The sequence below is a fragment of the Chamaea fasciata genome, unplaced genomic scaffold (assembly GCF_029207755.1).
Source record: "Chamaea fasciata isolate MVZ Bird 193981 ecotype frontalis unplaced genomic scaffold, bChaFas1.0.hap1 SCAF_6, whole genome shotgun sequence".
In the NCBI taxonomy this organism is placed as follows: Eukaryota; Metazoa; Chordata; class Aves; order Passeriformes; family Sylviidae; genus Chamaea; species Chamaea fasciata.
Window position 1 is genome coordinate 23,806,454 of NW_027094091.1, and position 144,179 is coordinate 23,950,632.

At 36.6% G+C, this 144,179-nt stretch overlaps 2 protein-coding genes across 6 annotated transcripts in view; one reads left to right on the forward strand and one right to left on the reverse strand.

Moving 5' to 3' along the window:
- Window positions 1-2,609, forward strand: part of SHISA3 (shisa family member 3) — a 2,953-nt gene extending 344 nt beyond the window's left edge. Inside the window, exon 2 of the mRNA XM_066184953.1 lies at window positions 817-2,609. Coding sequence (XP_066041050.1) covers window positions 817-1,268 — 452 coding nt within the window. The 3' untranslated portion in view covers window positions 1,269-2,609. The remainder of the gene's footprint in view (window positions 1-816) is intronic.
- Window positions 2,610-6,106: 3,497 nt separating this feature from the next.
- On the reverse strand, window positions 6,107-110,312 carry ATP8A1 (ATPase phospholipid transporting 8A1). Of its 5 annotated transcripts, none has more exons than XM_066185674.1 (37): window positions 110,081-110,312; window positions 102,306-102,420; window positions 101,027-101,126; window positions 98,482-98,580; window positions 95,399-95,444; window positions 91,351-91,391; window positions 87,754-87,827; window positions 86,008-86,077; window positions 85,345-85,472; window positions 82,104-82,215; window positions 81,130-81,295; window positions 78,820-78,947; window positions 76,014-76,091; window positions 73,530-73,618; window positions 72,963-73,007; window positions 70,344-70,416; window positions 68,218-68,323; window positions 66,922-67,004; window positions 66,693-66,742; window positions 61,048-61,117; window positions 59,987-60,071; window positions 56,359-56,498; window positions 54,382-54,520; window positions 53,128-53,192; window positions 48,027-48,199; window positions 45,279-45,462; window positions 45,071-45,181; window positions 38,381-38,455; window positions 38,138-38,260; window positions 35,453-35,531; window positions 31,497-31,558; window positions 28,393-28,449; window positions 27,813-27,920; window positions 15,864-15,952; window positions 15,326-15,418; window positions 10,956-11,047; window positions 6,107-10,616 (listed from the first exon to the last, which is right to left on the reverse strand). In XM_066185674.1, the coding sequence occupies exons 1-37, from the start codon at window positions 110,127-110,129 to the stop codon at window positions 10,519-10,521; spliced, it is 3,495 nt and encodes a 1,164-aa protein (XP_066041771.1). In that variant the 5' UTR covers window positions 110,130-110,312; the 3' UTR covers window positions 6,107-10,518. The 5 variants fall into 5 exon arrangements, with proteins under 5 accessions (XP_066041771.1, XP_066041772.1, XP_066041774.1 ...); XM_066185675.1 differs by lacking the exon at window positions 87,754-87,827 and adding an exon at window positions 90,382-90,455; XM_066185677.1 differs by lacking the exon at window positions 72,963-73,007.
- Window positions 110,313-144,179: the final 33,867 nt, after the last annotated feature.

The window sequence follows — 144,179 nt, forward strand, 5'->3', positions numbered from 1 at the left end:
GAGCATTCCCCGGGCCGAGCCCGGTGCCGCGCCCGCGGTGGCTGCGGGGTCCCCGTCCCGTCCCGGCGGGTGGGCTGGGGGCGGGCGCGGCTCCAGGTGCGCTCAGGCGGTGGCGCCGGGGCTGCGGCTGCGGAGGGGCCCGGCCGGGACAGACCGGGAGCTGGGGTGCGCGGGGCCCGCAGCTCCGTGCTCCCGGGGGCACCGGCTGCACGATCCCTCCTGACTGGAAGGAGCACTTGTATTTTAAGTTCGCATCGGCAAATTCTGCTGTTTCTGTCTAACTTTGCCTGCTCCCGGAGGTGTGAGTGGGCCCCGCACCGTGCGAGTGGCCGTCAGTTTCCCAAGCAAAAGAAATCCGGCAGCGCATACCGAGACTGGTTTCCCAAGTCACACGTTCTGCGCTTATCTTCCACCTTAGTAAAGGAAGCGATTTAACAGCATGTGCAGCGTTTGAGCTTCGCCTGCAGATTCAAGCTGTTACACTGGACGGTCCCGGCGATTTGGGGCATGAGGGAGGGGGAAGAGGAGTGAGATTCTTGAGCTATACTTAACAAGAACGGGACACGATGTAAACAGCTTTTACCTTCAGTAACTATTAAAACTGTTAAGAGAAAGAAATTTTTACTGGAACCTACAGGGTTTAAACTCTGATTTTGTTTCAGTGATAATGGTGCTCTGTCTTCTGAGCAGATTGGTATGTTATTGGGACTGAAATGATGTGGGGCTTCATAAACACTATGGAGTTTATTTCTACACAGAAGACCTGTTACTTAAGCGGGCTAATTTACATGGCTTTTCTTCTTCTTTCTCTCCCAGAACCAATCTACGTTCCATTCCTCATTGTTGGATCAATATTTATTGCCTTCATTATCGTGGGCTCGCTGGTAGCAGTTTATTGTTGCACATGTTTAAGACCTAAACAACCATCACAGCCAATACGGTTTTCTCTGCGGAGTTATCAGACTGAGACTCTTCCCATGATCTTGGCCTCCACAAGCTTCAGGACTCCATCCAGGCAGTCCAGCACAGCAACAAGTACCAGTTCGACTGGCAGCTCTGTTCGCAGGTTCTCCTTCCCCCGGGCAGAGCCAGGGTGCCTTGTGGCCTCCTCACCTCCACCATACACATCTGGCTGCTTCCAGGCTGCCCATACAGTCCACCTGAGCCAGCCATCAGGATTTCTGGTGTCCCCGCCATACTTTGGGTATCCTCTGCAGCCAGAGCCTGCCCTGGCTGGGAAGAGCTGCTCTGATTTTACTCAGAGCTGAAAGAAGTTGTAATGGAGTAATGCAGCCTTTGCAACCACAGGGACTGCTGCTGTTGGGTGTCACACTGATGTGCTCTGTGGCGGCAGAAGTCAGAACTGTTCCTGTGGGTGAGTTGCCCTTGAAAAGTGAGGGGTCTCACTTGAGACTGCATTTCCCAAACTTGGATCACAATTAAAAAGGAATTGTAAAACACTGCAAACTGTTGCTCTAAAACCGGACTGCTCTCCCTAATTTGTGCAGAATGTGTTCAGAGACAAGTAAAAGAACAATGTTGGGACAAAGGTACTCAGTGTTATAAATGACATTTTACCCTAATGCTGTTAACTTAGTTAACAAACAGTGGCTGCATTCCACTGATAATAACCAGACTAGTTCTATAAAGCAGCAGTAAGCCTGAGAAGTAAGAGAGGAGTGATGCTTACTAAAGAGGATCCTTGAAAACAGCTGACTGCTTACCACTTCCATGAGCAATGAAAGTAAGAGGAGGAATTTCATTAGATATCAGAATGCGGAGGTTTTTAAAAATACACATAATCTACCTGAACTTACACTGCATATTTGTATTAGTAAACTAACGATGGTAGATAAAACTAGTACTAATTAGGCTAGTTGAAGATCAGACAGTCCCACATAGCCAAATTATCTGTGAGGAAAGCAGAATGTATTCAGCAATATCACCAATAAATTCCCCACATAAAATTCTAAAGATAGCATTCTACTAAAGCATTCTTCAGAAGGAAGTATTTATTGTTAGCTTTTTGCTCTGCAAGTGTAAGTTGGACAAACTGATCATGAAATTCTGTTTGTAAAATTAGCCATGTATAAAATGTAAAGACAAGTTTGTAATTTAAAATGTATTTACACCATTGACATCACTAATTATTTAGTAGTAACATGCAAAAAAATTACCAATAAACTGTGTGGTTGAAATGTTGTGTCATCAGTATGATTCTGTACAGGTAGTGTTTGTTGAATTTGGTTGTTGTAACTCTTTTGTATTTTTTCCTGTTAAAACAGTTTATTCTGCTATTAAAAATGATTTACAACTTTAACTGCACCTGTTGTGCAGATTTAATATCATACAAAATTCTGACTATATAGCAAATAGATTCATTTCTGTTTTTTACATGCGACTGCAATGAAAAAGTGGTGAAAACGACACTGATTAGTTGGGTATTTTAGATTAAACATCCTGCAGTAGGAATAAATTCTGTTTGCCCTTCTACATTCCTTCACCTAAGTAAACCAACAAACCAAATGGAAGAAGAAAAAAAAGCATCTAAACCAAATACATGCAGTAAGTAAATGGAAAATACACAAGAAAAAAATTTGCAGTCATTAAAGGGCTTCTCTGTATACTTATTTTTGTGAAAAAACAAAGTCATTCTGTGGGTCAGAATCTACAATATCAGAGGCTGAGCTTTCCTATTTTTTCAGCCTCAAACTCTGTGTGTAGGATCTGTTGAACTATGTTATAGCTGACCTATTTAACAAGTAGTTTAGAAAAGCTTCATTGGCTCCTTCTTAAGAGTTGAATAATTTTTTTTTCATAGCAAATATCTAGCAATCAGTAGTTATGACAAAAACATTTCAAAATAACTCTTAGTAAGTTTTTTAATTGCACAATTAGCATTATAATCCAGCCGACATTACTGCTAGAAATGCAGTTTGTAAGCAGAAAGAGAAGTACTATACTATGATGTTTTAAGTAATAAGTTCTAGCATGAATGCTGTAATCGTTAATTACAACCCCAATCATGATACACAGCTGTGTATATATTTTGCAAGATACTAAAAATTAGATTTTGAGTATTCAGGAAATTAATTGAAAGTAAGTGTTCTGGCCTGTAATTTTATTGTAGAAACATTTTTCAAGGAAGGGGGCAAGAAAATTTTTGCTTGTCTTTGATGAGGTTTCACAGGACTTTTCACTGCATATTTTGAATGGCTATGAATGGGAGTTCATCACGTAACTTTTTTTGAAAAATCATAGAGTATTTCAAGAGGTATCAGCTGTCTTGTTCAGAAGCATACTGTGAGATGTGCTGATCACTCCTTTATACAGCAGAAACAGCAAACCAATTCAACTGTACTTTTTTACAAATTATAGTAGGTCTCCAATTAGAAGAAATCTTTATTTAGTGAACCAAGGCAACACAGACCCATTCTGGAAGCAGAAACTTGATCACTTTTAACTAAGAAAGGGCAATTTATGTACCTTTAAAGAGCGATTAGTCATCAGGGCCACTGACACAGGTGGTGAGTGGCTGAAGTTCAGCGTTTTCCTCAAAGAAAGACTGTACTCAGCAAAGTTGTGAGTTTGGCTCAGTCACTGCCCGTCACCATTTGGTGCCGGACAGGGCATGCTGCTTCACTGTGACGGCCTCAGAGGGCTCTGCAGTCAGTTATTAATGTTTTAACATAGGGACACATTTTTGCTACACTTGCATACAGCCTTAGATTTTAACGATTATTCAGCCTAAGGAGAGCTGTGAAGTTTGCCATGTAGCAAGAAACTCAGCTTAGCAGGGAAGACCCCTCTGAGTCACTTCCTTTCTTCCCCTGATGCTGCATAATGGGTTTGTTCTCACAGAATAGTCGAAGAACTTGACACACAGGAATAATTTCATTGAATCGGACTTGTGTAAGTCTGTAAGTTTATAGTGTGCTAAGTACATCACAGATCAGTAGCCAGACTGCAACAAATCCTGCAGATGTGGTTCTTAGGGTGGGACAGATCAGGTTAAAATAGTTGTACTGGGCTACCTGTAAAACAGCTGAGGTGAGGATTTTGCACCATCTGCAAATAGACAGACGAAGAAGAAACTATAATTAAGAAAACCCCAAACTATTATTGTTCTTGTAGCTACAGTAGCAGTGACCTATATAGCTGAAGGGAGAGGAAAGGAGGTGGCCAGAATACAACCCATGGATTGAAATGCTTTTGCCTGTGCCAGTAGTTTCCTACCCAGATGGATTTGGTGTGCAGGCGAGAATGCTGAATTTCCTCCCTAATGGAAAAGAGCCTTTTGGCGCTAGATACTCCTATGATTTATAGGAACAGGAAATTTTCCTAAAACTTGCAGACAGAACAGAAATGACACTGTGATAGCACTTTAATGACTAATGAAATGGTTTGAAGGGCTGGATGTACGCTTGAACTGAAAGCAATTGCTTGCTATCAGAAGTAACATTTACAGGCAGTACTTCCTTTACTGCCATGTTAACAAAGTAGATTTAACTATTTCTTTTGGAATTCTGAACTCAGTTCATACTCCTTTTACTAGCACTACACCAAGCTGAAATCAAAATGAAAGAATATTCACACTCATTAAGTTGATTACTGTCATTTACACACAATGCAACAAATGCTTTGATTGCTATTAACTGGTAATGACTTAGATGAAACCCAAGCCTTCTGTGGATAATGAGCAATAGTGGCATGCCATTTGTTTTGTGCTCCCACAATTTGGGATTCTGAAGTGTGTATCTCCAAAATGCATCAAGATTTTCCAGGGCTAGGAAAAACATTACAAGTACTTGCAAGAATGTCTGAAGGACTCTGTTTGAATCTAGGTAAGCAGTACAACATGTGGCTATGTAAACTCATGGATTATTTGTAACACTAATCCCACTGGAATAAAAAAAAGATGACAATTTCAAAAGTATTTTGTCATTACTGCTCTGCTTCAGCTTGACACAAGGAACATAAAGTAGATGAAGTTTGTTTTCAGTGCTGTTTTGCTGCCTGTTGCAATGTGCTGTCTGGACTTGAACTTGTCTGAACAATGCATCTGCTTTTGAGGGAGCCACTGCTCCACAATATCACATAAAGTTTTTGACTCACACTTGCACTGAGGCTGCAATTCCATGCTATCCTGTTTTCATTAGCAAAGGCAGATAAGGAAATGCTTTTCTGTTCTTTTTATTCTTTTCACCTATGACTTGTGCAAATTCAGGGGACTGTAGTGTAAATTGGGTTAGTGATATGACTTTAGCCTAAAAATAATGTTTACTGTAAGAAAGAAGAGAAAGGACTTGACAAGGAGCCTGGATCATTATAAACTGAATTATAAACTGAATAATTTCAATGGCCTCATGACTGCCAGTGTAATAGAGGTGGTAAAATATTATGAGGTGGAATATTCTTAAACCTCTGCTACTACAGACTGGAACTTCTGAAACTAGCACCATCTAAGATGCATGTATTATCAAATCTGCTTGGGCAGAATACAAAATAAATTCAGTGTCTAGTGTGAAAATTTATAAAAATCAGTCACCCATCTACTACAAAACTCAGTTAAAGTTTAGATATATTGATTTTTTTCAGTGGCAGGCTCTGTTAGAGGAAAGAAATACCAGCTATTACCAAAGCCAAAGGATACAAAATTTACCAGTGTTGTCTGAAAAGGGACATGAGGTTTTCTTATTCGTACTCTTATCATTCTTGTACTCCATACTTCTCTTTCAAAATAGGTCATCAGCTCCAGAGTATGTTAGGGCCTGGATGGAAGGCACTAAATTGCAGACTCCTGTGCTCCTTGTGTTTTTTTTTTTTTTTTTTTTTTTTTTTTTTTTTTTTTTTTTTTTTAACTTTTCTAGACTTCACATGAGAACTGAAAAAGACATCTCAAAATAGGTGTTCAAAGAAAAAAAAAACAACAAACACCCAACAAACTCTAAACCAATTTCCTACTTTTTCAGTTTACCTTAAAAATATAAGAACTCTATGATATTTGTGAAACACTGTTTCTGGTATGTCTCACTTTAAAGAATTCAAAGGCAAGAACGATGAGATATGTTTTCCTCTGAAAGTAATCCCAAGCATTTTCAACCAATCAAGTCAACAAAGCTTTTTAATTTAATGGCAAAGTTTATTCATTTTTTAACAATTAGAAGACAAAACATTTAAAATTTGCAGTTCAAAACATGCACATTCACCAAATGCCAAATGACATTTAACACTGCATAGAACTGAATGTGTTACTAAAAGAACTATTAAAAAAAACCACAGTGCATTTAACATCCAGTTAAAACTAAACCTGAGAAACTACCATAAACACTGACTCAAAAAATCTTCATTCATGCAGCTTCGTAATTTCCACAAGAGTTTCAGTAGTAATGGCTTAGTGGAGCTGTAAAACTTCACTTTATCTTGAATGCAAATGTTGCTGTTTCAGACTGACCGCTTTCTGCAGCGGTTCATACATATCAAACATTGAAAATCGTAATGAAAAATTATGTTGAAGTAGAAAAACAATATTAATGCATTTATGGCTTCTATGCCACATTAAAGAAACACCATAAAATATGACTTAAAAAAACCCCCCAAAACCAACTTGCTCTGGCCACAGCTTTGCAATTACAAATCACACTCTATATGGAAATACTTTTTATTTTATTTCAGTATTAACCCTCAAAAGTGCCCAACTCTGCACATCATTGCTCAGATGAGTAGTCCTTATACTCAAAAGCAGTCCAGTTGAACCCTCTATGAGTAGTGGTTTGCATAAGTAGGAACCAGGTTTGGAATGCTAAAATATTCCTTTGTTTAATAAAGATCTATTGGTTAACAGCAAGGAAACTGGGGGAGCGAGGACAGAGAGGGAGAAGGAGAAACTCATTTGTTGAGTTTTGTTACCAGTGAAAACATCCAGTACCAAGGAAGTTGAACTGACAAACTCATTTGCTTACACAGCACTAGCTTCTCGATATACTATGAGCAGACTTTTAACGAAGGCATTAAAAAACAGGGATCAACAACCACCATGCATTACCTCAGAACATTTAGAAATAGTGCCTCATGCAGACAGAATGATAAATTCATCAGAACTACAACTGCTTTTACACAGTACACAAGAAAAAAAAGGGAAAAAACTTTTCTCCTTGAATTTAACACATGTTCCAAATTACTTGTCATTCAAGATGGGTTCAAATGTCATGATATGCATCTTAAGACACTTAATGCTCATCTTTGTAACAAGGTGAATTTTATGGATGTATGTGGACATACAGGAATCTTCAGCTATCTCTTAGTGTTTCAAAATATTTTATTTATCATTTTATACAAATAGAATGATGACTAAGTATAAATCTGTTGAAACAGCTTTGCAAAAATATGTGTAAAATTAGGAAATGGCAAGAAAAAATTCCAGATACAAATTGTCAATAGATTTGTTAAAATTTGTTTCCAGTTACTCTTTTGAATAATTTATATATATATATATATGTATGTATATATTTAAAAATAATCAAGCAAAAGTATTTATATAAGATACCCGATTTTTTAGTGGCACAAGTTCATCTTTTAGATGGAAATTTTTTAATACCAACTTGCAGTGCACGACAGATGGAAAAGTCCATGTGAACTCTCTATTTAATACACTTTTGAATTTTTAAACTGTAAGAACAGAGGCATTGTTATGAGCATTTCTGCCTCAACAGTTTTTTTTTTCCTTTCAACGAACATCAGCAGAATCCCCTTATTTTGACAAAGATGTGACATATTAACAGGATGGAAACAGATTATATTACTGTGTACTTAACATGAAAATAAAGTGCATACTGTATACTTGGCCTGATTTTAAAATGGGCACACATAGCTAAGATAATCTTATATTTTAAAATGGAATTGTAGGAGCAGTCAAAACCCACTGTTTTTGCCACATCTCTTTTTTGCTATTTTTAAGAAGTGGTATCTTTCATCAACTAATTATCAGAAAAAGTACAGAGACAGGAGAAAAAAATCATCAAAAGTAGTAAAAAAATGCACTTTGTGAAATACTACTTCAAATTCTGAAAAGATGTAAGCATGAAATGCTGTGATAAGATTATCTCACAAACCTTTAAATTAGTCTAAATTTAGGATCTTAGAGGTGTTTCAGTCACGTTCTCCCTTTTTAAGGTAGTTCATTTGGGATGTACTGTGTGTTGTTTTCTTCAAACTGTATTACAGAACTTTCTTTCATAGGAAGAATAAGGGATCATGTAAATATCTCACTGTATATATTTCACAATGTATTTTAATCCGTGTCTGCAAAATTAGCAATTCAACCAATTAGAAAAAAAATTGCCCTTGAAGAGAGTATGTATAGAGTAATCTTATACAAGTTAAGTACACTAAAGATTATAAAGGAGTAACAGTGTCATGGTAAATTTCAGAAATGTTTGGAAGTTGGTCATTGTCCCTTGGATGACAGAATATAGGGATCCCCATTTTAGGAAAGGGGCATGCCCCCACATTTTTTCTTGCCTTAGGTCAAGTGATTTGGCCCTCCTGTATTGATCCATCTATTTATCTATGCCTGCAATGGCTTTTCTGAAGGCAGTTCTTGTCTGCATGACTGACTGACTGGCAGTACTGTTTCTAGTGGGAAACGTTCCCTTTGTCCTTGTGCTTTCTGTTTAAAGATCACTCTGGGCAAGTGAGAGGAAGACACTGTGTAACACACACATGAAATGCAGACTGCCTTCCCATTGATACACCTTCCTAAATATATACTTTCACACAGTGCCTTTTGTTGGGCTTTCTCTGTGTATTTTTAAGTTCTTCTTAGAACTGAGAATAAGAAACTTGGATAGTGAGATATAATTACATGTTAAGTGTTTAGCTAGATGAAAGGCAAGAAGGTAAAGTCACTTTTAGTAAGTATATGAAAAATGAAGGAGGGCAGAGAAAAGATAGGACTGGATGACTTGTTATGATTTGGAGAGCAAAAACGAAATACTTAATTTAACAGATCACTGGGGATACCGTTCTGCTTTTCCATCTGGTTGATCTCCATTGAAAGAAAAAAAGAGATCATTCCTATGTAATGCACAAGAATTTACCTAACGATAAAACCAACTTCTACTATAGAAAATGGTATTTAAAAGGTAATTATGGTGGCTTTTAAACTCAGAATTAAAATGGACGAAAGAGTTGCAAGGACTAACTTAATTTTAAAGTTCAAGTAGCTTTTCTTAGTTTGAAACCTGGTGGTTGTTGGATGGTAAGTTGAGAAATACAAGGTATAACTACTTAAAGAATGTATCACAATGTTCTCATTTAATACCTCCCTCTTTTTTTTTTCCCTCATACCAGGTGTTTATCTTTTTCTGCAGTCACTTCCTCTCCATTTTAATTAAAGGTGAGAGTATATAAGTATTCTGCAGGACCAATAAATTGTAAAGAGACTGCTGCAACGTATTTCACACCTTTATAGGAAGTGACTTTAGTGCAAATAAATCAGTACATACCACAGACTAGCGAAGGGCATGCTTTGCTCTGTATTTCAATGTATGCATTTCAAATTATCTTAGTATAAAAATGTTGAAAATTTGATTAATTTTAAAAAATAAGTTTAAACAAACTTTCCTTTGAACCTACAGTATAAGCAGATACAACTAAGCATCACAAAAATAATTAAGTTTGCTAGAGGGAAGTAAGGCAGAGCAATTCTTAAAAATTGAACAAAGTATTATGTGTACTCCATTATACAAGTTGGCAGCCATATTCAACATATGCAATACTAAATGAAAATAAGGGGAAAGCTTGTATAAGGCCAAAGGTGCAAAGACTCGCAGTTTTGAAAGCAAATGCCAAAAAGGCCACTCAAATTAGACTCACTGTACTTTCTCCTCAAGTGCAGAGACTCAAGCATGCAGTTCTGAGATCAGGACTGGAGATAGATTCCTTTCAAATTGTTTCTAACAGAAAACATTTATGGAACTTCTTTGGCAAATGTTTTTAAGTTAGTTTGACACAAACATCTATGAGCATCTTGACTCAAAATCTTTCTTAAAGAAGGTGAATTAACACCATTAAGATACTGGGTTTTTTTCAGCACTTGTTGAAATCAAAGGCTTGTTATCAACTGTATTTAAATATATTAACACTTAAAAACCTTCACAGATGCTAGTTGATCTGTCAATGTAAAGAATGTTTAGCAATCTGACCACTGCCCTTCTAGTATATGACCAGTGTCAATTCAATTTCATTGTAAAATAAGCAAGCTGGCAAGATACAAGGTAAATTCCAATCTGTTTACAAAGGCTAAGCAAATACGTGTTAAAAATTTAGAGATGGTGTGTTACAGTATAGTTGCACAGTGCTTATGTCTACTTAATACAAATCCAAACTTTATGGAACAAGACCATCATAGATCTTTCAATGTCTGATAACTGGACCATGGTTGCAGCTCCCAGCAAAGATCTAGTAGCCTGTCTTGGAAAAGTAACAACTAAGGCCTAAATCTCCAGCTGCGTTCCTTCACCATTCCTCAGGCCTTTGTTTTGTGGTGTCATAAGCTCTTATTACTTCAGACTGGGAAACAATTCCATTTTCATCTTGAGAGAAGGCATAGCCATCTGCAGATATAAAGCAAAATAAAAACAAATTAAGCTTTTATCGGTTTTATTTTTTTAAAGCTTTAATAGAAGCAACTTAACAAAGGTGCATAGAAGGGAATAAACCTATTTTCCACAGTTAGTAAAATCCTGTGCTATTTCTTACAGAATTTTAGAGTTAAAAAATAGCAGAAAGAACTCTGTGCAGTATCTTGGTATAAAGGGCAATTTAACCACAGCCAAAGAATACGGTCTAATGGGTTTAGGATACTGCACTTTTACTACAAATAAATTTTGTGAAAGGCAGAATTTTACTGCTATGTTATTAATGGATATTAATTTTTGTTAGTGAACACTTACGAAGCAAGTTTTGTTGCAAGGAATCAGAGCGATACAAGTTCACATGGTTCTTCTTAAAAACATTCTTCAGTAGTTGGGCTCTTTCAGTTAAGCTAGAGAGAAAGTAGACACATTAAAAATATTTACTTACTAATTACTCCAACTCTTTATCTTTGAGTCTGTTCAATAGGAATTAATTATTAAACACGAAGTGTCCACCCTCCTTTTTCTTTTTAAATTGTGCCTGATTAATTATTAAGATAATGATTAAAAGCTTGTGTGAGGACAGATTATTAAGTTCTGACCCCTTTTAATGATTTTACTTGCCACAGTGCAGGCAAAATATCTGTTCGAAAATATCTGCTGTGTGCTGACAATACAAATAAATGAATAATATCGTGAACATTTGAGTGTGACTTCTTTAGAAACACACAATGTAAAGGAAGGCACTGTCTTCCTTGATGTAGCACAGCTTGAATAGTGCCAGTTGAATTAGTCTTTTTTATCTTACATAGAAAGTGTTCCCAGCCTCTATTGACACAATACTCCAAAGGGATGGGAAATGAGTGGAGGGAAAGCCACATTCATGGTCATCAGCTGTGTGTACAGAAACATATTATTTCCATGTAAAGTGTTCTAGAAAGAAGCATTCCCCATGAAACTCTAGAAGGTGTTTTTCTGGAGATCGTACCCAAATAACAGACTACTATTCCTGCTAAGGTTGGCCACTTCAGCCTATCTCCTTCCTTCCCAGCACTACTGAGTTTGTTGTGTTGCATGGTTATTGTGCTTTGGTGTAACCCAAGGTATTCCCCATTTCAGCCCAAGTGGAAAACAAGAGCATTAAATGTTTTTTAAATTGAGACTCAAGCATCAGCCAAATGCTGCAAACTTTAGTGAAAGGAGTAGCAAAAGCACTGAGCTTCCTTTCTGTCTTTCCAACACTAAAGTTCTCTCTAATAGGAACATACATTACTAAATAAATACCAGGTAGATGAGCCATAGCTCAGAAAAACTCTAAAATCTGAGTTTTAATAACATATTATATATGTGCAAGGAACTATATTAAAGAAAACCAAACAAACTCTTCAGTATCCTCTTGATTTGATACTCACTGTGAATTACAGCCTGTTTTCAAGAAATACTAACCTATCACTTAAACATTTCTGAATGATCCAGCCCCCTCTCTATGTAAACTGGTCTAAAAATTGGTTCAAATAAAAAAGACACATATCTTATGTTTAATGGGAGTATGAGTATACAGTGATTTGATATTGCTACAGTTTTGCCAGATTAGCAAAGTTGTCTCTTGTGCAACAGTGTAGTAAGAAAAACAGATTTCACACAACTTACATTACCAAGTTTTGATTACTCAAATTATTTTTTAGTATTATTGTCAATTAGCTCAACGGAATTACCTTCCCAGGCTATCAACCAGACCAAGTGGAGCAAGGAAAGGACTGCTTTCCTTACTAGATTACCATTCAAACCATTAAATTAGAAATATTCACTCTTTCTTCAGTGACTACATGAAGCTGAGCCACTGTTTAAGCTGGAGAGACTGATGGTTTATCTCACCCTTCTGTTCCCCTCTAGTCTGGTGGTTAAAGCATATGGCGAAAGCTTGGCTTTTCTAAGCTGGAAAAGGAAAATAAACCTCCTATTTCCACACTCCTAGAGGAATGTTAACTGGACAATCTACAGAGTAAGGTAGGTGATAGGCAGGGGAAACTGCTTCTGTGGCCATATTTTGAATGAAAAGATGGAATAAGACTTCTTTTTAAGAAAAAAAATTAGGTATCAGTTCCAGGAAGGTAGTTGGCATCTGCTGATTGAATGAAGAATGGAAAGGCTGAAGTACTGAGACACAATCTGAGTGCTTTCCTAAGCTAACTCTCTGGGGATTTTTATTCCATCCTGCTTGCTCCTCTATGCTGTGAAGGAGCCTTCTTTTTTAGTCCAGAGCTGTAAACTGTTTAAGTGACATTAATAAAAAAAAATTAAGGCCTGAAATCTGAACAGCAGGAATACAGAAAATGAATAAATAAATCAGTATCTTCATGTAAGACTGGAGGCCAAGGAAGTGGAAGACCATGGGTACACTTAGACACAGTTATCAGCTGTATCTCCTTTCCAATACATCTGTGAAATCCTTATTAATGTGAGTTGAAATCAGCAAATTTCTATGAAATGTTTGACAGGTGTTATTTTCTAATTAAAAAAAAAAAGTATTAAAATCATTAGCATGCCCATTATAGCATTCTTGGTACCATTGCTCTTTCTTTGTGTTCCCAAGTGGAACGTGCAGATTGCTTAAATGCCAAGCAGTGAAAACACTACCTTAAAGTTTTACAAGAACATGAAATATGCACATGTCTTAGTTGATGTATAACGAAGTTTCCACTGCACAGATCTGATTGCTGGTAAAGAAAATACAAAATACATAGGAAATACACTTGAGAAAAGTGCTTTCAGCTGTTCAAGTATTAAATTCTGCTCTTTTTCTATACTTGAAATACTGCGGGCTCTCCATTATAAATCACTCTGTTGCCATTCAAAAGCATATTTAAATATCGACATGTAAAGCCAAGAAAGCATGGTTTCATAATTAACCAATGTTAAGTAACAGCAACTAAATGCCTGTGCTCATTATGTGTACCTATATGGACAAGCAGAATATTGACTATTTTTGAACATGAAATGTATACCTTTACAGGCATACATTGCTTCAAAACTCACTGATAGATGAGTTGGTTAATTTGGAGGAAGATTTTGCCCTCAATCTGCTTGAATGACCACTGCCACTGGAGAAACGCATCTGTAACAATCAATTTACATCACCTTTAAAAGCAAGAGAACTTGCTCTTGCAAGCACTGGTTAGGTCTAGCAGTGATGAAGGAAAAGAAAGCTCGAAGTAGGAATTGCCACCAACTAGGGGGTTCTGCAGTACTTCCAGTGTGAAGCCGCTGCTACAAAGACAGCATACAGAGCCTGAGAGGAGACTGCATGCAGGTATGTCCTCTTCTGCAGCCCACCACACTAGATTAGCTGTTCCATGGGTAGTGGGATAAGCTTCCAGGCCTCTTGATGCCTCCCCTGTTCCTTGTTACCTTGAAAGATGAACCCAACTAGAGACAAAACATTCTTGTGAAAGCTCTCACACAAGCTGGATACCTCCCCATTAAAAATGGTGGTTATCACCTTGGTATCTGATGTAATTTGTTCTCAACCTGGCAAATCCTAGTTAACTGATCCCCACTGAACTGGAGGAGGGATACAATAAGATTATGCGAAAGTATCTTTATGAACAAAAGGAACTTTCTGAAAATTGAACCTATACTAAAAGAAGTGGCTGTGTTTCTTCTGGTCTCTTTCTGTGCATAGCTTGGTAGGAAAAGAGCCTTCTTGGCTATGCTTCTTGCCATGAAGATACTAAAAGAACAGCAGTCCAAAGAAAAGAAAGAACAGGAAAATCAAGTATCAGCAGTTTTGGCTTTTTTTTAGACTTCACAAAACTCATGAAAATGAAGACAAGAAAAGAAAGCTCTAGTTCAGCCAAATGGCACTAATGAATTGGAAGGGGGGGAGAGGGGGATTTTGTCATCTCATACATTCAGCAAGTGCTTACTACGAGTTCAGCTTGAAGTGAAAAAGTCTGAGACATTTTAGTGAGTGCACACCTTTATGCTGAGTTTACATGTAGAAAATATCCAATTGTTCAGTTTTACCTTCTCCCTTTTTGAATTATCTGCTTGGCCCATGAAGGAGGACGCAGCAAGGGAGTTCTTGTGGAGTCTTAAGTTAAAAATTTTACTTATCTCATATAGGTTAATCAAATTAATTTGCTCTGGACTGGAATTAAATATAAAGCCAGCCTGTTATATTCAGTTTCAGAAAATCTTAGACACAATTTTTGTTTGTCCCTATGCTACTGAGCAACTTTTAAAGAATTTAATTTTTTTTTTTTTTGTGCTTAGGCCCTGTTAACAGCTGTACTAGAACATTATGCAGGTTAAACTCATTTTGTTCTAACCACTTTTCTTATTTTTGTGAAATTAATTGTGAATTAATTGTTAACACAGGCAAAAGTGACAGAATTAAAACTGCACCTGAAGCTTGTTCTATAGATGAGAACCAGAAACCAGTCAGCTACAAAGAATCACATCAGTTAAAGGTTTTGGTAAAAACCTCTATGTAAGCCTATGAAAAAACACATGGGCTCAGTAGACCTGAAGGTCCTTCACAGATGCCGTTCATTTGTACAGCTTTTGAAAAATAACCTTTTGTCTTTGATACATGTATAAAGCTAAAAACATTTAGCTTTTTTTTTTTTTTTTTTTTTTTTTTTTTTTTTTTTTTTAACACAACATTCTACATATTTTTACTGTACCTCTTGCCATGCACAACTGCCCCAGGATCCTCAGACTTTGCTTCCAGCTCCTGAACTTCATCTACCAGTGTCTTGTAAGTAGCTCTCTTTACTCTGCAAGTACATACAAAATACTGCCAGACTTACTCTTGAAGGTAGAACAACAGATAGTTTTAATGCTTATATAAATATTAAATTTAAAAATCCATTTCCCCAGACTTAGAACTAAGCTTTACAAGAAGAAATATTAAAAAACAAATCTAAAGAATGTATTTTATCATCTATTCTTGCAAATTAGAAAGAAAAATATTAATATAACAGTACAATTATTGAAACATTAAAAATAGTAATAACTCTTGTAAAAAAGTTTTTCAAAAACAAAGATGGTAAAAAAGAATTTTACATAATCACCAGAATCTTATATAATCTTATAGAATCTTATAGAATCTCATATAATCACCAGATTTGATCTTAATTTGTTTTTTATTATATTAGTAATTAGAACACACATTTAAAAGTCAGTACTTTCCTCTGTAAACCCCGGCTTTTTTGTACTCACACTTTGTATACTATATCAAGAAGTAAAGCTGTCATAGGAATACACAGAAGTCCCATCCAAAACACTCCAGAGCTGAACATCATAGCTGCCTGAAGAGAAAATGCACAAAATGTGATGTCATGACAAGAACTAGCAAAAAATCTCAGAAATATCAAGTAATTTGTTGAGGCCATTAAAAGCAAATTTAAATGAATCATTCTAGTCTGACTAATGTGAAATAGAACTTGAACTCCTTTCTAAAATCCCCTGAGCTGCAACATAAATCCAGCAAATGGTAAGCACTAGTTCATGTCGAGAAGCTGGTAGAAAGATCCACTGCTTAGCTCTTTGCAAGGGGGAATCACCCCTTCACAATGCTGCTCTTTACCACTGTGTTGATTACAGGCATTTCCATTAAAATCAGATTTATCAAAAATCCACCCTTTTCCAACTTTCTCAATACATTATGAGCAGAGTATTCCAATTTGCAATCTACTCTAACAGGATGTAACAGTTTCTGACCCTTCATATGGACACTGGACGCTGTTACAATTATCCTGCAATATAACTTGGATCAAAGTTATCTCCCACAAAACTCGCTGCGCCACAGTTCCTACACTGCCACAGACTCCTGTTAAACATCGCTTAAAAGTGAGATAAAAGGAAACAACTATTTATGTAGTTATGAAAGTATGCATCGTATTGTTAAATGAATATCAAACACATTAACACACGGTGAAATATTTGAAATCCATGTAATGGTTTTTTTATCTGTGTATTTTTTTTCTATACACCACTATATGTGATACATAAGAATTTCTCCTGTTCACAACTTTGTCTGCAGAAATACTAAAAACTAAAATATATGGAATGGCCAAACCAAACATCACAATATATAGACATCAGAGGAAAAAAAGTTGTCTTTACCCTCGTAATTCATGCCCAAATGTCTACATCAATAATATTATGGATGCAAAGAGTATGATAAATTCTTACTGATGCATGTTACTAGAGGTTTGATTTGCAGTCAGTATTAGAAATACTTTTATAGTGTAATAAGATTGGGGAGAGGTTGAAAGTAACATCACTACACAACAATCGCCTTTCTAATAATTTGTTTCACTACTTGGAGACTAATTTCTTTCACAGGTTAAGCCTCAGTATGTAAAATAAATAAGCTGAAATTTTGCTAGCTTTAATTAGCAGACAAATAGTAGGTAGCTTGCAGTAGCTGATGTCTAATTTCTCAACATGCATACATGAACATTTTAGAATTATACTCAGTATGTTGATATATGAAAACAGAAGTGAATTATTTTCAGAAAAAACCCCCCTAATTCTCATATAAGCAAAAAGTTCAATTTACCTTGTTTTTGTATCCAAATTCCAAATGACATTGATTCTTTGGAAAGCATTAGAATGTGCTTTAAAAATGTGGTAACCTTCCCACGACTATGTTAAAAGCACATAGACATTGCCCTGAGATTCTACCCACTACTTCTGTCAACAGCTGTCAGCAAAGGTGTAAACACTGAGCAGTGGCAGGTTCAAAATAACACAATTTATATTTTCAAAGGAGAAAAAAAAATAGGTATCAGGAATTGGAGGAAATGTATTAGTGAAGAAAATGTATTAGCAGTCACTTTATAAGCAAAACCTGACTTTTGACATATTTGATGAAATACGCATTTTCTAGAACAGGAGCTAATAGGAAATGTCTATCACAAATGCATTTTGCAAGACATTTTATAATTAAGTAGCAATTAGATAGACAGTTCCCTTAAAAACAAAAAAATACAACTTGAACTAATTACGATTATTACTTCCTATCATTAACATTTTTTTTTTTTTTTATTTATAAGAACATAGCAAAGAGCTGTCCTTGTGTTAGCCACCCGGTATTAAATGTTTGCTGGTGAAACAGCAAAAGTGATAATGTAGGTCTTAGGATGTTAATTCTGACCATTGTAATGCTAACTATGAATGAAGGAACAACTGGCGCCTACTATTCACTCCATCCAGCCTTTGGCTTTACAAATGAACAACATGAATTGAGGTAAAAAAAAAAAGTTTTTCTGCGTCATATTTGAAAGCCTGTCAGATTTTTTTTCTTTTACAGAGTTAATCCAAACCTAAAAGATTTAAAGCTGACATTCGCATTAAAGACAGAGGCCCTCTTTGTATTTTTTGGATGAAGAGGGGAAAAAATAAAATCCCACAGAGGTATTTCCTTCCTTTCTGTACAAGAAAGCTCCCCCCTCACTCTGTAGAAAACATTTTTGTCTCTAACTTTTCACATCTCTCTACACATAGGCAGGTCATCTGGGAAATGGCAAACCAATCCTTTTTAGACAATGGCACTAACAGGAGCAGCCTGTTCTGGGGACTGACTCTGGCTGCCTCTGTTTGTGGTTTACAAATTGTTCCTAATGTGAGAGATTTGTGGTCTATGCCAAGTCTTCCCCCTTTAGGCCTTGTGAAACCAAATGGAATCTGCCACAAAAGTGGCTCCCAGGGGAATTCAGAAGTAATCCAAAATGAGAGCTGGGAAGCCCAGTTTATTGTAGGATTTACAAATCCTGCAGGGAAGATAAATAATTTGTTCTACGTGTAGCTTATGCTCAATATTAAGACTTTCTAAAATAAATTAACTTTTTTTTTTTAAGTTTAGATTTTTATATAGGTTCTCATTTTTCAAAAAAGAATTGAAAAAAAGCTGAGAAATACTCCTTTTCATGACTTAGTGGCTGATAAGAAATCCTGGCTGCATAACATTTTAATGCACTGCTGAAGATGTAGTGTTAGAAAATTACATGTCAGAATGAGCAGAGAATATTTGTTTTTTCCTTATTATGAAATGATTTGCCAAAACAGCTAGCTCAGACTTTAAAAAGCCTTTAAAAAATAAGAAGAGAAAGATGAAAACAGTGGTAAAATTCTTGCCGCAGAAAAGTCTACCCTTTTCAGTTTGTGTATTTCAAGTATCATCTAGGTACGCATCTCCTTCCTATGAACTACAAAGCTATAAAATATCTCAACAGCATCAAACCAGCAGAAGTTTCTCTTCTCAACCTGCAGAGAAAATTTCATTAGTAGTAGTTCCGTGCATGTGTTTGCCTCCATACATGCCTAAGTACTTACTGTTGTAGTACTAAAACAGATCTGCATTAACTTCCAGTGCAATGAAGTTCCTACAACTAAGTTCTTGTATTGCCTCTAGTCTTTCTTTGCCATGTAGAGTTTAAAAAACATCTTTTAGCTCCTTTTAATTAAGAACTGTGTTTCTCAGAATTGCAAAGAATTAAGTTTCTCTCTATTAGGATCTCTGGTTATTAGGTATATTGACTAAGACAGACCACTGGAAGCAGAAAACATGAATTGGGCCATTCAAAGATCAGCTCTGCTGTTCCTGCTTGAGAGAATGAGAATGTAACTACTGAATATGGAGAAGGATCTTTGAAGTGTATCTGGGAATAGCAGATTCTGGCTCACAAATAGATGTCTGCTACTAGACCAAGTACAATTAAACAGTGAAGGTTTGAGGAATCAAAATGGAAACCTATTGGGAATTAAACGGGAAAAAACCCCAAACTCTTAGACAAATATTTATGATTCCTGAAGCGAAAGATGAAAACTTTAAATATGAATTATTAAATAGCTAAAATACATTAGTACCAGAATAGTAACATAATTTTAGGGTCTCAGGTAAGGACAGATGACTAAATAGATATGTTTTATGAGATGAATTCTGATTAACTTTAAAAAATCATCAATAAACCACTGGTTTTTTTTGAAGTAATATTCTCCACAAACATACACTGAAACATTTTTTTTTCTCTAAACAAGCGGTTCACATAGGTATAGAAAGGAAGACATACAGATTACTGATTATTGTTTTTTAAAGACTCACAGTTCTTAAAAGACAAGATGAGAAAACCTGGAAGGGGGATGAAACTGTGCAAAAAAACTGTAGGATAATGCCGACAAGGACCTTCTGCTGAGAACGGGCTAGAGAAATATTTTGGGCTATGAAGGAAAAGCTTAGCTTTTATTGCTGAATTATTTCAATGTTCTTGAAAATTCAGTACACCAGTTATTCCTCCTGAAATGAAGACACAGAATTTGGATGGTATTTTAAACTAGACTGGTAAAAAAGCAGTGCAACAGCAAAAAAAAAAAAAAAAAAAAAAAAAAAGCCAAAACCCAGACAAACAAAAAACCCCAAACAAACAAACAAAAAACCCAAACAAAAACCCCAAAAGAAAGAAAGAAATCATAGCACAGGAATCGCAACTACTCCAGATATTAGCCATTGAAGAGTGACTATATTCCACAAGTTCTGTGATAATGAAGAGAATTAATAGACTTTGGTATTTTCCTACCATACAGAGCTCAAAGCAGTTTTTGGAAATAGCGATTGTAAACTCAGTTATCTGCCAGGTTCCCTTAAAAGCATGGCACAGTAATTCTCCTGTTTGGAGGAATTTAGGCAGTACTTCCCAAATTTTAGGGGCATTATTTATAACTCTCCCTGCTAACCCTGAGGAAAAGTACTGTAGCAATTTTTCTTAAAATATACAACCATTTAAATTTATTTATTATGCTGTATTCTGCGAAAGTTATTACAATAATATTCAGCTGCTTTTTAAAAATGCAAGAAACAAGTATCCATTAATAGCACCTTTTACAGCTGGAGGGACAAGACAGCAGGGTGCAAAAGCTGTAAGATCCTCCTGGAGAAGCTGTTGATGTATGGGATGGAAGAATGACTGTGAGATACACTGAAAACTGCTGAATGGCAGTTGGTGATCAGTGTCAGGCTGGCTGGAGGCCAGGAACTGAAAGCATACCCCAGGGGTCGATACTGGGTCTAGTTTCATTTAACATCTTCATTAAATATCGGGGTGAGAGGCAAAGTGCCCCCTCAGGAAATCTGCTGACAACACAAAATGAGGAGAGAGGTGGCAGATGCAGTAGAAGATTGTGTTGCCATCCAGAGAAACCTCAAAAGGCTGAAGAAATGGGCTGAAGACAGGAACCTCATGCAGTTGAACAAGGAGGAATGCAAAATCCTACACAAGGGAAGGTACAATCCCAGGCAGCAGTATATCCTGGGGGCCACCCAGCTGGAAAGCAGCCTGGCAGAAAAGGGTTTGGTCCCGATGGACACCAAGTTGAATATTAGCCAGCAATGGGCCCTTGTGACAAAGAAAGTGAATGGTGTCTTCTGGCTTCATTAGACAAAGTATTGCCAGCAAATGAGAAAGCAGGTCCACTCTGCTCAGCACTGATGACGTCACACTTAGGGAAGACGCCAGTTCTGGGCTCCCCAGTACAAGAAACACAGATATACTGAAATTAGTCCAATGTCCAGAAGCATCTCTCATACAAGAGAGAAACCTGGGACTACAGCCCAAGAGAAGGCTTAGGGTGATCTTATTGATGGAGATAGACTCCTGAGTGGAGGGTGCAAAGACAAAGCCAGGCTATTTCCAGTGGAGTGGTGTCACGGCACAAGAGGCAAGGAGAGCAAACTAAAACTTGAGTCTGAACATCAAGTAAACCTTTCTTACTGCGAGGGTGACTGAACAGGAACACAGGTTGTTCAGAAATGTTGCAGTGTCTCCATCCTTGGTAATATTCAAAAGCTGTCTGGATGCAGCATGAGGCAACTTGGTTTACTGACAGAACTATTAGACCAGATGACCTCCAGAGACCTGCTCAACTGTTCTATGATTGTATTCTATCCTAAATATTTTGCTTTGTAGGCTTTGCTCTACATTAGACTAAAAACGATTCTCGCTTTTGGATCAGACTTTAGACAAACATCTTACAACAGAAGACCTGTTCATTAGAGACTGAAGTATTTGGAAAACTACATTTTCCAAGAAGTTACTTGGTGTTTTTGTGTAAAAAAACCCCAATGCAGTAAAGGCATTAAAGGAGGCATATCTAATACTTTAATAAGCACGATTCCAAAGAAGCAGGATACTTGGCATAATACAGTGTGAAGTAATATTAAGAAACCAATGCTGTAAATATAGTATATTCTAATACACCGTTTCTACACAGTGCAGCTAAATCTTCCCACAAAAAATATTACTGTTTTACACAGAACTTCTGCAAACATCAATCAAATGATCTAAAATTCTGTAAAATACATGCTTGTACCTTAACTCCAATTTCCGTCAGTAGTTTTATAAATCCCCTGGGTCAGACAGAGCAGAAACAGATGGTGCTCTGGAGAACTTTACAGTGCATTGTCTACAGTACCTCAATAAATTAGAAAGTTTTGTGGATACTGAACTTTTGCTTTAGTTTCAATGTCATACTTTTTATTCAAGGAAAGTATTACTATTGTAAGCTATCTTATTAATCATATAGGTATAAAAAAAGAGGCCTAACAATTCAAAGCACATAACAGTACCAAGGAGCTTTATTAGTGTGAAATATATAACAGATTGATTTGTTTTTCACCCCTCCAGATTTTTTCAAGAATGAGATAACCATACCAGTTTAGAAATGTATCTATTTTTACAATTTAAAAATCAGTCTTTTTTTTTTTTTTTTTTTTTTTTTAAGAGGACTTTAAGTAGAGCTATTAACTGCAAGGATGGATGCACTAATGGAATGTCCTAGCAGCTTTACAGCCTACTGACACATGAATGGAGGCTGCTCTTATTAGGTGAGTTACAGAAATTTCCTTAATTAATGCAATTATTGCAAAAGGACTACACAGATATAAAAACAGAACAATCTAATCACAGCTTCATTTATTTGTGCAGCCATTATACACAATATGACAAAACATGGACAACGGGCAATTCCCTGAATCACAGATTAAAAATGCATTTTTTGTTCAGAATCACAGAACAGTTTTCTGTGTATTGAAGAATTTCAAAGAAAAAAGAAAATACACCTACAAAGCACATACCTTATCAAATATGAACAGACTTGGCATTTACTTTTAAAAACTTATGCAAACTTCATCCGGCTTAAAAAGACAATACCATAAGTTGTTTAAAATATTTTGGAAGTACATTCCAATTATCTATTTGTTAATATTATACATAGAAGTATCAACCTAATTTATATCAATATACTAGAAAGACAGACCCAGGTAGCTGATTTTTTCAAGTCCAGAATAAAAATTTTCTTCTAGTCTGTAGTGACACCTTTTCTTGAAATTAAATGCAACTTGTTTAATGTTATGGGTCAAAACACACAATATTAAACCTAACAAAAAAATGCCTTCAAAGAATTTTATGTTGTTTTTTTTTTTTTCCCTTTCTTTTCTGTGTATCTATATTTAAAAGCACAGCCTTTACTAGTAAAATATTAAGGAAATAATTCATAAAGTTCCTGGTTCACATGCTTCCATTTTAGACAGTACTGACAGAAAACGAATGAATAAACATTTCCACAGACACAATGCAAATTGTAATATAATAAAGACTATGCTACAGAGGCTGCAAAGTTGTTATAAAATCAATTAAAGCTTCTGACGTTTTTAGTATTTCTTTCTCATAAGCTGTGCATCCCCATTCCTTCCCACAGAAATAGCATTTTGCTACTACTATCAAAATCCTCCTTGCAGAAAGGTATTTTAGTATTTTGTTATAAGTAGATAGAAGTTGAATTTCTAGTCTTTTAGGATCTGTGTCTAAGACTAGAAGAATATAGCCCCTGATTCTTAGAACTCACTCAAGGGAAGCAATTTTTAAATGAGTGATTTTAAAGTACAAGGAAAACAATAAGAAAGTAAACAGTAAGTTCCACTTAATTAATGATAAAATATTTATATTTTGTTTCTGCTAAAAGACTCATGAAGTTGATTTGCTACAGTACCTGAACTAGCTACAGATATTATACTACGTAATTAATTACTTAGGTTATCACCACTTTTTATCACATATCTTTCTTCAGTTTTATGGCCTATTTTTCCATTTCCTTCAACTTCATAAAGCCTATTGCTTTCTCATCGTTTTCATCCATTTTTCCTTCTAGCCTGTGTCTGTCAAAAGACAATGGTGGTCTGACAGTTTTCAACTGAGCATCATCCATCAGGGAAAATGAATGAAGTTTTGTTTACTTGGAACTTTATTTCTTTAAGAAAAAAACCCCACAACTGGAATAGAAACTGTTTTAAGGTTGACAAGATGTAACGGGTTGCAGAATATTAATGTGGAAATAAGTTTCAGCTACTATAACCTAGAGGCCTACTATCAATCTCTAACAGATAATCAGCTACAGAACTACCAGTTATTCATATCAGGAGAACACTTGTGCCAGGATATCTTATGTGAGTCAAAAGACAAATTTCAACTACTCCGGTGCACTACCTATTTGGCAACGAGATACCACTATTTACAGGATTTAGGATTACTGTACCATGGAGAGCCACGTAGTTCCCACACTGTGAGAAATAAATAGTACTGTATAGGTGGATGAGTTGGCCTAGTCCAGATCTACCAGTCTTGAAAAAACAGAAAACAAACGTCTTTATGCCACAATTGTCTCAGCACTCTAGAACAACTGGACATTTTGGATGTCCAGAAGGGGGGCCCTGCGTGTTTTTCTTCCGGGAAAACTAAGCAGAAGACAGAGACAAAAAAATAAACTTGATTATAATCTTAAGAATATGTCAAGGAAAGGAGTCTTGTGGCCTAGACAACACAGAAAAAAATGCTGTAACTGTCATAATTTTTCGTTTCACTGTATTTTCTTTTAGAGCATGGTATTCAACAATTTTTCCTTCTGTGATACCAACATACAGCAACCTACATGTAAAAGCCAACTTTAATTAGCTTCTGTATAATTGGAACAATACACAGAATGATGGAAAAAAACAGTATAAGAAGTCAAAAACTTGCAAAAATATGTGATATATTTGCTTCTTTGTTCAGTAAGTGATTGGACGACACTTGGATAGTAAAAGACGAACACAAACTAACAACTCTTATGCTTTAACTTTGAGCCACTAGCCCTAGTGCTCAAATATAACCGTATTAGCAGCAAGAACTGACTTTTCTTCTGTTACAACTCAATTTTTTCTCGAGTCATTACCTTGTAGTGTTCTCCATTGAAATGCATTTATCAGAGTTGAGTATTTTATCGGAATGGATACAAAAAATGAGTTTCAAAATACTTAGATTAAAACCTTCCTCTGCATCCAATGAACGAGTTTTCCATCACCTCCATATACTTTTTCTCTCCCCTTCAAGAGCACTACAGTTTTAATTTTTTGGAACAGAACCAGGAATAAGCAGGAGTAATCTTACTATTTTCATGACATTAATATGAAGTGAGACCAAATCTTTATTAGAATGTTTCATTAAGTTCTTTTCTATCTCAAAGAAGACATGAAAAATAAATTTGTAGAAGACATCATCTAGCTGGGACTTAATTGTGGGATGAATATCGTGTCAAGAATACAGACTGGAAAGACTATAAACCTACTAAGACAGAATTGTTACCAGCTCCAAGAAGAAGAAAGAGAATACCTTTAAACTTTCTAAGGACTATAGTTATATAACCTGGAGCTATATATCCTTATAAATCTGAAGCTTATTAAAAGTGGGCATTTTTAATGAATATGTTTGGAAAAAAAAATGCATAAAAGTGCCCTTCAGCATAATTTCTCAGATCATAGCAGCTAAAATGAACAAAAAGCTAAGACGCAGACATCAGTTTTTGACACATTAACTTTTGCCAAGTAGAGCTGGATTTCAAGTCTGACTCACACATTTGAAGCAATCAGGCAAACAGTATTTGCACACGCAACCAGAGTTGCTTATATGGATTTGTTTCTATCACATCATAATCTTTTGCATAGATAAATCTGTGAATCTTTTAGTTTCAATACTTATGCAAGGCCTGACTTCCTACAGAGAAACTCAGTGAATGCTGCCCTGCAGACCACTCAGTCAGTAGAGGGGCTTCCAGGAAAGCATACAGAAATCCTGCTTCCACTCTGAGCTGCACTTTGCATCAGCAGGACTTTTAGCCACACAGAGTGCAGTGCAAAAAGCTAGACCAGAGTTTTGAACATAAGCTTTAATGGCCTCTGATGCTTTTAGAAGACTTTATTCTGACATCACAGACATTGAAATATATTCTTAGAAAGAAAACAAAACCAACCTCAGTCAACAACACCCCCCCTTCAAACAACTTCCTGCACATACACACATCAAAACTACTATATACACATACATGCATAAGCAAACACATTAACAATATAAGACTACTCATTTCAAGTACAGAAAAAGTTTTATCACAACAAATAAATGATTTTAGGTTCTTAAGTTGGACTACTTTGGCACAATGTTGAAATCAAACTCCGAGAATATTATTTTTGTTGACAGTTAGATCTCTTTAATGAAGAACCGTTTCTGGAAGATCACAGCAATTACACTCCCCCAAAACCAGGTGTTTCCACAGTAACTTCAGAGTCTGAAAATCTTCTAACTAAAACATTGTTATTTCAATAGTGAAGTAGCCACCCTTATGTCATATCAGGTATAACACACCATTTTGTTTCCACTGTGCTTACCACCATGAAAGTTCTGCTGCCTTAGAAACCAAAAAGTTTTTACAAATTCTCTAAAACCAAAAAATTCCAAAAACATCCTGTTTCTTCTATAAAATAAGTGTATTCGAAGAAAGACGCTGAAGTATGATAACTTCAATTACTTTAACTTACAATAATATACAAAATTAGTTTTCAATACTGGAGGCAATGCGGTGATGTACAAAATCTACATATATACGTAGGTAAGACATTATGATAGAGAGGAAAACCAGCTAGAAATTGTGTATTTCAATTTGTGTAATTTCAAATTCTTTTTCCTTAGGTTTCCAAATGTTTAAGGTAACACCTTGTGCTTTCCATTAAAATGTAGTAGTTACGGTAATGCCTATATACTATTTTTTCCTGTAAGCATTTAAATAGGAGGTTGGATTGATGAGTCTTAATTACTTTCAAGTAAAGGAGAGATATGCACCTACATTTCCCACATCCTGCACAAATTTTTGAATTGCTGAATTACATCACAGTGGTGGTGGAGTTAAAGGGACTCACTCTTTTACTGGTGTAAGGCTTGATTTAGTTGATATGTTTTGAGAACCATTAGAAGAATATCTTTCTGACATAAGCAGGTATTCTCAGTTTCTGATTCCCACTGAGAATGAACACCAAACTTCTCAGCTCAGGAGGTACTGATCATGTCCAGAAGCAGACATAAGTGTCTGAGAAATTAGTACTTCAGATGTTTCTGGAACCCAATAGTATTGAGAATTTGGGACTGCAGTTCCAATTAAATCGGATAAAGCGGGAAATAAGCATCTTTTATGGATTCAATCCAATCTGGAATATTCAGAGCAGGTTTACATAGATGCAATTACAAATGAATGAGAAACCACTAATTATTGCAAAAGGTTAAAGATGTATTACAATAATGCATTCCAAGCAGGACATTAATAGAAAAGGAAGTGTGCATGACAAGCAGTTTGTGCAATGTTATGGCACCTCAAATTTTTTTTAGGCATTTTACAGTTTCAAGTACTTGGCAAATTTGTAAAATTCAAGATTAAAAACAGCCTTCACCAGGCTAGTACTGGCTATTTCATTATAAAAAATGCTCCAGAAAAATGAGCACTGTAACTCTGAGTATTGCATTTGGTAAGACTTTAGAAAATTAAAGCTTACCTAAGAACTGCAAGCAAACTGCAAAGCAGTTTACCTGTCTATTCTTTCTCATTAGACCACATACTCATACCCTGTTAGCTTTTCACAAGAGTAAAAATTGATTGTATTTTAAATAAACATGGCTACCATATTGAAGGTATAAAAGACAGAATGACATATGCACCTCTAGTTACCAAAAGGATCCAATAAAGATTAGATCTGTACCACAGACTGAAACAATATTTTTTTCACACATTTGGATGTTAGTTAAAATAAATTTTTACCTCTCCTGACATATCAGGTGCCATAGGAATGACTGGCCACAAAGAAGAGTAGATTCCAAAAAACACTACCCAAAGTGCAATGCTTCCCCAGATTGCTATATGGCTGAACTGTTAAAACAAACAAACAAACAAACAAACAAACAAACAAACAAACAGAACTATTATCACACATGCATAAAGTAACATCTTTGCTACCTGGTATTTACAAAACTCTTTTGATATATTGGATCAAATTTCCATGCCGTGTATTAATTTATCTCAACTATTTCAGTTAGCTGTTTCTTAAAGGAAAATGATTCTATCAGCAGCAATATTACTGCATTTTAAGCCAATTTAAATTCAGTTACAGTAAGTCCAGAGTAATTTCATTTTTCTAGTTTAAGTATTACATTTGTCCTAATTTTCAATATTGAGCATTATTTTTTGTATATGGATATTTTGTCCTTCCACACAGTAACCACAGTTTGCTACTGACAAGCTATTAAAGGGTACAGTATAACAAATAAGAAGAAAACAATACAATTATTCATTCATCATATTTCACAGAACATTTGAGAATATGGTGAAGACATTTGCTTACCAAAGTCCAATATGAGGTCTCTAATCCAGCCTTCAAACACACAGTCAGAACCACAAACTTAAGGAGAGAAAGACAGAGAGAGGATTCTTAATACGGGAATCTGAACATACAGAAATTAATAGTTTGGTTAAACTTTAAGGAGAAAACAAGAAAAAGTAAATTACCACTAGAAGATTTAAGGATACAACCCAATAATGAGTTAATAATAGAACATTAGGGAGTACTAGCTTCCATTAATAATGGCCACTCAACTTGATTTTGAAAACTCTTCTTTTGCATTAGAAATCTTATCCTTGCTTCTTAGAACTCTGTAACTCTGGCTCTTACTAAGGTGTTAGCATCTTTATTGATGGTATTTTTGTTGCAAGGAAGGGTTTGTGATAAGTGTCCCTTGTGAAAAGTCCCCTTTCAGTAGAGACTGAAGACTCTCCAGTTACAGACAGGATGACTACAACTTTCTACACCAAGACGGACTTAGAAGATCTAGATGCTGGACTGAAAGCTTGCCATTGCTCAAACTTACAAAAATTGCTCAAGTCTAACAAAAAAAACAACCAAAAGTTTTGTTCACTTCATTAGTAAATGAGTCATCTGCACCAAACCCTGGAAAGCCCAAGAGTTCAATGTTGGTAATGTAAGACTTATGTTCTGCATCCAAATAACATGTTAAGTAGGTCTGTTATGTCATTTTCATTATTCCCTCTGATCTTTACTCTTTTCTTATCTTTACGCTTTTCATGGAGCAGTCTCTGAAAACATCACGTTTGTAGGACATGCTCCATTTTAGCTTACAGATGAGCAGTAGGAGAAAGTTTATAATCCCACAGCAAGGACTAGTTGATCCAGGAAAATTGTTTATCTCCTTCTTTTGAAGTTCACTGAAGCAAGTTTTCTGTTTATCAAGGAAATAGTTACTGCATTTTGTAACTGACTCGTGAATGTGAATCACAACTTTTGCTTTACATGTAATCTGAAGAATGAGTCTGAAAAAAGGAGTCACAAAGACCAAGCTCCAACTCCAACAGCTATAGTTTAAATTCCAGTTTGGTGGACAAGTTGGCAGCACTGATTGTCAGTGAGTTTGTTTCTACTGAACTTTAGCCAGCCCCAGAAATCCAGAAGAAATGTACATCAATCTGTACTGAAGCACCTAGTTAAAGATGTATGACAAATCTTTCACTATGTCTGATGCACAGAAGAATACAAAAGAAAATTGAGGATGATTATGAGTAATGTAATTTGCTTGTTCTATCCAGTTTGGGTTCTGTATGTGGATACATGAAAAAAAAAAGAATTATGGAAAAAAAATAACCCAAACAAACTCATTTGGTACACTTGTTTACTACTTAGGTCAGTTGTAAGAGAAGTAAACATCCTTCAGGATGAGATCAAACATTCCCACTCCACAGACAAAATGTGTACACAAAAGAAGATACACAGTGTGAGTATGGAGCTTTTACTGACCTGTGATGGGATCATGTTTGATACCCCGAACAAAAATCACCAACTATGCACAGCCACTCCCTCAAGAATATGGGGTTTATTGCTCCCTCCTCTGTTTCATCCAAACTTACAATCGTGCACTAAATCTTACCCAAGAAGCAAGAACTCAAACTTGAGTATTCTGTATAAAGACTGAGCTTTTTTTGAAAAACCTCTCTAAAATGGTCATACAGATATTTTCACAGCACCCTATTCCTATTTGAAATTTTTGTTTAAAGAAATAATTCCAGGACATATTATGAATCATTGCATATTTCTGACTTTATTTCTGGATCCAAAGAAACTAAACTATATAAACTTCTGAATTCCTTTCTTACTGACTTTTGCAGAACTGATGACTGCAGACTTGTGAAAACCACATTGAAAACAGTATGAAGAACAAGAATTACCTTAGAATTAGCCTCAGAGTTTGGATTTGACTGACAATTGTTACTGCTCATATACTTCACATGAACATAAAAAAAAATATGACTCTCCACCCTCATTTTGAACATCTTTCAAAATTCATGTATGCTCCAGATTTCCTTGAATTTCTGTGCAAGAGCAGGAAAACATCAATTGCAACTTCTGTATTTCCCCAGACTTTTACCTTGAAGTGAAGGAAATTAGTTTTTTGGGAAATCCTTGACCACTCTGCAGCTTAGTAGCAAGAAAATAACCTCTCAAGATGGTCAAGTTTCAGCTCTCCTAGTGAAAACCAGTTGCAGAATGTGACATATATGAGCAGCATTGTGACCTCTGTTTTAGCACATGTCTAGAATATTCTCTTTTTATTTCAGTTATGATGTTCCCTTATTCCTCAAATAAGTGATTTTGATGTGAATACACATTACAGTCCCCTTACTTTAATGGAAGAATTAATTTCTTTTTTGTACCTGCCAGCAGAAGGAACCTGAAAGGAACTTGAAAAATTAATTAACTTTTAACATTGAAGAACAGAGGACAGTAAGCATAAATCTAATTTTGCTTCTAAGAGAGATCTTGAAAAACCCGCTATTGGGTAACATCCATGTCTAGTAAGTAAAAAGCACATATTTAGCTTTACTAATTTATTCTAGGAGATGAAAGATTAAAAGGAAAAAACCCAATAATGACTAGTATCTAGGAGAGCAACAGAAGTTTACTGTTAGGTATGGATCAGGTGTGCTTTTGGTGGTTTGATTGCCTCTGAGAAGGCATTCCACAACCTTTGTTCAATATCTCTCAATGTCTCTTTTAAGGCCTCAGGATAAATTAAGAGAGAGAGAATTGGGTTGTCAGTTCAGAAGTCCACAAACCACTTCTATAATCAACAGCTTGAGATTTCTCCTGTGCAAGAACTTAAAACTAAATTAATAAGCATAATTAGGGAATTATAATTCCCATTATTTAAAAACCAGACAGTTTACAGTAAAGGACAAATATATCTTCTGCATTTTTATTGAACTGCTTCGTTTTATAAATGGGAATTAGAACATAAAGTGCACTTCAAAACTTCAAAAAAGAGTCGTTCAAGAGTCATTTCTTACTCTTAAGGCACTGCCCCGAATTCAGTCTTTTGTGAAGAGAATAGTAATAGTAGCACTGTATCTCTAAAATAGTTAGAGCCAATATAGACTTACAGTGTATACAGTGTTACCCAGGAGCAGGTAATCAGAAGTTTTGCCATTGCCGAATACAGTACCTGGAAAAGGAAACAGGGATTAAAATAAAGACATTTAAACATCCACAAAAACGATATATGATCTTAATATCTTTTGATATAAATAATCTTTAATAATCTTTTGATATAAAAGAGATGGCAGAACTTTCTACAGGGTACTAATAGATTTCATCTTGAACTGCACTGAACACTAGAGAACTATGTATCATGTTTAGTGCTCTAAAACTTTCAGTGACTTCAGAGATTATGCAGGAAACAGGAACTCTTTGTGACACTACATACCAATAAGATCAGCTTTGTATTCAGTAGCAGTGCAATTAAGAGTTTCTTTTAATACCAGAGATATAGCATCTTATCTTCAGAAAGATGTGAAATACAATGGTTTTAGTATATATTGATTATAACATGTAAGTAAGCAGAAATCTTAGAGTCAGATTTTCATGAATTCTGGGTTTTTTTTGTATGGAAACTTATCTTTGCTCTTATCCATATTTCTGAATTCAACTTTAATAAAAATACAAAATATACTCAGTTCAAATTCTTGAGATGTTTTTCATTCATAAAATTTTCAAAATTTACCCTATTCAAATATGTGGATCCATATAAGTACATATCCATTTGGCACACATGGAAACATACACACATCAGTTATGCAGAGTCAGAGCTCTCAAGAGACACATTTTCATAAAAAATCATATTTGCATAAAACCCACATGTCTTTCCTAAGTTTAGGATTCTAAAGCAGTTAATTTTCCATTATTTATCAGAAGTTCATGACTGTTTTTACAGCTTAGGCTTTTCTGATCCCAGTTCTGTCAAATTTCTTTTTTAGACATGGGATAACCGACAACTGAATTATTATGAGGAAATTCCTCATTCTCAACTAAAAGTACTGAGGTGGCTACACTTGCACATGTTCAATTTGGAAATGCTTTTAGCACTCAAGGTTATTCATATACTGCAACTAAACCAACCAAACTATAATACTCTGCTGTAGAGGTTCTAACCACTGGGATATTGCTTTTTACTGCATTATACAGAGCAATCAAAATGCCGTGTATGTAGCAAGTAAGGATAAAAGGAAAAGACAATAAAAAAAGGAAAGAATAATAAAGAAGGATTTTAAAAAATGCTGTATTGGGGGAAAGAGAAGAATAAAGGTACTTTTCTGTGGGGGGCATTGAGGGATGGATTTACAACTCCTCAGATTAGGTTGGAAAGAGGAAGGTGACAGAAATGGTGATAAATGCTGATAAAAATGGCCTGTAGTTGGAAGTACTTATTTTTCAGTACCTCAACTGGCATATGGTATATTAAACACTGCTAATTAAGTATGTTTTCATGTTTGTGTTAAATGCTTTTCTACCTTTCACAACATCTTTATATATGCTTGAAAATCTGTTTTGGATATGGATGAAGAATGCTCCTCTCTAAAAGCTTCTCAGGACTTAAGAAGACAGTTTAACACAGAAAAAAATGATCTATTAACTGACATTCTGGAAGAGACAGCAGGCGACAACTTCACACAGAAGTATCAGAATAGAAGTCCTCCTTAACCTAGCTGTCTCCCATTCCATGATGAGGAGCTCACAACGGTTGCATCCTTAACTCTAGCAATACCGGTTGCATTTCTGGCACTTCCCCTATTTAAATTTCTCCCTGGACAGACTAGCACACCAAGAAAGACTACAAGAGCTGAAGCCTCAAAAAAAAAAAAAAAAGCTGAGACCATAACTTATTTTAAACATTATACAAAAGAGAGAGCACCTGGTGAATTTACTAACACATATAAGTTTGGCTTCTGCCAAATATGTTGACAAAGTTGCATCCAAAGAAGCTTCTGTGAAGATTTATGTGTCACTTTTTCTATCCACATGACAGTACATGGAGTGTAAATTTTGTGTACTGTACAATGGTAAGGTCCCATGGAGCCAATTCTGACAAATAATTCTTATAAATCCATACTTATTCTCTGATCACCTATTTCTTGATAGACTACTATGACATATGCAGTTTGAAATTTTCTACTTATAGATAAGAAACAGGTAGACAAACAAGACAAAGACTAAACAGGAGAATTTGACCAAGAGAAGGGCTCCAAGAGATTTTAGTCATCTTCAGGATTTAGTTTTCAACATTCTAATAAATACCTGCTAACAGATGCACTGCACTGCTTTACAATATATACCCAGCAGTAAAGAGCATAATGAGAATAAGACAGAGGAATGGGCAGGCAACTAAGTCTGTTTCCACCAGCCAGAGTGCTGGGACTCGGCACTCTAATGCACAAAGCTGAGCTGTACCTTTTATATTTCAGGATATACCTGCACCTGTTCTTTGCTAAGAGAAGGTGGAAGCAGGGACCCGTTCTCAAAAGTTCCTGTCTCTGGTCCTCCTCAGGAAACTAAGAGCATTATTTTCCTTTCCTCTTTATACATCCAGACACCAGTGATTTAATGAATATCATAGCTTATTTTGGACTTGTATCTCCTTCATGCAAAACTCTGAGCACCATCAGACCCGTGCCAGGTACTAATTATATCACCTCTTGATGTACACAATTCCCCCAGGCCACAGTTCTGCTCCTTTACCCATCCTTTCTCTAGCAATGAAAGGAAATGGCAGCAGGCAATTTGTTCAGACTCACAGAGGCCACTTGCCACAAGACAGTTCTACCCCAGGGCTTGTGGGCCAAGAAGGCTGAACTCTCACAAGTGCTTGTACAGGTATCTCTGCCATTCACACATGAACTCTGCTCTGCATCACCAGAGACACTCATTAAACACTTAGCTATGGTGTAATGCATAAATCTCTCACATAGTTTGGCTACAGCTTTGAACAGGGGGTTCAGTTTGAGATAATGTATTTAGAGTGTGCACTGACATTTTGGGAATCTCATAATCCTGGGCTGTCTAAACCTCTCCAATGCAAACTGTTGCCACTGAACTCACATTCAGTGTGATGTGAGTGGCCTTTCAGAGAAAATAGGCTGCCACATACCTCCCTTTACCCATCAGGAGTCACTGTTTTTCCCTTAACCTTTTGGGGCACAAGCAGCTGCGACTGTCTTGCTATCTAGCCTCAGCAGTTTCAAAATGTCCATGAGAACATTCCTGTCCCCTATGCCAGGGCAGACTGCTTGGCTACATCACCAAAGCTGAGAAGAGACTAAATTTCAGAAAAGCTGCAAGGTACACACTTGTTTTTTTTGACTTTTTTTTTTTTTTTTTTTTTTTTTTTTTTTTTTTTTTCCCCTCCCCACAAACTGGAAACAAAACAAAACCCCACCTTTATGAGAGCTCTTCCAGCCCCAAACATTCCCACAAAATGGAAGCAGTGCTTTCAAGTTTCCTTTAATTCACACCACTTTCCTCTCAACCATCCCACTTCCTTCTGCAGCTCAAGTGCATATACAACAGTTGAACTAGAAGGTGGACAGGACAGAGCATTCCAAGCTGTCACAATCCTACTCATAGAAATATAAACTAGCAGGTTAGTATGGTCTTGAAGTAACAGGATAGAATGTGTACAAAATAAAAATAAATGCTGACAAAATGTAAGAGACAATACAAGGGATAATAATGTTTTAGGATCTTGTAGGTATTTACCGTGGTAGTGTATTTTATAAAAATTAGCATAATTAAATAGCAATCTCATTTTCTCCATCTCATTTCAGTTTACATAAACACTACTGAGATAGTTAAATGTATATGTACATAATATTATTCTTACTTTTACACAGACCTTAAATAAAACATTTTATCTATACGGCACCTGGTTTAATTCTAGAAATAGTATCTTGAAATTTAATCACACTGAACTGTTAGTATTTATAAAGCTTCTCTTAGAAAAAATATAATATTTTGAAATTTTGTACTTTTCAACATTTATATTTTTGTTTTTTGTAATACTTACCATGCTGGAGGGCTTTTAGTGGAAACCAAAACAGAATGAATGAGTGGAAGAGGCCATTCAAACAATGAACCCAGAAAACCTAAGAAAGAGAAAACAGAAAATCCATGAGAACCATTTGCAATAAACTAGCTCTGTGAACCCTGACCTTTCTTTTATCTGTGTGTTAGATTCACAAAATGTGTTTTTTGTTAGGCCACCACTGTGGAGTAATATAACTGACAGGCACTTTCTGCCTCTTCGCTCTTCATGGGTCATTTGTTTATTTTTATGCTTTGAAAAAAAGTGTATTATCTCCTCCTTTTAATTTCAATTCAGAAGGGAAATTAAAATATAAACATATGGGAATATAATCAGAAAAATTAAACTAAACCAGACAGCTTGAAAAACTGTTACATTCTAAGTGAGGAATTAAAAAGAACTCTAGCTTTTATAATTTGCATTTAGTATTAGAATAAATTTAGATAGTGGAAAAATCAAAACCTGAGTTACGCATATGTCTAACCTATATATTTCCACACTGAAAAGAATTTAAAAAGGATTAAAAAAATGTATCAGTTTCTTCCTTAAATTTGTCGTTACATACTCTAGTCTTGAGGAGCACAATTTGATCATATATATATTATGATTATTGATCATAATTCCTTTAATGTATTTGCTAAACTGAAGTTTTACTTTCAAACTTATTTTCAATTGTAAAAGATGCCTTGTGCAAAGAATTTTATTAAGTTTAAGAATAAACACTCCATTAATGCTTTCCATAATATATTGCATAATGACATTAAAAAACTTAATAAAAAATATGTAGCCCATTTCCTTCAGTATGGCAATGATGGTTTTTTCATTAACAATGCCTTTGACTGTTATGGCTTTTACTGTAAATGACCGATTTGTATCTTGAGTGTTAAGGTGTTCAAACATTTGAAATTAAGTTGCCTGTCTCACATTTTCCACAATGTCTCAACGTCTTTTGTTAGATTACACAGCTACACTAGGTTGCATGGTCCAATTTACACTCCAATACTTTGCACATTTAAACCTGTGCTAGTCATTAACCTTTGTCTCTCCTTCTTGCCATGTCGTTACCAGAAGTTTTTATTTGACAGAAAGCACAGGTGGGTGCAAGAAAAATTAGTTCTACTTTTCCATTTTCCTGACCAATTCTTTTTGTCCCATGCTAATCCTTTAACCTCTGTCATGACCTCATAACCTTTGATCCCTTTTACCATAACAAATATCTGCATCAATATTCAAGGCAGTAATGTTTCCAAATCTTTAACACCAACTATTCAACTTATATAGGTGGGAATTTTGTAGCTGGTGAGTTTGTAGACATTTACCCATAGCGAATGTTGTATGGGAACAGCCACAGAATTTCAAATTAAGTCAACAATACATCTGTCCAATAAAAATATATATTAAAAGCTTATTTTAAAACAGAAAAAACAACTGTTGCAACTCATACTTACACTATCTATTAAAATTATCGTAACACAAAAGTGTCTGTATTTATGGGACCATGAAAAGCCTCATATTTGAAAAGTATTCACAGGGACATAAGAGACTCTGTTACCCAGTGCCCTTACAACTTTCAGGTTGGCTTTTGCAGGTGAAGGGATGAGATGAGGAAGTAGGAGAAAAATCTCATCTGCTTCAGTGAACAAAGATAGTTTAGACAAATAATGATATATATATTGGAGTAACTCCAGTTATACAGCACAAGTGGAACAGATATAAGAGCTAATTGTGCTGCATCAGCTCTGCACATCTACTACAGACCATCACACATAGGTATTATTAATTCAAGGATGTATTGAAAATGTCCTCAAGTTCAACATAAAATGACATTACTTGAAATGTCACAATTATATTTACAAAAAATAGAATCAGAAGGAACTCTTACAAAAGTCAAATATTCATGAAATCACAGATTCAGGTACAACTTTAATTTAGTTTTTTTAAAGAGATTATTTATGGGCAATGCTGTAGAAATTTTGTGTATTTTATGTACTAAAGAATCCTACATTCTTTTACTACTACTCATTCTAGTCTCTCTAAGATGAGTACCATCCATTTCCCACCAAAAGTAGTTTCAGATTCCTTTTGATCCACACTGACACATTTTTGACTCCAAGCATTTTTTCCCAAAACTCAAAATTAAACCATAAAATCACAACTCCAAATTGGCAAAGAATAGTACCACGTCCCTCCCTCTACAAATCTAGTGACAGTTCTTTTTGTCCTCTGCAACACTTCTCCACAAGCTTCAGTAATCCATTTCCATATAACAGTACAAATACATACAGCCCAGCAACAGCGAGGTCGTGAGGTCTAATCACCTCTGCCTATAGAAGACAGCTTTATTACCAGCAGGGGAAAAAAAATAAAAAAGGACTGAAAAAATGAAATCCTTGAAATGAAGTCCATTTCCATATCTGGTAAAAATGAATATATATATATATATATATGTATGTATGTATGTAAGTATATATACACACAAATATATATACAGGCACAAATATATATATATATATGATTTGTACCATTCACCGACAACTGTACACCTGGAAATAGTAGTAATAAAAATCCCCTTCATTTTAATTATGAGCAGCATAGAACAAAGAGGGTAACTATACTGAATTCCTATGAATTTTTGCTTTATTATGTTTGATTTTTACGGAGATCTACCTTAGTGTTAAAGTCCAGGGCATTTTGGGAAGTCTTGTATAACTCAGGGTATTTCAGCATGTTTTCTTTCCGGCAGGATCTCTCAAATATTCCAAGAGTTAGAGGAGGCATTGCTGTAAACATCTAGTAGATAGTTTAAAAAGAAAAAGTTGCAAAATTTTAGAGGTGAGGATTTGCTTAAAGACTGCTTACTCAAGAAACATTAATAGTTAAATGTAACTAAAGGCACATAAATTATCTTACCACATTGTAAAGACCTATACACCATCTTTCAAAAAGAATTTGTCCAGAAAAGCCATTGACAAATGCAAACCAGACCTGCAAAAGATTAGAACTGTGTATTACTCAAATGTCTTGCAAGGTACAATGAACAGATTTTTCCTCAGCTTCACAAAAAGGATTCCCCTATAACATATTTACAACACTGTTGAAAATGTTTTGGTTTAAACCCATATGAAAAAATCAGTGATATACCCAACTTTCAATCAAGAACAGATAGTGGGCAATCTAGTCAGATACGTGAACAAGTCCACGTAAATAGGAAAACATTCAAAGGAGGTAGTTATTTTCAGAAGAAATGTCAGGTTCTTTAAGGTTTTCAGAGTGACTTAAGCTCATGTAATGAAATAAAAATTCTGAGAAATATGGGCTAGTGGAGGGGGAATCTACAGATTAGTAGTCATTGTCTTCTTATTTTTAGCAAACTTGACTAACAGAATTCATAGATTAAACTGCTGTTTGAACTCAAAACTACCAATAATCCTTACTCATGAAAGGATTAGGCTTCACCAGAACACTAAAGTAGAACTACTTAGTTAAGAAGCACTAACTCAGCAACAGGGTATTTTAGAGAGGGAAGCAGACATCTCTTTAATTGCGTAAGTTTTATCATTTTTGGTAAAAGGTTAAAAGAAAACAAATTTAATTTGAAAGGTGTAGTAACATATTTTCTAATGTTTTTCAGCATAGCATGCAGCATATCTACTTTCTCCTATTTCCTCATCCTTGTATTAGTTCAATGACAAAGTAGAGAATCAGCACATCTGATGAATCTTTATTAACAAGCTACACTGAAACTATACTGTCTAGGACAAGAGCAAGCTCTTAGGTAAGACAAGTCAAAATCATCTGAACACTCTACTCCATTTAAGACTCATGTTTTTCAAGTGAATTTTTAGATGTTACTTTCTTGCAGTTCACATTTCATTGAGCTTCATTAAGGAAGCATGAATTGTTGCAATCAATACGTATGGTTATCAGTATGTACCCAGGCTGGCCTCCAGGTGACTGGATTCCATGACCAAATTCAGGGTTTTTTAAAAATCATGTGGTGCAATGCCTGAACATGTTTGTGACTACTTTGAGATGGAACCTTTTGAATTTCGCAACTATTAACACTAAAAATCCAGAAGGAAAAATCCAGACAAAATTGCTATTTGTTCAACAGATAAATTTTTTTTTGGTGACCATTTATTTAAACAAGATTGGATACAAAACCATGACTGTAAAAGGCTGCAATACAGAAAGAGAGAATACCCTGAATTTTCCAAAATCTTAGAATGCTAAATTGGTTTACTTTGGCAGATTTAAGTGCAACAAGCACGATTTCCTAACCTTTCAGACTATACACTGAAAAGACAATGGAATTACTTTATTTCAGCTGAATCAGATTTTTATCAGCTCTTTTGTATTTTGATTTTTGACTTTCAAAGTATGAATTCTGATTTAAATGTGATGGATTTAGCAGATATTTGTTGGCAGCAGTTTCTCATTAGCTGCGTGTAAGGGTGCAAGATCAGTATATAATCAATTATGTAGTACAGAATAATTAATTATGCACTCAACATCAGTGCAATTGATGCTTTTTCCCCTTGTTTGTATCAAATACTGGAGTAAATTTTAGAAATATTGATTTGAAAGGGTTAGGGTGGTGGAAAATATGTAGCTGGTCAGCTGACCAGTAGCTGGTCATAAATATGTGTACATCTCACTCCTGGTAATTTCAGATAGAGTTAAGAAAAGTATCACTCTCTAGGAAGAAAATAAAAGACAACAAGCACACATAGACTTGGCCCTTCATAACCAAGGAGTATATGGAAAAGACATTAACTTTCTACTGTGATTTAACTAGCAGGCAAAGTGTTATAAAAGCTAATTTTAAATGAAAGGCCTAAATACATACGTTGAATCTATTCCACATGTTTACTGCTCTTACAGGTAAATGATGCTAAGCAACACTTGGAAGGGTTTTGGAGTGACTTTTACAGAGCAACGAAAGTATTTAGGAAAACATTTTAATTTACAATGCAATGTTGCTTTCAGCTTATTTTGAACAGAATTTAGGTTAGAATTTTCAAGGTATCTAAACTGAAAACAGTTTTACTATAAAATTGTAAAGAAATCCTTTAAGGCATAATATTGACTTCCTGAAATACTAGCATTTACTTTCTTCTAAAGAAAGCATGCAAGTTACAGGCATTTTAGTTCATTTTAGTGTAATAAGGGATTGGAATATATCTTGGTCAGAGGTCTAGATGCAAACTAAAGAGAGGTGAAATTTGGTAGAATCTCTAGGTTCTGAAGTTCTTATGGAATCTATCAAAAAAAGTCCATGGAGAAGAAATCTTCCAATGTGGCTAAAAGCAGTGATCTCTAGTAGAAACAATACTGTTTAGTGGAATACCAGATATCTAAGAGACAAAACATCTTTAGTATCTAAGCAGAAACATTCATTTTATATTATTAACAAGATAGAATTTGAATGTCCACATTAAGGACAACTGGCTCAAACAACAGGGGCTCGAAATTAAAAGATCTAAAAGGTGGAAAAAGAAAAGACAAAGGACAAATACAGCCCTCATCTCAAACTGCAAGACAGGAATAAAATAACACACTTATTTGCCTTAGCTTCTGTATCTTGGGGCCTAGAAAATTACACTCTTAACCCTATATGAGAAAAGTAATATGGAGCTTAGTACATTATTAATAGTGAGAATGAAAAGACACACTTGCTCTGCAGTCGGCAATTTATTCAGAGACAAGCGTGTTTCATCCTAGTTACGATGAACAACGAAGGCAGCTGTGCCTGCAAGACAAGTTTTTAGGATGCCGTACATGATACTAATTTAGGAGCAGATTCAAACTTCTCTCTTAGGGTATAGGTCCTACTCTAACAACTCAAATTACTAATCCAGTTCCCCTTTACAGAAGGACATGTGATTGGTGTTCTTAAAAAGTATTTTAGACTATATATGCGAGCAGGCAGTGAAAATTCAGACAGACCATTCTGTAGTTCAACGGCTACAAAATTTTCCATCGAAAAGGAAAGGTCCCCACACTATCTAAAATGAGATGGACCTCAACACAGATCTTTGTATTTCTAAGTTTTCCAACCACATAATGCAAAAATGTGGGCATGAGCACTGTCACTTTCTGCTGTGTGTGTTTCAAACTGAACTCGGTGCAGTTAGCACACCTCAGGTAGGTAAGACATGGCACAGTGAATCTCAGCAGCTGAACGGTGCAGCTCAGACCCAGCGTGAGTGTATGCAGGAAGCCTGCTCATGTTTGGGGTATTCATTATATGGGTCTCAGTATGATCACGGCTGATCGTCTGATATGTCAGGCAAAGGAAATCAGGAACAAAATGGTAAATTCCAGTTATGGACATGAACAGCAGGCAGTGGGTAACTCAGTAGTGGGAAGGAAAGACTTTGGGGGAGGGGGAAAATAACCTCCCCATCATCCAAACTTTATGGATTAAAAAAGTCATTACAGCTTTAATTACTTAATAAATTAATTATTTTCATAGTATCACTTAAATTGCTACAAACAGCTATGTTTAAACATCTGTGACTGAACTTTAAATCTCAACTCCACACGTCTGTTTCTTCTGTTTGTCTTGGTCTTTTACTCTTTCATTTGATGTTTCATGTTGGGTAAAAATCAAATCTTACTTTTTAAAATTGCAAACCCATTTTAATATGAATCATTTATTTAATTAGTTATTTTGCTATCTATATTACTAAATAGCAAAATGAGAAGTAGGCATAGGAAAATTTTGTTCCTCTGATTTCAAAGGGTGATTTGCATAACTTTATAAAATGAGTAGCTTAACAACAGAGTGTATACAGTAATGGCAATTATAAAACTAAATCAATCCACAAAGGAGTTCTCAATCATGAGATCAATCTCAATCTCAGCCACCATTATAAAGTAATGACAGTCCCTCCAAAATAAGTATGAGACTTTAGGCTTATCCTATGTGAGTGTGATGCTCTGCACAGGCTTAATAAAACACACTAGTGGTCTATTAAAGATTCAGAGTTTTCACTTGCAATTTAGAATAAACCATCAGAAAATAACCTCTCAAGTCATTGTGCCTAGTCCTAAACAAAAAAATGAGGCCCATATGTAAATAGCTATTGCCTCAAGACACAGAGTAGAAATACATTATTACAGACCACTTCTATTTTCTTATGAATAGGAGTTTAAGTGTCAATAAGCACTGATCACTGTGCCTGAGTATTACTGTAAACCTTTACCATTTTCTGAACTAAGAAACCAATTGACATCAATTTGATATCAGCCCATGAATTCCTAGAATAAAGGCTGTATTTTAGATTAAATGGAATATTTTCCATTACTTTCTTGATTAGTACTGAGCAGACATTAAAAGATAGGATACACATCTATTAAGTATACATAGGGATACATATCTATTAAGTATTTTTAGTTATTGTCAGAACAAAAGGAAACTTATTTGAAGTAACTTCCAGACGTGCCTTTCACAGTACTATTTTCTAAACTCCAAGAAAGAGGAGGTGTGGCCACAAAAGCCTCACAGAAGTTTTCCTGATGTAGCATTTCTGCATATTAAGCAGCAGCTTACAAATACTCATTGAGCTCTCTGCTCCCACGCCTGATCTGTACAATAAAACTGAAAAGAGAGATTCAAGACCGCTAGTTGTCCTTTCTGGAGACATTCAATGATGAATTTCTGCCCATTCACTCACAGTATTGACATGAGCTATTAACATCTCTGAAAAGTTTTCTGAGCTGACAAACGTTGGGTATACAGGAATTCAAGTAGAATTTATTTTGTCCTCCAGAGAAGGTGTACATGGCAAAATGCTTGCATGCATTATATATAAAGGGTCATAACAACCCATATCAAATTGATCTCTTTGCCCTTCCATCTGCTCAAGAGGAAGAGACTACCTGTTCCTAAAATCAAAGGCTTTTGATCATTAGACTATGATCCCTCTACCCTGAATTTAACTTTCTTTCTCAAAAAATACGAAGAGTGGGATATTTATACCTGATTTAAGTAATAAATTTACAATACGTTTGTAGGAGACAATGACAGAAATCTAAGAAAAATAAGTCAATGTTTTCTAAAGCCCACCTTCGTATGCTTTCTACAAGCGAAGTATACATTAATACTATTTTTTTCAAATACTTCTAGAGCTACTGCTAATCAGGACTTCTGGAAGTCTGATCATACAAGTAGATACCCAGCCTTCGAAATACAGGATCTAAAGTCTGCCACTTTTAAGCAAGAAAGGCTCTATAATGAACTTGCTTTTTCTAGAGCTTCCTACTTTATATTTTTCTAAATCGGGTACAAACTTGCTGCTACTTAGAAATCTATTTGCAGTAATTACACAGTAAAGAGAGAAAAAAGGAAATTTAGAAAATGGAAAAATATGGTAAAGAAAACCGCACTCTTTTGGCTACAACTTTTGTACATAAAAAAACTGATTAAACTATTTTCAAATATTGCAACAAGTAAGGTCACATAAATAACTATAAAAATTGGAAATATTAATCTAATATTTACATCAGATTTAACAGAAATAAGGCATATTCTTCCAGTAAAACCGAATACTTACTTTGCAAGTTTAAGACACTAATTTGAAAATGAATTTTAAAAAATGATGAAAATTTAAAGAGAATACATTAAGGGCATTAATGTAAAAATATGTAAGACTATTTAAAAAATTTCTTTTGTGGTCAAGATTTTCAAAAATTAAGTATTTTTTCCACATTTTTAACCCAAAGTTTCATTGTGAATATAAAGTTTGAATCCATTATAAATGTAAATACTATACATATATATATATATATATATATATATATATATATATTTGATTATAAAAGATACAGCAGCTGTTGGAAGAAAAGGAAGAGAGGGGAGAGAGCAGCTTTAAAAATTTATTTAAAAATATGGTCAAAATTTTTATGGTTGCTGTGTGGTCATGAAGGTAGTGAAAACTATAATTATACATTCTGTTCTAACCACACCTACCAATAAAGGTACATTTATTACAACACAGTCCTCTCATACCACTGTATTTTTCACAAGATTTCACTTCTTAAAATCCTAGGTGAAAAAATTAGGTCAGCTACTTTCAGGAAAGTATCCCTGTTCTGCCTGGGGAATGCACGGTCACCCCATTCAGCAAGTGAAAGGTACCCAAGAGAGGAACTAAACCTGTCTGTAAAAACGCTGGGCACTGCTCTGAACAGCAACTGCCTTGCAGTGCAATAGAGACCTTCAAAAGGGCTTCAGATTGTGAACCCGACAGTCCCTGACACCAGCACGCGGAGCGGAAGCACACACATCTCTGGGTAAATGTAAGACAAACTTGTAACTGCATTCCTTCATTACTGCAATGATGTTATGTGTATAGCATTTTAATAAGCTATTATAAACACATTCGGTACTACTATTTACTATGCATTTTTAAAACAACTGGGTTGCTTAAAGTAAAAAAAAAAATTAATAAGTTTATTAAAGTTTTTAAGATTCAGTACTAGTAAGAATTTATTTACAGTTAAAATACTTCTGTAAAATCATATAAAATAACCAAAAGCTTAAAATTAAAATTTTACAATCAAGAAGTAACATTTCATGCACTGTAAAATTACCTCGATAATATAAAGGACTATATTCTTGTAGAAACAATACAAGATGCATTTAGCTACTCTGTTATAATTCCAGGCTCCATGAACCAACAGCAAGTTCTTCAAATACTTGAACTGCAAAAAAACATGAAAAATGAACAAACATACATACACAAACATTAATCATATTTTAAAATATTTTATTGTAGTATTTTGCAGTGTAATGTCTTACCTGAGCAATTGAGTAGTCTGAAGAATTAGCAGCCTGTAGACCTTCATTCCCACTGATACCAACACCAACATGTGCTGTTTGTATCATACTAACATCATTTGCTCCATCACCAATTGCTAAAGTTACTACCTTAACTTGTTTTTTAACCATTTCCACAACTTCAGATTTTTGAAGTGGTGATACCCTAAGGGATAAAAAATAAGACACAGGTTTAATACAGGACTTTCAAATGACTGTATTTTTAAAACATACTTTATATTCTGTGAAAAGGTAATAAACCCAGGCCAATTAATACCCTGGTCAGCGATGTGGTCTTGTTACTGCCCTTCAAGGGTATATGCTAGAAGCATGTTCACAGCAAAATTTATAAAAAACAACATTTCTGAACTTTGAACTACTTGAAAAGCTGAAAGAGGATTCTGTGTCGAGGAAGTCACCTTACCAAGTGTGTTAGAGAGAACTATTTAAAAATGTATTTAAAAAAATAAAGGAATGAGAAATAATACAGTCTTCAAATTGAAGGTGGCTATGTAATCACACTATTCAGTGGCTAGCACAAATATTGGACTTCTGGAAAACCTGTGTGGGATGAGTACAGCCTTATGGAAAACCTGGGATGAAGGTTTCTGGGCAACAGCCCTGCTGAAAGATTCTGTGGTCCACCTATATGAAAAAAATCTTTTTATGATCTTTTGGTACATGTTTTATTTGAACTCTGCTGTTGAGAATTGTACCAAGACTTGCTGCAGCCAGCTGCTACAGACTATCTCTGACCTGAGTACTTCTTTTTCATCTTTTTAACTTTTCAGGAACAGTGCCTTAATTCTTTATTAGACAATATTATAGGGGCAACTGGAAGATGGCACTGTCACTGCCTCAACTTCATGGTGAAACCAGTAAAAAATATTTTTCCTTCATTTTGCTCACTCTTAGCTGTACATTTTTACTCCAGAATAACCCATTTAACATTCTTCTTGCATATATTACCCTGAAACCAATACAGAGTTGGAATTCAGTTTGCTAAAGTCTTTAAGCCAAACATCTGCTTGAAATTAATAACATATACTTTTTTTTTTTTTTTAAGAGAAATGTCTACTGAATATTTGTCAGCATCATCTGTGCTACAGCTAGTCTTAGGAAGAATCCATTGGTAATAAATGCTTCTGCACAAGTCAATTCAGCCTGCAAACTTAAAAGAAAGTGATATAATTTGTACTTTTAGAATGAAGGAGAGTTTAAGATATTTACTGCCCTTATATGGATAAAGAAAAAGTTTACATTTTTGTTTAGTATGAGCTTTTAATATATATACGTATATATATTTTTTTCTTAAGTGATTTACCTTAATTAAAAACTACCATTTTAAACTTTTTATTTTCAAGGTCATAAACAAGGAAATGATGTTTTTCTTACTAAAGATAAAGCATTTAACAGAAACAAACATTTTGGCAGAATTTTGACTTTTGGGAAACATGGGATATTAAAAATCACATTAAAACAGTGAGTGTTACCAGCAAGTATTTTAGTTTTAAACCTGTAGCCAATCTTTAAGCAACCACAAAATAGGTCAGAATATATCTAGATATTCATTGAAACCAATTGATCTAAGTATATTACGGAAGTGTAAAATGAAGAAATGGCAGAGAGAACGTTACTAGAACAGAAACTTTCATTTTGCACTTTGTTGTTTCTTTACAAGAATGCAAAAACTAAGAGACAGCTTTATGCACAGAATAACCCTCAATGGTCCCGCAGTTCAACAGAAAAATTATCTCTTCAAATGGCATAAAACATATTTTGTAATCAAAGAAAGAGAAGAAAAAGAAATACAGCTTTCAAAGATCAGTTCTACATGCATCTCCTGCTTGTTACTGTACTAAGCAAACTCAACCTAGCAGAACAAGCACAATACTCCAACTTACCTGTCAGAAAGACTACCGCCATTAGGAAAGTATTTATTCACAGTATAAACTGTTCATTAGAGTTACTTCTCAGTTTAAAAGACAGTAAAACCTTAGTTTGGAATTCAAACTGTTTCAGACTAAAGCATGGCTACAAAGCTTAACCACAAAAACATAATTGAAAAATCCCTTGGTAGCATGACATTGCTTTTCAGAAGGGATGGAAAGACTAGAAACCTGTTGATTATTTGGATACTGTACTATTACTTCCTTTTCTGTGTCCTTTCGCAAAGCAGAAAAATAGTTCCATTTTGAACAGATTCTTCAGATGAATCTGTTTTATTTTAATGGAACAATGGAAGTTTATAGCTGTAACAGTTGATATCTACAGAAAAGGATGAAAGGGTTCATTGTATAAAAGAACCCTATAATAATTTGGCATAATAATGATTAAAGAAGGTGTTTCCACCAGCTTCAGGTAATGAAAAGCACCCTGAGTAGTACCTTTAACATTTTTGTGCCCTTCTTAGACAGTGTCATCCATGTCTTACAGAAAAGTAGCCTGTGAAGAAAGATTTACAGATGACTCTAGATATGCTAAAACCTGTGGTTAACTGTAGTATAATTCAAGGTCAAGTTTAGTGTCTCAACCTTATTGAGTCTACTCTCAATGGATTACAAATTATGTTTCTGGAAATATCCAATCTGAGTGACTTTGACAGGTACACTCTGTTGCAGACTGCTCTACAATGATATTTCACTTGAATGACTGTATTTTCTAACTTCAGATTCTTAATTTTTATGTGCCAATAAAAACAGCATGGAGAGAGAATAACGTAAACCTTACCTGCAACAAATAACAGCTTTACATGACAAAGCCAAATCCAGGAAATACTGTCTCACTCCAAATGTCAAAGCATACTTCAGAGATTTACCATCAATGATGAGAGCAAAATCATTTTCCTTCCTTAAAGCATCACCAAGAGTACTGCAATGATGGCTAAGTGTCTCTCTTGTTCCCTGTTGCACAAAAAAATGGTGTCCATTATTTTTAATTCTTAATATTCTTAAATCCAAAATTTTCACTATGATCAGAAACACTAGCACTGGGTTTTGAAGATGTTGTCTTTTGATTCTGCTATCAAATTTATAAAGTGAAAAGAATATTTGTAATAGTTGCACTATTAGAAACACCGTAGAAATGTTGTGCAGGATAGCTCTTGCACTGTGCCAAAAAAAAAGTGTGTAAGTTATGGTGGAACTTTTAATGCCTTTGAACAGCAAGAATAGTTGCATAAATATTTGCCAAAAGACATAGGTATACAGAAAACTAATATAATGATATAAAAGATGATTCATATATGTAGAGGTACTAGAATTCACTATTATACAGAATGTTCCTAAATGTTTAGAAAAAAGGAAACACAGGTAATTCATTATATAAATACAGGTATTATAACTGATAATTCTATCATTTTAAATTCATATTTTAACATAATTTAACAATTATAACATCAAGTAGATGTTATACAAAGGAACATATTTTGTATTTTTCAGTTGCTAATGACAGTTTGAATGACACCTACAGAAGGCACTATTTTGTGATCTAGTACTGAGAACTTCAGATTACATTCAGTAGACAACACATTCATATGCATTTATTTATGCAGCAGCCTGCTTTAGGAAGGGCACTGACATCTAGTTAGCTACAGTGTAACTCTACCATGGGGTGTCATGAAGGACAAAAAATTGTTTTATTGCTTCATTCTCTTTGAAAGACCTTTATAGAGCTGTAATACACTTTTCTTCTGTTTCCTGCTTCACAGCCCAGATGTAAAAAGTATTTTAGAGGAGAAAGGAAGATGAAAAAAACCCTCTTCTGCTTGTATAATATTGACTTTGGAAACTAATGACATCCTATGACAACATGTTTCCATATTTTTTACAAGTTTACCAACCAAATAATTGTGCTACTTCAATGATGTCAGGCATCCATAAACAAAATTTGGTGTAACCACCTAAAAATAAAGCACTGAACTAATTAAAACTCACAAAACCCTCTGAAATGAAAATAAAGATACTGCTTTGCCTTTTCACCTCAACTTACTCCTTCGAGTTCCACACATTGTTGTTAATGGTTTTCTGACTGTTTTGCTTCTACTGGCCTTCTAAAGATTCACTGTTTTACCTAAAATGAGATTAGGCTGTTGGGGAAATCTGCACTCATTTCCTGGCGCTCACCCACTAGAAACTGACAGAAATGAAGTTCCCCTGTTTAAAATTACACATTAAAAAGCCTTTAAAATGACAACAGTTTCACTAACTCTTTTCCAGAGCATCTTCTCTGATTAAGAAACATAGCAATGTAAAGGAAGTATCAATTTTTCTCATCTCTGTGGACTATTTAATTTCTAACGAAGTTTAAACAACACATGAAAACCCATACTCCTCCCATCTACTGTTTCTTCTATGTAATGAAATCCCCATAATCCAGGAGGAATAAATGGTCTCTGCCACTTAGATATGCAAGTGCACAGACCCCAGTGAGATCCACCTGAGGGTGCTGAGGGAGCTGCTGGAAGAGCTCACTAGGCTCTTCCACATGCAACATTTTTCATCAGTCCTGGTTAACCTTGGAGGTCCCACACAGCTGGAGGTTTGCCAATGTGACCTCCATCGACAAGAAGGGTCAGAAGGAGGATTTGGGAGAACTACAAGGCTGTCAGCCAGGAAAATTAATGGAACAGATCATCTTGAGGGTCATCACAAGGCACATGTTCAACCAGGGGATCAGGCCCACCCAGCATGGGTTTAGGGAAGGCAGATCCTGCTTGATCAACCTGATCTTCTACAACAAGGTGACACGAATAGTGGATGAAGGAGGGACTGTGCATGTAGTCTACCTGCTCTTCAGTAAAGCCTTTAGGACTGCCTCTCAGGCCATTCTCCTGAAGAAACTGCCCTATTGTGGCTGAGATGGGTGCACTGTTTACTGGGAAGGAACTGTAAAACCAGCACCTATAGGTGCTGTGTGACAGCCAGCTGAACATGAGCCAGGGTGTGCCCAGGTGGTCAAGGCAGCCAATGGCATCCTGGCCTGTGTCAGGAATAGTGCAGCCAGCAGGACCAGGGCAGTGATTGTCCCTCTGTACCCAGCACTGGTGAGACCACACCTCAACTCCTGTGTTCAGTTCTGGGCCTCTCAGTACAAGAAAGACATTGGGATGCCAGCACATGTCCAGAGAATGGCAATGGAGTTGGGGAAGGGTCTGGAGCAGAAGAAGGAGCTAGGATTGTGTAGCCTGGAAAAGAGGAGGCCCAGGGAGGACCTAATTGCACACTACAACTGCATGAAAGGAGGTTGTAGTGAGATGGGGGTCAGACTCTTCTTCCATGCAACCAGTGACAGGACAAGAAGACATAGCCTCAAGTTTTGCCAGGGGAGATTTAGACTGGATATAAGAAAAAAATTCTTTACTAAAAGGGTGCTCAGACATTGGAACAGGCTGCCCAGGGAAGTGATGGAGTCACAACCCAAAGAAGTACTCAAAACGCCTATGGATGTGGCACTTAGGGATGTTGTTTAAACTGACGATAATTTTTCATCAGAAGCAGACATGCCATCATGTAGCTCCAAGAATATTACATATTAAAACAAAAACCCCATATACCAAGACAAAACTCTAGTTGTAAAACTGTTGTATTTAAAATTCCTTTGAAGGCATACTTCCTATGCTGAAATCACATGCCTCAGATTATAAGCAGCATAAAAATGTCCCTTACGAAATATTTTTCATATTTCAATGGAAAATTTTCCATTAAAGTGAATGGTAATCAAACTATTTTTTAGTTCCAGTTTAAATTCACAAATAAATGAATAAGGCTGTGTTATAACATCTGTCTGTGATTAACAGTACTATAGTGAAATTTAGCAGTCCATTAGGTTAATATGAAGGCAAATAAAATCCAGTGCTCTTGTACACAACTATAAGAACTGACTAAAAACCCACATTTTGCTTGTGAAGCTAAGGTAAGATGTTCATGGGACTAGAGCCCCAAAACAAATAGCGTTCCAAAGAGTTGAGATACCTAAATACTTCCAGTTCTATACCAGCTAATGCCTGTTGGGGACTAGGGAGGTGGGTGGGGTTGAGGTATTTTTCTTAAAATTTCATGAATAATTGTTCATATAAAAGAGGATCTTTTAGTTTAGCACATTCTTTGTAAGCTCAGTTCACAGAGCTGGGATACAGTCTGAAAAAATATATTTTTTTATTCTAACTTCCTCTGTCTTGCATGCTTAAGTCGTAACAGTGACCAAATTGATGAGGTATTTGTTTTGTTAAACCTTTTTTTTTTTTTTTACATGTCTTAGAGACAGGAGACACTGCCTGTCCATAAAGGGATTAGTTTTGAGCAAACTGTGATTTAAGAGAAGCCACTGGTATGCAATGGGAAAATATTAATACTTTAACAGTAATGGGAAGTATCATCCACTTAATGCCACTGTTCTCAGTGCAAGGTTTCAGTGTTTTTCAGAAGGGTATGCAGACCAAGAAAAGCCAACCTCCCTAACTCCAATGAACCTACCAATGTCTTTATATAGCCAGGAGTCTACACTTCATAGCCAAAGAGAGGACTGCCACAGAGCAACGCTTCTCAAAGATCCTAAATAAACAAGCGCCATGACACTGGGATTATTTTCTTCAAGGTTTCCTGGCTGTTCAGCTTCTCTCACGATGAGGAAACTGGGCTGTCCGGCAGCCCTCATGGGTGCACAGAGCTGGACCTATGCTACTCAAAAGCTAAGGTTTCATTCTATGTGAGTTCCTTAACAGATATTATTCCAACCAAGTATTACAGTCTCTTGCCAACTAATCTTGTTACTAGTATGCAGAAAGGAAAGAGGAACTGATTCATCTTTGCAGTACCGACTCAGCATTCTGCAATCACAGCAGTCCATCCCTCCCTCCATTTCCTGAGACCTGATCCACTCCTCTATTAGAACTTTCAAGGCAGTTTACTCAAGGTGAGTCACACTAGAAATAGAGACCGACATGTCATATAAACCTCTAGCAAGTAAAGGGTAGGACCCAAGATATACACTCATCAAACAGTAAAATGCACACCATCACATGAGGCAGAAAACTTTATAGTATCTTTTAAAGATATTTGCATAGAGCTAGTTTATTCTTATTTTTTGAACTTCCTCTCAGACTACATTCACCTGCTGCTGAAAAAACCCATTATATATGTTATCACCAAAACCAGATTTGCAAGTGACCAGTTTGCATGTACAAAGTCAGCTGGCCTAAGATATCTGCATCTCCATGTACTCTGTACTTTGGGCATGTAAGGAAAGGATCTCAATCTCTATACAATCTAGACACTCCAGTTTGAAACAGGGAGTACAGTGCAGTTATTGCAGCTACAGTGCAGTCATTGCAGCTACTATCTTTTGTTCTTACACTATATTTAAATAAATTTACTATAAAAAATACTGCTTGATAGATATTTATTGAACTTTTGAATCATCACACTAGAAGAGGTTTATTTGTAATGCTTGTATAATGTGAAGCTCCTGGCTTTGAGCTTGCGTGGATGAAATCTACTGCATGAAATTTGTTTGCTCATAGTTGTGAAACTCCTTTGTGTAGTAGCTACACTGTAATTTCAGGAGGTATAGACTGTTTTCCAGTTGTCCAGCAACATTCTGTCACAAAGACCATACAGTCTTCCAAGCACGGAATAGTAAAATTAAGAAAGCAATCCCCCAGAACAAACATAAACAACTCCCCCCAAACCATGGTATTAGCAGAATTTTCTATGTTTGTCCAGATAAATAGACACTCCAACTTATTTTTTATACCACCTTCAGCATGATGTCTGGATATTTTAAGCAATAAAATAATGTTTAATTAACTGAGAACTTTGAAGATTTTACTTACATCAAGAGAACCTTCATTTATAACAATTAGTCCCATGTTCTTTCTCAAAAGTTTACAAGAGTGACCTGTTAGGAAAGATTTTGTTTTTAAAAATTGGCATCATAAAATCCATTATAATATAATGCAGCATTATTTTTTCCTGTAAGAGAACTACAGACAGAATTAAAAGTAAGATTTCCCTAGCTGAAATAAATGATTAAAAAAAAATTCTACTGTATTTTATAAAAGTACATACAGGCACTAAGTCAGAACAGTTAGATTTTCCCTAGCTGCAACTTGCAACTGTTCTGCCTTATTCAGAGGTGCTTTAAAGAGAGTTACAGTAAAGAACAAACAGATCTCCCTGAGCCTTGTAAATTTTTAGAATGCAACTTGCACTTCCTTCAGAACTTGCATATATACACCTTTTCACTCTTTTATACTTTGATGCACTAAACAGGATGCATCTTCTGTGCTAATGATGTAGGCTGCCTAGTCAAAAGTACATATCACCATCCCTAATAAAGTAGAAATATCGGTATTATGTGTATTGCCTCAAACCTGAAGGTACTATGGAAAATAACCTTAGATAAACTGTCTCGTGCATATAGAGAGTTCATTAAAATTAGAAATAATAACATCCAATAAAAAGGATCAATATGGCTAAAGTAAGGCTTTATTTTGGACATGTATCTATACTACAGCAGTAAGTGCTGATATGGTAACACACCACAGACACACAAAAGAACATTAAATGTTAAAAGCAGCTTTCATCTATAACGGTGTAATGATATAGAATTATCATTGTTGAAATGAGTCTTTTTTTACCATCCTTCATAATACAAGAATAAAAATAAATCTTTGTTAAAAGGTTATAATACTTTAGCTCACCTTTCTTTGAAAGAAGGAATGCATAGCGAAGTGAAACTAAGAATACTTACATGCTCCTAACATTATTCTTTTTCACTGTCAAAAGCCAATGTATTCTTTTTAATTCATTTCATATGCTGTAAAAAAGTACAATTTCCTATTTTTTTGCCTCTTCTCTAATGTAACTTTTTCTTGCTCTTAGTATTTTAACAGAGGCAGAATCCACCATTCCCTGTCCTTCCCCGATCACTGACTAAGAATAAATTCACATTCAAATTCTGCAGTGACATACAATATTATTACTTTTTACAAGATAACTTTCCATTCTGAAAGAAATTTTACCCCACCAACTGCTATTATTTTTAGACCTGTAACAAAGACATCAAATAAATGCAAATATAATACCAATATTAATGGCAGTCTCTTGTTTGTCCCCAGTAAGTATCCAAATTTTTATGTCTGCTTTCATGAGTGTCTCTATGGTTTCAGGCACTTTGTCTTGTAGTTTATCTTCAATTGCGGTTGCTCCAAGCAGCTGAAGATTCTGTGAACATAAAATATTTTATACATATAGGTTTTTTTGGTTACAATTCAATTTCAATGTTCCATTAACTTTATTTAACTCTCTGTATTTATGACAAGAATAATGTTCTCTAAACTCATTAATTAGATTTGGTATCAACAAATAAAGGACTTCCACTTTATTCCACGAGCTTTAACTTAGATATTTGTGTGGCTTGACAAAACTGCACAATATGACCACTCAAACTTCAATCAATTATTCACTCAGTAACTTAGTAGCTTGTTCAGCAACAGCTACCGTTTCCTGAGGAGTACCTCTCTGATTTGAAGGCTTCAGGAGTGCTAATACCACACCTTCTCTCTTTTAATGATTTCTCTTCACTTCGTAAAAAAAATCCAAAATGCATGTCAATTTCTCTTAGTATTTTATGTTTATTTTATTTTAGCTTCCTATGGAGCAAATTTACACAGTTTTTGTGAATACAGTCATTTTTATATTTCCTATTTCTAAATAGTAAAGACACCATTATACATCTAATAGTGTGCACTCCTGGTAGCAGCATGGCCTGCATACCACATCCTGAGGAAGTACTTGTGCCGCTTATACACAAATTTGGAAAGGTAGCAGGATTGTCATGGCATTAAAAAGTAACACAGTTTCAAGACTGTTTGTCACATCCAGATAAACTGCTCAGTAATGTTCATTAGTGACTGAAGCTATATATCCTCACACTTCTTTTTCATGAATTAAACACCACAGATTCCTGAGGGTCTGAATTTTAAGCAGCTTCATCAATCTAATCTCTCTTATACTTTCCGAGAAAAAAAAAAAACAAAAATAAGCCACCAAAATTTAAGGCAAAACTTCAAACACTATTGGTCTCACGGACTCCTTTTTCCTGTAAATTTAATAGTCATGGGACCTTTTTTTGTTGAGGCAGTGAAGTCTTAACCTCATGCTTGGCTACTCCAGAAGCAGTGTCGCCAGAAATATAAGGCTTTGCTCTTGTGACAATGTACCTGGGTATAAGCTTGCTTTATGGGCCTTCAGTAAAACAGAGGCTGACAAAGTGGAGCAACTCCAACAGAGGGACACCAAAATAGCTTAGGGCCCAGAGAACACTGTGTTAAGAGTACCTGAAGAAGTAGAATGAGTTTAACATGGGAAAAAATAAGACTAAGGGAGGCATTCTTTCTGCTAACTGAAGCTTGCAGAGCAGCCATCCTTCTCCAAAATGCATGCTGCACAGTGAAAGAGCAAGAGGCATCAGTCACATTCTGCAGGAGTAAAAATTTTAATTTAGAAGAAGGAAAAAAAGACTAAGTTGAGCATGACAAAAAATTACCTACTGCAGCTGGGAAAACTCCCTCCTTGTGGATACTCAAAACTTCATCAAAGTGTTGGGCAAGCAAAACTAGCCCTGCTTTGAGCAGAGATTTATGTCTAGAAGATCTCCTGAAGTTCCTTCCAATCATGACTACTCCATTGTTCCAGGATCTTTATATAATGAAGCAGATGCTGTTTATCTGTGATCACACTAGAACTTTGACAAAAAGCTTCCCAATAGTTCAAACCATATTTGACACTTTCCAGCAAGGTAGCTACTTGCAGCAAATACTTTGTCAGATTAATTGTTCCTTCACTTTCATTACTTCAACTGCAAGAACTACATGACACAACTGCCAGTATATTGCTAGATTTTTTTTTTCTAGGTGTTAGTCCTCAGTAGTGATTCACTTTTCACGGTATAGAAAATAAGGACAGTAATGAAGAACCCACTCTTCCGCCCATCCCTCTGCCCACCCCATCCTCCCCCCAAGAAACCCAAACCCCAGAAAGCTACGTCAAGCTCCACATACTTTTTCAATTAGTTCATAGCTCTCCTCAAGTTTGAGTACTCTGTTTTGTATAGCTGTAGAAGCACGGTGATAGACATCCAACCATTCCTGATAATCACCTTCTGAAATCTCAGCCACAGCAAAACACAGAGTCCTTAAGCCTAGAGAAAAGCAGATACTGATTCAGTATTTGTTAGTCCCTTCCCTGATATGCCTGCAATGAGTACCTTTTGAAAACTGAAATTATTCTGTACTTTATGTATGCTTATGCCTGATTTTCAAATTACTGCTGCAAATCTTGAGGAACTTATTTAAATATACATAAAGCAAAAATGAAAAAAATTTCTATAAATAGAAATTTATTCAACAGAGTAACAGTTTCAAAGAAACTGAATATAAAACAAGTGATGTATTTCACCAGAAAAAAAAATCATGTAAGATTTGACTTAGTTTAAACTGTAAAAAAGACATGAAGAAATCCAAACATTTGCTAAAACTGTAAAACTGAATTGTATTTCTGAGAAAAAGATTTATAAACTTAAATGTTGCTATTCTGGAAAGAAGTTAAAATATGTCAGCATAATGTTACAACTGCCCTCTTCACCCCTCCTCAATATTCTTAGGAAATTCTAGTTTGAAATTTATCATCTAGAAGCCAACTTTGAATCCCCTCATTTAACCTTCCCATCTCACAGATTGTTTCAGCTTTCCAAATTCTTAAAATAATTTTGTACCATTTGGCAATTTCACTCACCAACTTTTGAGCTGGTTGATATTATTAACAGATTTTTTTCCTCCAGCAGAAATCTGATTTAAGCATTACAGCAAGAATTTGAGACTGCATGATTTTAGGAAATACCTATTTTTTGACAACACACATTTTACACTCAATTTAAGTAGCTAGGTGTGAATTTTCTAACAGCTCATTTTCACATATTACCAGATTTCTAGAGAATGAAGTTGACATAACTCTTTATACACTAGCCACATTTTGCAGGCCAGGAGATTTCGAAGGGGGGCAGGCAGGACTAATGTAGTTACCCTATGGTCACTTGTCCACTCTGCTCTAGGAGACAAACAGCACCACAACCAGGGATGGTTAAATGTAACCTTTATTTGTTCACAGGTTTCTGGAGCATACAGCTCAGCACCAGTGGAAATTTTGAAATTATAAGAGATTGGGCATGAAATAATACATGTGTCTTAGATATAAGAGTAATTTAGTATCTTCAGGATAAACCCCATGTGTAATGTGGGTATTCTGACAACTAAACAGCATTAGGAACACAGTATCTCACCATCTAGACTTAGAAGAATAAACTCAAGGCTGACAACTCAACTGATTTTTTTTTTCTCTGCATAATAAGGATATGCTAACAAGGTCCAAAGCAATGAATATAGGTGAAGGGGAGGAAAGGAATCTATGTCTGACTAACAGTGATAGCATTTCCACAATGCTTTCAACATATCTTCTGAAGACAATAAAATGCAGAAAATAAAACAAAGTGTATGGAATGTCAGCAAATAGTTTTTTTCAAGGTATTTGATTTCCCTTTTTAAATTACTGCCTATTTTTTTTTAATTTTTAATATGCTTCTTTTCATTGTGATTTAAAAGAATCTTCCAAATAAAATGTGGAAAACAAAAAATCATTAAGCCTGGTTTTTAGCAGACTGGAACAACACAGGAAAATTACAGAGATTTTTCTATTTATCCAAGCAGGCATTAACACTCAAGCTTAATAAATGCTTACATATAAATGCCAGCCACGCTAACCACTTCATTTTTGAACAACACACCAAGAGCAGGCAGCAAATGCCAAGGACATACTGTCCTGCCACATGAAAGGATGCTCATGAGAAACTTTGCAACATAGCTGGCTGCAATTTAAATCTGAAGTAAAAATAAATACCAATTTTTAATCGATTCCAGAGATATGTGATTTTTTTAAAATATTGAATTTTATGCTTTTTGGAAGGTTAGAAATTCACTCTTCTGAACTGTAGCTCTTTTAATCTGTTGAGAAGAAGGATACAAAAAATATCCAAACAAACTTCTTAATCCTATCATATGTACAGTGGTTCTAAAGACAGGTGGAATTTTTCACTTTTTATGTTGATTTATTTAATGCAACCTGACTGCTAAGGAGTTGTACCACTTATTTAATGAGAATGGCAATTAAGAACTGGATTGAAATTTTCGCATCAATTCACACAGGACAACAGATAATGATCTAATTTTTTCTTTTCTGTAACCATATATATATCTGATGACCCAAACTAACTTCACACCTAAGTAACTTTTTCTTGAATAATTCTGGTTAAGCCTTTCTAGAACCCCAGTGTGTATCTGAGGATTTGGACTGTACCATCAGTCAAATTTGTTCGGGTATAGTTCTACTTTCAACTTAATTGTAGAATTTATTCTAACTTTATTACTTTAAGATTCTTCAAGACTAACCAAATATTTTCTGCAGCAATCTTGATATGAAAAACTAACAAAAGAAACTTTTCTGCGACTTGCTTCTGCTCTCACTGATAGAACCAAGAGACTGAAGCTGCGTAATATACTAGTCAAAACTCTAAATTCCATGATAAACCAAAAGACAAAAACTAGAGAAGTCATATGCATAACAAAAAATGACCTTTCATAACAAGAATATCCGGCCTGAGATCAGTTAACAAAATCTAAGCATTGTCTTCTAGTTTGCTTTCCAGTGTAAGTTTATTTCTTAAAACACATAAAAGATAATTTTAATGTTCTAGTAGCAGTATTAGAAAAATAAAGAGGTAAAAAAACTCTGCAGTTAGGATTCCCATAACTCTTATAATTCTGCTTCCAACTCTTCTCTGCCAACTCATTGATAAATTGTAACACTATGATACTGCACAGTATGACACTATAATCCTTTCCTGAGATACTAAGGGAGCACGGCATAGAACATATAAGGAAGTGTGCAGAAACCTTTCTCCAGTCTGCTTTTCTCATCACATCTGTACTGTGAAATCCACTATAATTAAATAACTAACTGGCTGCTTGTATCAATCATGTTTATTTTGCAGTCTTTTAAATTTCACTTACTTTTCCTATTTCAAAATCCCTCACAGAGAGGTTACCCCGCCTTGGCAACTGTTTTGTAAAATGGATTATTAAAATTGCAGACACCAAAAGAAATCATATGGATGCTGGCAATCTCCCTTATTGGGACTAGTGACAGAAACAAAACAGCTAAAAGCTACCTTAAAAGCACTATGTTAATGATTTCCAACCATCTTTACTTTGGCTGCTTCTTCCTGTGTGCCATCCCTACAGCATTCACTGGGTATGAGACATGAAAGCGACCATGGGAAATGAGATCTTCACAGAAACAATGTGCTATGTGTTTGCTCTCTAGAAAAATATGTTTTGGTTAAAAGATTCTACTGTGCACTCCGTGGGTGTGTGGGTTGTTTTTTAGGTTTTTTTAAAGCATGAAGTTATTACTGAAATTTCTTAGGAAGAGGAAGACTTGTCTTAAGAAGACATTGCTAAAACATAATTTTCAAACTTAGCATGACTAAAATGCTACAGCAAGACAAAACTGAAAAACTGGAAAGTTGAGCAGCAACTGAATTTCGTATTTATTTTTATATTGAATAATATCACCCACCTTCTGTAGCAAACTGCTCTAGATGTTTTAAGGTGATTTCTTTGTATTTTGAACTTTCAGCAAGACGGTCATAAATTACAGTATCCTACAAAACAAATAAATATAGCTGAGAATACTTTAATAGAAAAATGATTTCTTTATTGGGTAGAAAATACAAATCATGTAGGAAAATGGCAGAAAAAGAGAACTGTATTATTTAAGCATCAAAAATCAATAGACACAATCTTATTTCAGAAGTTAAAAAAGTACATTCAAATCCTCAGATTTTTCTAAATTTATGAATTCTGCTATAATGCAGTTTTTTCTTCTCCATATTTGATCCTATTTTCCCTTATTTTGAAAAGTGCCAAAATGTTGTCTTCCTCTTAATATTAAGCCCACAAAGTAAAATTAGTGCTTCAAAACTGCTTTTTGTAGCCAGCTTAAAACACAGAGTATTAACAACAGGTTTTTTTCTACACCTGAGATGATAAAAAATGGACGTTTATATTCAACAAACTTCCTTTTCCTAAAACATTCTGGAACTGGATTTCATCTCCTTCCCCCTCAAACATGACCTGACATACAGACTGAGAACTAATGAGCAATTCTGCCATTCCCATACGCATTATGATAAGGATACCTTTCCACAGGTCCTGCTTTTGGGAAAATTTACTTCTGCGTAATATCAATAGTTGGTTAATATTTCGATCTAGTCAGTATGCTAGATTATTATCTCTGTCTAGTGATCCATGCTCAGCTATTTCAGCAAGTAATTAATACATGTTCATCCATTTTCTTGAAGTACAGAAGGAAGCAATTAATAGGAAGCATAAAGTACAGTACAAAGCATAGGATAAACAGATCTGTCATACCTTCATAGGCAGTTAGTAAAAAAAGACATTAACTACTTCATTACAATGAACAGCTACATAGCAAAACAATCTAAATTGAAAGAGGCACATCAACATTCCTTCTCCCACATTTTCAATGTTTTGACTGCAGTTATTACAATCTTTTGCTTTTGTATTTGTGTTGGTAGCATGTATTCTTTGTTACAGTGAAAACAGAACAAAACTCACAGCTCCTTTGCAGTAGAGTCTTAACTTCCCTGATGGTGTGCGAACTATCACTGACATTCTCTTCCTAGTGCTGAAAAAGAAATAAATTCTCTATATAAGGTGGTTCATAGACACAAGCATTTACCAATATTTTATCTAATATATATCTATAGATCTTATATTACACACGGGATAAAAAGTCAGTCCTATCTATTCTGAATTATGTTCTCAGCCGACTGGGGTGGAAAACATTTTTAGTGTCTAACAATTAAAATGAATGCTACTTTTTGTGCATACTTCTGTAGGTCTTTTTCCCATCAAAATAGTATTTTTACACACAAATACTGTGTACTGATGACAAAAAAGCACCTTAAAGCACAAAGTGCTTATCATCAATATCATAACGAGGTAGTGTATCATGGACTGTTTTAGTTTTTTCTTCCTTCCTTCCCAGCCAGCCAGAGTTGCTCATACACTATACTGTGCTGCAATCCTACTACTGTTATCCCAGAGTCTCATTTATCATGCAAAGTTTTCAGTATGCTAAGAACTGGAAAGGGGCTTTAACTTAAAAAGTTCTAACTACTCTCTGGCTCTCAGTTGTTAATAAAATCCAAGTTATTTTTTGTTTTTGTCCTCGTAACTGAGGTAGCAATTGGAGGAAAGCATGGAGAAGACTGTCATGATCTGCTTTCTGTCTTTTTCCCTTTGAGGTTTGCCAACAAGCATTCTTTAGGTGCAAGATCATGTCCTGTCAAGATGTGTATTTTTATCATAAGTCTTTCAATTTCAACTTTATAAATAAATCTACAGAAACTCTTCAGGGAACAAAAAATTTCTCATAGAACAGTTTAGAGTAAAACAGAGATGGAAATAAATGGTCCTTTAACAATTTTGGTTCCTGTTGGAACTGGATCCCATTTATACATCATCAAAGACCATTACTGTATGAATGGTTCCTGAAGTTCAGACTGCCATGGAAAACATCCTGTAAATGGAATGTGGACATAGGTGAAAGAAAGAAATTTATAATTATAGGTGAAGTAATGGGTTGGAGAGTATCTTCAGGAAAACATTTTCTAATTCCACCTGGGTGTGCACTTTGCTTAGAGTAAAAATTTCTGAACAGCAACATTAAATTACATTGTTACCATGAATATTGCACAAAAGCTCATACAAAGCCTTTAACTACTGCAACTTCTTTTCCATTTCACCTCTAAACCTCAGATAAGTAGAATTTCAAAAAGCTTTAGACAGTGTCCAGTTGGGAATCTACTTAGACAATAGTGGAGAAATTAGGATCATCTAAACTACAGTTAAGCTGCCTAAAATAAAAGCAAGTCTCACATCCACACTGATTCTGGCCAAGACTATCTAGCCTACTGCTACATGAATTCATTACACTTGCCTGAATGTTCAATTCAGAAGTAGTGGACGAATTACAGTATGTTAGGGGGTGTATAAACAATAATTTGATATATTTGCCCTTGACAGGTAAAAACTTAGCAGTTTTGTACTTGTCATGCAATGCCAGAAGATTGCAACCTTGAAGTCCTGCATGGTGCTGTATATTATTCTACTGAAGATGTATCAAAGAATAACCAATATTTTCCTGTAGCATTCTGAAACTTTAGCTATACAGACAGATATCAAATCTTGACTGACATGCATTCTTTTAGTAAAACTGCAATAGAGCTAATGACCAAGAGTTACTGTCAAGGACTTCTAACTTTTTATGAGCCTTTTTATGGCAGTGCAAGTTTTATTTCCTTTCCCTGGTGAACTACAGTAAACCACTAAGGAGCACTACTACAAATAACTGTCAGTGTGAGACCACTGTTTTGTTCAGCTTGTTCTCTGTCGAAGCAATGTGAGCAGCCACAAAGATGACCTGGTTACAATGGAAAATACATAACAGAAGATGTTTGCTGAAATAGTGACAGAGAAAATGCCAGCAAGCCTAGAAATTGGAGACGTCCTGAGACACCATCAATATGCACAAAACAAGAAACTGTAACTAGAACTGTTTGTCTAGAAAATGGAGAGAATATCATTAGAAATTAGGAATTGACAAAAATCTGGAAATATAAAAAATTGGTCTGGGAGAAAAGAAGACAGCATCATCTGTTGGTCATCCCAAGTGAAATACAGAAAATTAGCAGCATCTATTGACTGCTGAATGTGGTGGTGTCCTACATTCCCTTATGTCTGTGCCCCATACAAATGACTTACTTGTACCCAACACGGCGCCTCTCTATGAGCCAGCCCCAAGTAAATCATCCTCAAGGTATGTTTGCATATGTTCCTTTGCTAACAGTAATTTTTAATAATCTGTAATAATAATAATAGTAGTAATAATAATAATAATAATAATAATAATAATAATAATAATAAAGTAGGAAAAAAAGCTCCTGTGTCCTTGTGTGCTACAGAATCCTGCAAGCCCACTGTTGTGATTTCTATGTACCTGCAGGCTGGGTAACCCCTTGGGCTGTTACAAAGAGGCAGAATAGCTCGTAATTCCCACTGAGTTGCAAAGGGATTATAAATAGACAGAGGCATCTTAAAGGGGCAGAAATACTTCCCTCAGTCACAAGATTTGCCACTTTCAGAAGCAGCTCTTGATAGGTCCAGTTACTCCAGAATCTGACCTGATTTAAGATTAAACAACCACAGGTAACAAACACCACCAGAGGTTTTGGTATCTCCTCTGTCAGCCACTTATTCCTTTTTTACTTTTAGAAGTATCAGGTCTTCAGTCACAAAACCAGTGTATTCTGGAGCACTCTGAATGATTGAGAGGAGGTAAGGCCTCAAATGCTCTAGGATGCCTTCTGTCTGCCCAGTACAACAGCTAAGCCAATGTAGATTACTCGTGAAAACAATCACACAGGAGAGGTTAATCAAGGTATGAATTACAGGTAAATACACTGGCACTGTAAATCAAAAATATAGGAATTCAGGCAAGAAGCTTTAAACTGTAACTATCACAGATGATTTCTGCTAGGCTATGGAGGTATGCCCCAGGGATATAGATGAAAATCAGTCATTAAATCGATAGATGGTACATATCCAGATACTGAGATATTATTACTACATATGTACTCAATACTTGCCAGAGAAAATTCATTCTGGTTCTAAAAATGCAAATCTTTCCTCTAGGAAAACATGCAGATACAAATCAAAACCTCATTCAATAGGATTGCTAGAAGTGATATGTTGATGCAAGGAATGATGTGCAATTGGTGTGTTGATAGTGGGCATTGATTAGGGTCAATGACACAAAGAATCACACTCAAAATCTTATGCAATTTTGCAACTGGCCCAGGTGAAAAGACAGTGCATGCAGTTGACCCAGGGATGAAACCAAACATAAGGCTTTCTACACTTCTGGATCTATGCCACAGTGCCTTGCTTTCCCCTGCCCTGCAGACACATATCCTAGGAGTTGGTTTGGACTGCCAAGAGACAGCTGCAGTTTTTCTACTTGTTACAGCACCAGGTGACAGAATACAAGTACAGGCACAACACCGCACAATTCCTTCCCTAACGGGGAGGCCTGAATGGCAGAGAATCTGAACAACCCTTCACTTCCTAGAAATAAAGGTACCACAGCAGTTGTGGCATCTGAGCAGACTACGTACTGGAGGTTACGTAAACTCAGCACAAGTTACTATGACAATATTTGCTAATTTTAAGAATTATCAGTATAGTACTTTCCGTATGCTTTCAGTATGCTCACCTGCCAATTAGACTCACAACTACTTCCTTGCTATGAACAAAGTATAATTACTATGTTGAATAAAGTGTATGTTGTGCCTCTTTTCACAGGCACAAGTGTAATCACTGAAAAATGAGAATTCCAGAAGTGACATGTCTACCAAGTATTCCTACAAGTTTTACTTCTGTAACATGCTTCTCCAGAAGACTGTCCTATCAAATGTTGATAGTGTTGCACTCTACTTGCAGAGGAGTCTTAATCTAGCCCGCACTGGAAAGTGGCAAGGAATTAATTTGCATTTTTTCTGGGAAAACGCTGGAACATCTGCAAACTCTTAACCGTTTATTCAAAACAGACTACTTCTCTGAAGATACATGCTCCTACCCATACAAATAGTGTTTTGGAGCCAAAATTTCTTTTGCTGTGGAACACGGGTGACCTCTAGTGCTTCCAACAAGTCAATTCCAAGCACAGCTAAATAACAAAAAAATTATTGCAGAATAAGAACAAAAACATCTATAAAAACTGAATACTTAATAAAATTCTAGGATCAGCAATCACCAAAAAACTTCTACCTCCAAAGGCTGAGATTTAAAAGCAGTTCTCCCACCTTCATGAAGTATCACTGTTTAAATTACAATTTTAGACCTAAGCAGAAGTTTAAAAAAAAATCTGTGAAATCAAGACAAAGATCAAAACCAGAAACAAAGTAGCGATCCTTCACCTCTTCTCCAGAAACAGTATGAACTTTCACAGAAGTCAAATTCCCAGCAATGCACTTTGCACTACATACTTGCTAACTTACAAGAAAATAAAATACAAGCAATGCCTGCAAAAAAAATGAAAACATGACATAAATCTGAAAAATTCATGTATGTCCTCTACAATATATAAAATGAGCATTAATTTCAAACAGATGTTAAAAGACATTCAAAACTATCAAAATTACATTCTGTTGCATCTTTCATTGCTTCATATTATTATTGCTATTACTACATCTATAGGTAACTACTCTGATTTCATACAACTTATACCTCTTCAGTCTGTCTTTCATGCATTAGATTGTTTTTTTCCTTTCTTCTTTTTGGTTTTGTTTCGTTTTGTTTTTAGCTTATCTCAAGGGAAATATTATCTGACAGGAAGGAAAACAACAATCACTTTACACAGGCACAATTATGAGTAATCATTTTAAGAAAAAAGGAACTTCCTCTACATGCAAATCTCTTCCTTATCCTGTGCCAAAGTAAGCAACAGACCTACACAAACATTTAGAACACAGGCAGCATACACAGATGCAATATAAACAGCTCTACACAAGAATTGAAACTGCATCCATATTTCTTATGGGTCCATTTATAACTCCAAGAATTTTAACACAAAATTTTTCCTGAAAGCAAAAGATAAGATACTCATATCCCAAGTAAATCAACTGGTCAACACTGTAGTGATGCTGCTCAGAAGATACTGAGTCTCAGTCTAGAGTATTTAAACAAGCCATAATTATACAAGTGTATTTTAGGTCAAACGCAAAATTTATTTTATCAGTCATGATAAATACACTTACTTTTCAATAAATCACATGGTGCCAAGGCTTTCACAAATAGATTTAAAAGTTTGAGTACTTTCCTATATTATTTTTCACAGTATTTTAAAAAGTTTTGAGATCAAAGGACTTTTTAATCTTAGAGAAAAGGCAAAAGTGAAAAATATTAGTCACAATATAGACAACAAGAAAAACAGGCCTCCGAAAATGTCCAACAATGAACCAGGAAGTGTAATCTTAATCATGTACTCTGCTTTGTCCATATTGTGTTTACAAATTACACAGATACAAGCTACATAACCTGCATACTTTGCCTGTAAAAATATTAAAAATTGCAACAATTTTTATCTATAGGAGAAGTGTCTAAGTATTTTCACAAAAAGACACCAAGTACAAATTTACCTTGTAAATTCCAGGACATTTAGCAGTTCATATCTCTCTTCCTGTCCCAACTGAAGAATAAGAAAAACAAAACAGAACGGTAAGAAATAAAAAAAAAATCCCAAGCAAAAGAACCAAAACCAAACAAACAATATGTCAATACAAATGTATCATAATGCAATCATTCAGATTATTTAAACTAAAGCAGAAGCAAATACAGTAAATTCAAATGTTACTCCAATGTACTTACAGACTCAATGATTACTGAGTCAGGCGTCCTTCCAGTGAATACAAAACGAAGATTCCTGGCTGCTCTGACCAATGCTCCTTCATCTGCAGCAAGTTAAATAGTTATTTTACAAATGTACCAGAAAACTGTTAATCATGATTTAATCAACACAGTCCAGGCTTTTCTACTTTCCACTTCCTTCTTCCTTTATTGATTTTAAGATTAAATGTGGTGCTGGAATGAACTCTTTGTTTCTCCTGAAACAAAGTAAAAACTGAAGAAATGAGTTTACAGTTCAGAGAAAATAAGCCCTGAAAGGAGCACACCCCTCAGCTCACTAATGAGAACACCCTTTTCAAAGCACCTAGGTTAGCACCTTCCTCAGTAGGTCAGTACTGGACAATGTACAATGCTTTTCGTTTAAGTTCTGGTTTGGAATAGAAGAGCAGTAAGTCACTACTGTAAATAACAGTAACTTCAACGTCTACATTCAGGAAACCAGCAATCACATCTCCAAAAGTCACCAGCTCTCACCGAGTGGATCAGAATGCCAGAATGCAGTTTGCTTGCAATGCCCAGGAAAACACTGCCATGACCTAGTTAACTTTATTTATGGCACTACCTCTGCCCTTGTCTTTCAGCTGCTGTAGGACAGGATTCAGTGAGGTAGCCACCTAGAAGCTGGGGAGCCAAGGAAGAACCTCTTCACTTTAGGTATTTTTACCCGTCATAAATTGTAACACATTAGCTCAGCAGAGCTGAGCATATTTTCATCATTCTGCCTTGCTTAATCATTTTCTGAATTAAAAAACTGTCTATGAACCACAATAGGCTTGAAATAGACCTTTTGCATGATAATCTTTTCTCAGTCCTTAAAAGAATTTATCTCAATTTCTATCCTATTTAAAACATTTCTGTTTTGATTACACAGTCTCTGTTTTAAACAATATCATGGTTACCAAGTACAGAATAGGCTTATAGAATAAGCAAGGACATAAGTTTGTCTCCTGATTTGACTTTTATTTACTTCTGAGCACTTCCTTTAGTAGTCCACAGCAGCCTGACAACCCCTGAGTAGTGCTGTATGGTTACTGATTTTTTGCCCTTATATAATCCACAGGACATTCAAATGTACTTTCTAATGAATATTTAAAAAGTCTAAATCCTTTTTACCAAACTGATTTTAACTGATACCAATTTTTTTGAGGGATAAGTTTGTTTTTTTTAAATTTTGGAAGATTCTTCAAAAACAATAAACTGAATAAAATTTGCTTGTTGAGTTGATAGAACATATTTACTGAGTTATTTGAGTCTCACCTGGAGATGCTGCTTGATAAATAATTTTATCACCTTCTCTTTCGGGAACTGCTGTATGACACACTGCCATCATTGTCAAGAACTCACATATTATAGGTGCAGTTGGCTAAGAAAAAAAAGAGGTCAGAGTGTAATTAATCATTTAAGCAATAAACAACCAAAATGTACTAATAGATACAGACATATAATAGCCCACAAAAATTTAATGACTGGTACCTCTTTACTTTAAAAATTATCTGCACACTAATTTCAGCATGTAGGATAACTTCTTTCTGCTGTACTTACATACTGGTTATATAAATAGAATTTAGTGCTATTTGCTCTCATAACAATCAAGATTAGATAACCAGAAACTTAGAACAGTTCAAATAATCATTTTTTAGAGAAAGTAAGTGTGAATGATGTATTGAAAGAATTATATTTTATTCACAGACGTCTCTTTGGATGTTGTATTTTTTACTAAAAAATAATCTCATTTATTTTTGTCTAGTATTGTATTTGACAACACTTTTTGAGAACCTTTAGAAAGATGTAGCAAACAAAAATCACATGGAAAATGTTGCAAGATCAGATCGCTTTCAAAGACGACATTTAGATCAATATATCAGGCACTTCAAAGTGTAAAAAGTGGAAACAATTTAAAACTATTTAGCCAAAAGAGGGGAAAAGAAACATATAAGTAGAATAGTTGATTGGACTTGACAAATTCAGCTAAGAACCTTATTACTACAGCTGGCATTTTCAAAATGAATGAACTGACTCCTAAATGGCTGTTTAAATGAAACCCCAGAATTTCCCTGAGCTTAAAGCAGCTGCCACCTCAACTAGAGGGTTTCTTGTAGCATATTTATGGTATTTCAGATTTGTAGTAGACTAAGAATAACATTACAATTACTCTATAAAATGCACTAATCTCTGAAAACCTAATTCAATTCTGTAGTGCAGAAACACTAATGTGAGCATGTTGTTATTCTCCTCCATGGACGGTCCCCAGATCCTCTAAGATGTATTCAGAAAGCTGAATTACAAATTCTTTTCCAAAGCACTTCAAAATAGATTTAAAATACAGTGTTGAAACCTCTCTTTGAATGTGTACCTGGCTTTTTAAGATTCACACAAACACATTTTTATAGCTTGCATGCTCATATTAGATTTACTTAATACTACATATCTACCAGAAAACATTGAAGATTCAACAATTGCACACCAGGGACACTTCAATAAGAGCAGTAATAGTTGATCCCTCTTTCCAAATATGCCACACTCCCTGTTACTAGCACTGTAAATATAAATGGCCTGTGCAGCTAAGTATAAGGGTCCCCTTTGCTTTAGACACACTTTAGAATTGCTCTCAGCTGTCTAACATTAAAGACTGCCCCATTTGTAAGAAAAAGATGCTTTACTGTCTGTCAGTTAAGCTGGAACTAGCCACCTGGAAGGACAAAATTTAAGAAAAGAAAAGAGCAATTTACTTACACTGTTCAAAAAGAGAACAAACAAATACACTGTTTAAAGTAGGTGTTGGCTATGACGAGGTAAAAAAATCTCTTGTACAAACAAAAAGCATTAAGTGGTAATGATGGCACTGTTTCTTAATCAGATCATGAATAACTTGCAATTTCCCGAGAAATGTATTGTCTCTTTGGGGCAAAATCAGCCTCCAAAATGCCTCTTGCATCTCATCATCTGAAGATCTAACCTCATGGAAGATCTAACCTCATGGAAGCACATAAATCCAATGCATACAGTTAACTCCTGACTCCTGTCCAAGGCCAGGTAAGTCATTTCAGGATGTAAATTAACTTGGCTTATCCTGAAAGCTTTAATGCATGCCATGACATCATCTGAACAGCACGAGAACCAGTAAAACACCCAGAGAAAGAAGAACACAAGACTGCTTCAAACTCAACATCTGAACGATAGCATCAAAACAAAAAAGGAGGAGAGAAAAAAGGGGTGGGATCTAATGAACATATATCAGCAACAATTACAAAAGTATTCATGAGGTCATGCTGATTTTGTATAAATACACAATTTATTTTCTCACAAAGGTCATAACCTTTTGAATTAGTGGAAGCAATGGTTTCATCTCACAAAACAATGATAATTGCTTCTACATAACTTACATGGTCGTTCTGAAGATTCTCCAGTAATGATATGTCACTAAATGTTTTTTCTTCTCCATTTTGTGGGCCTTGCCTGGAAATGAGTAAAAAAAGAGATCATTCTTAGCATGATTTTAACGGGTAATATACAAATGATCCAAACACAAGTTTTGGGCTATAGCTGCTAAAAGAAAGGCTGCAATCATGTATTGTGAGAAAAAGAATTGAAAAGGTACTCGTTTCACATTTCCAAAGTTTATTTAATACAAAGAAACCTTGTTTTATATAAATACGATTAAATCCAGCAAAGTTTCTCTGCTGAATTTAGATAATGAAGCAAAAATATATCCACAATGTAAGACGGAAGCTTCTTGTCTTCTGATCTCTAGGATGAGATTATATGATGGACACAAAAAATATGTATACCCAAAGAGATTACATTTGACCAAGAAATTAGCAGTTTTGGGATAAGTTTCTAAATGTTTGCAGAAAAGCCAGTCTGGAAAGAGGTAAACAAGTGAGCTCAGACATCAGAGAAGTCTGCATGCAGAGGGCTTGCTTTCCATTACTTATGATCAAAAAGAAACATTTGAAATTGAAAGATAAAGACACAACAACAATGGTGAAGTACAGACTTAAGAAATGCAAGGAGATGGTTCTGGAGAAATAGACTCATACACTAACATCTCCCAAATTGTACAAATATTCTGTCTGAATGTGAGAGCTCAAAAATGTAGACAATTCTAGGAAGATTTGTTACTGCAGCTGACTACAGCTTAATACTACAGCTAAGTATTAAGACCATATAGATGACTTTGAATTTGAATGAAACAAAACAGTGCTGAAAAGTGACTCTAATTGAAAGATTTTATTTTTTCATTTACTTTGGGTCTTGCTTTGGATTACATAATCTTACAAAATAATAAATACCTTTGGTGACTTAAGTTGAAGAATAAGCCATATACATCAAAGGCAGTCTAAAGATTCTCTATGAAAACCAAAAGTGAGCTGTTCTAGTCCTGCAGTAACTACCATGGAGGAATATAAAATGCAGAACCTCCTCTGTACAGCCATGCAAGGACTACTTTTTCTAACTATAATTAAAGTGAATAATCTGAAGCACTCTTCTTCACCATGACTTATGCAAAGCAAATAGATCTTGAAGTGCCACATATTAACACCTTCAGACACATTGTATTTGTTTAGAGTCTAAGCTTTACACTTTGTTTGCTTTAAGCTTTCTGATATAAATTTTCCAGATTCTCAGTGCTAAAATACGGAGAAATATTTGCAGGTGTAAGTTGCAACCAAGTGGAAAACAATTCTTTTTAATTAAAAAAAAAAGATATTAAAGATTTGGGATTTAGTATATTAGTCATGTTAGGGCTAGAAATGTTACTGGTACAAACAGTTTTTATTAATTGCAATAGATTTATACACCAAGAAATTTCAAGCATCATATTTTATAAGGGTTTCTAATATATTCTTTGCGTATAGAAGTTTTGGGTTGTTTTTTTTTTTTTTTAAACTACTATCCATTTCAGATGGGCTCGTAAAGATATATATGTAAGTCAAAGCCACTCTTTTTTCATTAATGGCTTATAAGCAAGCATGCTTAATTTCATGTAAGCACTGCATTGTTTTAATGACATTACTTGTATGCAGTTAAGCACACTTATACATCTTTAGGAAACATTTTCCTTCTACATCAAACGATGATATTCAGGTCAGGTAAGATTTTGGGGAGTGCAGTGTACTACATTTTATGTGTTGCAGGAGGAATTTTGCAGGGTTTGTTTCTTTTTCGATCTAAACAAAAAAATTATTAATGTTAATTTAGCAAAGACTTTCTTCAAATGTTTTAAACAAAAGATGACAACACATGCCAATTTTGTGCAAGACTGTCTTCTTGTCACTTTCAACAATTAAAATAGTGATAATTTAAAGACTATAAATGACATTTATTTCTCTGATGTATCTGAGCGTATTTTGAATGGTATTGCAAATATTTAGTTTAAGAAAGTATGATGAACAAGCACAAGGCTTCATGTAGATGACAGCAGAAAGGAAGCCAGGACTTTTCTTTCTGGAAGCCCCCATTAAGACATTAATGTTAGTCCCAAGTGTGTTTGGGTGCTCTTATCTCCGTTGTAGTTAAGAACTATGCAGTGCTACTACTCTATCTGTAGGAAGTAAAATAGCAACAATAACATTACATATTTTTCAGTCTCAAACATGGATTTTTTTTTCTAAACATATTATTGATTATTATTAACATATTACAGACTAACAGTAGAAAAGTTTGGTTGAAGTTACCATAGTACCAGATATGTAATAAAAGACAAAATTTTCTCTCCAATAAGTACTTTTGAATTGCACCAGGACTGCCAGTAGAATGACTGCATTCACTATATCTCAGGGACCCTATTAGAGATTCTATTCCAGAGTATGCAAACTAATTGCCACAGAATTTGGATGGCCTAACTGTGTAAGATCGTCAGTCTGCGTGAATACAATGCTGAAATAACTTCTGAGCACTAAACTATCTCACATTTAGCTCCATCTCTAAATCTATTGCTCAGTATTCTTAAACCTGAATCTTCAAGAAACAGCAGAAGCTAAATGATTTTTAGAGCTTACCAGTCATCTGAAGGAACACTAAAATCCTCAGGCTCAGGGCAATGGCTGCACAAGAAGCAAGGGAAAAATAGAACAAGGAGAGGAGAAAGAATCACAAATGCAAGAAAATTGGATCGTGTGTTAAAAAAGTAGTCAGTTAACAAAACAAAATGATAAAAAAACCTGTTTTGCAACTGTTTTGCTAGTGCCTAGATAGCAATGAAAATTGAAAAAATACGGTCTTTCTATTGAGACTTCATAAACTATAACAAATCAAGTTTTTGCAAGTCTCACTCAGGCTTTTGTTTGTAACAATATTAAACAGGGTAAATTATGGCAAAAACATGCATACTGAAGTTGCCTTACAGCAGAAAGCCTGTGGTATCTCAACTTTACTTTTGTTCCTCTTTGCAAAAAGAGATGTCATGACAGAAGTGATCCTATCTCTTATGAGTAACATTTTATAGTCCCAAAAAGCTGAGTTATAGATATTTTCAGATATAAGTATATTTTAAAGTCAGTATTAATGCATGTGTACATATGGACAGGCAGAGGAACATAGATGAGGAAGTATATAAAAGTACCTACCCATATGCAATTCCTGCTACCGTACACTTCTTAAATTGCATGACATTGCATGTCAGGGTACCCGTTTTGTCAGAAAATATGTATTTGACCTAAATGAATGATAAAATCCATTATACATCAACATTCAGCAGTTAGTGACATATCCAGTACATTTCATGACTATCAACATATGAAATATTTTTACCTGTACTGCAATTTTCACAGTTTATAGAAAAAAGCCAACAACAACAACAATACATAAATCTGGCAGATGCACATCCTTTACGCCCATTTCCAAAGAAATCAATCTATTGAGATGTCAGGACACTTACACTTTGTTCAGTGCACGGTGGTGTACCTAACCATCCCTCATTCTATATTTTGTTGAAGCACAAGAAACTAGTGAAGACCAATGACTCTGCCAGTAAAATATTAAACTTTGGACAGAAAGCAATATGGTAAGAAAAGTATCTATATGCATTTCTAAACAAATCTTTTTGACATAGAAATACCTTCTTAAAGCCAAAATGTCAGTAAAAGCACAACAGTTCAGAAATGCCAAATAACAGGAAAAGGAGAAATACATTCCTTTCTACTTACTCTAGATGTCCTATTTCCCTAGCATTATAAACCGTTCTGTTCCAAAAACTACTAGATAAAGCATTGCGAAATTCAAAGCTGAAGCACATGAACCTGTGATATTTTTAAGTTTTGTTTAAACCTAACCTTAAGAAAAAAGTTAATATAAGAAGAAATGAGGTCATCTGTGATGAACCAAAAGTTCTGTGAGCCACAGGTAAACTTCAGTTAATTAAAATTGATTTCTAATTAAAAAAATTACATAGGATTCTTAATTAGGAATTAACTACATTATACCTAGGACTAATAAAGCCATGTATTAGTAAAAAAGTTTCTGAGGAACTATGCCTTAGCTAAATCAGCAGTTACAAGAAATGTTTCTGTGTCAGGTTTATGCTCTAAATTGTATAAATTTTTTTGAGTGTGGGCACAATGGGAAAGTGGGAATTGCAGCTAAGAAAATTCAACCTTTTTTTCCCAACACCAAAGTTTTGCCTTTCTTCAAATGTGAAGATTTCTTGGGGGAAATTTCTTCATTATGTGAAACCCTCATATACTTCAAAGAAACCTGTTCTTTTTAGCAGAGTCCTTTGGTCTCCCTACAAAACTCTGCACAAACTAAGAATCTGTCAAAAAATTGAAAGTGGAAATCCCAAGAAGCCTGACTAGCTCTTGATGGTGAAGGAGAATTTAATGAGAATCCTAAGAAATGAATACAAAAACCACTGAAGTCAAAAGGAAAGAATGTGTCTGGGAATGTGAATAACAAACTAGCTGCATAAATACAAAAAACAGATAGTGTAAAATGAAACTGAAGGAAATTAAGATTCAACAAAGACTCTTCCCCACTAGAGGAGCTTGTACTCCCCTTTAAAGTCAGGTAAAGAACAAAATTTTCTGCACATACATGTTAAACGCAGTGGACAACGGCTCTGTACTCCTCTATGTGGACCAGTCATAGAACATGTTAACCTTCAACCTGTTTTTCCAAAAGGCACCTCTCTTCAGTATTAGTCCCTAGGACTGCTTTGCTATATGGCTAAAACCAAGTTATTTTTTGTTGGTTTTGGAAAGCCAGAGACAACTTTTGTATTTCTATGCAATAGAGTAAAGAATTAGTTATGAAAGCTTCTAGGTTAGGAAATGCAAGTACATACATACTTGTGTTCATAATACAATCCAATTAAATGAGCATGTAATTTATTTTCCACAGCAAGGGTTGCTCACCACCAGTGTACCAGAAAGTTTAGCATGTTTTTAAAGTCAGACTGCAAATACAATTGACTGAAAGAGCAAATATCACCTCTAGCTCTTCTAGAAGCACACCCTCTGCCCCAGGCACACTTATACTAAGTCATTCTTCCTAATTATGAATAACATATAACAAGTGATGCCTTGTGACAAGTCAAACTGATTTTATAGTATTAAATGAGAACATCAAAGCACAAAGAAGAATTAAGCCCAAATTTCCAGGGTTTACTTCAACCATGAACCCCCATTCCATTCACAGCTCCCAGTCTTTAGTGGCAAGAAAAGAGGACATGTATAGAACTGTGATTTAAACCTAAGGTACCGTCTCTTGTGAGGAATACAAAGCATGTGAAAATAAAGACATACTGAAGACACACATTATAATAAGTGTATATATTGAGACGAACTTTTGTGCCACAGAGAGCTTTAATACTCAAAATTCCTTGCATTTTGTAACTTTGATACACTTCAATCTTCCATGATTACCACATGCACATTGATACAGAGATTGTTCATGCAATACTGGTTTTAATTTGCTGACAATGCAAAAAATAGCCGACAAAAGATAGAACAGAAAAAAGCAAATACTAAAGCAAGAATATATATATATTTTTAAATAAATCCTCACATGAATAATTTCAATACAGAGTTAGAACCAGTAATTCTTTTATCTACCTGTCCAAGTTCTTCATTGAGATTGGAAGTACGAGCCATTGCAGCAGTGTCCGTAGGTTCATAGTGCATGTCTATGTCCTAGAGATAAGAAAAAGTACATATATTTAAAAATCAGTCTTCCAGAACTTCTTAAAAACAATCTAGCACATAAATAGAGAAGTTAAGTGTAGAAGAAAAGACCAAACGTGAACAGATATACCTAAGATTGCTTCAACATGGGAAGCCACAGACACTAGCAGATCATTTCCAAGAGTCCCCAGAAGAAATAAGATTTTCTCATGGGTGATTTTGCTCAGATTATTTCTAGTGACCAGTATTATTGAAAAACTGTTGACCCACATATTTAAAATGACTTCAGCAACAAGCAGAAATACTACACTGTGACTTTTAGGGAGAAGTCACTCGTACTGAGTATTGTATTGTATTGTATTGTATTGTATTGTATTGTATTGTATTGTATTCTGTTGTACTGTATTCTATTCTATTCTATGCACAACCAGTCATTTCTAAAGAGCAAGATAAATATATGTCGAGATAAAAACATGAAGGTAAATTTGAGAGTACACAATAAATGTAAGATACAATTCACATGCAGTGAGTCCTTTTCCTCTTACTTGTTAAATAAATACCAGAGTTTGTTTTTAAATACAGTAAAAGATTAAAACATTGTCAAACATGATAACATTGTACAAAAAATTGCAGACGACCAACTGCTCCATACAAATATAATCTACACACAAAGAGAAATATTACTTAAGATAAATGTCCAGAGTCCCAGATAAGGATAAATTAAAGGCAACTAATCCCTCATAATGAGAAACTGGGTCAGGAAGAGAAGTTAAAACTGCCTTTCTGATTTCTTGTATAAACAGTGACAATCTAAGCATTCAAGATGGGTCTTTGTTGAGTATTTATTTTAAAATACAGACAATTAAGGAAGAATTTAATTACATTCTCCAATTTGTCAACAATTTGTTTTACAGCACAAAAAAATTAAGAAATCGAAACCAACTGACTGCTCACAAAAGTATTTAACTTTTAAAATAAAGCATATGTTTCACCTGCTACTTCATATGCATTCATGTCCATGACATATTTCACACTTACAAATCTATTTCACACATTTGATCAAGGAATCAGATTAAAGTGTTCAGAATGCTATGATAAATTTACCTTTGGAAAAAAATGGAAAAATGAAAGACATGTTTATATGGGTTTAAGGAAAATAGCTCACTCCCACCTCTGTTGTATCAAACAGTAAACTCTTCATATTCCCCACTAATTCATTAAGAAAAAAATAATTAAAGGATGCCAACATGATCTTTATATATATTCATAAGGGATAATACTAGCAGACACTGCCTTTGTACAATAAACCCCACTCCATTAAACTAGAGTTGTGCTTGGAAAAAAAAAATAAGCAAAATGCCAAAGCACAATGTCAAAGTCTGGAAAGAAAATATGAAACTGGCCAAAACTCCCCAGCACTGCAAAACACATTCTTCTGATCATTCTGAATGAAGCTGATACCTGAATATCAATAATGAGAAAGTAAAAAGCACAAAACCACTGCCAGAGACTGAAATATTTTAGTTCATGGCTTAAACACTGATGTGAAAAGCTGCATCACCAAAGCCCACCTTGAATGGGCCCCCTGAGTGAAACCTTGGACTGTGAGTCAAGCAGCCTAAGAGAACCTGAGGTAAGATAAAGTGACACTTTTGTTCGATCACCTCACATCTGGGAAGAAACAGATAAGGCTGGGAGAGCATCCACAGGAGGGCCATGCCCTCAGCAGCTGTCCCAAAAATCATCCCTCCCTACCTTTGGGCTGGGGAAGGCCTTAGCTCTCAATCTTATCTCCTGCTGCCAGGTTTGCACAGACTCCCCCCACCACCAAGGGAGGAGGATGAGGGACCTGGGTGTGTGGTGCAACCTCTGGTCAGAGGTAGTGAACACTCATCCTCCATCACACAAAATGGCTCAGCCTTGAAACAAACCCCCACCACCCCAGGAAAGCCAAATCCACAGGACATTGATGTGACGGGCATCTGAGGGGTTGTCACAATCATCAAAGACCCCCAAAGTGCTCCCCAGACTCATTCCTAAGGCCTTGCCTCAGAGCACTGCACGTGATGCAAAATGAGGCAAGCGATCCAGAGTCTTGCCAGAGACAGTGTCAAACTTGCCCTGGATGTTTCCATGTGGACCAAACCAGGCTGGTTAATTAAATATTAATCCTTTGAATTCTATGCCTTTTGGAAGTGCACCCTCACCACCAAGAAGACCAGATGGAGAGGACCAATGACACGTCATTGGAACCCATAGAGGGGTGAATATATTTCTATTTAATCTATCTCTCTCACTCTTCCTGTCCCCCCACCCTCTTTTTCTATTTCCTTCTTTCTCTTTCATTTACTGTTAAATAAAATGTATCCATTTTTTGGTATCAACATTTAAACTCGTTTCATTTTAATGAATAATTTCCCCCTGTTTTGGGGAATATTCGAACATGAAGTTTCTGTCTGCAATCCACAGACGGCTCACTTGGCTCACTTTGCTCCTCTGCAATTAGTGGATCACAACAAACATGCTCCAAAAACCAATCTGGTGCAGCTATAAGTTATTAATTCATAACTAAATGAAATAATTTATTATTACCTCCTCAGATACTACTAATAATAAATAAACAGCATTTAGAAAAAGTCTGAAAAAAATGTATACATAGGCAAGCAATCCATCATTTCACTTACTTGTGAACCACTTGGTTTTAGAAATCAATGCATATTATAAAAATAATATTTACCCAATTTATGAAATATGCCTGGATAAATTTAACGACTTCAAGTGTAACCAACAAGCTGATTGGAATAAGATTATTGAAGAGAATGATAAAAGTCAGGAAATTCAATCCGAAGTTGCTTGCTCCACCATCTGCCAAAAAACAAAGTAATCAAATAAATATTTGAGACTGTAGTTAGAAATATATAAATGTAGTGTATTTAAAATATTGCATAATTAGCTGAATTTTAAAGTGCTCTAAGAAGAATCTTTGGAATTAATTACAGTATCACTTGCATACAGATAAGAAATTCCTCAGAGTTTAGGATCTCTATTATAATAGTGGAGTTAAAATTCAGCAATCTTTGCAATCATCTCCAATTTCTGAAGAGCAAATTTACCATCCATTCCCTCTTTTGCTACATTTTAATATCAAAATCTGGGAATATCTATATATGCAACCAAGTTCTAAACTCAAAATATTACAGTTTTATATTTTGAAAGGGGAAATATATAGTGAAATGAATTTTTTCTCCATCCACCTTCACATAATCATATACTCTCCCTTGACAGAGCAAAATGCTATGAAAGAGGTAAAATCACACCCCATAAAAGGAAGATATGAAATTAGAGAGTTTAATGAAAGGTCTAAACTGGAAATGTGAATATTAACATATGAAAGAAGTAGTTTTATACTACCTTTTCCTTTAAAGTTTTAAGTTCTTCTTTTAAAGATAACTCTAGCGGTAGCACCTCAGAGAAGATGAGAATGGGAAAGTCTGCTGTGCAATACAGCAAAAGGGTAGAAGATGGAGCCTGCCTAGCTGTATTCAAGGTATCTCAAAGAAAAACAGCCTCAGATAGGTTTCCACTGTCTGTCCAAGGTGGACTTGGTTGTTACTGTAAGATCCAGGAAAGAAGGTTTTGGAGACTTTCATTAGTATCAATTCCTGCATCAAATGAAGTACTTGTCTAAAAGACCAGGGAGCTAAAAAATTAAATAACTAAGGGAAAAGGGCAATAAAATGCTTCTTACATATTAAAAACATCTGGCATCAGAACAATTATGTGCTAAATACAGCCTTAAAGGACATACTATACAAAACCCAAAACAATTTCATTTAATCAATGGATATATATCAGAAAATAAACTGACATGGATAATCAGTCAAGAACACACAAACTAAAATATGAATGGCCACTATTTCATGTTTCGTTTTACAGGAATAACAACAATTTATGAACTTCTTCATTACATGGTGTTAACCATATAATAGCCACCATATTCTTAAAAGTTTTCTATTTCTCAGAAAAGAAAAAAAATGCATAGATGAAGCACATCTAATGTCCTTCTTTGATATTACTGAAAATCGTCAATATTCTATGAACTAGTTCACTTTTTCTTACCTCACTTCGAAAACATGAAAGTTAAGTTTCTTAATTAAAAAAAAAAAGTTTCTCTCTCAGCATTAAAACAAGGGAAGCAGAGTTCATCATAAATGTAGACACAGAAACTTTAGGAGTGCCTTCAAATCAGAACTTCTAGATTTTTCTTTTAGAACTTACCAAAATCCCCCCAAACCCCTCTTTACTGATTACCTTCAGACGCTTTGTTCTCAGGAGCCTTGTTTCAGTTCTGGTTCTGCCTAAGTCAAAAAGGCCCTAAGAAATTCTGAAACCATGAATAATTGACTGCAAAGTATATGCATGAAAACTTTAAAATCTTGTTTCTGCAGAGAAGGTCAGACTCTGTTAGTATGTTACATGTTGCTGTGAAGGCCTGTGTAACATCACACTGCCCTGCATCCACCTTATGTACAGCTGCCCAGTTGAGTATGTTAGATGAGACCTCTCGTGCCTCTTTTATCTTCTTTAGGAGGAGTCTATTAACTTTTGATATTAATTAGTTAAAGCCCTATACAGTAAAAATTACAAAGCCACAGCATCACTTCCTAAGACAAACAAGTTGCAAAATTCAGAAAATCACTGCAGCTTTAAAGGTAATCTAATGATAACAGCTCAAAGAGGCTTCAGTGTGATGTCTAGGAAGCTGACTGTTTATGCCAGTGGAATGCTGATGCAGACCTTGCTGAGTTGCAGAAATAAAATGCCTGAAAGAAGTAGAGACAAACAAGTCATCTCACCCTTCCTGAATTTAGCAAGAACTCAGCACAGCAAGGCAAATTTTATACTTGCTGTGACATACCTAGCCTAATGACTTTAGTCAATAGAGATTGACAAAAAAATCACTGTGCAAGGGAAGGTAATCATCCTCCTTTCCAAATAGGAAAGGCAACCGAACACTAAAATATTAATAAAATATTTTAAATCTTACAATTTAGATCAAGATACCAGTCTCTTCCAGTATGCCTTCGGTTCCATATAGCTGAACCAATAGAGCAGATCAAAGACATGGCAATAAGGATGCAGAACAAAATCAAAATCTGAATATTTGTAATTCGTTCCACATTAGACATTTTAAGAGGTGGACTTGTTGAATTCTGCAAAAGACAAAAACCAACAGTGGCTATTAAATATTAGATGAGGTAACACAGTTCTCGCTTTTCAAATTACATGTTACTGTATCCTTTTCCAAATATTCCCCCCAAAAAATCCACATCATAAATGCCCTAACTCTTTTACTTTAAAAGTCCCAGAACAAGCGGCTTATAAATTATGAACTGGAGCTTTAGAATTGTGTCACAAGAAGTTAACACCAATAGTTAACAGTAAACATTAAAAATTAATGTACATCCACCTTGTCAGTGCAATAGAAGACAGCTGCTAATACAGATACACTTTTTCAAGTAACTATTTTAAAAATTAGAAAAGCAATAAATAAGGCATGAGTGACCATTCTGAAATTCTTTTTTCCCAACAGGTACATTTCAATTCTAATATTTCAAAACACATTAGGCAAAGTAATTTCCATCTCTTCCCTCCTCATTTCATTTTCTGACAAGAGTTATTACCTTTGTACTTGAAAGAAAGCCCCACAATAGGACAGTTTTAGGAGCAGTCAAAAATAAAAAAAGACAAACTATGATAAGAGAACTTGCTAATAAAGAGTTTTCAAAGCTCAAGTTAGAAGATAGAATCAATAAAAAATGCTTACTAGTAGAAAAACTTCTTTGGGACTAAGTGACTAAAATAAAAAGAAATTTCTTTATTTTTACTACTTTTATTTCATATGAAAGATGCTCTATTACTGACATTTTAGTACTACATTGAATCAAGCCATGTATCAGTACTACAGAATGGTAAATTAAGGTAATAAAAGACAGGTCAGACAAAATCCAAGTGACAAACCTGCATAAGTTTTGTGTCATGTCCAGTATAGACAACTATCCCATGAACCCACTGAGTATTTCTCAACTGAGCTCCTCGTAGAAGAATCTGATCAGATCCCAATGGAACAGTACTAGAAGTAAAAAGTTTTACATTTTACTACTAAACCAATCAATGTCAATGAATAAATGTAATCAGCAGTTATTAAAACTAATTTCTTAAAATTTACATGATTATTGTTAATAGGTTAGGAACCTAATTTTCACAGTTAACTTTCTGGGAGTTTTGACAGAGAAAACTTGACAGATAAAAACCAGGCTAAAACTAAGTTTTCAAAAATATTACTTACCACTTTATTTTTATTATGGACTACTAATTTTGATATGGTACTACTAACCAAGCATACTGAAAGTAAAAATGTCTAATTCTCCTGTGATTTATTATAATTTTTTCCTAAATGATCTCTTACAAAATTGATTTTCAAATTGATTTGCATATGAAATAATCTTGTGAACTCTCAACTTAGTCCACTTTTCTAGTGAAATAACCATCTTTTATGAACACAGTTATTTAACATTCACAGTAATATTTCATGCGCCTTCTTTAAACTGAAAACCAGGTACATTTTGTTCTGCTATTCTTTTAAAACTGTGTGCAATAAAGGAGCAACATACCCTCAAAACACATGGGAAACTCTTAATTGTCTTAAATTCAGACAGCTGTCTTTATACATATAATATAGGTCAAGTTTTTCTCAAAATGCAAAATTTTTATATAATTATTACTCTTTGTCATGGAAAAACATGCCCTGTTTTGGCAGTTTTCTTTCTATAAATACCAAGTGGTAGTTCACACTTGTCATAAGTGCTCTAGTGTTTGGAATTCTTACCTAAAACTACTATCTCTACTTGTTTGAAACCAACACATTATTAAGATCACAAATTTCCTGATTAAGGAGAGCAGCTGTATCTCTGATACATAAAATATAAAGCATCTGAAAAAGCCACAATATTTAGTAACATTTTGGGTAGCTCAAAGAGTACAGTCAGGGTATGGAAAGCCCACATCTGCCAGGTGTCATGTGACAAATATTGACCATTGTGATCACCCTCCACTCTAATAAAGTGATGATGCAACGACTTGACAAGAGATCTCAAGTGTCTTATTTCCCAGCCTCAGCCTTCTTAAAACTGAGATCCAGCACATCTCATTTCTCTTGCATTTTACATAACTACTGAATGTAAGCAACACGCTTAGTTTGTATTCACTAAGGGATGTTCTCAGTGAGGAAACGTGCTTTTAGAATACTTTCCTGGCAGAGAGTATATTAAGAGCCAGTAATTTCTGAGACACGTGTGAAAACTTAACAAAATGTTCTTGTTAACAAGTATACTTCACTCTGATCCAAAATTTTAAGAATGTCTTCAGGAAAACTTATACTTTAGGCCTGGATAACCAGAATCTGACCTTCACAATCCCCTCACCATTCGGCAAGCCACTGTCTAGTCATAGGTTCATATAAACTTTATCATATAAACACAGGTTCATACAGAGGAGAACTTTTCTCCTTTCTCTAGCTAATTTCATTTCATGGACTAAAACCAAACTGACATGCTTCTGTATACTCATAGGCATAATAAAGAGCTGCACACTTTGGTGATAAGGGTAAGCTCACTCAAAGGCTGAGGACAGCAAGAAAACTTTTGCCTCTTTTAGTTCACTGATTTGGCCAAAAGGCAAAATACCTGTAATAGTGTTCTGTCTCCCTAAATACTGGGTATGCAAAGGAAAAAAAAGAAAACCTTTTTTTTTTAGATTTTTTTTTGAGTTGCTCTCCCATGAAGGGAAAAAGAGAAGACTGAAAAGGTCAACAAGATACAACATTTATGGCACTCCAATGATTTACATTAATTGAAAGAAGAGAGGACCTACATAATGTGGTAGGAAGGTCTAAAGATCTGGACAATTAAATACCAAGTAGATGAATTTGCACTCCCTCTATTATGGGCAGAAAAAAACCATATCCCTGATTTTTCAGGTTGAAGTAAGGCCAAGATCCAAAAAGAGTTACTTACCTGCAATTCTTTTTCACTGAAGGTAAATATTATATTAGACCCACACTTTTGGAACTATCCTACTGCACAGAAACTATAGGCAAAATATTCCAAAACAGAATTTCTCAAATGAAAAATTTCTTGACCAGCAGATGGCATCCTCCTACACATTCTTGAGGCATCACAGCCATCAGCATATTCAATATTTATTTTTAATCAAATTTTTAAAATTAAATTATTAGATTAAAAAGGAAAGTATGTTTTTCCTTCTAGCCAGGGAGGAAGAATGAATGTGTGGATCTGTTATAACTATTACCTTCAGAGAAGAATTACAGGTAAATGTTTTTCTCTTCTTAATGACAAGTACTGTGGAATTATAATAGATCCACACTCTTGCGACTGAAAAATCCGGAATGCATCTGTAAGAAATCAGTAAATAAAAAATGGAATATTAAGGGGGAAAAAAAAGAGGTATTTAGTAATTAGTTTGTAATATATGTATCACTCTAAAACCACAAACATGAACAAGATTGGATATGGGGAAATAAATACCTATCAAATAAATAAGAAATACTGTAAATCTTTAGGAATGAAGGACTCAGTACTTCTGGATCTAGCAATAAATCTTCTGTGAATCCACAGAGGATTCTGAGTATCAGTATTTGGTAAGCATTTCAGTATTTTATAATTTTTTTTAAGCAGTTACACAAGCATGTGTATTTTAAGTGCACATTTTCTATTTTAAAAGGAACATACTTTAAGTAAACTAAGGTATTAAACATTTTTCAGCTACCAAACTAGAGGATTTGAGGGATACAGCAATGGACTCCATTCCACTCCACACTTTGACAAATGGAAGAAAAGAACAATCAAAAAAAAAAAGACAAGAAATTATTTCTATTCAGCTTCTGTAACAGATGACATGCCTAAGAAGTGAGTCACTAGGTACATATTACAGAACTGTCAGAATTTGATTAGCAGTCTCTTCTATTACCTAATGCTTTCTGAAGGACATCTAGTAAAACAACTCAAATTGTAGACACTGGAAGTACGGTTTTATGCTTCTAGTTTTTTAAAAGAGTAAAGTCTAGCAGAGAATACATTTAAAAAGATTTACTATTCATATTTTTACTTCAGTAGTTTAAGAACACACAGCTGTCTACTGTTACACTGAACCTCCCAAGACCTTCTTTTTTGTATTTACGTACCCATGCCCTTCCAGTCTGATGTTTCCAACAAAGTCATAGAGATGTCGGTTTGGGCTCTCACACTCAATTCTGCCAGAGAGTTGCATCAAGCTTTCTGTGTCCTTGATGTCTGATGTTAGTGGCAAACCCTGTAAACAAATACATATTAAAACAATTATCCCTATGGGAACAAAATGGACCAGCTACACTTTACTGTTGTAACTGGGTGCTACAGTGAAAAGGTCACCTTGGAATCTGAAAATACCATGACCAAGATGGTTATAATCCATCATAGAGCTCAGCAAGGGTGACCCTACACAGCAACAGCATACTCAGTCAAAATCTGCTATTCCCTACCTGTCCCTGAAGGACAATACTGGCCCTACCAGCTGCTTTCTGCAGGGCCTCTGCCTCATCATCTGTTCTCTAGAAACAAAGCCAGTACCCAAACTACTTATGTTTCTACCTATAGTCCCAAAGAGAAACCCCAAAACAAAGCACAAAGAATGACTTAGGAGTAACCATTCATTCCTCCACTTTTATGATGCCAATAATACATAGCTTTTTATTCAAACCACTAAAATTTCAGAGTCTTCTAAAACTTTCATTAATGTAATAAAGTGTTTTTAAAAGCATTAATAGACAAAAAAATATTGGCAATATTCTCAAAAATGAAATTCCTACCTGTCGAATTTTTAAGTTTGTCTCACCATCTAAGTTAGATGTTTCAATGTAGCACATGGCCTGTGGTTCACTATTAAGAGAAAAAAAGTCCTGAATTCAAAATTATAATGGCAAAATCCATAAACTTCCTGTAATCTTGTAATATTTATGCAAACAGGTTTGTCTTATCAATTCTTCAAAACCAGAATGACTTACAGCCAGATCTACAAAAACTAACAGTACTTTACATTTTCAGAGAAGTTTGCCAAAGCCTATTTTCTTAAACAAAACATTGATAAAAGCACTGTACACAGCAAAAGTGTTCTGTCTTTACACATGACATTATGATATAGGCACAGCATGGGTAATGCATTTGTAGTGCTTACTAGTGCAGGCAGCAGGAGTTTAAGATACAAAAGTTTCCTTGCAAAAGGTTTTCTTACAAAAGAAGTTTAAATTATGGATAACATAACACAGTTTTTGAAATATATTCCTTCTGCCATTTCAAAAGCTTTTTTATAAATTAGAAGCTTTAAGTTCACGCAGAATATTGCTACTTGAATGGATCATCTATTTGACAAACACCAAGAAATTTCTAAATTACTCCAGTCAGCTCCCATTTTCTGGGTGTGAGGACAGAGCATCCACTGTTTAAATCTAAGACAGAAAGAAGTTTTGATTCTGAAAAGGGTCAAATAAGTCATAAAAACCCCTTAACACCTAAAAGAATAAAGGTTTACACTCTACACCACTTTAATGCTTCTAGTGGTTTCCTTCCTTCTAGCATCTAATTCAAGCATCAATTATTTTTAAAATTTCCTTTATTAATGCAATAGTGGCTACAGAGAAGTGACTTAATTTTAGATTATTTACAGGATAATGTTAAGTATGTTATTTTAACACAATTTTTTAAAGTACACGCATTAAAATGTGAAAATTTATCATATGGTATGCTCAAGTTACTGAATGAGTTTGTTCTTGGCAAACTTCTCTAAAAATATAAGTAACTTTTATTTAGCCTGTTTATATGGAACCACCTGTGTAAGACACTTTCACAATTCTAACATTTTTATTAGTTAACAATAAAAACCAAACAATATTTTTGTAAAGCATTTCTAAAACAAACTAATGCAGCAAAGACACTTCAAGTGAGACACATGCTTAATTGCAATAACTGTAGCAGATTACAGCGACCTCCAACGTAAGTTAGATCAAGGCAGGCCCATTGACTGGTTAGGGGAAAAACAAAGTGTGTTAAGAGTGCAGACAATAGCATAAAGCTGACATGTCTAAGGAACATGCATTTTGTCACAATACACAAGAACAACGCTGCTTTTGCCACCACATGCAGCAGAGATTGTGCAACATCCAAGTTTGTGCAGAGGGTCCTCTACCAGTCCTAACAATGTTAAACTATGTTCTTTGCTGAAAATAGCGAGTTCGTAGAAGCACGTATATTCCTCTTAAACGTATACTTAACCTGGTGTTTAACTGGGTTTATTCAACAACAAATTGTTTGATGAAATTTTGTGCGGTAGTGTAAAAAGCAAATGGAGCGAAACAATTTTAACTTCTTGAAATGCTATTGTGTATTTTTACTTTAATGATCTCTACTTGATAAAAGAGCCCTTTCTAATTTTATAAATATGCAGGTTTTGTTGGAGAAAGGTGAATAGCAAAGCAAACATTATCAACATGGCAGTGCTATTCATATTTGGTATACGAGGACCCACATACACGTATCCTGTGCAACTACTTTATTCTAACCTTGATGACAGACTGATGAGATCAGCTGGGAGATGTTCCCCATTGGTCACTTTCACTACTTCCCCTACTGCCACCTACACATCCCAGTTTGAAATGATTAGAACAGAAAAATAAGTGACAGGGAAAGAAAAACCCAACAAACAAAACAAAACAAAACAAATGAACAAAGACAAAAAGACAGAGTTTGAAATTATTATTCAAACAATACATGTTAATTAAAATGTCTGATGACAATTTTTTCAAAATCTATTTTAATCAGGTCAGAAAGAAAAGAGCTAGAACACTTTCATTTTTACTCAAGTGGTTTATTTTACTGTTAGGCACAAACTTTGGGCTGCAGAACACACTGACATTGTATGTAAACACGAAACAGTGTTCTGCTTATTTCTCAACTGACCAAGTTTCTCGCCACTCCATCCATCAATTAAAAAAATTAAAGCCACAACAACAGATTTTCCACCAACTTTTCTAAAGAGCCAGGTAACAAGTACCTTTTCTTTGTAGACACGTTGGAATAAATTATTTTGTACTTCTTCCCAGTTTTGTAAATTTCAGCGTACACTGAACTAGCAAGAACCACGTAGAATTAAATTTCAGAGGTTTGTGTCTTTCACTGTAAGAGATCATAGTTTCCTAAAAGAATTAAGATCCTCTTGTTCTTCAAAAACTGCTATAGCTGGTAAAAAGAATGTATTATTAGTATTATTAGTTTGAATTAAAACCAGGCCCACAGACTCACATTAGTCTTGGAACCTAAAATGTAACCGGGCATCAATAAAGAACTGAAACCAAAATTGATGACAGTCTTCCTGAAGAAACATGGCCATATGGAGATGAGAGATGGAGGAGAGCACCTGCCAGTATGCAGGCAGAATTAGAGGCCATGTAGTAGTACAGGCTTCTCTTCCGGAAGAAAGGCTGAAACAGGATCCTAATAATATAACTAAGGAAGAAGTTTCAGCTGCAAGAAATGTCTGAACTGGGCCTAGGAAAGCAATTGTGATTCAAAGAGTCCCCATTGCAAACTGGATTCTGGAAGAAAAGCCAACAGGAAAATTCAGTGTGAGCAATGGTCATAGCTGGGAACACATAGTGTGTTCTAGTAAGGGCAATAAAGAGGGGTTAAACAAAGTGGAAACAGTACTGACCAAGTTCAGTAGCAGCTAACTATTATTTTCACTGTCAACTTGTGATACAAGATTCCTCCAGGGGTACAAGGATTGCAAAGCAGGCTTTTCAGGCAGTTGGTATTTTCCTGTGTGTAAACCACAACTGTGATGCAAGTGTCTTCCAAATGTGAAAGGGCAAAACTGTGAAGGCACCTCGGAATAGACTCAAATTTAGGGGATTACTCAAGAAGATTACAAAGAAGCTGCTCTGAGAGAATGCAATCTCTTCAACCTGCAAGACACTATGGTTAGCATGACAGAAGCTATTATCAGACCGATAGGAAAAGTGTCCTTGCTGCATGGTGTATTGCCTGCAAAGATCTTGGTGGAGAATTTATAAATGCTTCTCAAAGTACAGAAGTAAAAGGTTTACAGAGGACACACTCAACACAAGCTAAGTTACGACTAACATTAGCACTGAAGACAGACTGTGGGGGAAACTTACAGTATTTTCTGGGAACTACTTTACTCTTGATAATAATTTTTTAGAAGTGCTTTACAAACAGCTACACTGAATTTTGAGATATAACGGAAGACAGCGAAACAATGTACAAGTCTATACCACAGTCTGTCAACAGAAATGCATAGGATCCTAACTTTATTAATTGAAGGCATGAGTAGATTAGTTAACTCCAGTGAGGTCACAGGGGGTTTATACTTATATCATAGTCGTACACATAATGCTTCTGCTTGTGCCAGAAAAAAAATTGCAATACATTAACATTTAGATAATACCCACTAAAAAGGATTCTTAGAATATATTGTCTGTTGACCTGATCAAATAGATGTTGAAAAATGTGCATCTCCCACTTAAGATGTGGATTTCTTAAATAAAACTGTCCAAGGAAATGATGATAAACAACCTGATTTGTCCATGTAAAAAGGGTCACAGCATGACATGCTAAAAATTAAGTCTTGCTTTCAACTGATGAAATTATTCATAATACATATATTAGATACTAAAGTGAGCATTCAGACAGTTCTAATTTGATGATTCACATCTCATGTTCACTTTTTCCCTGATTCAATTATCAAAATGGAGACTATATAATTTAAAAACCATTTCTGTTCCCTGTAATATATCCATTTTGATTTACTTATTGATGAAATTTGTTGGCTACATTTCAAAAAGCCAACATGGTTAAATACAGCAATTGAGGCCCAATTTTTAGACAGAGAACCAGACTTTTTTGTATTATATCCAACAACAAAATTAACATACTACATTTTTCTTACAGGTAAATTGAATGACAGTGTAATTTCAAAATTACAATTGTCACAGATTAAAAAAAAAAAGCATTGCCTTAAATGATAAAAGACCAAATGAACACAAGACTACACTTCAGAACAGCAGCACCTTTGTTTATTCTTTATTTCCTTGGAGCAATCACAAATAAATAAATAAATGCAGGGTAGAGAAACCAGCCTCTACACTATAAGCATCAGTGGGCATCTCTACCTTGATGAGAGCAGTACAGTGTCAGCAGGTATATACTCTTTGCCTTTTATTATAACTATATCTCCAACATCTACCTGAAAAAAAACTGGGAATTGGTTAATGGTCTCAAACAAAATGTATTATACCCTTGTTTTAAGCACAGTAAATATTTACCTGCTGAATTTGCTAACAAGACTGTTAGAAACTCACATACTTAGAGATGTTAGACGGCACAACAGGAGTTCTGTCAAAAGTTATTGGAATTCATTGGGAATCTAATCTTTTATAAGCCTAATTAGCCAAATAAGCTTAATCTTTAATAGCCTTCTCCAAGCAGTTCATTAATTTGGTTGGTTTTGTAAAATACTTTACTGAAAGATTGATGTTGAGTTAAAGAAGAAATTAATCTCACCTAAGACCACAGTTTTGTTGCATCATACTATAGTCTTGCTTCTTCAAAGACAGAGGCAAATTTCATCTGAAACTGCCTCCAAATTACGGTGGGTGAAATTTCCTTCAAGTTTTCAGGTACAGAAACAATCAAAACTAGAGTGACTAGATGGTAGCGTAACATTTAGTTCTTGAAAGATACCTTAAAAACCCCTTCCTAACCACTGCATCGAAGTCTTTAAAGTTCTCTTGATTTACAGCTGATGAAGTTCAACAAATACACAAAGTAACTAGTTTCCATAAAGAAGTTTCTGCCTTGGCAAACCACATTATACTAATGAAGTGAGTAATTTTGCCACAGCCATTGTGTTATTCAGCTTATTTCCACTGAACTGAACTAGTTTGTACTCATGCCATCAAAACTGACTTGACTTCAAAGTACATTTTGAGAGACAAATAACAACAAAGAAAAAATAAAATACAAGAGATTATACATTTTCCATAGTACCAGTTATTTTTTATCATTAACAATTACATGGAGAAATAAACCAAATATTAAATACGCATGATGTTCTAAAAGTGACCACTAAAGACACACACCTTTTCCCAGTGGACAATCTCCCATGCACCATTTCGTAGCACTAAAAAAAAAGAAAAGAATAAAGAATTTTCTAGTCATACAACCTAACTGCAGTATACAGGTATGTGCTAGATTCCTTATGAAAAGCCATACAGACACATCTCATTTACACAATATTTTAAAGCATGCCTTGTTTCCATGAATTCAGATCAAGCATTTCAACATATAGCACATATTCTTTATAACATTTTTGTACCATTGAACCTTATTACAAAGTCAATTGGAATATTTTACAGGCCTTGAGAATCAAGTAAATCTGACATAGATTTTTATGATAATGTGGTTTCCAAAACAAATCAGTAACTGGAATAAAAAGTTCCAGAGTTAAAAAGTTTTGAAATTACTGGGGGGCGGGGGGGGGGAGCAAGAGGAATATATTCAATATTCATTAAAAGTGCCAGGAGGCTCACTAGAGTTTATCTATTCTGCTGTTATTGTCAAGTCAGAGAACTTTAGGATCACTACATCACATCCTCCACAAATATACTGAAAATACCATATGCTATTTAGAGTAGTATTTAGTAGAGTTTTTCCCTGGTAGTCAGAACTAATATTGTAACCTCATTCCACTATTCTAGTTTTTAAGTGTTACTACTATGATACAAAAAGCATGCCTTGTTGCCAGTTAATTGCCAAGTATTATTTTCAGAGAATAATAAAAGTAACCTTTTTTTTAGCCCCAGTTACTGAAAATGGATGGGCAAAAAGAAAAAGGAACATATTGCTATGTATCAATACTCAAATAACTTCAAGAGATTGCTCCCTTTCACTGGGTTTTCCAGCTTTCAAACCATCAGGAAGCTTAAGTTCCCAGTCAGGACCAAGTTCTTACGCAAGAGTGTGCTGACTTCAAAAATCTGGATCAAAATCTGGGACTACACATGGCCTTTATTTAAATCTTCTTGGAGGTTCTGCCCAGACTGACTCCCCTTCTTATGTATCTCAATGGTATCTGCAATCATTACTTAACCTGCTTAGTGATTCTTTCTGCTTAGTAAGCCTCCCCCTTTCTTCCCCCAAATTTACTAGTGTTGATATGCTCAGGGAAATGTAGATGGGGCAGTGTCCCTTTCTGACAGCAAGCAAGGTATTTTAATGACTGCCTCACCAACCAGCTGATCATTATACAAAATCTATTTTGACAAACCATTTCCCTCCACTGGTAAAGCTACAGATTCAGTGTGATGACCGGTTGTAACACTGTCCTAAGGAATCCAAGACATTTGATAATTGTGCTGCCAACCACCTATTTCCATCCCCTTGTGTCAGCAACACAGCCTACAATACAGCAATACTGATCTATGGGGCCATGGCACCAATCAGACGAAAGTACTGACGAGAATTAAAAATATACCTTGCAGCAATCCAGACAACTAAGTTTTCCAAATAGTTACAGTATAATAACTGCCACTGGAGTTGTGCAGGTCTGAAATATGTCACCAGATCTGGCCAGGGGCTACATAAGAAGAGGCTTCAGGCTGTAGAGGGCAGGTTCTGTCCTGCCATCACTCCATGCCAAGGTGCGTGCCCTCGCTGCTTTATGTATGCAGCCTCCAGGGTTTGCTGGACCCTTTGATGAGCCAGCCTAATCCACTCCATGGAAGGACACTATCATTTCTTCTTTCTGGATTTGTTCCTGCCTGGTTTAACTGGCTAAAATCAGCTCACAAACGTATGAGTCAGACTAATGAAAACATGCTGAGCCACCTGAAATTCCAAGAGTACTCTAACCATAGCTTGATCTCATAAGCTTTTAAGGATAATTAACACACACTAATATTCAGTTAAATCCATTTTCTTATGAGAACAAAGAAAGAAGTGGTGTTGCTATGCACCTTTTGTTTAATGTTTAGAGAACTTGCACCATAAAGCCTTCTGCAGCATGACTTTTGCATTTGTATCTCCCACTTTTCAGCTGTCTCTAACAACTAATTTTCAAAAGCATTTTCCATCTGCACTACAGAAGGCTACTTCACCACAGTACAGAAATGCAGATTTCATCCTGTCAGAATATTTGATGGTGTCCTGCTGTATCATACATGTATGCAGCCTGAGGCAACAAAAATCATCCCCAATGCAGCCTAATATATCCAAATCCTTTGCAAAAGGTTTTTTTATAGTAAACTTTAGAAAGTTAATTACTTAAGGCTAACTGAGATACACATTGTCATTAAGGAACAGAAAGTTGAGCGTGGACCCATATACAGAATGTACACATGTACATGTAATTTCACTAACAATTTCATGTGTTTAAAAGGCAACCAAAGGTGGAGCTGCATATACAATATACTATGCACATCACTGCTTTTCAGGGTCACAGAACTGCTGAATACAGGAAAACAAAGCAAGAGAATACCATAATGATTAAATTTTTAATTATTGCTTTGACAATAGATTGTATTTGACAATACATTTAAAAACTGCTTTGTCAGGATGATAGGATCAATAATGCACATATGTGAATACTGCATTAGCTTAAGAAATGTGTTTCTCAATGCTAGGAATATTTTATTTATCCTCATCACACATTTAACTTCCAAGACACTTTTCTGCATGCATGGAACATTCAGGAATCTTAGGAATAGTTACCAAAGACCCTGATGAGAGGTAACCAAGAAGACGAGGCAGAAAAGAGAGTAAAACAAGCCTTTTGTTAAAATTTTGTACAGTTTAGACAAAAAAAAAAAAAAAAGAAAAAAAAAGAAAAAAAAAGAAAAAAAAAGAAAAAAAAAAGAAAAAAAAAGAAAAAAAAAAGGCATTTTACGATTTTACTGCCACCAAAAGAGTTGCTTGTCGTCTCAAAAGCCATGAGTGGTTGATGAAAGAATCTTAGATGTCAATATTAAGTTTTTTTTGGTTTTTATGTATTACTAAGAGGTTGTCTTTTTCTCCAAGCCCGTCCTCTGGAGATTTCTATTTCTGTGATTTCAGTCAATAGTTTTGTCTCCCCATAATCTCTCCATACCTGCTACTGAACTCAGTAGCTTCTACACGCTCAATGGTTTCCTAAGCTATCTTGCCCTCCCAGCCACCATAAATTTTACAGTAAAGATTTACATAAAATTTAGGTAGGCTTTAAAATCTATGATTCCAGTATTAATCAGTGCTACACCACTGTTTATCTTTAACTGATGACTACATTTCTCCCTAAAAAATTTATGGCTATTTTTATTATATATTTAAAAGGATTCCATGCAAGATTTTTCTCTTTGTGGTATTTTCCATATTTTCTGGAATCAAATTCACATGACACTCATTCCTCCTCCTGCTTATAAAAACAGGACTATTTTCATCAAGAGAGGTCCACCTTACAAAAAATAACATGAAAAGTTGAAGAGCAGCAAAGCAGAAACCTAAATTTGACATCCTACCTGACAAACATGTTTAGGATATACTAATATCTCCCTCACTTTCTGAGCTAAAAAAAAGAAAAGTGGTATAAAAATGGCATTATCAAAATCTATTAAAAAAATCACATGCCTATGTTTTGGTTAGGGTACACTGGCCAAATGTCTCATAATTTCTAATCAAAGCATTACATTGATTTAATTAAAAAACCCCAACAAATCAAACCCAAAAGATCTCCATTAGTCTTCATCCACAGTTTTGAAGCAGTATAGAAAGACAGTTCTATTTTTTTGATGCTTCCTACCTATTGCTGGCTGAAAAAATTTTATATGTGTACTCATAAAAGTAGACTTTTAATTATAACGTAGGCTCATTAAATATACAGGTGATTACAATCTTCTAACAGTGACCGCATCACCTATGCTAAATGAGTAAATGCTCAAGTTTCTTTGGAACCTCACAACCTTAATCTAGAACATATTCTATTTTGTGGGGCTAACGTCACTGCAAATTATTATTTCAACTGTTTACATTACACATTTTGAAGTAATCTGCACATGCAATTTCCCACTCAATTACAACAGCAGTTCAAACTGTATTACAACCATGTGCAAAAACTCAAACCTCCCCCTCGAAAAAAAGTTAAAAAAAAGTTCCTACCTTGAGTTTGTTTCTTGTTCACCGCATTATCAGCTTTATGCCTTTTCTAAATTAAAAATGCAGAGTGGTAAAGACTTTGGTTGATAAGATAAAGCTTTCACAAGTGTAATAAAACCCCCATCTATTAGCCCCTCCCACTCATCTATTCAATAAACCATGTAAAAATTTTAACAGGACAAATTATTACTTGCATAGCTATGAACACCAGGAAAGTCACATCCAGTTCCAGGCTAATTGTATTGTACTAAAATATTCTTCCATGTGGGCAATCTCTATCTGGACACGTTCCTTACATAAGGAACTGGTGCATTTCAACACCATAACTTTGCCCTTTCCTGGAACTGTGAGATGATTCTACCACAGCAAAGATCATGGAACAATTCTTCATCTAAGTGTCTGATATGGCCATCTGAAGTCAGGCAATGACTGTGTAAACATAGTGACTCCATTTCTACAAAGCTGCCTCCAGACTTCATCAACAGTACCAAACAGACAAATAATCAACAGCCCCCCCCCCCCCCCCCCAACAGGCAATGATGCCCCTCAGTTTTAATACAGCTGTGAGACATCTTTTTACAGCAATCTTTAGACACAGCTATTAACAACCAGCATTTTCAAGGTATGACCAAACCCAGACACAAAAAGCTTAGGAGAGTACTAGTTTAAACACACTATTTAGGACTCATGAACTCAGTTTTTCCTGACCAGGAATATGTTTTAGAGAATTAATTTAAATAGAATTAACTGGTTTAGGTGCACTTTTTAAACAGATGTTCAGAATTCATGCCTTTGTGATGCAAACAAAATCACAAGAAATCTTGTACAATGAAAGAAACATAGGTCAAGATATTTGTGTGATTTATTGCCAATAAAATGTTGGTCTGACTATGAGCTAGCAGCTCTTAAAAGGCTACCTTATAACTTTTCAAAATTGAAATATTATTTTTACTAGATTTTAACAGATTACCAGGAGATTTTCCTTTCAAAAAGATGGCTGACTGTACAACAAATAACCTCTGATCAAAGGGAAAGCAAAACTTGACCAAAGCACATGTCTATCTGCCCACAGGGTGAATCTCCTCCATTTTGAAAAGGTTAATGTCCAGTGCTATCTGAGGAATGACAAGTGAAAATCATTGGAAACAGCTGACAATCTAAAACTGCATGTCACAAATCTTGCTAGCACCTTTGAAGCATATATGAAAAACACATGCTGTTCTTCTGCTAACGTCCTTCTATTCTTGGTATTTCATTCCAGAAAAAGAAACATTTGGTTCCTGAGATAAAAGTACTATTTTGACAAGTGTATTTGTTAATATCAATATACAAGGTTTCCATCCAAAAGTTTTAATATTAGATGAAGATCACCATTTGTAGAGATCCTAGATATTTCACTATTTGAAAAAACTGAGACATAATGAAAATTAATGGTTAAGGGAATACACTTGAATATTTTACTATGCAGGAAGTGGTCAGCTTTCTCAGCAAAAACCAGTACAGCTGTACTGGTTTTAGGTATATCTGTAGCATTTTGTAGTAAGAACTTTATTTAGCTGGTATATGCAAAACCCACTATATCTGATCCTGGTCTTTTTCCCCTGCTACACTGAACTGTACACTTCAAATTACAAAGAGCAAATGGTAGAAATAAATAACAAAAGAAAAGTAACTGGATGAGATAAATTTAAAAAGGACACTTTGTACAGTAGCTGAAGCCTCAGTTTTATATTTGCCTAGACATTGACAGACGGTGTAAGTCTGTATGCATTAACAGCAGAATGGTTAAAAATATCTAAAAGAACATGAATTAATTTTATGGCTTTTTTTCAAAAGGGGTTTTGTTTATGTAAAGAGAAAGCAACAAAGGCATTTAAGGGGAAGTTGACTGTAAGGCATCAAAAACTAGAAATGCCAAATAGAAGAAAAAATATTTAATGGAAACCTCATTGTGTCTTGCAGGACCACTCAACTCTGTGACCCAGGAGCTTCATACAACCTAGGGAGTTTACATCCTGCCTACCATCCATTCACAGATGCAACTGAGGAGAAAACTGAGTTGGACTGTAGCAATAAAGGCAGCATATGACCAACCACTCTCCATTCCAAACCTCCTCCAGCTCAACACTCTTCCTCTTGGTTATGTCTCTGCCTATATGTTGTAATTCTGCTCAAACACAATAGATCTGATTTTCCCAGACACCTTATTATTTGTGTGCAAGGAAAGACTACACTACCTGCAACCCCTTCCAAAACTCAAAGAAAAGAGCCCACAAACAGGAATACTACTGTGGTGGACAAGACATTCTGCAGTATCATGACATATCTAATGGCTTGTCCTTCTCATAACACACCTGCAGAACTAAAACAAAACAAAAGCAGATAAAGAAATTCTTAGCATCTAGAGTGATTTGATAACTAATTGAGATTAATTTAATTCCTTAGATACAAAAGGCATCAAATAAAAGACTCAATTATTTTAAGCAAGTTAGAGAGATACATTTCTACCATACACTTTTAGTGAAGAGAGGGCAAGAAGGTACTCAGAAAACCCCAACACCTTTTGTATGAAGTGAAACAGAGACTGAAATGCCTTTTTCTCCCTCAAAGTAAATCAGAATGAACGCTTCTGTGTTGACAATGTCACAGCTTTTTAAAGTTTTCTTTCAATGCAAGAAGAAAGGAAAACAACCGCTACCACAGGCAGTGACTGGAAAGAACCTAGGAAAGCCTGGCAAAGATGGAGGCACTGTCTAACAAGGACCAATTCTGTGTCTGTTCCTGGCTATCAGGAGTCAGCAGATCACACTTAGCACCAAGAAAATGCTAGCATTTAGGAAATGCTGACAGTAAATTGCACTGGACTGGAGCAACAGGAAAAAAGCTGAAAAGGCCCGTTCCCCATGCTGTCTAAAACACCATGAAAAGTCAAAACAGTGAAACTAGGGATTTTATATGTGTGACATTAGAAATAAAGAGGTACATCAAAGTCTTGGACCTGGATTTGACAACTGGGAAACATTTTTGTAATATTATAAATGAAAAATATGATAGCTTTTTACAAAATATTGCTATTAAATACTTACAATATCCTCTATTATCTCCTTCACTGCAGCTACAGCCAGAATAAATAAGAGAGGAACCAATGTTGTGTAGCGGCCTGTTGGTGATACATCTGGTATTTGCTATAAAAAAAGGAGAGAAAAAATTTTGCATTGCTGATTGAAAACATTTCTAATACAAGAAACAGTACTTTCTGCGCAAATAAAGACAAGTGAATTCACTTTCTAAATATGGTGTTAATTATTTCCAAGAGAGCTTTATAGTCTTCAATTCAAAAGCAGCTGATACAATAAAAGAACATCTGCATTTTAAGCAGTATAGTGTTCAATTCTACTATTTCCAGATGTTTTAGTGTTTGCAGAATATTCACCTTCCTTTTCTGCATTTCAAATTGAATTAAAATACGTATTTATAAAATAAATAAACTTTCCAATTTAGATTTTAGTTAGAGTAGACACTAGTCCAAGGTATTTTTGCTTCTTTACACTCCTAATCTTCAAAGAGATATTTTTAACCATACTAGGTATTGACTGATAAACTTCAAATAGCTGCCAGACTACTGTAAAAAATCCCATTTTTGCTAACCAGGTATGGGCACAGATGATGCAAGAAAACATGTATGTAAAGTAAATTGTGAGAAAATGCAGCTGCTTATGTGATATACATGGATAGTTATCCGTAATTATCTTTATATTGACTAGAGTTATAATGGCAAGACTGATAGTTGAAAGGATTGCTACCTTAACAGACTTACTATGGGTAATGCAGTGTGATGACAATGAGAACTCTGCAAGAAGAGTACATTAACTAGTGGTGCCCCAAAGTGGTTAAAAGAAATCCTCAACTTATCATAAAATGTTTTGAGAAACAGCCAATGTTACTTATGAATTCCATAGATTTATTTCTGCTACCACCATACTGTGCTTCTGAAAGAAAACAGGATGTTTTAATATGCTTCTTAACACAGATCTATCTTTCGGGTTACTGCAGAAGTTTTTCAAGGAATTAAATGGAAATGAGGCTGAAAGCTACTGTGACTATATGTTGGCTACAGAGGAAAGGGATCTATTACTTCTCCAGCTATTCCTATCTTTTCATTCCTTCCTACACATATGACCAAATTCCCACTCCAACTGCATGTTATTTTGCAGGCAAAATCTGAAAGCAAAAGGGTGACTAGCCTGTACTCCAATTCCATTCTCCTCTATTTCCTTCTCCTGGCAATGTACTCTCACTGATAGCCTGACACACTAGTGGGCTTTAAAGTCCTAACCTTCCACTTGCTAACACTTCTGAAACCACCCATTGTCTCTAGCTTGAGGTGCACAGTGACACCACAGGGAACACTGCTGGACCACTGGATTAACCTGAGATGCCAGATGGGGTTAGCAGGATGTTTATTTAGAATCCACAGGCAGCAAACCTAATGAAACCCTGAACATTTTCTCCCCTTAGAAAACAGCTGTAAGCCACTTATGCAGGTGCACCATAAAAAGCTGTCCCAAGCACTTAAAGTAGAAGCAGACATCAGAGTAAGGACAGAGGAATAAACTTTGACTTACAGAAACATTTGAAGTGAGGAAGGAAAAAGTACCTATTGCAGTTATGAAGGAAAAAGTACATATTGCAGTTTATGTGCCATTTTCCAGTAATTTTTACTTGGTACATCACTCCCTAACACAATGACCTCCTCAACACACAAATCAACACATTGTAAACAATGCATGAGAAATCATGCAGAAAATGTGTTTTTATCAAATATGTTTGTAATGCAGAACTAGTCAATGGTAATTACAACTGAACCTGAACGCAGGTCAATTTTTCATTTATCATCAGCTAATGCATTGAAAGAATAGTATAAAAGAACTCCACAATGTTTTACATTTTAACTATCACAAAACTAAAATATAGATGTGCAAAATGTTATGTAGGTCTTCAAAAAAGTCACAGTAAGCTGGGTCAGGGATTTCACTTTAGAAACATATCTAATGAAGCTACAGTGGTGATATAAACAGACTGTGTGCTTCCTTCCTAACCAGTGCATTGATTAGCTGGTTTACAGGAAATAGTTGCTGTAGTATTGGACTCCATATCTGGTTTTGTTTTTCCAGGCTCAATTTCAATCTTTATCTCTATGAATAAAATCACTTCCCCTCAGCTGCAATTCCTGTCCCTCCAAAGAACTTACAGAAATAAAGTTCACAGAGTTCAGGTTTTTAGACAGTACCCTCTAGAAGAAATACCAACTACACATAACAGTTTTCTGTATATGCCAGATATTTTTAAATGTAATTTTCTTTTTGCAAGTCTTTCTGATCCAACAGAATTTCAGCTATACTTAACTTTTTATAGAAAAATCTTTGTGTACATTTTGTTATCTCCAAGGAGCAAGAAAACCACAAACCCAAGTATTTTATTAAAGATATGTCTACATGATACAGCTGTTCTGATAGGCCAGCTAGCTTGGAAAGAACAGTACAGCAACCTCAAGTATCTCAGTATCTCTGTCTATAATATAAATGGTCTCTTAGCAAGTTTAAAATACTGGAATCTTTTTGTTGATCTTACCTGAAGCAATGCAATAAAAAGAAAAAATGCATTAGCAGCTCTTCTGAACTGGGAATAAAGGAACCTTGGCAGGAATGTGATTATGTTGTACTTTGCAGTGCTGAGAAGAAGAGACAAAACCACATGCTATTATAACAGTACAAAAAATCTTCAAAATGTATTCTTTCCCTGTCAGGTATACAAGCTTCCAAACAAAACAGTTTGCTTTTTGATTCTAAACTGATAAATACTGGATATTAAGTGTGGTTTTGCTAGGCTGAAAGAAGAGAATAAAATTTATCCTAGCAAAACAATCTCTGCTAAGCCATCACCACAAAATGTTTGAGCTCCCAGCTCTCTGTCATCCTTTTACATCTGTTTAAGAACAGACCACCACCACCACCTAAGGTTCTGAAACAAAACATGCAAAAACAACCATGCCAAAAACTTTTAAGCAAAAGACTTGTAAGAATATTTAAACTTCTTTTTAAGTCATATTTACTTTGACCATGCATAAAACAATCAATGTAAGGGGGAATGAATGTTTCCTGCAAAAGACCTCTACTTTGTAACCAAGCAAAAGACAGAAGGACAAGTTGCATACACCAAGAAACAGCATATAAAATTACTCAAGGTCATGGAAAAGCCCACCACATTATTCTCAATGTCTACAAAATTTCAGCACATTATCAAAAGTACCTTCAGGAAACATGCCTACTTGGGATAGAGGTATCTTTGCTGTTAATTTCCTTTGAATTTTAACAACAGAAATGAGGATGCTATCAGATCTAAACACACATTACTTATGAGTATTTACTGTAGGACTTAAAATTCATCAAAAGCAAACAAAACCCCCAGCACAAACCATCAGCAAAGTCCCTAAACCCTGAACCTGAAAACTAGTCTCACAGGCAACCATAGCGTCTTTGTAACTGGCTGACTGAAAAAGCCATGTGTTTCTTAAGCACAAACAATGGTGAGCTCAAGTGCAGTACATCTGCATCAGCATTCAGCTGCCAGGAATAGGTTCAAAGATGAACTGAACTGAAACCTGAAGAACAAATCCATTCTCCAGGGACATATTGATGGGTACAGCTGTAAAGCAGCTGTACCTTCCCCCACTCCATTCTTAAAAATTCAGGTCAGGTTTGTAATTGAAACAGCTTGTCTCCTCATTTCACTTCTTTCCTCCCTCCAGTGTCTAAGACTGTCATTGGTGGCCAGTGGAAATGACAGAAGTAGAATAAATGAAACTATTATAATTTTACTATTCAGCATGCAGTAGTGCTTTTGTTAATACCTGACATGATTATTGCAGAATTTGGTTAGCTGGGGCTGATTGATGAATATAGTTCTCACTTCCTCTTGATCAGCTAGGGAAGTTTTCTCTGAAACATCCTCTGTCTTCTCATAGCCTGTAAAAACACAGCATGATTTTCCATATGAATAGATTTACTTACACAAGATTCAAGGCACTTCGTGAGACAAAAAGGACATTTCTTGTGAATGTGAATTCAATGTATTTGCATTTCTCACAAGCAATGAAAAAACCTTTTTTTATATAGCCAAGATGCTCAGTAAAAATCTACACGCCCCACAGACCATCATTACCTTGCAAAGATCATTGAGAGTGGCCTACCAGTGAGACCTGCGAGCTCCCTCTGCACTCGTGATTGCATCTTATTAGATCCCATGGACTCTTGCATTGCCAGTTGGTTTAACTGTTCCCTAAACTGATCCTTCCCCACCAAGGTAAGTCTTTTTTGTTTCGGACTTTCCAGCTGGTATCAGGAATTATCGGTAGAGACTAAAGGGGAGAAGACAGTGTATACTACATCCTGTTGTGTCTTTTGTTTCCAGGTTTGCTGTGGCCACCACCTTTCCCACAGTCATCATCTTCCTGCTGTTACATCTGAAGGAGAACAAGAATGGTGTCTACAAGCCACTCACCAGGTTAAACCCCAGGCAGGCTGTGACTTTAACAGCTAAACCCATCTCTACTCCTCTACAGCCACCTCTTGCTGCTTTGACCTCTTGCAGGTTCCCCCTTTTTTACACATGAGCTTTGTCAGGGACTCCATGCTAATTCAGAGAATCATAGAATGGTTTGGGTTGGAAGGAACCTTAGAGATCATGTAGCTCCAACCCTCCTGTCATAGGCAGAGAATCTTCCATTAAATCAGGTTACTCAGAACACTATTAAGCCTGGTCTTGAACATTTCCAGGGACAAGGAGTCCACAATCTCTCCAGGCAACCTGTTCAATGCCTTATCATCCTTACAGTAAAGATTTCCTTCCTAATACCTAATTTAAACCCACCCTCCTTCAGCTCAAGGTCATTCCCCCTTGTCCTATCACTACATGCCCTTGTGAAAAGTTCCTCTATAACCTTCTTGCAGGCCTCTAGACACTGGAAGGCTGCTAGAAGGTCTCCTCCAAGCCTTCTCTTCTTCAGGCTGAACTCTCTCAGCCTGTCTTCATACATGTGTTTCAGTCCTCTGATTAACTTACTGGCCCTCTTCTGGACTTGTTCCAACAAGTCCCTGTCTTTCTTATGCTGGGGGCCCCAGAGTTGGATTCAATACTCCAGGTGGGATCTCAGAAGAGCAGAGAAGATGGACAGAAGCACCTCTATTGACCTGCTGGTCACGCCTCTTCTGACGCAGCCCAGGATGCGGTGGGCCTTCAGGGCTCCAAATGCACGTCAAATCTTGTTGAGCTTCTCATACACCAACACCCACAAGCCCTTCTCCTCAGGGCTGCTGTCAGTCCACCCTCCACCCGACCTGTATTTGTGCTTGGGATTGCCCTGACCCAGGTGTAGGACCTTGCACTTGGCCTTGTCGAACTTCATGAGGTTCACACAGGCCCACCTCTAGAGACTGTCAAGGTGCCTCTGGATGACATCCCTTCCATCCAGCACGTCAACTGCATCATACAGCTTGGCATTGTGAGCGAACTTGCTGAGGGCTCACTCAATCCCACTGTCCAAATCACTGACAAAGATGTTAAAAAAGTGTCAGCTCCCATACTGACTCCTGAAGACAGCCATTTGTCACTGCTTTCCACTGAGCCGTTGGCTGCAATTTTTGGAATGCAATTATTCAGCCACTTTTTTATCCACTGTGTGGTCTAGTCCATCCATCAAATCCATGTGTCTCTAGAGACAAGGATATTGCGTGGGACAGTGTCAAATGCCTTGCTTCATCCAGACCTTCTGCCACCTTGGCTTGATTCTGTGCTTATTGTGATGGACCAATCTTGAGGGATGTGATCATTGGAAGCCAAGGCCATTAAGTTGGCTAATCTTCGTTGGTTGTTCTCATTGGTTAATGAGATACCATTCCTTCAATTGCTCCAGGTCTTCTTTGTGACACTAGCCAGATTATTCCCAGAGAAGCGGCATCAGTATATTCTTCATTTTGTGTGTGCTTAACTTGAAATAGTTTTATTAGATTCACTGACATTCCCAGGATCTGCCTCCATTAGCCAGTGAAAGTTGAACTTTCTGTATATTCTTCTATGGACTGTGCAGAATCTTGTGCCAGCCTGTATCCCAACTTTCATCTATAAAAGGGGACACCAAGGTATTCTTCTCTCCCAGGGCTTTTCACTAATATTTTGTCTAACAGTCACCCATTACATTGCTGACAACAGGCCTAAGCAATCTTCAAGCTGGAGCTTGTAAAGTACCAACAAGTATAGCATAAATCAATCACCATAAAGTTTTAACATGACAACAATAATCTATGTGTATATAGCTACTTGTTAAATATACACTGTTCATTCTGTATGAGAATAAGACACTACGTTATAATGCAAAAAAAACCCCCTATGTTATAATGCAACTCAATACATCAGAATGTATAGCATGTCAAGGATAATTAGGGCAGTACATGAAAACTTAATGCTTATTTCTAGCACGTTCTATAAATGCTTGCAAACATGTTAGGCAAAATCCTAGCCATTCCCCAGCCCACTGGCCCAGTATATTGCCTCTTACCTATTCAAAATACATTTCGGACACTCCTTTGCATGGTCAAGTCTCCACACATTGAGAAAAGGCTCAGCAGAAGCTTTTAATTTCATCCCATTTGCCATTCATAATTCACAGACTCTACTATGATACATGAAACCCCCACTACTATATTCACCCTCAGCAATTTCTCTATTTCTTTCCTCGCCCAATGAAAGCACACAAACTCAAACATCGGTATTTATCTGAAAAAGTCTCTTCAGAGGAAGGGCAGTCAGCCTAACAGACTGACCCATCTTAACAGGTGCTGACAAAATACTCCTTAAGGAACCACACACCACACAGGCTTCTTTGGAAGTCTAACCCCCCCCCACCCCCAAAAAAATCTTCAATAACAACAAATTGCAAACAAATAAGTAACAATTGAAACAAACAAACACAGCCCCCAAACAAATTACAGCTTCTTTCAACAAGAGAACCCATTGAAGATCATATTTTGATTCCAACAATAAATTTGGAGGAAGCGTCTCTCTTCAAACACACAGTATTTGCAGGGACTCTTCCTAAACCAGTCTTGATTAAAAAGTTTCTACATTAGTAAAACAACAACAGCAAATCCCACACCCCTAATTCTTCCTTTAGGTACGGTAGTTTAAGACTTTCAGCTTTCATTCCTTAAAACGGTCTCATTTTCATTACAGGAATGGGACAATGTTACATATGCATGTACTGCAATATGGAAATAAAGGGAAGAAAGAAAACCCTCAACCAAATTGCCAAAAAGATTTTAATAAACTACTCTTGATCATTAAAAAAATCTTTTTTATTCTCTAAGTAGAACTTTAAAAACCTTTGAAAGCTGATGCTGTAGCCAAGAACCTCTCGCGCAGCTACGGGCTGTTGGTGAACTTGGCAGGCAGCTAAACCCCACACAATCACTCACCTGCCTACTCCAAGTGCTGGCCAGAGAATCAGAGAAAAGGTAAAACTCATTGGCTGAGATAAAAACAGCTTAATAGGACAGGAAAAGAAGGGAAAATAATGATAAAATAATATACAAAGCAAGTAGTACACAATTGCTCACCAACCGCTGACCAAAGTCCATCCAGTTGGACATTGCAGCCTGAGCTGCAGGCTGCCAGCCCTCTTCTGCCAACTCTCCCCTGGTTCAGTTGTTCAGCATAATGCCAAAAGGTCTGGGATTTCCCTTTGGTCAGCTGGGAGGCAGCTGCCCTGGCTGTGTCCCCTCCCTAATTTTTGCGAACTCCCAGCCTCCTCCCCAGCAGGAATCTGGTGCTGACAAGTCCTTGATTTAGTGTAAGTGCTGCTCAGAAACAACTGAAAGAATCCCAGCCAAAGTCAGAACAGTCTGTTTGCTAGCTCATATTTCTGAAGCATGTGGCATATTCAAAGACGGAGTCACTACGAAAAAGAAGATGTCTTCAGAATTTGTTGCAAAGCCATGACAGACCTTCCGTGACAGAATAGGCACTGGGAACCCGACCCATCAGTCTGTCCTTCTGAGGAGTCAGAGCACAGAAGGGAATTTAAATGACCTGCTTGGACCTGCTGGTACCACTGAGATGGTCAAGCCAATCTAGAATTAAACCAAGCTTTTTTCCCTGTTGTGTGAAGCATTGGGATCAAAACACACTTGGCAGAAATAAACTCGAGACACAAGTGACTCTAACGATCACTAAATCTGGTAAAATGTTATATAGTCCTAAAGACTGTAAGTAGAAATACCTAAGGATACATTAGGCACTACAAAAACCAATAGTCTGCTGAAGACAATCTAGTGACCCCTACAGAATTACAAAATACATTCCTTCTTCATGTGAAAGTCATCTCATCTTACCCATGTTAAGCTTCACCTAGATTTTGTACAGGTATTTACCTTCACCAACAAGAACTAGTTATTGCCTACTAGTTCTGGTAGGCAGCATCATGGTACCTCAACTCTTTACCCTTTCTCAATGCCCTAATATAGTTCACTGAACTCCACCAACACACAGAGGAAAAAGATTAATGCTTCAATCTTCAGAGACCCCTATTAAGACCTGCGAAGAACAATTCCACTCTCCCAGAACCTCTCAAAAGAAATAGAATCATTTGAATGATTAAATTTCATATTATTTAGTAGAAGCATGTATTAACTGTGAAGTTATATATAGCTAAAATAACCACAGTCAGTTACTGTATTTAATTAAAGCTTTATGCAGGCCACACTACACAAAGATTCCCTATGTGTTTTGCAGTTGCAGAATACTCGACACCAATTTCCTAAATTTGTTTGAGATGGCCAGGTCTTCTGTGCCTTGAGCTTTATTGAGACTTTACTGATACCACTTCAAAATGGTAAGCAGCACCTGTCCCTTGCAACAGGATAATATACACAAAAATCTATTAAAACATGGTTATAAGCATGCATGGTTCTCCTTCATCAGCCATGGAGAACTTTCAGAGTTTTGGAAGAACTGCACAAAATCATTAGTTCCTTTTTGCTCAAATTCTTTTTTCTATGCAGGTAACATGTTGGCTTACAGACCCTAAAACACCCACAATTTTTATTTTGCAATAATTTACAGACTGTAGTCTCAATTCTTCTGTGCAGCCGTTGACCACTTCTTAGGACTGATATACATGCACATCATCCTGACAGTTCTGATTCAGTTTGTTTTATCTGAGCAAAACAGTTGATTTTTTTCTAATAACATTATCATTATCCCATGTGAGAGAGCTTAGTTCTTTCTGAGATGATGTCCAAGACATTTCAGCCTGGCAAGGTAGTCCACGATCCATGGAAAAGGTCTCTGAAGCAGAAATTAGTTGCTTCAGACAGGAGACAAAAGTGAGTTTTTAAACCCAAAGTTAAAATACAAAAATTTTAAAATAAGGGAAGTAATACTGTCTCTCAGACCCCCAAAAGTCTTAGGCTAAGGAATGGTCCACACCATGACAGAAGTCATGGAAGCTGTTGGTTGTGATTACAGTATTACTAGTGTTCCAAGAACACAGAAGGACTCTGCCAGTAACAACTCTGCACTGGGGGTAAGACTTTGGCGGAGTTCCCTGAAAGCAGCCTTATCATCACTTAGCATACTGCTTATCTAAGAGACTTGGGTGATTGCCAGAACTGGGGTTTGACAGTTCTTTTACGTCCCCATCAAATACTGAGCCCCACATGGCAGGGTGCTGGAGTTCTTTCTTTTAGAAAACAGTAGCATTTACAAAGAGCTGTTTAGAAATGTCAATTATGTAGTCTAAATGTATGGACTAACGGGACTTGGAAGCACTCATCTCAAAAAGAAAAAAAAGAGACTAATTGATTTTGGTTTCATTGTGAAATAAATCTAAACAAAGATTAAATACAGATCAAATTAATTAGTGTCACATGATTATAAGACCTAAAAAACATTAACAGATTTAAAATTTTCTTGAGTAGTACTCTATATATAGTGAAGTACAATATGAGTCATATAGAATCAACTCGACTGGTGTCACAAAAAAACTATCATGTCATTTTGCAAAAGTTAAGTTTCTTAAAAGGTGTTTTATACCTCTTGTCAGTCATAAAGAAAATGGTTTTGGTAAGCTTCTTAACCCAGCATTTAACTGCTTCACAGTCATTCAACCTTGAAAAATAAACCAGACTTTTTCTTTTTTTTTTCTTTTTACTGCAGTTGTAAATCTTAGATAGCCAGTTACCTTTAGGGAACACCACATTTATTCAGTTAATAACCATTAAGAGTTCTGTAACTAGTTAATTTTAAAGAGAGCATCAATTTTCCCAATTTCTTTATGCAGTGCTCAACTTGCAGTGAAAACCAATTGTCTGGAACAAGGGTAAGTGGAAAAGAACTGAAATTAACCACTGAAAAATTGGACATTTAACTAGTCTCATTATATGCATCTACTAATCACTGTGAGTATATAGGACTGCTGCTGTGGTTGTAAACACATTTCAGAAATGTTCTTGAAAGGATGCACTTTGTCCCTTTCTTCTTAGAAAGACACATTCTTCCATTTCTTTGCCACTAACATTTCCCAGGCAGAGGCAGAGCCAGACCTCCTACAAACCTACTTTTGGTGGAGGAAGGCATTTAAGATGGTAAAACTGAAAGATAACATCAATCTAATAGCCCGCTTCTAATCTACGTTTCTTTGTGCTTTTCCTTGCACAAAAATTAAATAAAATATTCTTTGTTTGTAAGAAGGAAGAAAGATACAGTGAGGAAGTTTCTACCTCCCTACACTAAGCAAAGCAAAACAAAGAAAAAAAAATCAACTGGATATATGGTTTAAGCAAAAAAACTTTCAGACAAGGGGATAAATCCTGCATACCTGCCTCAATACTTCTTATGCCATTATCGGGACACTGTTATTGCTACCTACAGCCACCAAAAATCACCGACTGTCCCAACATACCGCTGCTTTGGGGTTCACGATTTTAAATTTTACTTTTGCATGCAATAAATGTTATAGTAATGTAATTCCACTGCAGTGATTCTTTTCACAAGGCAGCTGCTGACAGCTGTTTAACCTGAGGTTAAACAAACCCACTTAGGAACGAGACCTCAGCACTGTCCGAAGCTTCCCGGCACAAGCCCTGTGTCAGAAACGCTTATCTCTCATGATCGGCGCACAGGTACACGTTAAACACAAACGAGGGATTCCGGCTTACTCCCGGCCGAGGACCCCAGGCCATGAGCCCCCGCTGCCGCCTGGGGCCGGCGGGCCGAGCAGCCACACACACCGCGGGGAAAACGAAACCATCGCTCGCTCTGAAACCACCGCAGCCATCGCTAAGGGACAAAATGCTGCCCGGGGCTCACCGGACATCGACAACATAAATACGAGGCCTCCCTGAGAACGCCGGCACCGCTCCCTGCCCAGGCTGGGGTCGTTGCCGCCGCAGCCCCACCGGGGGCGCACGGCACGGCGGCAGCCGGGGGCGAGGAGCGCGGCGGCGGCGCGACACCGGCTCCCACCGCCCCCTCCCGGCCAGGCGGCGCAGACCCCGCCGCAGCTCCGCGCCGGAACGCCGGCCGCGCTACCCCGTCCCTGCCTGCCGGCACGGAGAAACGTGTGGCTCTTACCCTCTGCGCGGGAGCGGATCTCGGACACCGTTTTCTGCACCGCCGGCATCGCCGGGGCGGTGGCGCGGCCGCCTCCCTCCAACGGCGCGCCCTGCACCTGCCGCGCGCCGGAGCGCGCCCTGCGCCGCCGCGAGGCCCGGGGCAACGGCGGCGGGTCCCGACGGCGGCGGGTTCTCCGGCAGCCCGAAGCGGCGGCTCCGACAGCCCGAGGCTGCGCCTCTCCCCGCTGGCGGCGCCTCTCCCCGCTGGCGGCGCCGCTGCTCACTGACAGCCGCGGCGCCCGCGCTCCGCACTCGCCGGCCCCCTCCGGAACCTACCAACTCCGCCCCCGCCCTCCGCGCCTCCCTGTCCCGAGGCGTCCCGCCGCCATCTCCCCGTCCCGCCGGGCTCGGGCTCGTGGGGTCACTGCACCTAACCGGGCACCGGCGCTACCGCGGTCCCTGTCCCGCCTCTGGAGCGAGCGAAGTGCTTGGCATGCGCCCCCCACCCCGTGACGCGGGGGAATGGAACACGCCAAGCCCTGGGCCGCTGCCCGGCACTGGGGGCGGCCGGGGGAAGCCCCGGGCAAGGTCGCCCCGTGTCTCCGGCAGCCACGGCGGGCGGGAGCCGTGGCCGGGAGTGCCGCGGGCCAGGCGGGGTGAGCGGGGCCCCGCCAAGCGTGAGCAGCCCGGTGGCCTTGCCAGGGGAGCCAGGGGGCGGAGGGCAGCAGGCCCGGCGGCGAGCCGGCAGAGCTGCTCAGCCGGAATTATGTGCAGAGCAGACTCCCTCTCTCCCTCCCTCCCTCGCTGTCGTACGCTGCTAAGCGAGGTGTCAATGGAGCGAGGGGCGCGGTGGGGGCTGGGAGGCGTTCGTCCGGAGAGGGAATTTGAAACGGTGTTCCATAGCCCTCATTCAGGCGAGGAGGGTGTTGGTGCCTTGCTCTGTTTGACAGGCAGCCTTCAAACTGTCGCCCGGCTTTTTATTTTTAATCTCAGTCAGGATGCCGCAGTTTGACAGCCGTGAGTCAGTGCGAATCCGAGCGCTGCTCCTGTGTGGGCTGTTGGAAAGGAGGTGCCACCGCAGATGCCTCGGGCGGAAGCAGCAGCAGCACTTCAAGGCTGTGAGAGTGACACTGGGGTGACTGCAACAGGCTGAGCAGTGCGCCTGCCTCATGCTGTCCCTGTGCCGCGGTATGAAAAACAGCCACAGTAAAAACAAGATGCAGAACAAATATAGGAAAGATGATGGGATTTGGAGGCAGTCTACTTGGCATAATTATGTCTTGCATCTGTTTCAGTCAGGCATAAGGCATACTGACTGCCTAGAGGATGATGGAAGTTATGAAATGGAATAAAGCTACTATTGTCTCATAAATCTTGAGAGGATTTGAGGCTGACGTGTCCACTAAAGGCCACCATTGTGTCCTCCAGAGAGTACATAATACAGATTACAGATGCAGGACTGCTGCTGTTTTCAGTATAGAGCATACGCACCCACTATAAGAAAATAAGAGCTATGTATAGTCTTTCTTGACAGCAACAGAGTGAATCTTTGATAAAATTGTATAAATTTATTCTTTGTAAATGGATCAAGCAAGACGTGTAAACGTTGTTGGGGCTTAGGGTTTTAGTGATGGACCTGGCAGGGTTGTGTTTATGGTTGGACTCAATGGTCTTCGAGGTCTTTTTCAGCATTAATAATTTTATGATTCTATGAAGTAGTGCTTCATTCATGGAGGAAAGTGAACCAAGATTTTGTTTTTCTTAAATGCTGAGCTCAGATATCAAGGAAGAGGAATACTTTGCTTCAGAGAAGACTGCGTTAGGAAATAAATACTGTGGATTTCTTTCAAGTCACAGGCCAGAAAACCTGCTTGAGAGTGTCCTTTGAAAGAGAATGCTCTTCTGCATCATCCTATGCAGCAATCTGTGTGGGTTGTTTGTGTTTTTGTGAGTTTTGAGTTGTGTTTTGTCTTTTCTGAACCAGAAACAAGGATTGTAGAAAGATGTCTCTTCATGCATTTTTTCTAGTAAAACGAAATGCCTGGAAAAAATGTGCATTGCTCATCCAGTTTTAAGAAATACTCAGTGTGGGTCAGTCAGCCATGGGCAGTCTTGGCTAGTCTAAATTACTTTCGGCAAGAAACGACTTCTGGTTTTCTGTAAGATTCCATTGAAGCCTGACTGAAGCAGTCATTTAGGAGACTCAACATGTATATATTTCTATACACACAAACCTCCCAGCATAAATAGGGCCCTTTTGTGAAAGAGGATCTTGAGGGGGGTGGGAGTGGTGGTTTGCAATTTGTAGCAGCTTCACTATTGTTAAAAGGCTGCAACGAAGTAGTGAAATTCACTATAAATCAATATACATGCCAGTCAACATGCATTCCCTCCCCCCCCCCCCAAATTACTGCAGTTCTGGTGGCAAATAGGATTATCACTTAAATCTGCATTTGGATGTTATTTTATGTCTAAACTGGGGTTATTTTGGCTGTAATATCCCTGGCAAGTGATGCTTATTACTGATACCTTTGGACAGCTGGAAGTGTACCCTCTTGAGAAGATACTGTAACAATGCTGCCAAGTTTTATTTAAAAATGTGAGTAATTATTTTACAAATAAGGCCACTATCCACCTAACAAAACAGCACCATGACAAAATTACTAGCTTTATTCTTAGTGTACTTTTGTGTATACTTGGTATACATTTGTGTACTTGTTACTATGAAAGCTTAATAGTCCTTTTATTTTAAAGAAAAAGCCTTTTTGAAATTATAGTGTGAGTAATACTTGAAGGAATGAATAAGGTTTTCAAAACTTGCCATGAGACGAGAAATTTTCCATTTTGCCAGTTTTTATTCTACAAAGTCTCAATGGTGAGATAAACATGTTTAACCATTTAGTTACGCAACAGACAGTTCATCCAGATGTCGTCCGAATGAATGAAATTTCAGCCACTATATTTCCTAACAGTCCCCATCCACTTGCAACATTACTCCAGGAGAAGCACAGTCTATTTCTTCTACATTTCCCCCACAAGACCTCCCAGCAGAACCAACTGGCCCTAGTATTTATTTCTTTACTTTGGGAGACAGCTGTATGAGCTCCAACGTTTCACCTCTTCTATGTAAGTGGAACCTGTGCTACTCAAGAAGTTTCCTCCTCCACACACCACCCTTCTTGTTTTGATACAAACAGGTCAGAAAAGGCTTCTGCAGCTTTTTAAGCTGAGAGTATGCTTAGTTTATGCGCTTGAAAATGTGCTCTATATTTAAGGAATCCAATATTTAGCTTTGAATTGTCACCTGTTTGGAATGTACATGACAGGACTGCGAAACAGAAGCAAGCCAGTCTGCTTTCCAACACTGCTATAAATTAAACAATATGCCTGTATTCTGCTTTAAAGATTAGATTACACTCTTAATTGAGTTTTCTCTTCAGTTTTAATGTGTATTTTGAAATATGTGGAAGCTTTGGTGGAAGAGATAGAAATTTATTAGCATTGATTTATTTGCACACACTACCTTTTGGAACAAAAGATGACAGAAACCTAATTTTTAAAATATATGCAGAAATATTGCATATTAATTGAGAAGAATAAGTTATTTCAGACATAAAATTTCTTCCAGTGACAGCTGAAATGTTGAGCTAGTAAAAGAAAATTGTAAAAGAATACATGTTTATACATATTTCAAAAGTATCACTTCCACTATTCCGTGGTTTGATGATTTGACTGAGCTATGATGATCCGGTATTATATCCCTATTTCATCGCTAATGGCTTTCAGGGGTATAGACTACTCAACTCAGATCTGTTCTTGAAAATGGTACAACTTACTTTATTAGAAAATATAGAAGCTTCCATTCTTTCTGTTATACTAACTATGCACTGTAGTAGCCTACCAGGGTATTACTTCCTACTTTTACTTACTGTATAAAATGACAGCATATATAAAGCAGGAAAAATGAGGTCTGCAAGCTTGAAGTTTTCACAAACTTGACATATATAAAATCTTAGTCTTGATTTTCCCAGTAATGTTATTAATTCATATGAATTAATATTTCGTATAAATTCTCAGGGTACAATTTCCCTTTGTGATATATTGACAGAGAACAAGTTTCATACAGTAGTGGAAGGGAAAATTAGTACTGTAACTTTTACTTCTTTTCCAGAGCTTTGTGGAAAAGATTTCTGGTATATGTCTTTTTCTGCTTCATAGGATACTGCTGCAACTGACCGTACAATTAACCTCAAACTCTCCTGAGTTTGAACCATTACTTCTGTAATTGAATGTACAAGATACTGCCATAGCATGGGAAGTGTCTAATGACATTTTATAAATAACTACATTTAAAATTCAAAAAAGGTGTGGGGAAGCAACCATTTCAGCTGCGTCTGTAATTTACTAGAAGGCTATGTATAGTACTGCTGAAGACCACTGGTTCTGTGCTCAATGGAGCAATAGCATATTTTTTCTTTGTTTGGTTTCTTTGGCCCTCTGAATGGATAATACTTACAGACCTTGTGTACTGATTTTGAAATCCTTTGTGCATAAGTCTAAGCATAAACTTCTGCTAACTATTCTCTAAGCAGATCACATTAAGTGCTTTAAAATTCTTCCTGAAACCATTAAAATAGAATAAGTTTTACTTACAGAATTACATGTTAACTCATTATTTTCTAAACTTTGGAATTTCTGATGTTAGGTTTTTTAACTTCTCAGATAAATATATCTCCAAAGCAAGTTTAAAAAAAATATTTGACTTTTCGTTGCTGAGATTTCAAATACTTCTAGAGAAATTCCTGACAGTTATTTTGATGGTTTAACAGAAAACAGCAAATCTTCTGTTTGCCCACATGTTACATCTGTGAAAATTTTATTTTCGAATGTGCTTGTTTCATACAAGTCAGTGTAAATTTATATTGAGCATATCCTTTTTGATTATGAAATACAAAACTTCTTCTTCCCTGAGGCAAGACATGTTAATAAAAGAAACCTCAACCCCCTGAAGTGGATATTTAGATGTATAGAACATGCCACAAAACACATTAAATAATTCAATCTTTTGGCTGATTTATAGAAACCTGTGAAGGCTTTCCTGTTAGTTTCTCCCTCAGCTGCTGTAGCAGTGCCTAAGTGCATAAACAAATCATAGGAAAGCAAGAAACCCCCAGACAAACAGAAACAAAGCAGATCCGAAGTGTAACAAATAGATGCTACATCTGTATATCCTGTTCTTTGTAAATCAAATTCCATACTTGAGCCTAAAGATCCTTTACTCAAAATTTTTATACACTTTTAGATTCACATTCAGGGCACTGAAGGAGAAAAATACTTATGGATATATAATTCCATAGCATAAAACCAATCTCATGGTGGCTTGCAATGGAAGTCTGCAAGAACATCTGTCGTGTACATCCTTTAACACTGTGTGGCAGCATCACTTGGCCCACATCAGACATGTAAGTTCCTGAAAAGTTAAGATCTCACATGCTAAAAGGAGTTGTGGTAGTTGGAAGCAGTCAACCTACAGATGTCCACAATGGTGCAATACAGTTGTGGTCAGTTCTTAGTCTGTTTTGTAGCTTGGCCTTGAAAAGACAGTACAGATACTATTAAATGTGCCAACAGGAGCATTCCTTTGGGTCAGTAAAGTGAGTGTATCAGTAATTCTTTAAGTCTGCCTCATTATCCTGTTCTTTTATATTCTTTTTTACACGTGGAGGGAAGGGAAGTTACTCTTTATCTTTTCCCTAAACAGGCTTTGCTAGAACTCAATTTGCAAAATTGAGGGATGGATATCGACAGAGAGAGAGGCTGTGTGGGAAGAGATCTTTGGGGACCTCTTCTGTCTTCGTTGTGCCATATACTTTTTTAGGAGTTATCACACATGACTTCCAAATTCTCAACTTTAGAATCTTTTATTTATCTTTTAAACAGATTTTTTTTTTCCCTCAAAGTCATGTAGTGATAGGACAAGGGGAAATGCCTTAATCAACAGGGTAGGTTTAGATTAGGTGTGAGGAAGAAATTCTTTTCTGTAAGGGTGGTAAGGCACTGGAAGAGGTTGCCCAGGGAGGTTATGGACTCCTTATACCTGGAGGTGATCAAGCCCAGGCTGGATTAGGCTCTGAGCAACCTGGTTTAGTGGAAGGTTCCCTGCCCATGGCATGGAGTTTGGAACAACAATATCCTTAAGGTCCCTTGCTGTTCTCTTTTGATATTGACATGGATAATGCCAGCTCTGTTACAGTGAGGTCCTGGCTTCAGTAAGGCTGAGAAGAGTGCTTGTCTTTTCAGAGGAAGCTCAGACTTTCAGAGGAAGTCATAGAATCACAGAATCACAGAATAAGTTGAGTAGGAATGGACCCACAAAGATCATTGAGTCCATTTTCTGGCCCTCCCCCTGCAAGAGACACCATGTGCCTGAGAGCATTGTTGAGACACTTCTTGAACTCTGTCAGGCTTGGTGCTGTGACCACTTTTCTGGGAAGCTCATTTCAGTGCCCAACTTAAAAACCTTTTTCTGATATCCAACCTAAATATCCCCTGACACAGCTTCAGGCCATTCCCTTGGGTTCTGTCACTGAGCACTGCAGGGAAGAGATCAATGTCTGCCCTTCCTCTTCCCTCCAGAAGGAAGTTGTAACTGCAATGAGGTCTCCCCTCTGTGTCCTGTTCTCCAGGCTGAACAGACCAAGTGACCTCCGCTTCTCCTCATGTGGCTTCTGCTCAAGGCCTTTCACCATCTTTGTTGCTATCCTTTGGATACTCCCTAATACTTTAGTATCTTGTATTGACCAAAACTGCACACAGGACTTTAGGTGAGGCCACCCTGGTGCAGAGCAGAGCAGGACAATCCCCACCCTTGCCTGACTGGTGATGCTGTGCCTGATGCACCCCAGGACAGGGTTGTCCCTCCTGGCTGCCAGGGCACTGCTGGCTCACGTTCAACTTTCTGTTGACCAGGACCCCCAGTCCCTTTCCATGTCATTGCTTTCCAGCATCTCACTCCCCAGTCTGTCCATACATCCAGGGTTGGCCCATTCCAGTTGCAGTCTGGCACTTTCCGTGTTGAACTTCATTTGGCTGGTGATAACCTTATCAATACTTAAGAATGGTGGGTGATTGCCAAATTTGTCAAGGTTTCTCTGCAGGTGTTCAAGACCATGCAAGACTGGGCTGAAATGATCATCATCTTGGGTTTCCATGGTCTGAAGACATAAATATAGGTCCTCAGTAGAGACAGTTTCTTACAGGACTGCCAGTTCCTATCTGCTGGACCCACAGGAGCTTGTCATTCTATAACCGGTGAACTGGGTAAATAGGAAGAACAGTCATACAAAAACAGTTAAAGGGGAACATGAAAGTCAAGGTCTGTGTGTGACTCTCTTGATAATCAGTCACAGTTGTAGAAAATAAAAGGAAATTCAGCATGCCTGGAAAAAGAAACAAAAACCAACCATGCAAAGGTTCAAACTCTTGTCAGACTACTTGGCCTTCACAGTGCGTTCAAGGCTATTGTAGCATTCTGCAGGCATTCCTTGATGTTTGTGAAGCTGTAGCAAACACACAAATACTCAGTGCTCAGCAGACAGAAACTGAAACAGTCATGCTGATAGTTTGGGTATAGTGTTGTGGCGAGCAGATTTATCCACAAGGAAGATGGCACAGGAGCAAGCACTGTTGGCTCATAAAGAAAATGGATCAGGGAGAGTGTAGCCAGCCAGATGGCCTCTTTGTGGCTGATCACATGCTTATGCAAATACTAGATTTAAACCACAGAAGAGAAGCAAAATGCAGATGTTTATACTAGATTGGTTTCTTCTGTGTGGGCAAATCGTATAAGAAAATGCTAGAAGGGTAATGGCTGGTGACATATACAGGTTTTAATTACACAGCATGACCATTTAATTCTGCTGTTCAGTGATTACTTTCACTTTAAGAAATCAGTGCAAATTAAAGTTTTATAATTTTACATTAATGAAAATAGTAGAATTGACTTCTATTTTCCTCCATTTTATGCTGGCTTTAATGCTTCCAATTTTAAAGATGTTATGACACTGTGTATGGAATAACTGGATGGTGAGGAAGGCTGCTGAAGTTGAAATTGAAAACACCTGGGATACTTTTCCAAAAACACTGTTAAAATATTCATATCCAATTAGATACATTTTTTGGGAGAGCAAGGAAGGTGGATAAGGCGAACCTCTATCAAAATAAATGCTTTCAGTTTTACAGGCAGTCAGTTACAGAAAGCACAGATAAGAGATTAAAGTATCTATCCTGGTGTACAGATAGAGATAGCTAAGAGCTATGATAGCAGGCATATTCAAATATGAGTAAAGAGAAGGAAATCATAAACCAAAAATTCATTATCAATCTAAAATCCACTCATAAAAAAATCTGTTAAAGCAATATAGTGCATGAGTCAGCTCCATGTTTTGAGGAGAGTGAGCAGGTGTCACTCTCTCTAGTAGTAGGTCAGTACAGTGAGCATTGCCTGTAGTGCCCTCCTGCAGTGTAGCAGATTTGAAGTTGGAAACTGATCTCTGTGCCTTGTCTCTTCCTGATTTCACTGCATCCAAATATGAGCAGCCAGCCTTTTGGGAGAGAGAAAATGGTGTGGTGAGGGACTCCTGTGTTAAATATTAACTGATCATTTAGTTGAGAAACTGCAAAACTTTTGCACATGTGCAGTTGGTCTGCCTAATTGTCAGAGGAATGTTTTATGACATTGCTCAAAAGAGGCTGAGAATAAAGTCAACTTGAAATTCGACGAGTCATGACTCCAAACATCTGAGCTTGCAGATTCTCAGTGCAGGCAGTATTTGAAAGCCAAATCTCTGAAGGTTGCTCCGTTTGCTGGGACTTGAAGGACAGAGCAGGATTCCCCTCTGTACTAGCTTTTCACAGTGTCTTTCCCAGATCAGGAGGGAACGTACTAGATTAACATAGAAAAATTAAAAAAAAATTAAACTTCCTGTGTTTTTTTAGTGTCACTTTTGGAGACAATTGCATACCAAGAAGGACGAGGTGTGATTGCAGCATTGAGGACTGGAGTCAGGATATAGTTGTAGATAGAGAAGGTAGGAGTAATGGAACATTGTACAAGGCAGAGAGCAGAGTTAAAATAATGGGTAAAATGTCTTAAGCTACCCAAGTACACCTCTTTTAGGACATCAAGAACCTCGTGCTTTTTACACACATGGACAAATGTCTGGTATTTGACACTGGGCTGGGTACTTTTCCTAGTCTTTGGTTAAGAGCTTCAACTCTTGGGCTGTGGGTAATAACCAAATGTCCAACTCTGATGACAGGTAAGATTTGAAACTCACAAGCATCAGAATACTCATGATATTTATGGCACACTTCATCAAGACATTCCAGGAGAATGTTAGTCTGCCTGTAAAAGAATAACTCTGACATTAAAGATGTCAGATGGTTTAGATTGAAATCTAATAATTTTAATGAAAACTGAAAATAACCTGCATGATTATTTTTTTTTAATCTTTGGCTCTAGAATGCCTTTAAAAACCTAGGAAGTTTTACTGTAAGAGTTACAGAGTCAGTTTGTCCTGAGTTGAAAGTCGCAGTATCCTGGCTGCCTTTTGAACCTTACAGGCTTTAACGCACACATGAAGCCCTACTTAGTTTAGACTTTGGTCACAAACCACTTTTCCCAAATTTCCAAAGAAGTTTTGTCTTCATATGCTTTTGTGAAAACTTTCTTTTGATATATTCCATGTCCTTCCATAAAAAGAAAACCTCAGAATTAAATCTTAAACATGCTAAACTTGATAGTCCTTTTTGCTATTAACCTTAAATGTGCAAGGATACTGCCAAGATCTTTTTTTTCTGTAATTTTAAATGCATCATGTTACTGTCTAGTTGGTAGAACTAACTAAAAACCTGCTTCTGCCTAAAAAACATAGTGCCAAATAATACTATGTTATAAATCAATATTATTCCTCAATGATGTAACCTATTGCACTACCCATTTTCTTTCTATGTTCCCTAGAGTTAGGTAGGGAACACTTAAAAAAAGATGAAGAGCAGAAGGGCATTCTCATGTAATCTTTAAAAGAATGGCACTCATAAATGAAGAATATAATTATGCCTAGTCTCTGTTAGATGCTCAAGGCATGGTATTTTACTTTCTAATAAAGTCTGTCTTCAGCATTCATTTAGCTCTGCAATATTACAACGAAGAGAGATATAAAACTACTTAGATAGAAAAGCAGCTGCAATACATTTTAGAAAAAGAAGATTCTGTTGTATTGTGTTTCAGTAACTTTAGAACAGCCAATGAAAGGAACAAAACCATCCAACTTTCAGTTGAACAGTACCTAATTGTTCACACACATTATATCTAGCCTATACCTAGTTGCCCAGAGGTAATATTTACCATTATAGAACAGGATTGTTTTGATCTGCGTTGATGTATCTGTAACCATTTACAATGTATATTCCTGGTTTTTATGTAGGTGATAAATACAGACAAATCTGGGGAATGAGGTCATTGCTCATGCATTCAAAACCTTGCAACACTGGGCCCTTATGAAATATTCTAGCCATGTGTATTTATGAAATAATTTTGTTAAGAGTGTACTCAGCCAATGTTTGCATGACCTTTAAACGAAATAATGTCCTTGTGCTGAGTTCATTGTAAAATGAAAACATACAGCATGATAGGAGTCTCTGAAAAGCTTTGAGGGAGGTTCTAAAACAGAGTGAGTGAATGTGTAACATGACAGATGCCCCTTCCTTTGTATTAGGCAGTGAGAATTCATGTTTTATCTTTGAGATGTTTGACATGTCAAAAAGTATCTATCTTTTCTGGGTAATCAGCAGTGTAAAAACTTATTTAGCTCATTCTTCTATCCCTTTTTATTTGTGTATCTTTACACCATAGCAATATTGCACAATCTTATTTCTGATTTTCAGAAATAAAACTTTTTGCTATTAAATCTCCATATGCATGTCCTCTGTTACTTTATTTGTATCTTCATAAACCAGATTAACTCCAGGTATACTCAAATAAAGAGAGTGGAATGAAATCAAATTAAATAAGCATTGACCAGCAAGAGTAATGTTAGAAATGTATGCAAGAAGACAGGAATATATCTTCCATTAGTCCAGTGCAGTGCCTGTTACTTGACTGGATGACTTGACAGAAAAAAAGTGATCACAGCTGTTATTTACTGAGTCCTTAGGACAAGTGGCTGTACTTTGTGTACCTATCCCCAGGTGTAGCAGGTTATCTGCTCTAAATCTGAATTTAGCTGAGTGTGACAATTTTAATGTAAGAGACCTTAGAGGTAAATATGGGATTAATATTCCTGTGCAGATGGCATCACTCAAGGGTGGAGGCTTAGCAGAGTTCTTGGCATTGAAGTTTAAAATGTCAAGTATTATCTGGGTCTATGCTTATGATAACTCTTCCCCAGAACTCAGAATTTTACAATGGTGCTGGAAATATATAAGATGATTTCTACTCCTCAGCTAAATTCCTGACCAAATTTCTGGTATCAAATGAGATCAATTTCCTTCTGAAGTACGATTGTGTGCATTTTCAGGAGGACCTCTAAAAGCTCTTACTGATATTAATGGTCTTTAGTGGGTCTGCAGAGGCATTTTACTGTGAGCAAGGAAATAGGACTTTTAAAAATCATCAGCAAAGAGGAATTTATTTTACTGTTTTGTTTTGTGAATTTTTTTCTTACTATGAGCAAGGAAACATTTTGTTGGGTTATTTTTTTTGTTGTTGAGTTTGTAGTTTTGTTTTTCCTTGTTTGTTTCACTGGCTAGTTGGGAATTTTGTGTTTTTGGGTTTTGGATTTTCTTTTGCTGAGTTAGGAAATATTTTGTTTTGTTTTTACCATGATGTAGGAAGTGAATCTTTTTTGACATATCACAGTTCAAACTTCTGCAAGTACATATTCCTCATCTTCTGCAGTGTTTTTCTATATAAGGTCTGAAAAGGTCATGAAACTTGTAAAGTGTACATTGTGTGCATTATGCCTGTAGGATATGCTCTACATCAAAATTTCTTTGATAGTGTCCCATCATCTGCATTGAAGAGCCTCTGTGCTGTAGAAATCGCTACAAGGGTAGCCATAGTACCTCAGTGCAACATCTCACTCAGAGTAAGGGCATAATGGCATTACAAGGTCTGCAACAGCTGCTGCAGAGATATATCCATGACTCATCTGAAATCCTACTATGAATAAAGCACTAATCCAGCATCATAACCTCTTCTGCTAGCCAAAGAAAGATGCTAAATATAAATAAATCTGTTAAAGAATGCAAATGTAGTGGAAGGTTGGTAGGATTTCAAAGAAGTCGAAAAGCTCTATTATCCCAGGAAAGGGAAATTGAAGGAGAAATTAAAAAAAAAGTTTTCTCTGTGTCTTCTAGACTTCTAGACTTCTTTCTCTAAGTCTTTCAATTTCTCTTCTAGATCTTAAGAGATACTAGCATCTATTTAGAGAGCAGGAGACTAATCTAATGTTTATCTGAGAGAAAAGGATCATAAAAGGTAAGTGAAATCACTGTTACATCAGGTGTTTGGAAATCAAAAGAGATAATTATTCAGGTTTTGAAACACATAACAGTGTTTACCGTGGTGGGAGTTTAACTAGTTCATCTACTTGCTAAACCTCCACCAGCACCAATACCTGTTGTACCTTTTATCTCTCTTACCAAGCTGAATTTGATGCGAGGATATAAAGATAAGCTTCCTCTAAGAAAAAAAAAAGCTTTGTAAATTCTTTTAATTCTCAAACATTAGCCTGCTGAAAAGTGGTTGTTCCTACTCAGAGAAATATGTACTGTAAACTTAGACCAAAGACATCACTTTGGCCATCACCTTTCTGTGCAATGCTATGGAATAACTGAATTCAGTGCTCCTGAATGGAAGGATAATCATTAATAGAACTGAATGCAGTTTGTGCAATGTCTCAGTTTTAATAAGCTTATTTGTAGCTTTAAAACCTGCTGAGATGGTGATCTATTTATGTCTCAGCAGTATGGCACACAGCTGCAGTGTACTTAGGACTCAGGGAACTGAGTGGTCTTGGACCCAAATGGAACTCTGCAGAGCTGATTTAAGGGGAACATATAGTTTGCCAAAGCAAAATACAGGAAAAACAGGGAAAAAATCCATGGTTTCGCGAAACCAGATGCTTTTCGGGGACACGAAAGAGAGAAAAGTAAAGGTGCTTCATCCTCCTTTGTGGAAGAACAGCATGTGTCAAGTTGACAGGATTCCTGTTTTATTAATTGTTTCCCTCAGTGAGCTAGAAGGCAAACATTAAAATAGTGCCTCTTGTTTCCTGCAGTGATTTCCACAATTGTCTCTTTATCAGTAAACTGTAGCTGGTAATAGCTTTTGGAAACAATTATAAAACTCTTAGTTTAGAAAAAAATAAATAATATTGCTTACTTTTCATTCTTCTCTTGTAAGGGATCAAATATAGAAAACGAAGTAAAACAAGTTATAAAAATAACAATCCATAAAATTATGCGTTATTTTACAGTCGTGCTAAGCATTTCCTGTATATTTATGGAGAATTATTTTAATTGTGGAGATAAGTTGACTCTAATGGTGTAGCAATGTCACATGATTACTCAACATGCAGGGATAAAACACAAACTGCAACGGGTGCATAAAGCAAAGCAGTGACTCAGCATTCAGCAAATGACCTTTGCCTTAGTTTCCTAAAGGAAATGTGGCAATGAATAGAAATTGATTCTTTTCTCTCACAGGGAAGGAAAAAAGAGGAACAGAAAGCTGTTCAGGTTCCTGCAGGTGTTCTACCCTGTTCTCAGTTCTTGTGTGAGTGGCCGGCAGTTTCACTCACAGAACTTTCACTCTTACTGCCTTCCTCTTCCCAATGGGAGCTACCTGTTGCCACCTGGAAAGAAAACTGGAGGCCCTACTAAGAATTACATTTGGGTAAAAAAATCACAGGCCACTCATGGAAGACAAAGATAGAAGCAGGACCCATCTGAAGGGGAAACAGAAGAGATGTGCAAAAGCACTGCATGGTACAAGTGTGTTGGCCAGTGCAAAGCTCCTCTGCTGCAAGAAATGTTTGCTTGCACAAGGCTGAAAGAGGCTGTGAGAGCTGGATCTCCATAGTAATGCCTGAAGAGTGGAGATTAAAGCCAAGGAGACATTTGCACTAATTGGATTCTTGTTGATTGCACAAGAACATTATCTTTACTTGGCTTTGAGATTAAATCATTCTGGGGATGGGGATGCTGTCACTGAAAAAGCCCCTGCTATAAACTACATTTGACAGGTAATAAAACTGATATTATCAATTGAAGACCCTGCCTTTGTACACACAGTTGAGAATAAAAGAAGCAGTCTTGAGCTTAAACACAATCTCTAACCCAATCAACAGCTTTAGCATGCTCTTTTTTCTGTAAAATGAGAGTTTGGTTTCAGTCCTATGCATGAAAATCTTCTGCTTCCATGGGAGACAAATGCCCAATTGTAATGCTGCACTATTTTTGAAAATAATACAAACTGCAAGACCAAAAGAAAAAAAAATAGCTGACAACAGTGTATGTTCTATACATAATGATGGCACAGGAAAAAAAAGCCCTTGTGAAAGGTCATTTATGAAACTGAAGTAAAACATCCATTCATAGTGTAAAAGGGAGTACTGGGAACCCCATGCCATGCTGGTAATCACTTTCACAAAGATTAGTATAGGAAACTCATTCATTTCCCATCTGCAGCACTTATGAATTATTCAGTTAATACTGTTTGAGAAGATAAATGTTGGATGCTATAGAGGCATATGCTATGATATTTTTAATTTTTTTTTATATTTTTCAGTCTTTGCCAGTCTTTGCTTTTCCCAAATGCCAAATATTATTGCTTTAGTTCCTGTATTTTGCTTCTTAACACTGAGTTTACAAGAACGCCCATATGTGTTTCTACTTGACAAGACTTCTGAAATGAATCAATTAAAAAAGGTTTGATAATTTAAAAAGCTACTGTAGACATTCTGTCTCAGATATTAACAGTATTTTTCAGCCACCAGATAAACACAGCTTATCTGGACTTTTTTCGAGGCCTTGGAACACTTACATCAGGTTTTAAACATTTTTAATCTAGGTGTTATGTCAAAAGTGAAGTAAAGTTCAAACTGAGATGTATTTATGAACTGATAAAAATCAATAAAATTTAATGAACATTCTGGAAAAATAAATACTCTTCATTTGTTTGGGTGAAGAAAGTTTGGCTGATTTTAATGTTTTCTGGATTACCAGGCAGTGACCTATGTCAGAGGTTACTGCTACCTTGTTCTTTGCCTCAGGACTGCAGCCCTGAGACTCAATGCATTGGACATTCTTTTAAAGCAGTCCAAGTATTTTACCGAATGCCCACTTCAGTTCTTATTTCACCATGAAATGCAGAGTATATTGGTTCAAAGCCACTATTTATATGGTTGAAGTGAAGATGTCACTGCTCTGTTGAGTGCCTTGATTACAGTGGGGACAAAAGGGTTGCAGTGAAGAACTTTTGTTACACAATTGAAATGAGAGATGCCCTTCACCTGAGGTGGTTTTTTTTCCTTTTTCAGTCCTGTATTCTGCAGCAGACAGTTGAGTGGCTGAAGAGCAATGCTATCGTGCTGGGAGCTCCTCTGCTCCACCGCAGCGCCACTACTGCGCTGCCTCTGCAGCCACAGCCAGCCAAGCAAACACAGTTGCCAGCTGCGTGCTGGGATCAAGAGTTAGCCTGCTGACAAAAACCCCAGTAGTTTTCCAAAGCACTTACCTTCCAAGAAGAAACCTGGGCTTTTCTCCCCCCTAGAAACATCTCTCATTCTCAGTGCATGCTTGATCTGTCATTGTCCTCTTGTCAAAGAAAAAAAAAAAAGTGAGGATTGTTTGACCTGACAGAAATCCTGTCTCTGGAACAGCATGGCGAATTGGCTGAAAGAATCCCTGTCAAAAAGAGTTTTTTGATAGCATCGCAGTGTAAATGCACCTGATTATTCTAAGAATATTTGGGAGAGCATGCATATCAGGAGAGTGCTTGATAATTCTGCCACAGATTAAACTATGTAGGAGTATTCAGTATCTAACTGAAAATCCACCTGAAAATAACATAATTGGAAAAACAGTATATGAGCATGGATCAATTTTAGCAATCACAGAAATGACTATTGTATTAATAGCAGATCAACACAGTTTCTCCCCAATCCTTTGCTTGGTGCACCCACAGGGCAGCTAAGTTTCCACCCAGAGAGCCATTGCACAAACACTCCAACGGTCGCAGCCCTGCCAGGCCTCCCCAGCCCCGCTTCCAAACTCACATGGCTCCTCTCAAGAGCTTTTTCAGTCTGCCCAGGAGAGAAAGGACAAACCCTGATTCCCCAAACCGTGGTATAAAATGGCTTTTGTGTGTATGCATATGTGCTTATGTATGGAGGACACATGGGTAAAACAGGCCCATATTTTTTCATGATAAGAAAGAAGGAAATAATTTCAGATGATTTTGTGTGCCCAGGTCCCAGATATGTTAATTACTAGAGGTAGAAGACTAGAAATACAGCTTCAAGCAAAGTACTGTTACCAGAGATATATTTTGTAGGAATTGGTGTAGCTACATCTGTGATGCTATATTTATATGCTATTCTCGGAAAGTTCTCATTTCTGTGGAGAAGAGGAAGAGAATGATGGATGCTTTAATACAGTGATAGCTTTCCCTTTTGTGTTCATGAGGAGGCCTTGAATTCTACTCCTGGGGTTTACATCATTAGAATTCTGCTTGACCTGAATCTTCCTTGCATACTTTGATTTTGTGACAGCAATAAGTTTATTTGACCATGGAATTACTTTCATCTTAATTACTTTTCTGGTCTGTGTTGTTTTTGCAAAATGAGACAGGGACTAGAAAACAAAAAAGTAACCATAGCAGTCCTAATACTTTCCTGATGTTTTATTTCATTTAATCTAGCAACTCTCTGCTGTGAGGCATGCTGGTAAACAGTGTAGGGCCTGGCTAGAAAAAAATCTGAGTTGCAAATTATTGGATATGTTAACAAAGCTGCTTTAAGAATGTAAGAATGCAAGACTGCAGAGGATCCAAGTAGGTCAAACTATATTTTTTTATAGAAGGACTGAAATATTCTAAGGCTTATTCCTACTTAATTAATTTTTCCCCACCAGAACATCTTGTTGAATGTATGTTTTTTACAGAAATGCATTCCTTTAGTTACCTTTCTTTGTCTTTTCTTTCCATCCCTCAGAAATATTGGATACTTCCTTTGTGTTAAACATTTGTAACAGATGTTGATCCTGCATTTTCTAACCTTGCCAAATTTTTATTTATCTGTGTTTTCTGTTTTTATCTGCTGTTGTGTGGTGTTAAAGTTCAATTAATACCTTTGGAAAACTTCTTGAATTATTTCTGCTAGTGGGGATAATGACTCATCCAGAAAAGCTGTCTTTTGTAAATTAGAAGATAGTAAATATATTTACTACTCACTTATTGGTAAAAGACACATTGGTTTTTCCTGTTGCCACTCCAGGCAACATGTTCCAACATGATGAGAACTTCTATTTTCTTTTCTTAAGAAAACTTTTTTTTTTTTAACCCCTTCTTCTAGAACACAGGGAAAAAGCTGGTCAAATGACCCTGTTGTTTTGCTTAGGCTATTGATTCTGCTTCCTTTGGAGGACACATTTGAAATTTATGTACTGTTGGATAATTTTTTTCTCATTTCCTGTATTTTATGTGTGAATCTTTCTTTGTTCTGAAAAAGTGTTCTATTCTTTTAAGTTTCTGCTTTCTTGATACATAGTTACACACTATACTGAAAGGGAAAGAAAAAGAAAGGCAGTGGTAAGTGAAAAATGTAAGCTTCATTCCAGAAATTCAGGATCAACCTGACTTCAAGTAGTGATTATGTCTTATCTCCTGGCTTTGCCTGTTCTGCTCTTCTGACCCAAGAAGCCAAGATAGTAGAACAGTACATGTTTATCTCTCAAACATAATGGTAATAGCCATAGCAATGAAATTCCATTATAATTTAAACTTTTTCTTTTAAACCAGCTACTAAATGACCTTAGAAAAGCAATATCCAGGGAGGACTGGGAATCTGGCTGTGTCAAATTAGCTCACCAATTCAACTGCACTCAACAGTTCCAGTTTGAGACATTTTCTTCTTCTTCCTACCTCCTTCACCCCTTCTGCCCCTGATTTACCCACTCTTAAACTTATTTTAGCAATTCAAAACCATAGAGCATCTGACATAAGCAATTATGAATAGAGATTGTAAGAATTATATCTGAGATTTTGTCCTCCCCTTTCTTTCTAAAAGAATTTTTTGTACTCCTGCTGTTTAGAGTGTCTAGCAAATGATTATTTCACTTTCATGAATGTCAAAAGGGAATAGGATATAATCTGAATTCTATTGTACATTGTTCTATCAAGACATATTCCAATTTATAGTTAAATTTGGTGAATGGCAGTATAAAAGAGGAAAAGAAAAAATATTTTAGATAAGTTTAAAAAGTCTGATTAAACTGGTTTTGTAATGGCTTATATGTCAAGAGAGCAGAGTAATATTAGACTTACTCTTCTATTTTTGGCTGCCTAGTTTCTAAAAATACAGAAAACTCTCTTGAAAATATGACAAAGAATTGCTGTTACATTTAAATACCACCCTTGAAAATATGTGGGTTGATTTTGTGGTGACTTTTAAAAATTTTCTTAAACTTTCTTGAATTAGGAAAGGTCTTTCTACAAAGCCCTGCTTTCACAGATACATTATAGGCATGTATGATACAGAAGGAGTTCTGGTGAGATTGTTGATGCCCAGCAGAACAGGAAGAAAGCTGAAGCAAGCATTGTACATTGGACAGGCTCCCCTGAGAAGAGAAACACTTCACTGAATGTCACAGCAGCAGATTCCAATGGCTTGATTATAGAAGTGTTGAGCCTTCTTCATTCTTTTGAGCTTATTTTGTTTTCAGGGAGAGTAGTGGAATTTGGCTTTGGTGTCCAAACTTCTTCCAGAGTCTGCGTATCACGTGCAATGCTGGACATTGCTGCTGCGGAGATAATCGGTTCTCTTGGGTTAAACCAGCACGGGTGGAACTATCCACAAAGAAAATGATGTTTAAGTCTTTTTATCCATATTCCAGATGAAGGGACTACTACATATGCACAATCTCTAGTGATCAGCCCATCACTCATCTCACTGAATCTGTTCTCTGATAAGTCCTGTGTAGGGAACAGGAAAAACTTGTACAAGTTGTTGTACTTCTACTTCCTTTTAGTCCTTTCTCTTCGGTATCCCACCTGCAGTAACATGGTTACAGATTTTTTTTTTTTTTTTTTTTTTACCTTCAGAACAATTTAATACTGCTGGTTTATTTAAGTAGTTCTTTACATCTGAAAGACGGCAATCTGCTTCAATTGGTTCTTGAGGGGATAATCTCTGTTACAACAATAACGACTGGAAGAAGTTTTGTGTTTGTGCCTATTTTTTTTTTTTTTTTTTTGGAAGAGCCTTTTCTCTGCTGTTTGCCTCCTGGTTTTGCTGCAGGCTCTAATAAGAGCAGAGATGTGGTGTTCTAGAAGCGGGATCTCAGTAACCAAGAAATTTAGGATTATACAACTTGGGTCCAGAGTGATACCACTCTATCGTCTGAGCCAGCAATAAGGTTTATGACATTCAACTCAACAATTATTTTTCAAAACAGTAGTATCATCTGTGTAATTTTTCCACTTGATCTAATAAGAACAGTTGCTGTAAATTCTGTCTTCTATATTGCTTTGACTTTCTAGATTAGCTGTTTCATTCTAACCACCCAGTCACTGGTATCACAGTCACACTTCCTCCATCTCCCTTTCCCTGAAGAGACTTATATCTAAATATTAAATTAGTGTTAAGTGAAGAATAATTTGAAATGTCTAGGTAATTAAATTTTAAACACTGGTCTAAGCTATTCCCTCTATTTCAGACATTACCCACATTACTTGAAGCAATTCTGTGCCATCTCACATCATGCGCCACCACAGATTACTGGTTTGAATGTGTGATCATTAAAGACAGGATGATGGGAGGGACAATAATACCCCTTAGTGCTTTTCTCATCTGTCAACTCCCCAGCCAATATGACACAGGGACTGTATTCCACACTGCAGAAAGACAGACTAAAATGAGTCTGTGGTCAGTCTTCTGTTACTGTCTGTGGTACTCCAGCTATCTCTTTTCTCCCTATTCACAGTCAGTATACAATCTTAGGCCTATAATTGTTTTGTTTTGTATAGTTGTTTTATGCACAGACACTGTGAACTTCATACCTGTAGACCTGATTTCTGGAGAAAAGATCAAATTCGTAAAAAATCTTCCCATACAGGGGAAAGGAGGAATAGAATCTAGCAAGCCTTGTATTACTGCAAAAATTGTGCTGCATGTTATTGTATTATAGCAATGTCATCACCATTCTAACCTTAATTTCTTTATTCAGATGTAATTTTTTCCTTCTTGGAGAATTACCGCACCGTTTAATGTAAATATATGTGTACTTTTTCATAGTGACTGCTGTTAAAACCTCACTCTTTTTTACCTTTTTGTATCAAAAAAGTAACAGTAAAGTAAATATTTAAGGTACTCTTATGTTTCTCTTCCCCTTATTTCTCTGGGAGGAGAATTTATGATTTATGATTAACAAAGCACTGTTATTGCTTTGAGTGTAGGCAGAGAGTTTGATCCAGACAAAAGGCAGGGTAAAGTATCACCAATGACCTGACCCAGTTGTAAACTGTGGCTCTTCATGCGACTTCACAGGAACACGTGAGCAGAAGAGGTGGCATGCTTTCCTTCAACTAGACTGTTTGTCTGTTTTAGCTGTTTGGGATAGCAATTTTTCATTTGTGTTTGGCAACACGGAGCTACAGCTAGTTTTTCCCAGAGGAAAACATAGTACCCTGCATGCCAAGTGCAAAGCAATTGTACCAGTCAATGAGTGTCACTGCAAAGGAACTTTGATAAGGTAATGTGCAATAATATGAACCACTCCAGATTGATAAGATTTTTATTTCCAGGTTAATTGTCTGATTTTAGACTAAAGGTTATTCCAGCCTGTCAAACAATGATTTTAGACCTTTAAACATAGCTATATCATGAGCGTACTGTTTAACTTATAAGTTACATTTCTACTTTTGCCTCAGTTTATTTCCATACCTCTTATCACACTGAGGTAACACTGAGGTAACAACACTGAGGTAACCTGTGTTTTCAGGTGTCTACAAAAAGACCAGAGTCTGGGAATTTTTGCATCTTCAGAGTGTAAACTCCTTTAAATGTCTAAAGAGATTAATCAATGACAGAAAGCTAACTATTTTAAATCATCATGCTTTTTCTTTTTCCTGTGTTTACTAGATCAACAGAAGGAATCAGAAAATTCTATGAGACGTAAACAATTCCAAGACTTCTGAAGAGTCAAGTCTACAGGTCTGCATTTCCTGTAAACTCTGGAAACCTGACCTTAGTTTGAAGATTCTGTTAGTCTGCAGCAGATCGAACAACTGCATTGCTGTAAACTGAGTTTGATTCTCGACAAACTCAGTTTACAGCTTCTGCAATTTCTAGCCCTGCTTGTTTAAAGTAGAGGCTGGCCAAGGCAGGCTCCTTTTACTCTGCTGGTGTTCAGAAACGTGTGCATGAGGTAGATTAGAGAAAGATTTAACTCTTCAGTTTCAGTTATGATTGTCTTTTGAGAAGCTAGTCATAAATTTTGGTGGGTTTTTTCCCAAAATACTTTGAAGAGCAGAACTTCTCAGAGTTTATCTTAAAGAATTGAGCTTCAGCATTGGGCACAAACCTCCTGGCACAGATCAGAGCAAAAAGCATGCTGGGAATTGTGAAAACCCAGCATCCTTGAGCACTGAGGGTTGTGAACTCCTTGATGGACAAAATTAAAGAGTACTGTGATGTAGTTGGTAAAAGCTTTTTACCAAACCGTGGCAAGGAGGAGAATATTACATTGTAATGGTACTTAAGTGTTTGCAAAAGTGTCAAACAGAGCCGTTATGTGGTGTGTGCTACTTTGGAGATGGGGAAAGTGTTGAAGGAGCTTTTATTTCCTCTCTAAATTTTTCTTTAATATATATCTATACTAAGTAAGGATGCAGAAAAGAAAAAAAATGCTATAATTCATAATGATATTCATTTTCAGTAGCTGCAAAGAAAAAATCTGGTCACTGACTTTCAAAGTGAATTTATGGTGTCAACCCATATTAATATGGATAAAATTAATTCAGTACTGACAAAGATTATTCACATAGAAAGAAGTTTTGCATTTTCAGAGAGTGGACTACATTCAAAGAAATTTCACAATCTGTTCTATTTCCAGCCTCAAGTGAATGACTCGTCTTTTATTTGCAATTGAGTGCATTCCCTTGATGACCACAAGATGGAATTAGGTGCAGTAGCATTAGAAAAAAAAAGCATGTGTTTACTTTAAATTTTTTTTTGAGGGGGACGAGATTAAAATTGCTCAGTTTATTTACACTGATACACACTTATTAATTTCCATCCGTCTTTTCCTCTGCTGTATCCCCTCATGCTTAGGTAAAAGAATAGGAAATGAATATCTCGCTAACTAGTTCACTGCAGCTTGAAAATCTCTGTGGTAAGGAACTTCATGAAGAAAATAATATTTTGACTTTGCCTGTTTATCCGTGTACTGATTGAACTTAGGAAAAAAATAATGACCGTTTTTGAAAGATTAATATAGGTAGTTTTATTGTTGATTTAAGTCATTAATTAAATTCTGCTCAAATTTCAGTAGGTTCATTTGGGCTGGTAGCCATATTTGTCACTTACATGGCTCATTCAAATGAGAGCTTTGTGTGCTGCATTACATGATAAACCACTTCTCTGCTTTTGCTAAGCATGCAGTAACACTTCAGATCAGCACCTTCTGCTGTTTGTTGCTTCAGAGAGGACTGTCTTTTTCTGTCGGTTTTCAGTGTCTGGAGGGCTCTCATACACATCATGAAAAGACAGAAAGATTGATTTAACTGTTTTCCACAAAAAAATACTTTTCCCAATTCACTTCCCTATTCTTTTCTGAGATGTTTTTAGGTCAGATATTGTTTTTAGGTCAGAAATGTCTGTCTCACCCGTGGCTCAAGGAAATGAGCTGTTTGCAGGGAATCTGCTGGAAATTGCATTAGAGGAAGAAATGTTCCTATAAAACTACAAAACAACTGCAGTCCCAGAATAGCAATGAGCTCCATGAAGCCCTTCCTTAGTTATCAGGATTGCTCACCTTCCTACACTAGTCTACTGCAAGACCCGTGTGTGCCATTTGCTGTCTCGCACCCAAGAGATGCTCCCTGTGTAGTTAAAAAGAGCCTTTCCTGGACAGGGGTGGCTCAACTTCACCACCAAAAGTTTTTAATATAGCTATATTCTGTTCCTTAACTATCCATCATAAGGAAAGAGCTGCGGAATTCTAACATCAGCTTATCATGGCTCTGTGGTTTCTGATGGGAAAACAAATATATCACGTAAAGGGAATAAAGTGCTTTTCTCTGGTTATCATTCCACTCCAGGCTTTTGTGTCGCAGATTGCCTGGCAGACTCACAATTATTTCCTCCTGCAGCTTCTGGAAATGATCTCTGCACTAAAGAGAAATATGCCCACAGCAGAGATGGGTTTTTTTTGTGGTATTCTTTTATATTTTTCCATTTTACCATTAACTGATTTTTAGCTCTCAGTCTTTTTAATGTGTAGGAACATAATTTCTGTTAAGACTTGTACTGTGCTCCAGGTAATTGTTGATATGCCTGAAATCTGTGTCCTATTAATATATTCATATTGGGTTTTTTTGATGAGCACACTAGACCTTAGTCACCTCACAGGCTGCACTGAGCAGATGACATTGCACTTCAATAGAGCAGATCTGGCTTCCTGTCAGGAGCTGCAGGAATGGATGGAGCAGGTCCCAAAGATGCTCTGATGCAAAGGTGCATACACAGCTGAAACTAATGCTCCCTAAAGGGACATTCCTTTTTGATTTGTTAAATTTCATCTCTTCATGCTATCATGAAATCTACAATTTGAGGTGGGTTATGAAATAACAATATCCAGCACAACTACTTTTGACTTCCAGCCTGATTATCTTTCTAATGAGAGGGAACAGCAGGCATTTGAATAGGAGCTGGCTGGCTGGTCCATGCTCCGAGAGTGCTCTTCCCCCTCCCCCAGTTCTCATCCTTGGTGCTGAAGCGGTGGCCGCTCACTCTCCTGAGGCAGCTCCCCTAGTGCCGGGCTCTGAGGCAGCCATCTGCTCCTTCCTCCTGCCCAGAACCGTGTCACCTCACAGACACAGCAAGTCCCCACCTGCTACGCTCGGCCTGAGGGTTGGCTGCTGGCCTCTGAATTGCCGGAAATCTGAGTGATTCAAATGCATATCACTAAAAATAAGCCTATTTTTCCTCCCCCTAACCAATGTGACTGCAGAACGCATTTCCTTGAGAGCTGGGGAAGAGCACATTGAGCCTGACATCTGATTGAGTGGTTAGTCTCTGGCTAGCATCCTTCATTTGGTGAAAACCATCACATGAAAGGTAGAATTGCTAGCTGTTTTCCTTGCAATGCCTCAAACAATTCAGAGTGAACAGGTTCAGAAATGTGCATTTCTTGTCTCTCCATCACTTCCAACCCCACCACAGAACGTTTATTTTTTCAGTTACTTTTTTGAATGATTTCAGTTGCTCCCTGTGTATGCAGCATTATGTCTGTACTTGTGATTCATTGCATTGCTTATGGTTGTTTAGAGTCTGGAAGTCTCCTGTAAAACATGATTTGTAAATACGTCCTCCATATGAGGGAGGGAGGAGGAAAGGAAGGGAGGAGAGAGAACTCTAGCATTTACTGCCTGCTGCACTGATCAAATATGGAAATAGAAATTAAAAAGTCTGTCCAAAGAAATTTGTTCTTTATTGAAAGAGCTTAAAGTGGAGGTTTGAAATTAAGACAAATGGTAAATTATATATACACATGCATTGTACAGTGTTACCAACTGTTAGGTTTTAAATCATAGATGCAAAATCAATTCTCCCCATACTTTTGAGAGGGAGGAAGAGCCAAGCAAACTGAAAAATGTCCAGGCTCTTCACCTCAGCCCTTCTGCCCATTCTACACCATTGGTCACTGTTTGTCTCTACTCCAAGCATGTAAGCAGAATTTGGCAGGTAACTGCTGTGAGAAATTAAATGGATCAGTCCCATGTGGCGTGTGATGAGAAAGAAAGGATCAGTCTTTAATCTAGTTTTATATATCTGACTATGCAATTTATGTTTTTTCCTTCGTATTTTTCATATCTAACCACTCCAAGAACTGAGGAAACAAATGCTGCTGTAGAGGAATCATATTGACTATATTAACATGGCAGGGTCAATCAACAGTATTGAGTATTTCAGCTCCAATACACAAACCTCTATCAATGGGTGAGATAACTTGTTATTATGTTCTCAGAGCAGCCATATGATGAGGACAATATAAGCTTCTGCTAGAAGGGAAAGGGTAGGGAACCTGGTGATCTCTGTCTCCATCAGTGTCTGAAATAGAGAGTGCTGTCTGGTGCAAGCCCAGGGCTATGTTACTCACTTCCCCTTTGCCTTCTCCCTCCCTTTCTCCATTTTTCCCTTCCTCCCTCCCTCCCTCAAGTGCATATTCTTTCTGTCTCATCCCAATACTATGTCCTCCTTCTCCACTGTGAGATACTATTTTCTCTAAATGGTTCGAGCTAGCATCTTTTTCTAACTGGGAATAGTCTCACTGAAAGATAAATAGAGATCTGAAACCTGTTTTACTCAAACACATCTGTTCCACAGCAATTTTCATCATCCAGGTGTTTTTTTCCATAGTCACACAGATCCAGGCACTTGATTGGCTGCATTACCTTGTAAGGGTTGAGAAAAACAGTGGCAAGCAGATTCCAGTTTAGTTAATTAAACGGTTTTGGTAATGTGGAAAAAGCAATGCATTCCCCTCCTCCAACTCTGCTTTCTGACACAGGAGAGTATTTTTTCCCTGCAATGCTTCCAATAAAACTCAGCCTCAGGCAGAGAACCTGGCATAGAACATTTTAGTCCAAATAGTTAGGCAGAGACAACCAAAATAGGGTCTTTCAATGGAAATGTCAGGAGACTGACAATAAGTGATATTACCAGTTTTGTCTTCTGCTTTGTATATCCAGCTTTCCAGTGCACTCTGTGCTCACAGGGCAAACTCCGAGGACAGGAAGATTTTAACAAAGGGGTTGAAGTTTTTCTCTGCAAGTTGCCTACAGCCATTCATCAGTGTTCCATTTATCAGCATCTGTGGCAGAATGTAGCATAATGAGTGCATGAGTATTATTAAACAATTAGCCAGGTGACATTTTTGGATTTTATATTACCCTCTAGTAAACCTGTAACACTCATGCATTAGTAAGTGATTGAGTGTTCTTCTGGGTCTTAGACTGGGAGTCATTATGTGCCATTTTAAAACAGCCAAAGAAACAATGTAAAATGCTTAAATGAAATGGAAGAAAGTAGGCAAAGACAGACAATTCCAAGATAACAAGAAAAAAATTAAATGAATGACCTGGACAAGCTTAGGCTTAGAAAGTACTGATGGAGCAAAATGGACCTAAAATTCATCAGTATCTAATATAAATAATTACTATCCTTTTAGTTTAAACCAAAAAGAAGTTCTAGTGTTTACAGCTACACAAATTCTTCCAAATGTCTTACACAAATATTTCTGAGTTTAATCACATAAATTGTCATGGACAAGCCTTAAGTAAAAGTGCCTTCTTTACAGACCAAGTGGCAAATAGTGTCTCCCACCTTTTAGTCAAACAAATAAAATTTTGTAATCTCCATTGTAGCAGCTCAGCCTTTCTCCCTTTTTAGAGGTGAGTTTTATCCCAGAACAGCCACAGAGTACTCGCAGTTAGGAAAATGATACTTGTTTATTGTCTGGAGACTGAAGCAGAGCTGCCGTCTTGCACTCTACCAGCCATTTGACTCTTTGCCATGTCAGACTATGTAATTAAGTGTACTAAGTGTGCATAAGAGTAGACAACTGAGTAGTGCATTGCTCTTAAGAGTGAATGCGATTCACCCTTCACTGTTTGATAGTGGTGAAGAGAGATGAAAGTCAGTTCCATCACAAAATCCACATGCAGTTAAAAGCTGTAACAATAGCAGCAATGATGAGAAGAAATATAGCTGGTCCTGTCTTGTACTACCTCTGTTCTTCTGGTAGGTTGCATATTCGTAAGAGCATCCTGAAAGATGATTAGGACTATCTAGAAATTACCTGGGACTCCATAAACCTTTCCCAGTGGCATAAGGCTGGCAGTTCCAAAAAGAGCTCTGAGAGCCCAGGAACTTACCAATTTCATGTAACAGCTGGACTGGTGCCAAAGTCCTAATGGGAGAATAAGAGCGAGGCTTCTCTGCTTGGTGGAGATTGTGGGAGATGCTCTTCTGCAAGTGGATCTCTTCACCTTTCCTGGGCTGCATGGCCTCTGAACAACCTTCCTTTCATACCAATACACAGGGATGAACGATCCCATGCCACTTTCAGCAAACACAGAACAGGCTTAGCTGAAAGACTCACAGATAAATTTCAAGGTAGATTTTTTTTAACATTGGCTGGAGGAGGTTCTGTGTAATTGATCTGTAAAATAAAATAAATCCTGAGAACATTTAAATTTGAAGATGATATTTAGCTGGCAATCTAATGTTATTTCTTCAGTGCCACTGATTGGAGGAAGATTGGCGTTTGCCTTGCCCTTCCTTTCTTATATGTCCATTTCTACCTGTGGACTGCTTAAAGTAATTTTTCAAGCATCACTAAGCCAGACTCCTGGAAACTAATCCTTGATAGATGATGTAATTTGAATGATATATTCTTGTATCTCCTTCTAGAGGCACTTTAGCTGTTCTTCCTTCAGATATTTTACAACCAGCAATAACAATAAAAGAAAGAAAGCAAAGGCCTTGAAAACTAGTCACAGTTTTCCTATTGCTATGGAAACTAAATGTTTTTGGTTTTTTTCCCCACCCATTAGTATAAGCTATTATGCTTTATTACAAAATTCTGGTAAGGCTTATCTTTTATAGTGAAGAGCTTTATGTAGCTTATGTAACCTTGATTAAATTGTTGCAGAACTGGTAAGTCTAGACTATGAAGTAATGTTCTACAGCACAATTTTAACTTGAGGTATTTTGCATATTGGCCTCTGTGGTCATGATGACAAGGGTTTCTCTGCCTGCCTGAGAGAAACTTTGTGTGGGTTATTTGAAGGCATGAGAAAAACAGCTATAAGTGATGTCTCCAGGAAGCCACTGGAGGCACAAGACAGAGATCTGAAAGACATCTCGCTATATTCAATGAAGACAGTGCTATAGGTATCCTCAGATGCAGGCATCCCTCTGGAGATCCCATTACCTCCTATTTATCTCACTTCTCTGATCTACTATGCAGACTCTTATGCAGTGCTGAGAGTTCTCTTAGTTTGTTTCCTAAGACTGTCTGCCTCTGCTCTTTTCAATATCTGTACATAGACTGTCTGTGGAAGCAAAAAACCTTTTGTTTTTTAGGTATAGTAAGTATTGTATAGGATATATATATATATAAAATAGTGCGTTGTATAGATATAATATACTATACCTATATAATATTATATAGTTATAGTATCAGGTAGGTGTTATGTCCTGTCACATACTGCATGAATAGATATTTTGGAAGAATCTTTAAATTAATTTATCCATGTCTTTCCCATGCTTTAAGTGCTGACTTAAGTCTGAAGTCCTACATAGAACATAATTTTGACAAATACTTGCCATATGAGGCAGCTCTAACTGTCTGATGCCATTCTTTGAGCTGGTCAAGCCCAAGTGTATTGGGTATTCATGGAAAGGTGTTCATAGTGGGTGGAATGCAGAGTGGCTTCCGAGGAGCAGTTCAGCCTGCCATCCAAGCTGAAGGTGCTTTGATGAAAACATATCTAAGATAAGCCTTATTTTCTGCAGGACAGAAAAATGCAAACTGAACTAAGGTGCCTCCTTTTCCTGTATATGATACTCATCAGAAGAAACACACATTCACTATTAACCCCAGCACCTCCCAGGAATGTTTAGGAATATACCTTGAGAACTGTAGCGTGCCAAGTCCCAACTACTGGCTGGATGCTTAGCTGAATTCTGCTCACTTACCTGCCCTAGAGGAGTTTCCAATCTAATTTAGGCTTTTTCTTGGAACCTGAGAGGTGGGGGATTTGCCAGAGAGGTCACTCCAGCCCCACCTCCCCCTAAGACAGCTAGATTTTCCCAGAATTTATGTTATTTAGCTTTCACTGTAAATAGCAAAAAGTAAGGGAAGGCTCAGGATCAGACTGAATACTCCCGACTTGCAGCTGCTGTCGATCCAGCTCTCCCTCAGGGCTCATAAACCAGAAACTACTGTTGCAGGGTGGCTGCTGAGAAAGAACTATTTCCCACTTCTGGCTCTAGATTAATCTGATCTCTCTGTTACTGGTGCCAGGCCTGCTGAGTCAGCTCCCTTCTCTGCTGGACCAGCATCTGTATCTCCTGACTTTGCAAGTCCTGCACTATAGGTTTATCAATTTTCCTGCACCTTTAAGCACATAGAGAGGGGGGTCAAAACTAGAGACAATATCTTTGTCATGCATATCTGGAAGTCTTTTGCAAAGCTGTATAGGTGAGAAAACAAAACAATCAGCATATCACAGTTTCCTAGACTTCAAGCAGAAACTGTCATGCAACCCATCCATCTACTGTCACCAGATGCAGGCGCAAGATAATGGCTGGGTTTTTCTTAGATGGTGAATATACTAGCTGGACTGGTGTTTACTGATCATATCAGCTGTCACTTTTTTTCACAAGCCTCTTGGAATCCATATGGGAGCATGCAGCCAGGAAGTTGTACTCCTTCTTCTGCCATGGCAGAGTTAGGGTCTCCAAAACCTAGTCTTCCAGAAGGCTCAGCTTGCTCACAAAGGGATAGTTTGCTGATCTATCTTTATCACCCCCACTTCTGTCTGTCATGGAAATAAACTGTCTGGGAAACCAGTACCTGCAGTCCTACTTGTGGGTGGACTGTCTGTGGGTTTTTAGGTACTGGGAATAAGCCACAACTCTGTACCATAACCATGTGTGTCTGTCATCTAGCATAATATGGGTACTGGGACCATGATTCTGGCTTGGAGACAGCATTACAAAAGAGAAATTATAGGATAGATCTGCCTATATCCATACTGTCATAGTAATAAACACCATAGATAGTTCATATTTGGGGTGGAATTGGCAAATGCTGGCCAGTTCTGAGGCAGAGTGAGAAAGAGAGGGACATAGTGCTATGGAAGTGTAGGTGTAGCTGGAAGATGTACTGGGGAGGGCTCAATCTAGGGCATCAGGCTGAAATTTTAGAGAAGTTGATTGAAAATGAAACCTACAGTAGGAGTTTTAGAGAGTTGCCCATTTGATGCAAATTTCTGTTAAAATTTCTCTCTTTTTGTTTAATGGGAAAAAGACCAGTTCATTAAAACCACTGAATAATTTCCAATAATACTTGATGACTAATTTTAGCATATTAAAAAATCTCTGGTGCTATTGAAGTAGAAAACTTTGAACACTAACCATTTTGATTTGTCAAAATATTGTAATTTCACAGTCTTTAACTTAAATATAATTCCTTAAATCTCATCTACACATAAGAAATGAGTCATGAATTCAAATGGAACAGATTAAAGTCTAACCAAAAATATGCATAATTTACACAGGAGATATTGATAGTGTCTGCCCTTTATAATGTAGCTATATGTAACACAACATGGCTGTAACTCTTAGCAGTGCGTGCTCACATGAAAGAGAAGAGATTCCAGTAACAGTGTTTCATGGTGAAAGCCTGTGCACACGCAGAGCATGGATTCTTTTTATAATATCTGTGGTTCAAATTCCCATGTTTTCTGTGTCATTTCTAGGAGGGAGTCACTTCACATTCTTTGCCCAATATACATAGCCTGGCCATTTCTGAAAGATGCATTAAAGTAAGACATATTAGGTACGTGCTAGGTAGGAACACAGATGCAAACAAAAGGGTATTTTTTAAGGGAGAAAATGTCCCTAAACTTAGGTACCTGAAATTGCATACTTACCTGGACACACCTAGCTCCTACGAATCTCTCTTCTATCTCTTTTACTATAAATACCTCTTTGTTCAGACCTTCCACTGAGTTCAAATTTTTCAAGACCTCCACTACCTAGGTAACTCCATACTCTGTGGTTTTGTTTGGTAATGGCTATAGTTTACAATATATGTAAATATATGTATGCTCCTATTATGTGTAAATATATATATATATATATATACACACACACACACATATATATGTATGTATAAGTTCCAAAATCCTGCCTTTTGAAGATTTCAGTAATACACTGCAAGGATACTGGCTATGGGGAAGAGAAATGTGGATGTTTCAGGGATCCTTCCCAGCAATCTCATACTTGCATTTACTCTTCAATGGTGCAGCATGTCTCTTCCTAAAAGCTGGTCTCCAGTCCCTGCACATGCCTTGGGGACATGGAGAAGCAATAGGCATGGTTTCAGTTACACCAGGCTGTTAGGCAGACCTTGCCACACAGAAAGAAGCTGCTTGCACATTCATTTCTATACTTACTTTTTTAAAATGCTTATAATAGTGCAGAAATGCTTATGAATAATTCATTATCTTCTTTCCTCAGGTCTGCTTTTCCATTTTTTGACATAATACTTACAGATAGAAGATTTAATGTTGAGCTCTGACCCATTGGTTCTATATTTCATACAGTGAATCATAAGCTTTGTTTCTCTAAATAAGAAGGGATTATCTCACTTGTTTTTCTAGGACTTGTCACCCTCTGAGGAAATTATCTTTGTGTTTTTGCCACTGACCTGCTGTCATCCTAAAATCTTTATACAGTAAAATATTTTTCTCACACAACTCCCATGCTGCTTCCAGAAGAGTCATGTTAGCATATGTGTATAAGCTTCTGGGGATGTAAGTTGATTCTCACAGTCTGTTTTAACTTTGGTGCTGAATTTTCTTTTTTAGGTTACTTTTTTTTTTTTTCCTTCTTTACTTTTTTTCTTCTTTTCTTTAACCTGAAACATTTTTTTCTTAATGTGCCTTATTTTGACTAATAATTTTGGTATTCTTAGTTGATACTCTTCTCTTTCCCCCACCCATTTCACCCTTGGCCACTCTTTTCTATTGGCCAGTTTCTCTCTTGTTGGCCTAAGATGAAATCTGCTAATGTGGGAGTCTAAGAAAACAAAGAATTTTTATCAAAAAAGGGCGGAGTTGATGCTGGTTGGAAAAAGCCACAGGGATGAGGAAAGACAAGAGAAGGATCTGTACACATGGCAAGACTGAGAAGATTCACTGCTCATGAAACCACCAAAATAGGGGATGAAATCTTATGGAGACTTTAATTCCCACTCTAAGATGATGTCCTACTAGGTAAAGATATTAAGATGAGCAACTGAAAAACATGAGAGAAAAACATGCTGTGCTTTTCACTTCAAGACAAAAAACACATTCTTGCAGAATATCCAACTGTTTTGTTTTGTTTTGCTTTTTAAAGTATTGTTTCCATTTGCTCTTTTACAGCTTGTATCTCCTGTGCAATAATTAGACTTGTACAATTTTCTTCCAGCATGTCTGTAGACAGTGAAGAAGGGCAAAATCAGCCTTGAGGCCCAATAGAAGGTGATATTGGATTACCCCAGCTTAGCTGCAAGGAGACAGTCAGGAAGGCACTGAGGCAGGTAGCAAAATGCTCTAAGAAGATGGTAATACTGAAAGTAGGGCTGGAGACACACATGATGCTTATTTGGCCTGAAGCAAAGTTGATATTTTATGGTGGTGACCTTTTACTTTATAAAAGGAGGAGGAGAGCAGTGGCTTTCAGTGAGACAGTGAAGGAAACGTGCCTGACTTGTAATGCTGACATGCCCTACGAAATGGTGGTAAGGTGAAAACTGGAACTGGAAAGAGATCTAGTGAAGTTGCTCGTTTAGTTAAAAAATCAGCTTAATACTTTTTTTAACAGAGAACAGGACTGATGACCTTGTGAATGATTATTGATGGCAACAGCAGATGTAAGTTTAAGGGTCTAACAGGCAACTCACCTCTGGTATGTTTTGTAAGTTATTCTCTTATTCTCCAGGTAACATTAAAGTCCAAATGACTGTCCACAAAAAAATAAGAAGCAGTGTTTTCATACCACCGACCCTCATTCATGAATTTATTTACTGTGGCTTTTCAACCTGAAGGAGAATGGAGATTACTCAGTTAGGGCTGATAGACCTTTAGTCTTTGCATGATCTTTAGAAGATCGGCAACAAGTCTTTGCCATTTTCAGTTTTAATAGGAGACATATTAATGGACCTTTACAAGGTGGAAGTCCTGGATGATGTGATCTTACAAACTCTGCCATGTCCTAAGGCGTGTCTCCGTCTATGTTGTTCGTGCTATTTGCTATACCTTCTTTTTCCTTGCGTATGTGCATTTTTTGAACAAATAAGGAACCTTCATGGGCGACACTTTCTGGCACACCTATGAGCAGAATAACCATGCTTTAAAAGGAAACTTATAAGCAGTACTGCTGGCATTATTCACTGCTCTAGGACACTCGCCTTAGTGAGTAAAAGTTAGCTGAAAGGCTTTCTAGAGTAGCCACCATGTTCTTGTAGTGTCATGTCTTGCATGAGACCTGTGCTTGTGTTTTCACTTTGATAGGCTGAAAGGCAGGACCTTGAAGCCATGAGACAACTGAAAACCCAAGAATAGGCTTTCATTTTGTTCAGGTAGGACCTCAGCACTGGCTTAGCAAGTGTCTATCATGCCAAAAAATGCATGAAGGACAAGGTAAACAAGGGTCTGCAAACCTTATGTGTCGCTTTGCAAAAGTGTGGTATGGACACAACTGACGCATCTTCAATGAAGATGCAGCTGGGATGGGTGGAAGGGCATCACTGAGCCTGGGGAGCTGGCAGAA

Coding starts and splice junctions, on each gene's coding strand:
- ATP8A1 (XM_066185674.1), bottom strand. CDS start 110,129: ATGCCGGCGGTGCAGAAAACGGTGTCCGAGATCCGCTCCCGCGCAGAG. Junction 73,619..76,013: donor TCAATGAAGAACTTGGACAG/GTAGATAAAAGA, acceptor TCATTCATTTAG/GTCAAATACATATTTTCTGA. Junction 45,463..48,026: donor AAAGCTGTTATTTGTTGCAG/GTAAGGTTTACG, acceptor TTTATCCCTTAG/GGTATCACCACTTCAAAAAT.